The 100962-nt window shown below is 42.0% G+C and overlaps 2 protein-coding genes across 5 annotated transcripts; one reads left to right on the top strand and one right to left on the bottom strand.

Moving 5' to 3' along the window:
- Positions 1-38032: 38032 nt before the first annotated feature.
- Positions 38033-49513, bottom strand: LOC124007676 (dual specificity protein phosphatase 19-like). The gene is made up of 4 exons (XM_046318365.1): positions 49094-49513; positions 40096-40142; positions 39856-40008; positions 38033-39617 (listed from the first exon to the last, which is right to left on the bottom strand). The coding sequence occupies exons 1-4, from the start codon at positions 49308-49310 to the stop codon at positions 39435-39437; spliced, it is 600 nt and encodes a 199-aa protein (XP_046174321.1). The 5' UTR covers positions 49311-49513; the 3' UTR covers positions 38033-39434.
- On the top strand, positions 48991-96027 carry LOC124007675 (nck-associated protein 1-like). Of its 4 annotated transcripts, none has more exons than XM_046318361.1 (32): positions 48993-49855; positions 54971-54988; positions 63161-63271; positions 66163-66255; positions 66693-66749; positions 66879-67021; positions 67109-67199; positions 67414-67551; positions 67866-67914; positions 70570-70726; positions 74694-74750; positions 74856-74952; positions 75742-75848; positions 78894-79026; positions 79158-79239; positions 79371-79429; positions 82576-82721; positions 83845-83977; positions 84601-84717; positions 85039-85178; positions 85275-85406; positions 87139-87357; positions 89248-89378; positions 89724-89821; positions 90012-90105; positions 90344-90426; positions 90786-90866; positions 91198-91291; positions 91669-91785; positions 93922-94031; positions 94606-94695; positions 95148-96027. In XM_046318361.1, the coding sequence occupies exons 1-32, from the start codon at positions 49748-49750 to the stop codon at positions 95262-95264; spliced, it is 3402 nt and encodes a 1133-aa protein (XP_046174317.1). In that variant the 5' UTR covers positions 48993-49747; the 3' UTR covers positions 95265-96027. The 4 variants fall into 4 exon arrangements, with proteins under 4 accessions (XP_046174319.1, XP_046174317.1, XP_046174316.1 ...); XM_046318360.1 differs by having other exon boundaries at positions 48994-49855; positions 84598-84717; XM_046318362.1 differs by lacking the exon at positions 54971-54988 and having other exon boundaries at positions 48995-49855; positions 84598-84717.
- Positions 96028-100962: the final 4935 nt, after the last annotated feature.

Below are 100962 nucleotides of genomic sequence, written 5' to 3'. Positions count from 1 at the left end.
CAGTTAACAATCGAGCTAGGCAGCTAGTTTATTTAGCTGATAATTATGAACTTAAAACTTTTCTTTATGTGGTTATCTTGTTTCATCTGTATTACCATTAGCCTGGATGTCTGGCAGGCAGCAGATTATAAGAGAATAGGCACTAACATTACAGGCCATAGTTGTGCCCTGTAATGTTACAGGGCACTCACAGGCACTCACTCTTCTCGTCTGCCGACTCTCACCCTCTCACTTAAAAAATTAAATCTGACGCAGAAGATGGCGACCAGTGCTGACTGCCTGATGATATCAGCAAACCACAGCTCATCACCTGTAATCATTGGGAAGACCACAAGAGATACCTACACTCACAGACATCGCCACGACAGCAGCTCTCAGTGCTTTCTTCCACTGCCGCCCTCTAGCTGCCCTCCTCTGGATGGATATTCTCCTAGCTGTCGGGTCCGTATTGTCCGGATGTGCTCCCTCATGCTCCCTCAAAATTTGAGACATTTGTGGCATTGTGTTGTGTGATAAAATTCACATTTTAGAGTGGCCTTTTATTGTCCCCGGCACAAGGTGCACCTGTGTAATGATAATTTTGTTTACCCCTCCAGCTGAGTTCCGGTTGAATTGGACCAATTTACAAGTTTTCTCTCTGAAAAATGTAGTTAATTTAATCTGATTGTCATAAGGTTCCATGACTTTGTCCACACAGGGCATCTGAATAAACAAAATACATTTTGATGATTTTCATAAAATATGGGGTGTTTTGTTAAACTTTTATACACCTGTGGTGTTCCCGGTTATCAGGAATCAAGGTAAGACCCAAGTGCAGACTGTGTGGAGTAACAATGTTTATTGTAACCACAGAGGCAGGTAATTGACAGGTCAAGGCAGGCAGGGGTCGATAATCCAGAGCAGAGGCCAAGGTACAGGACGGCAGGCAGGCTCAGGGTCATGTGACGTAGAGGTCGGTAATCCAGAGATGGAGTAAAGGTACAGGACAGCAGGCAGACTCAGGGTCAGAGACAGGCAGTGGTCATGCAGGTGTGTACAGGGTCAGGACAGGCAAAGGTTAAAAAAAACAGGAGGAAGAGGAAAAAGAGAGACTAGGGACAAACAGGAGCTGCGACAAAACGCTGGTAGGCTTGAACAAACAAGACGAACTAGCAACAGACAGACAGAAAACACAGGTATAAATACACAGGGGATAAAGTGGAAGATGGGCGACACCTGGAGGGGGGTGGAGACAAGCACAGAGGACAGGTGAAACAGATCAGGGCGTGACACCGGTCAAAAATGGCCGGTCATTAGAAATGTGAGTGAAACTACAATTAGTGTATTAAATTGAGTTCAGGCACATGCACATTCATCAGATGGACACACTTCCTCTCCCAGACCCCCACATGTATGTGTGTTTGAGCACACACCTCGCTCCCCTTCTTGGCTTCTATGTCAACCCCCACGGGAACCTTTCCCCAATAGAATCTTTCCCACATGGGAACCACAACTATTAGCATTCTCACAAACAATCGCAACATTGTTTCAATAATATATAGATCTTTTCTTGTGGCTCTGGTATATAAAGCTTTTTTTAGGCCTTACTCACAATTAATTCTGTGGCAGCACAATGACCAAACAATATACTTTATGTGAGGATCTTGATCATATCTTTGATCATGACACTGGTGAGGAGGAGAGAATCCTTGTTAAACTTTGACACAAAGTAGTCTGTGATAAATAGCACAATATGTTTCATCTGAGTATTTGTTTTAGTCAAAATAATCCATACATTATGCTTTTATGAGCTCAGGTCAATGATGCCTACAGGCCATAAATAGCAAATATAAGTTCAAAACTTGTAATGTTCACAAGAACTGAAGTTGATAAAAACATCTAGCACAACACTAGGTGATGATATATGGATTATTATGGATTTATAATCAGCAATAATGGGGAGGTCATTTTGCACCGGGAACACAGAATTAATTAACACGAAACCAACACAACAGGAAGGTTAATGAGCTTCTTGATATGCCACACCTTTTCAGGTGGATGGATTATCTTATCTTAAATTAACAAATTTGTGCACAACATTTGAGAGAAATAAGCATTTTTGGGGCATATGGAACATTTCTGGGATCTTTTAGTTCAGCTCATGAAACATGGGACCAAAAATGATTATGTTGCGTTTATATTTTTGTTCAGTATATATGGTGGAATTGGTTTGCTGCAAAGGCTATATCAAATAATGCATCTGTCCAAGCCAGAACTACCCAAGCCAGAACTACCCATACCTTTAAGCAAATGCTTTTAGCATGGCCCCTAATGGCCATCAAAAGGAAATTGAATCAAACTGAGTGCTGTGCTCCTCTTCATTAGACAAGACTAGAGCGTTAAGTTTCAGCTGACACATCCATGATGGGTCCATATTTCCAGAGGGAAACCTGCCAATCCTCCATCTGTCTTTGACTCTTCTTGTCTATTATATTGTAGCCAACATGTACTACAGGCCTAACATTATGTTCAAGGTACAAACATTTATGTTAACCATATGGCACTATTTCTTGTTTGGATATTTTTGTACATGTTTATCCTTGCATGTTACAGAGCACAGTGCTAGATGATTCATTATTAAATTCCATAATCCATTGTATGAGGGTGGGGGGGGGTGGACACCTGATTTAGCTGGTGAGGTGTCAGGTTCACCTCTGTACTTAAAGGGTGATTATTCCAACTCTCTGTGAAATGCTGCAGATCTGCCCACAGATGAGGTAGGAACACATATCCCACACAGAAGAGGTGGATATTCTTCTTCCTCCAAACTGTGCATGTGAGACAGGTTCCGTGTACAACAAGACAGGCAGAGAGGAAGAGAGAAAAATAACTCAGAACAGTTTAATTACCTCTGGTTATGGACACTTTTGCCAGCAATAAAGCTCCACTGCCTGTTCCTCGGACAGTGAACATCTGACAATGTCTACATTTTCGACCCCTTGATCAACTCGCACTCTGACAGTAAAGAAAATAGCTTATTTTTTGTATATATGAAAACAATAACTGAGATATGACCGCTCAATCTAAAGCAGCGAATGTCATTTTCAGGATACGTCAATACAGCACAGAAAGTTCAACACCCGACTGGTATTGTGGTTGTTCATTAGGTGATGGGAAATATGCAGTATGTATACAAAATAATATAAGGTGGGGCAAATCAATTTCCAAAATCCTACAATGTGATTTTCTGGATTTTTTTCTAATTTTGTCTGTCATTGTCATGTTTTGTCTTATATTGTCTTGTCATTTTGCTTTTCCTTCTGTTCGTTTTCCCCCTGCTGGTCTTTTTAGGTTCGTTCCCCTTTTTCTCTCTCCCTCTCTCTCTCTCTTCTCTCTATCGTTCCGTTCCTGCTCCCAGCTGTTCCTATTCCCCTAATCAATCATTTAGTCTTCCCACACCTGTTCCCTATCTTTTCCCCTGATTAGAGTCCCTATTTCTCCCCTTGTTTTCCGTTTCTGTCCTGTCGGATCCTTGTCTATTGTTCACCGTGCTGTGTCTTTGTATCGCCCTGTCGTGTCGTGTTTCCCTCAGATGCTGCGTGGTGAGCAGGTGTCTGAGTCTGCTACGGTCAAGTGCCTTCCCGAGGCAACCTGCAGTTTATTATCGAGTCTCCAGTCAGTTCTCGTGATTACGAGTGAAATTGTTTTTATGCTTTATTTACCGCTCCGATTTGTCTAGGAGTATTGCTATTTCCTTAAACTGGATTAAAGACTCTGTTTTCGCCAAGTCGCTTTTGGGTCCTCATTCACCTGCACAACAGAAGGATCCGACCAAAGAATGGACCCAGCGACTACAGACGCTCGTAACACTGCCGTCGAGATCCAAGGAGCCATGCTCGGCAGACACGAGCAGGAATTGTCTGCTGCTCGCCATGCCGTGGAGAACCTGGCCGCTCAGGTTTCCGACCTCTCTGGACAGTTCCAGAGTCTTCGTCTCGTGCCACCTGTTACTTCCTGGCCTGCCGAGCCTCCGGAACCTAGGGTTAATAACCCACCTTGCTACTCCGGGCAGCCCACGGAGTGCCGCTCCTTTCTCACCCAGTGTGATATTGTGTTCTCTCTCCAACCCAACACATACTCTAGAGAGAGAGCTCGGGTTGCTTACGTCATTTCACTCCTTACTGGCCGGGCTCGAGAGTGGGGCACAGCTATCTGGGAGGCAAGGGCTGATTGCTCTAACAATTACCAGAACTTTAAAGAGGAGATGATTCGGGATTTTGACCGTTCAGTTTTTGGTAGGGAGGCTTCTAGGGCCCTGGCTTCCCTATGCCAAGGTGATCGATCCATAACGGATTACTCTATTGAGTTTCGCACTCTTGCTGCCTCTAGTGACTGGAACGAGCCGGCGCTGCTCGCTCGTTTTCTGGAGGGACTCCACGCAGTGGTTAAAGATGAGATTCTCTCCCGGGAGGTTCCTTCAAGTGTGGACTCTTTGATTGCTCTCGCCATCCGCATAGAACGACGGGTAGATCTTCGTCACCAGGCTCGTGGAAGAGAGCTCGCGTCAACGGTGTTTCCCTGCTCCGCATCGCAACCATCTCCCTCCTCTGGCTCAGAGACTGAGCCCATGCAGCTGGGAGGTATTCGCATCTCGACTAAGGAGAGGGAACGGAGGATCACCAACCGCCTGTGCCTCTATTTGCGGACTTGCTGGACATTTTGTTAATTCATGTCCAGTAAAAGCCAGAGCTCATCAGTAAGCGGAGGGCTACTGGTGAGCGCTACTACTCAGGTCTCTCCATCTAGATCCTGTACTACTTTGTCGGTCCATCTACGCTGGACCGGTTCGGGTGCTACATGCAGTGCCTTGATAGACTCTGGGGCTGAGGGTTGTTTCATGGACGAAGCATGGGCTCGGAAACATGACATTCCTTTCAGAGAGTTAGACAAGCCTACGCCCATGTTCGCCTTAGATGGTAGTCATCTTCCCAGTATCAGATTTGAGACACTACCTTTAACCCTCACAGTATCTGGTAACCACAGTGAGACTATTTCTTTTTTGATTTTTCATTCACCTTTTACACCTATTGTTTTGGGTTATCCCTGGCTAGTATGTCATAATCCTTCTATTAATTGGTCTAGTAATTCTATCCTATCCTGGAACGTTTCTTGTCATGTGAAGTGTTTAATGTCTGCCATCCCTCCCGTTTCTTCTGTCCCCACTTCTCAGGAGGAACCTGGCGATTTGACAGGAGTGCCGGAGGAATATCATGATCTGCGCACGGTCTTCAGTCGGTCCCGAGCCAACTCCCTTCCTCCTCACCGGTCGTATGATTGTAGTATTGATCTCCTTCCGGGGACCACTCCTCCTCGGGGTAGACTATACTCTCTGTCGGCTCCCGAACGTAAGGCTCTCGAGGATTATTTGTCTGTGTCTCTTGACGCCGGTACCATAGTGCCTTCTTCCTCTCCGGCCGGGGCGGGGTTTTTTTTTGTTAAGAAAAAGGACGGTACTCTGCGCCCCTGCGTGGATTATCGAGGGCTGAATGACATAACGGTTAAGAATCGTTATCCGCTTCCCCTTATGTCATCAGCCTTCGAGATTCTGCAGGGAGCCAGGTGCTTTACTAAGTTGGACCTTCGTAACGCTTACCATCTCGTGCGCATCAGAGAGGGGGACGAGTGGAAAACGGCGTTTAACACTCCGTTAGGGCATTTTGAGTACCGGGTTCTGCCGTTTGGTCTCGCCAATGCGCCAGCTGTTTTTCAGGCATTAGTTAATGATGTTCTGAGAGACATGCTGAACATCTTTGTTTTTGTCTATCTTGACGATATCCTGATTTTTTCACCGTCACTCGAGATTCATGTTCAGCACGTTCGACGTGTTCTACAGCGCCTTTTAGAGAATTGTCTCTACGTGAAGGCTGAGAAGTGCTCTTTTCATGTCTCCTCCGTTACTTTTCTCGGTTCCGTTATTTCCGCTGAAGGCATTCAGATGGATTCCGCTAAGGTCCAAGCTGTCAGTGATTGGCCCGTTCCAAGGTCACGTGTCGAGTTGCAGCGCTTTCTAGGTTTCGCTAATTTCTATCGGCGTTTCATTCGTAATTTCGGTCAAGTTGCTGCCCCTCTCACAGCTCTTACTTCTGTCAAGACGTGTTTTAAGTGGTCCGGTTCCGCCCAGGGAGCTTTTGATCTTCTAAAAGAACGTTTTACGTCCGCTCCTATCCTCGTTACTCCTGACTTCACCAGACAATTCATTGTCGAGGTTGACGCTTCAGAGGTAGGCGTGGGAGCCATTCTATCCCAGCGCTTCCAGTCTGACGATAAGGTTCATCCTTGCGCTTATTTTTCTCATCGCCTGTCGCCATCTGAACGCAACTATGATGTGGGTAACCGCGAACTGCTCGCCATCCGCTTAGCCCTAGGCGAATGGCGACAGTGGTTGGAGGGGGCGACCGTTCCTTTTGTCGTTTGGACAGACCATAAGAACCTTGAGTACATCCGTTCTGCCAAACGACTTAATGCTCGTCAAGCTCGTTGGGCGTTATTTTTCGCTCGTTTCGAGTTTGTGATTTCTTACCGTCCGGGTAGCAAGAACACCAAGCCTGATGCCTTATCCCGTCTTTTTAGTTCTTCTGTGGCTTCTACTGATCCCGAGGGATTCTTCCTTATGGGCGTGTTGTCGGGTTGACAGTCTGGGGAATTGAAAGACAGGTTAAGCAAGCACTCACGCACACTGCATCGCCGCGCGCTTGTCCTAGTAACCTTCTTTCGTTCCTGTTTCCACTCGTCTGGCTGTTCTTCAGTGGGCTCACTCTGCCAAGTTAGCTGGTCATCCCGGTGTTCGAGGCACTCTTGCGTCTATTCGCCAGCGCTTTTGGTGGCCGACTCAGGAGCGTGACACGCGCCGTTTCGTGGCTGCTTGTTCGGACTGCGCGCAGACTAAGTCAGGTAACTCTCCTCCTGCCGGTCGTCTCAGACCGCTCCCCATTCCTTCTCGACCATGGTCTCACATCGCCCTAGACTTCATTACCGGTCTGCCTTTGTCTGCGGGGAAGACTGTGATTCTTACGGTTGTCGATAGGTTCTCTAAGGCAGCACATTTCATTCCCCTCGCTAAACTTCCTTCCGCTAAAGGAGACGGCACAAATCATCATCGAGAATGTGTTCAGAATTCATGGCCTCCCGTTAGACGCCGTTTCAGACAGAGGCCCGCAATTCACGTCACAGTTTTGGAGGGAGTTCTGTCGTTTGATTGGTGCGTCCGTCAGTCTCTCTTCCGTGTTTCATCCCCAGTCTAACGGTCAAGCAGAGAGGGCCAATCAGACGATTGGTCGCATACTACGCAGCCTTTCTTTCAGAAACCCTGCGTCTTGGGCAGAACAGCTCCCCTGGGCAGAATACGCTCACAACTCGCTTCCTTCGTCTGCTACCGGGTTATCTCCGTTTCAGAGTAGTCTGGGTTACCAGCCTCCTCTGTTCTCATCCCAGCTTGCCGAGTCCAGCGTTCCCTCCGCTCAAGCGTTTGTCCAACGTTGTGAGCGCACCTGGAGGAGGGTGAGGTCTGCACTTTGCCGTTACAGGGCACAGACTGTGAGAGCCGCCAATAAACGTAGGATTAAGAGTCCTAGGTATTGTTGCGGCCAGAGAGTGTGGCTTTCCACTCGCAACCTTCCTCTTACGACAGCCTCTCGTAAGTTGACTCCGCGGTTCATTGGTCCGTTCCGTGTCTCCCAGGTCGTCAATCCTGTCGCTGTGCGACTGCTTCTTCCGCGACATCTTCGTCGCGTCCATCCTGTCTTCCATGTCTCCTGTGTCAAGCCCTTTCTTCGCACCCCCGTTCGTCTTCCCTCCCCCCTCCCGTCCTTGTCGAGAGCGCACCTATTTACAAGGTACGTAGGATCATGGACATGCGTTCTCGGGACGGGGTCACCAATACTTAGTGGATTGGGAGGGTTACGGTCCTGAGGAGAGGAGTTGGGTTCCGTCTCGGGATGTGCTGGACCGTTCACTGATTGATGATTTCCTCCGTTGCCGCCAGGATTCCTCCTCGAGTGCGCCAGGAGGCGCTCGGTGAGTGGGGGGGTACTGTCATGTTTTGTCTTATATTGTCTTGTCATTTTGCTTTTCCTTCTGTTCGTTTTCCCCTGCTGGTCTTTTTAGGTTCGTTCCCCTTTTTCTCTCTCCCTCTCTCTCTCTCTTCTCTCTATCGTTCCGTTCCTGCTCCCAGCTGTTCCTATTCCCCTAATCAATCATTTAGTCTTCCCACACCTGTTCCCTATCTTTTCCCCTGATTAGAGTCCCTATTTCTCCCCTTGTTTTCCGTTTCTGTCCTGTCGGATCCTTGTCTATTGTTCACCGTGCTGTGTCTTTGTATCGCCCTGTCGTGTCGTGTTTCCCTCAGATGCTGCGTGGTGAGCAGGTGTCTGAGTCTGCTACGGTCAAGTGCCTTCCCGAGGCAACCTGCAGTTTATTATCGAGTCTCCAGTCAGTTCTCGTGATTACGAGTGAAATTGTTTTTATGCTTTATTTACCGCTCCGATTTGTCTAGGAGTATTGCTATTTCCTTAAACTGGATTAAAGACTCTGTTTTCGCCAAGTCGCTTTTGGGTCCTCATTCACCTGCATAACAGTCATAGTTGAAGTGTACATATGATAAAAATGACAGGCCTCTCTCATCTTTTTAAGTGGGAGAACTTGCACAATTGGTGGCTGACTAAATACTTTTTTGCCCCACTGTACTTACATGTTGTATCTTGAAAAAAAACATTGGAATTAAAAGTGAAATATTTAACCTATTAACCTGCTTCCTTATTTATGTATTACCAGTTGATGAAGAACAACTCTAATTTCATACATCATTTAACATTTTTCTAGGAATAAGAAAGAATAAAAAGTTTAAATAACTTCTTAGATTTGATGGAGACATTATATATCTTAATACCTTATCATGCTGTAACGTACTGCACGCATAAAGCTGCACGCATAAAGCAACTATTTCTGTCTTACAATCTTTCTCCACCGGGTGGAGCACTTCTCTCATTGTTTAAAAACAAGAAATGGACAGTGACGGGTAAGGGGGATACCTAGTCATTTTTTGTGTCATCACTGCATGCGATCATGACTCTCAGAGTCGCTGTTTACTTCTGAAGATCACTTTAGCACCGCCCTAAAAACCTGATTCAAATTCAACACAAACCTTCAAATAGGTATGTAATGACACATTATATAAACTCTTTATAGTGTTTTCTTTACATTTTAGAGGCGATAAGGTGATAAGTTGGACAGATCGAGTGAAAAAAAAGCAATTTTCCCACAAAACACCTCTCCTTCTCACTACCACGCATTAGTTTCGCTTCCCCACCCGCCATTTTTAAAAAGACCTGACAGGGCTCATTGCCTTCTTGAATCATGCAGAAAAGGGCAGCGTGGGGTCATTCTGTTGGAAAGGGGAGAAATTGTGCTTTACAATAGTATTGACATTACAGTTGATCTGGAAGTATTACGTTTTTGCGGCGCTAAAATAAGGTCAATTGTACGGACCAAGGCGATGTACAAAAGTGTGTGAGTTTAAGTTATATTGACAATTAAATAAATAGGACATGGCCTGCTTATGAGTTGCTATGAAAGAAAGATTCATTCAAAAGATTAATTAGATTAATTAAACTGAAAATGGCGAGAACAGGCTAAATGTATGTATGTATGTATGTATGTATGTATGTATGTATGTATGTATGTATGTATGTATGTATGTATGTATGTATGTATGTATGTATGTATGTATGTATGTATGTATGTATGTATGTATGTATGTATGTATGTATGTATGTATGTATGTATGTATGTATGTATGTATGTATGTATATGTATGTATGTATGTATGTATGTATGTATGTATGTATGTATGTATGTATGTATATGTATGTATGTATGTATGTATGTATATGTATGTACAATGTTATGAATGTATGTATGTATGTATGTATGTATGTATGTATGTATGTATGTATATATGTATGTAATATAGCACAATGTTATGAACCGACACTGAATCATAGGAGCTAACTACTAGAAATGTAAAAGTTGGAAGGAAGAATGCCCAGTGCTGTTTACCTGAGATGCCATCATCACACAGTCCTTCTTCGTAGGTGTCCGCTATTCCTTTGTGTCAGAAAGAAAGGCTGAACAGTATTGGTTGTGGCCAAACTGACAATAAAGGGTCAAAATAGAGGGTGGTTGATAGCAAAAGAAAAATTATTTGGGGGGAATAAAATGCATAACGTTTTGCACTCTATCACTCTATAACAATTATTTTTGGATTGAAAATAAAAAAGTTGCTTTAAGAAACATTATTTTTGACTTGAAAATAAAAACGTTTTGCTCGAGACCAAAATACATACATTTGTTGCAAGTTGGGGAGGGGGGCTAATAGCTGAACAATAGACTATTCAAACTGTACTAAATATTAGCCTAATAGCCGAGCTAGGTGTGAAACACAACATTGATTGACTTGATTCCCATTTATTTTTATTTTTTTATATATATATTTTCTTTTTGCATATTCCAATTAAGAACATTCAAAACAAAAGTGAAAAGATATTAGACAACGATAGGACAAAGTGACAGTAACAGTAACATTTCTTAGCTTAGCTAAATGGTATAGTCATTGTGCGCTCTGAATGGACATTCGGGTGCATTCGTAAATTCGCCCTGGCTATCTACTCCGATTTCAGAGCACTCACGTCTGAGGGTACGAGCACTCAACACCAGTTGAATATGGCCAGTGTCAGTAAACGTCGGCAAAAAAGCAGCACAGTTACAGTCACCATCGCTCTGGTTAACACAAAAACTGCCTTACCAGCTCTCCTATGGTGAGTAAAATGGTAGGAGTGGTCTCATTTTGTCTGGAAGTAGCTAGCAAGCTAGCTTGGGTGCTTGACTGCCATTGTAAGGCCAGAATGCTCAAATCAACCCTACTCCTCGGCCGAACGTCCAGTGTGTGCTCAGAGAGAGAAACGGTCTGAATTTACCCAGCAAGTACCAGTCAAATGTTTGAACACGCCTACTCATTCCAGGATTTTCTTTATTTTTACTATTTTCTACATTGTAGAATAACAGTGAAGACATCACAACTATGAAATCAGTTAAGAACAAATTCTTAATTACAAGGACAGCCTACCTCCCCATCGGGGAATTGAACCCCGGTCTCTTATCCGGTCCGCACAACACAGGGATTCTTTAGCTAAATAGCCCAGTACTGTACTGCCGACCGTCAGGGTTTTTTGTTTTCCATGGAATAGAAACACCATAATATTAATCTAATTAATTAAGCAAGTACCAGTAAAATGTTTGGACACGCCTTCTCATTCCAGGATTTTCTTTATTTTTACTATTTTCTACATTGTAGAATAATAGTGAAAACATCACAACTATGAAATAACACATATGGAATCAGTTAAGAACTAATTCTTATTTACAAGGACAGTCTACTCCTTCTTCCCCGTTGGGGGATTGAACCCCGGTCTCCCGCATGCCTGCAACATGGAAGAGTATCAAATGCTTCTCAAAGACGCCCTCTGCTGGTCAAACTAGCAATAACAGAAAAATGGCTGCATATAGATAACGCGCCACAGAATGCTGCAGCAGCCTGCAAGGTGTGCTGGGGTATGATGCAACTTTTAAAGGAGGATCCACTGTATGTGTTCAGACAGCATTAATTTGATGACATGGCTATGCGTGTTGTCATAGTAACAACGGGTGTGTGCACAGTGGTGTAGGCTGATTGGTGGTGGTGCTCCTATCACTTAGAAGTTATGTAGCATGCTAGGGTGACAACAATGCCTGCTACGGACGTTTCCCAGTTGCTTAGTGTAAGAACACTTTTAAAGCCTCAAAGGATAGATAAGATGATCCAACTTGCAAGACTAGTCCTTTTTGGCCAGCCACAGCTGTCAACTAGCTAACTAGGTAGATGTTTAGCTTTCTAGCACATTCAATAATTTCTTTGTAACAATTAACAAGATAGTTTGCTCCACAGCTACCACATGTTCTTGTCAAAACTATCAACAGGGTAGTTAGCAAGCAAGCAACATGATATGCCATATAACAGTCTAAAAATCACTTGAGGGGAATATTTCAGATTTGACCTTTAAGACACAAGTTGCATGGCCAGGAATCAGATTTATATCTGATTTCAAACCACCTGTGAAATGTGTCTTGAAATATCTGATTCTATGTGCTTTTTGGGTGTTTCAGACTGGAGGAAAAAGAACAAATTTGAATCAGACATGCAGAGAAAAATGATAAATTTGAGTCACAACTGCCAATGTGAATAAGGCTTTAGAGAATTGTATACACCATTAACATACTATTTTACCCAATGGAAACAGCAACGATCTCAAAAAACATAACTTTAAAACAACTAATTTCAACTAAGCCACAGGAGTGATCAGCTTCTGGCACCATGCTTATTTGAATTATCATGATTTATGATGGTCTGGAGCTCTTTATAGGACGTTGTGTGGTGTTGACTGTTTTTGTTGAGTCTGTTCTGTTTGTCACTGTTCATTTCTGTGTGTGAAAATCAATAAAAAATGTGAATCACAAAAAAGATGTCCACAAAACCTTCAGTACCTGTCTGAAGAATTCCATGAGGGCCTGTGTCCAGCGGTAGTGCAAAGGCCAGTCCTTGGCTGGGTGGCTTCTGTCAGCCGCATGTAGCATCAGAGAGAGAACCTTGGCCTTGTCCACACTGAACTTCACAGACAAGCAATAATCAGCCCATACACACAAAAAAAAGCAAGCGTACATGCAAATGCACATATAGACACGCACAGGCAGACACACACATATGCATGCAAACACACACAAGCTCACACAAAGACACACAAAGGAAGGAAAGAAAGGGTCAGTTGTGTATGCGTGTGTGTGTGCCTGTGTGTGTGTCCATATGTGCATTTGCATGTACGCTTGCTTTTTTGTGTGTATGGGCTGATGTATGCTTGTCTGTGAAGTTCAGTGTGGACAAGGCCAAGGTTCTCTCTCTGTGCTCCTCTGTTTAGAGAGGAATCTTCAGGACGAAAGTGTTGTTAAGAGGTGCGATTAGAAGATCCGAAGTGTCTCAAAGCCTCTTGAGTAGAGTGGGAAGGAAGATCGGCGGGATGGTTTGGAGTGCAACAGATAGAGGAGAGGAACAGTGAGAAAGGAGTGGACAGAGTGTGAAGACACACCCATCTGTCTGACTGCTGCAAAGCACTCCTCATGGTCTTGATCTGCTGAAAGTGGCACAACTGTCACAAATATCTGTGCTCATGACCATCTCAATTACCAGTGCACCGAGCTCCCTGCAAACACATGCAGGCACACACACAAGTTCACAGATGCATACACAAACGTGGATACCTGTTGTTAGCTCCTTTGTTTCCTCTGTGTCTCCCTGGATCTACTAATGGATAACCCCTTTCCGCCAGTCATCTTTAGGTTGAGTTTTAACCATATATATTTATCTCCTGCTCTTTCCCCACATTTAGTCATTACTCCACTCTATTCAATACTGAGAACTGTTCCCTTTCATATAAAAAAAAGTGTCAAATTACATTTCACAACTGAAAAGTGTTGTGATCCACAGAACCATTTGTCTTTCTAAATCTGGGTTGGGGTCAATTTGAATTGAAGTCAGTCAATTCAGGAAGTAAACTGAAATTACAATTCAATAACTGGTCAGTAAGCTAAAGGGAGAAGGTATTTATTCAATTCTTTCCATTTTGGGATTTGAAATTCAAATCACTTTCTGAATTGACCCCCAACCCAGTTCTAAATGAGACATACGAAAGAGGGAGAGTGATGACTGACCTGGTCTGGATATGGAAGTTGTTGGTGGTCCCTGTGTGCTCAAAGTCATGATTTGCTGCAGCAAACACCATGGCTAAATCTCTAGGTCATTGAGCCAGTGCTGCAAAATGAATATCTAGGTTAGAGATCTAGTATAGCTTCTTTGCATGTGTGACAGTGTGTGTGTATGCAACACAATAACTACAATTAGCTATGCAAAATGGCAACACTGCATTGTTAGGTAGGAAGCAGGATTGCCATTTTGCAGAACTAATTGTGTTATTGCATTGTGAACGTACTTAGGGTATAAATTAGGCTTAACTCACCATAACATCGGTGTGAAGCATTAGGTAGTGTGCGGCCTGCGTGACATCAGAAGCGTGGATCAGGTTGTGATAGGGGTTTCAACAAGAGAAAATACTACTTTAAAAGTTTACTGAGTTTGACAGTTATATAAGCAACTGTCATGTTTTGTCTTATATTGTCATGTCTTGTCCTTGTGCTTTCCCTTCTGTTCGTTTCCCCCTGCTGGTCTTATTAGGTTCTTTCCCTCTTTCTATCCCTCTCTCTCCCCCTCCCTCTCTCCCTCTCTCGCCCTCTCTCGCTGTCGTTCCGTTCCTGCTCCCAGCTGTTCCTCATTCTCCTAACTACCTCATTTACTCTTTTCACACCTGTCCCCTATTTTGCCCTCTGATTAGAGCCCCTATTTCTTCCTCTGTTTTCCGCTTCTGTCCTTGTCGGATCCTTGTATGATGTTCGCTATTCTGTGTCCTTGTCTCGCCCTGTCGTGTTTTACCTTCTGCAGATGCTGCGTGTGAGCAGGTGTCAAGGTCTGCTACGGCCAGTGCCTTCCCGAAGCAACCTGCAGTCTGTGGTCGAGTCTCCAGTCAGTCCTCTCTACTGACGAATGGAATTCAGTTTTCCTGTTTTGTTTTCACCTTGATAATATCCAGGATTATCACTTTTGTCTAGAACTGGAATAAAGACTCTGTTTTCGTTAAGTCGCTTTTGGGTCCTCATTCACCTGCATAACAGCAACATAAGTCATAGTCTTAAAATGATTTTTCATCCAAATTACAAAATATCACATTGTTTTCCTGAAGGCTCGGACACACCAATAGCGTTTGCCTACCAAGATTACTTAGCCCCCCTGAACAGAGTGCCAGACGTATTTTGCAAACTGAGTCCAACACGATTTTACATGTAGAATCATGTGAAAATGTAAGCAGTTTATGGACAATGTATGAGAGCAATCAATGCTTTGGTTTTATTTCCCTAGCACTGTTTCCAAATGCTAACATTTTAACATTTGGGACACAAATCCCATTCAAGTCATGGTACCGATAGCATTTTTCATGCATCATGTCCAAATCATCCGAAAGTATCTAAAATTGATTGTGAAGGTCAACAAAGTAACTTATAGAAGTTTTGAACATGTGATAAAAATGCTAATATTGGTATCATGACTTGACATGACTTGACAGAATCAGACATTTTGTAATTTGGGTGTACTGTCCCATTAATAACTGATGTCAGTCTCAGAGAGTAATTGCTAGTCATTATTGGAACTTCACTGTTGCTTTGATTACAGCATCATACTAATCGGGTCCCAGATCTCAGTTTCTGTTGTTTGGCCAATTACCATAGGAGTTGGCAAGAGGTCTGGGACCAGGATATATCATTGTTCCTGTAACCAAGAAAGTAAAGGTATCTGAACTAAATGACTCATAGCACCCCATAGCACTCACTTCTGTCATCATGAAGTTATTTGAGAGACTAGTCAAGGATCATATCACCTCTACCTTAGATATCACCCTAGGCCCACTTCAATTTGCTCACCGCCCCAATAGATCAACAGATGATGCAATCGCCATCACACTGCGCAAGAGGAATACATATGTAAGGATGCTGTTCATTGACTATAGCTCAGCACCATAGTACCCTCCAAGCTCATCATTAAGCTCGAGGCCCTGGGTTTGAACCCCGCCATGTGCAATTGGGTCCTGGACTTCCTGACGGCCACCCCCAGGTGGTGAAGGTGGGAAACAACACCTCCACTTCACTGATCCTCAACACTGGGGACCCACATGAGTGTGTGCTCAGCCCCCTCCAGTACTTCCTGTTCATACAAGACTGCATGGCCAAGCATGCCTCCAACTCAATCATCAAATTCGCAGACAACACAACAGTAGTAGGCTTGTTTACCAACAATGACGAGACAGCCTACAGGGAGGGCTCTGGGAGTGTGGTGCCAGGGAAATAATCGTCGACTTCAGGAAACAGCAGAGGGAGCACCACATTGACAGGACCGCAGTGGAGAAGGTGGAAAGCTTCAAGTTCCTCGGCGTACACATCATAGACAAACTCAAATGGTCCACCCACACAGACAGTGTGGTGAAGAAGGAGCAACAGTGCCTCTTAAACCTAAGGAGGCTGAATAAATGTAGCTTTGCACCTAAAACCCTCACAAGATTTTACAGATGCACAATTGAGAGCATCATGTCAGGCTGTATTACCACTTGGTACGGCAACTGCACCACCCACAACCGCAGGGCATCACCGCATCATGGAAATAACCTCTCACCAGGGGCATACTACCTGCCTTCCAGGACACCTACAGCAATTGATGTCACAGGAAGGCCTAAAGATCATCAAGGACAACAACCACCCGGGCCCCTGCCTGTTCACCCCGTTATTATCTAGACAGCGAGGTCAGTACAGGTGCATCAAAGCTGGGACAGAGAGCCTGAAAAACAGCTTCTATCTCAAGGCCATCAGACTGTAAAATAGCCATCACTAGCACATACAGGCTGCTGTCTATATGCATAGACTTGCCATCACTAGTCACTTTAATAATGTTTACATACGTTTCTGGCATTACTCATTTCATTTGTATGTACTGTATTCTATACTATTCTACAGTATCTTAGTCTATGCCGCTCTGACATTGCTCGTCCGATATATTTACAGTTGAAGTCGGAAGTTTACATACACCTTAGTCAAATACATTTAAACTCAGTTTTTCACAATTCCTGACATTTAACCCTAGTAAAATGAATTGTTTTAGGTCAGTTAGGATCACCACTTTATTTTAAGAATGTGAAATGTCAGAATAGTGGAGAGAATGTTTCAGCTTTTATTTATTTCATCACATTCCCAGTGGGTCAGAAGTTTACATACACTCAATTAGTATTTGGTGGCATTGCCTTTAAATTGGGTAAACTTGGGTCAAACGTTTCAGGTAGCCTTCCACAAGCTTCCCACAATAAGTTGGTTGAATTTTGTCCCATTCCTCCTGACAGAGTTGGTGTAACTGAGTCAGGTTTGTAGACCTCCTTGATCACACACGCTTTTTCAGTTCTGCCCACACATTTTCTATAGGATTGAGGTCGGGGCTTTGTGATGGCCACTCCAATACCTTGACTTTGTTGTCCTAAAGCCATTTTGACACAACATTGGAAGTATGCTTGGGGTATTGTACATTTGGAAGACCCATTTGCGACCAAGACTGATGTCTTGAGATGTTGCTTCAATATATCCACATAACTTCATGGTTGGGATGGTGTTCTTTGGCTTGCAAGCATCCCCCTTTTTCCTCCAAACATAACCGTGGTCATTATGGCCAAACAATTCTATTTTTGTTTCATCAAAACAGAGGATATTTCTCCAAAAACTATGATCTTTGTCCCCATGTGCAGTTGCAAACCGTAGTCTGGCTTTTTTTTATGGCAGTTTTGGAGCAGTGTCTTCTTCCTTGCTGAGCAGCCTTTCAGGTTATGTCGATATAGGACTCGTTTCTTACTGTGGATATACTTCGTACCTGTTTCCTCCAGCATCTTCGCAAGGTCCTTTGCTGTTGTTCTGGGATAGATTTGCACTTTTTGCACCAAAGCATATTCATCTCTAGGTGTTTATACTTCTGTACTATTGTTTGTACAGATGAACGTGGTACCTTCAAGGGGTTTGGAAATTACACCCAAGGATGATCCAAATTTGTGGAGGTTTACATTTCTTTCTGAGGTCTTGGATGATTTCTTTTGATTTTCCCATGATGTCAAGCAAAGAGGCACTGACTTTGAAGGTAGGCCTTGAAATACATCCACAGGTACACCTCCAATTGACTCAAATTATGTCAGTTAGCCGATTAGAAGCTTCTAAAGCCATGACATAATTTTCTGTAATTTCCCAAGCTGTTTAAAGGCACAGTCAACTTGTTAACCTCTGACCCACTGTAATTGTGATACAGTGAATGATAATTGAAATAATCTGTCTGTAAACAATTGTTGGAAAAATTACTTGTGTCATGCAGAAAGTAGATATCCTAACCAACTTGCCAAAACTATAGTTTGTTAACAAGAAATTTGTGGAGTGGTTGAAAAGCGAGCTTTAATGACTCCAACTTAAGTGTATGTAAACTTCCAACTTCAATTCTATATATTCTTAATTACATTCCTTTACTTAGATTTGTGTGTATTGGGTATATGTAGTGAAATTGTTATATATTACTGCACTGTCGTTGCTAGAAACACAAGCATTTTGCTACACTTGCAATAACATCTGCTAAACCACTGTATGTGTCATGGATCCCTCCCGAGCGTTCATTACGCACACCTGTCCCCTATTCCCACTGATTAGTACTTCTATAAGTGTGCCCTTTGGTTTCTATTGGGGGGTTGATTATTGTTCCAATGTCCATTGGTGCGTGGTGAGTACCTGTGCTGTGTGTTGTGGTCTTTCGTGCCCTTCTGGATTGCGCAGATGATTATGGGTCTCATCCCGTGTGGTAATCATTGTGTACGTGTGTCAAGGTACTCTTTTGTTTGGGTTTAAACCCTGTGTTTTTGTTACGTATTTGTTAGCACACTTTTCCGCTGTGCTAGCATAATTGCAAAATGGTTATCTAATGATCAATTAGCCTTTTAAAATGCTAAACTTGATTTTGATCAACTTTGATTTTGGCTAACACAACGTGCCATTGGAATACAGGAGTGATGGTTGCTGATAATTGCCTCTGTACACCTATTTAGATATTTTAGAAAAAAATCTGCCGTTTCCAGCTACAATAGTCATTTACAACATTAACCATGTCTACACTGTGTTTCTGATCAATTTGATATATTTTAATGGACAAAATATGTGCTTTTCTTTCAAAAACAAGGACATTTCTAAGTGACCCCAAACTTTTGAATGGTGGTGTACGTTTATATTCATATATAAAAAAGAGTAAAAGATGCTCATGGTCTTGTAAAATAGCTGTGATTTACTCCTTATTTCTTTCACTTATTCTTGGTATGATTGATTAGCATATGGTGCCATTTGACTGCTGTAAATCATGCTCTCATAAAGGCTTCTTAAGCACTACATAAATGTGTCACAAATAATCTATAACCGTATGTCATGTTTTATAAAGTGGTCATAAATGTGGTATAATCACTTGACATACACACAAACGTTAAATGTGACATAACCAACTGTGCCAAATATGACAAACTTTTATTTTTTAAAGGGTGATATAAGCACTGTAAGGGCTTTATAAATCATAATACATTTAGGCTTAACAAAGCATCTATCACCTTGTCATGTCATACTCTAAAACATTTATAGGATGGCCCAACCTCTTTCCTTCTTGGGATCACTGCCAATATTGGACCTGATCCCAACCTTCCCCAAAATGCTGTGCTGCAGGATGACATGTGCTCCAAAGTGCAGTCATGGTAGTCACATTACACCAGGCAAAACTTACCTTGATGAAAGACTCCAGCATACACTACCGGTCAAAAGTTTTAGAACATCTACTCATTCAAGGGATTTTCTTTATTTTTACTATTTTCTACATTGTAGAATATTAGTGAAGAGATCAAAACTATGAAATAACACTTATGGAATCATGCAGTAACCAAAAAGAAATGTTAAACAAATAAAAAAATATTTTATATTAGAGATTCTTCAAATAGCCACTCTTTGCCTTGATGACAGCTTTGTACACTCTTGGCATTCTCTCAACTAGATTCATGAGGTAGTCACTTGGAATGCATTTCAATTAACAAGTGTGCCTTGTTAAAAGATAATTTGTGCAATTTATTTCCTTCTTAATGAGTTGGAGCCAATCAGTTGTTTTGTGACAAGGTAGGGGAGTGTACAGAAGACAGCCCTATTTGGTAAAAGACCAAGTCTATATTATGGCAAGAAAAGCTCAAATAAGCAAAGAGCAAAGACAGTCCATCATTACTTTAAGACATGAAGTTCAGTCAATATGGAACATTTCAAGAACTTTTACAATTTCTTAAAGTGCAGTCGCAAAACCCGTCAAGCGCTATGATGAAACTGGCTCTTATGAGGACCGCCACAGGAATGGAGGACCCAGAGTTAACACTGCTGCATTGGATAAGTTCATTAGAGTTACCAGTCTCAGAATTTGCAGCCCAAATAAATGCTTCATAGAGTTCAAGTAACAGACACAAATCAAGATCAACTGTTCAGAGGAGACTGCGTTAAATCAGGCATTCATGGTCAATTGCTGCATAGAAACCAATAATAAAGGAAACCAATAAGAAGAAGATACTTGCTTGTGCCAAAGAACACAAACAATAGACATTAGACCGGTGGAAATGTGTCCTTTGGTCTGGAGTCCAAATTGGAGGTTTTTGGTTCCAACCGCTTTTTTACCTTTATTTAACCAGGCAAGTCAGTTAAGAACAAATTCTTATTTTCAATCACGGCCTAGAAACAGTGGGTTGACTGCCTGTTCAGGGGCAGAACGACACCTTGTCAGCTCGGGGGTTTGAACTTGCAACCTTCCGGTTACTAGTCCAACGCTCTAACCACGAGGCTACCCTGCCGCCCCGAAGACGCAGTGTGAGTGGACGGATGATCTCAGCATTTCCCACCGTAAAGAATGAAGGAGATGTCATGGTGTGGGGGTGCTTTGCTTGTGACCGTTCCTGTGATTTATTTGGGATTCAAGGCACACTTAAAACCTGTTAGTGATCCCTTCCTGTGCCAATCCCTTTAGCGGGATTGATTTGACAACATCTAGTGAAATTGCAGAGCGCCAAATTCAAACTACAGAAATATCAATATTCAAGATTCACGAAAATAAGAGTAATACATCAAAATAAATCTTAACTGATTGTTAATCCAGCCGCAGTGTCAGATTTCAAAAAGGCTTTACGGCGAAAGCAGACCATGCTATTATCCGAGGACAGCGCCCTGCATACAAACACATGAAAATAATTTTCAACCAGGCAGGTGGCAACACATAAGTCAGAAATAACGATATAATAAATGCCTTACCTTTGAAGATCTTCTTTTTGCAATCCCAAATGTCTCAGTGACACAATGAATAGTCATTTTGTTCGATAAATTCCTTCTTTATATCCCCAAAATGTCAATTATTTGGCTCGTTTGATTCAGAAATACATTGGTTCCAACTCGCACAACATGACTACAAAGTATCTAATAAATTACCTGTAAAGGAATACCTGGTGGCTAGGTAGTCTCCTTTAGGACTACTCCAAATAATCTTGGCTCTGACACATACAGTACCAGTCAAAGTTTGACACACCTACTCATTTCATGGTTTTTCTTTATTTTTACTATCATGTAGTAACCAAAATGTTGAACAAATCCAAATATATTTTATATTTGAGATTCTTCAAAGTAGCCACCCTGCCTTGATGACAGCTTTGCACACTCTTGGCAGTCTCTCAATGAGCATGGTCTCCGTTATGTGTTATTTCATAGTTTTAATGTCTTATTCTACAATGTAGAAAATAGTAAAAATAAAGAAAAACCCTGGAATGAGTAGGTGTGTCAACTTTTGTCTGGTATTGTACACAAACACAAACACAAACACAAGCTTTGCGGGGCCATCAACCCATCTGAATACCCCTCACACGGTACAGTATCCCATGGATCATAAATTAGCGGAACTTTTATAACCTAATTATTAACACTTTCATAACATGTCCATTTAGACTCTATCACAAGATGCTGTACTTACTTTAAAGTCCGAAACTTTCAGTCATTTATAATCTACATCCACACAAAACCCAACTACACTCTGCCACCCCCTTCTGTTGTTCACTGTCTTAGTGAAGTGAAAACTTGGATGAACAATCATGTTCATAGGCCCCAACTCCCTCAACAAGAAACTGGGTCAACATGACAATCAACGGTTGCACTTTCCACTCCAACTCCACAGTCAGGAACCTTGGTGTCATTCGAATCCCACATCCATAAAATTACTGTCAGCCTTCATCCACCTCAAAAATATCTCATGACTCAGACCCTCTCTCACTGATCCCCTGCTGAAACCCACATTCATACCTTTCTATTATCCCGCCTGGACTTCAACATATCCAAAATTCAGCTGCACAAGTCCTCACACACACCAGACCTTGGGACTACATCATCCCCACCCTCATCAAACTACACTGGCTCCCAGTTCAATACAAGATCACATTAAAGTTGCTCATGCTCAGCTACAAAGCACTCAATGGACTGGTGGCAACATATTGAACTTTACTGACCTCCTGCACCCCTACACTCCTACCTATTGACTGTGGTCCCCTGACACTGGCCTCCTCACAATCCCTCGCACCAGGCATGGGAGACCGGGCTTTTAGAAGTGCAGCTCCCCAACTTTTTGGGGATTTCTCCATTCTGATTGTTTTACACTGTTCAAACAAACTTCAACCAAAAATAATAGTGTGACTAACAGTGAAGTAGTCCTATTTGTAGAACTTTTCATAGGAATCAAACCCTCCTTGCCTCGAACTCAGGTACTATACGCACAATAACTTGTTGAAATACAGCATTTACTTAGGCCTTACAAACCTGACTAGGTTTCAACAGCTCTGTCAGGAGGAATGGGCCAACATTCACCCAACTTATCGTGGGACGCTTGTGGAAGGCTACCCAAAATGTTTGACCCAAGTTAAACAATATAAAAGGCAATGCTACCAAATACTAATTGAGTGTATGTACAATTCTGACCCACTGGGAATGTGATGACAGAAATAAAAGCTGAAATAAATCATTCTCTACTATTCTGACCTTTCACATTCTTAAAATAAGTGGTGATCCTAACTGACCTAAGAATGGGAACTTTTAAGAGGATTAAAACGTCAGGAATTGTGAAAAACGGAGTTTAAATGTATTTGGCTAAGGTGCATGTAAACTTCTGACTTCAAGTGTGTGTTTGATAGTTACAGTTAAAGTCGGAAGTTTACATATACCATACCATAGATAATGTTGTACCTGGTTTCCTCCAGCATCTTCACAAGGTCCTTTGCTGTTGTTCTGGGATTGATTTGCACTTTTCGCACCAAAGTACAATCATCTCTAGGAGACGGAACGCGTCTCCTTCCTGAGCAGTGTGACAGCTGCGTTGTTAACAAGAAATTTGTGGAGTGGTTGAAAAACAAGTTTTAATGACTCCAACCTAAGTAATGTAAACTTCTGACTTCAACTGTACATTAGTAATAGAAACACAGACTCTTTGTTTAAGTATTAAAATGATCGTTTAGTAATACAATTGTAGGCCGAAGTTGGTACAGTATATGATAGCTCTACCCAGGTTCTGCAAAATGTCTAAAACATCCTGTAACTCATATAGCCTCTCCCATTCCTCCTTGTGTGATTTTCCCTGGCAACAACATTTTAATAAATCTAACCTCCAGCCATCTTGTCAGCAATTAAAATCTCCGAAGTGGGTTTGACTGAAACTTGACCTTTCCTCACAAGTATAGGGTTATAACAAGGTGAACGAGTCCAAGTATCTTCTGACAGGTGGCTGTTTTCATTAGGCCTGCAGCAGCCTTGTGTTCTCAGAAAACCAGTCATATTCTCAGAACCTCAGATAGCCAGGTGGGGCCCAGACAGGAGGCGTATGTATGAACGTAGGCGGATTCCTTCTTCTGGTACTGTCTGAAGGGCAAAACACTCAAAACAGGTGTTAATACACACACATTTTATCATAACACAACTTATTAAACCTTGTAGAATCTATGTCTCAATTAATTGAGGCTGTTCTGAGTGCAAAGGAGGGGTATGTTCTTAATGTTTTGTACACTCCATGTATGTACATTTTGAGTGAGTAATTTAGTCTAATTTTACTGCAATATAAATACAAAAAAATATCTAAATTAACTTGTAATTTTCATTTGTTACTTGTTTTTGAGCTACACTACCGGTCAAAAGTTTTAGAACATGTAAGGACCGACACCGGAGATGAAAAGCAGGTACAGGGAGTCAACATTTAATCAGGAAATGAACCAAGAGAAGAACAGCGTCAGCACATGCGTACAAACCGCCAATTACTGCTGCAGCAGGGAATAGAATGAGTAGGTGTTCTTTCACGCCTGCTCCCGCTCTCCCTCCCTGGCTCTCCCTCCCTGGCGTGTGGAAGGCGCCAGGCTTCAGGCTCCCTATTATTACGCACTCCTGCCACCATCAGTAAGCACACCTGCCTTTCTCCGTCACGCGCATCATCGATTATTGGACTCACCTGGACTCAAGTCACCTATGTCATTACCTCCCCTATATCTCTGTGTTTGAGCCAATCAGTTGTGTTGTGACAAGGTAGGGGGATATACAGAAGATAGCCATATTTGGTAAAAGACCAAGTCCATATTATGGCAAGAACAGCTCAAATAAGCAAAGAGAAATTAAAGTCCATCATTACTTTAAGACATGAAGGTCAGTCAACTGCCTGTTGCTCAGGCCCTGAAGCCAGGATATGCATATAATTGGTACCATTGGAAAAAAACACTCTGAAGTTATAGGGGACTATAACACAATAGATATGGTAGGAGAAAATCCAAAGAAAAATCAACCAGAATAAAAAGAAATTGAGAGCATATTCTTTTCCATTAGAACCTATAGGGGGAAAATTAAATCCAGCTCCCAGTATGCAATTCCTATGGCTTCCACTGGATGTCAGTAGTCTTTGATCAACATTTCAGGCTTCCCAAACGAGGAAGATTAATGAGTTTTAGTACTGGGACTCAGAGTTGGAAATCAGTCTATGTGCGCGCGATGAAGAGGACGCTTACCTGCTAATATTGTTTTCCAATTGAACATACTTCTTTCCGTATGAAATATTATAGTTTAATTAAATGTTAGGGTATCTGAGGATTAAATAGAAATATATTTTGACTTGTTTTAACAAATTTAGCGGTATCTTTTTGGATTCCTTTCTCTGCATGTTGAACGAGTGGATTACTCAAAATGATGGCGCCAACTATACTGACGTTTTGGGATATAAAGAAGGACTTTACCTAACAAAAAGACACTACATGCTGTAGCTGGGACCCTTTGGATGACAAATCAGAGGAAGATTTTCAAAAAGTGAAAATGTAATCGCTATTTGTGAATTTATGAAACCTGTGCTGGTGGAAAACTATTTTGATGTGGGGCGCCGTCTTCACACAATCGCATGGCATGCTTTCACTGTAAAGCCTATAGTAAATCAGACAGGGCAAACCAAATCAAATGTTATTAGTCACGTGCCAAAATGCTTACTTACAAGTCGCTAATCAACAATGCAGTTCCCCAAAAAATATGGATTAAGAATAAGAGATTAAAGTAAATAGTAATTAAAGAGCAGCAGTAAAATAACTATAGCGAGATTACAAACAGGGGGTTACCGATAGAGAGTCAATGTGCGGGGGCACCGATTATTTGAGGTAGTATGTACATGTAAGTAGAGTCATTAAAGTATTAAAGTGCTTTAAAGTACTATATATAGATGACAAGAGAGAGTAGCAGTGGTGTAAAGACGGGGAGGGGCAATGCAAATAGTCTGGGTAGCCATTTGACTAGATGTTCAGGAGTCTTATGACTTGGGGGTAGAAGTTGTTTAGAAGCCTCTTGGACCTAGACTTGGCACTTTGGTACCGCTTGCCGTGCGGTAGCAGAGAGAACTGTCTATGACTAGGGTTGCAAGAGTCCTTGACAATTTTTATGGCCTTCCTCTGACACCGCCTGGTATCGTGGTCCTGGATGGCAGGAAGCTTGGACCCAGTGATGTACTGGGCCATTCACACTAAACCTCTGTAGTGCCTTGCGGTCGGAGACCTAGCAGTTGCCATACCAGGCAGTGATGCAACCAGTCCGGATGCTCTCGATGAGGCAGTTGTAGAACCTTTTGAGGATCTAAGGACCCATGCCAAATCTTTTTGGTCTCTTGAGGGGGAACAGGTTTTGTCATGCCCTCTTCACAGCTGTCTTGGTGTGCTTGGACCATGTTAGTTTGTTGATGTGAACACCAAGGAACTTGAAGCTCTCAACCTGCTCCACTGCAGCCTAATGGTCTAATGCTGTTATGATCTAATGGAGAATCTAATGTTGGATCTAATTGCTAATGTTGTTATGGTCTAATGGTCTAATGTTGTTATGGTCTAATGGTCCTAATGGTCTAATGTTGTTATGGTCTAATGTTGTTTTCCTGGTCTAATGGTCTAATGTTGTTATGATCTAATGTTGTTATGATCTAATGTTGTTATGACAATGGTCTAATCTCTAATGGTCTAATGTTGTTTGTCTTGATGGTCTAATGTTGTTATCGTAGAATGTATGCACACATGGAGATAAAAGGTTGTAAATGTCCTGTCCTCCTTTTCCAACAATCATCTCCTTTGTCTTGCCGTTGAGGAGAGGTCCTGTCAACACATGGCCAGGTCTCTGACCCTCCCATAGGCTGTCTCGTTGTTGTCAATGATCAGGCCTACCACTGTTGCGTCATCGGAAAACTTAACGATGGTGTTGGAGTTGTGCCTGGCATTGCAGTCATGAGTGAACAGGGAGTGCAAGAGGGGACTGAGCACACAACCCTGAGAGGCCCCTGTAATGAGGATCAGTGTAGTGGATGTGTTGTTACCTACCCTTACCACCTGGGGGGTGGCCCATCAGGAAGTCCAGGATCCAGTTGCAGAGGGAGGTGTTTAGTCCCAGGGTCCTTAGCTTAGTGATGAACTGTGTGGGCACTATGGTGTTGAACGCTGAGCTGTAGTCAAAGTGCAATAAGGAATTCATCATCTGTGGATCTGTTGGGGTGGTAAATTTGTCTGGGTCTAGGTTTTCTGGGATGATGGTGTTGTGACCATGTTGTGACCATGACCAGCCAAAGCACTTCATGGCTACAGATGTGACTGCATAGCGGAATTTCTTATATGCTTCCGGGTTAGAGTCCCGCTCCTTGAAAGCGGCAGCTCTAGCCTTTAGCTCAGTGCGGATGCTGCTTGTAATCCATGGCTTCTGGTTGGGTATGTACGTACAGTTACAGAGGGGACGACGTCATCGATGCACTTATTGATGAAGCCAATGACTGATGTGGTGTACTCCTCAATGCCATCGGAGGAATCACGGAACATTTTCCAGTCTGTGCTAGCAAAGCAGTCCTGTAGCTTAGCATCTGCTTCATCTGACCAGTTTTTTGTTGATCTAGTCACCGGTGCTTCCTGATTAAATTTTTGCTTGTAAGCAGGAATCAGGTTGATATAATTATGGTCAGATTTGATAAATGGAGGGAGAGGGAGAGCTTTGTATGTGTCTCTGTGTGTGAAGTATTGGTGGTCCAGAGTTATTTTTCTTCTGGTTGCACATTTAACATGCAGATAGAAATTTGGTAAAACGGATTTAAGTTTCCCTGCATTAAAGTCCCCGGCTACTTGGAGCGCCGTCCCTGGGTGAGCGTTTCTTGTTTGCTTATGACAGAGTACAGATCATTCAATGCTGCCTTAGTGCTTCTGACAGTGGTGGTATGTAAACAACTACGAAAAATACAGATGAAAACTATTTCGGTAGGTAGTGTGGTCTACAGCTTATCATGAGATGCTCTACCTCAGGCAAGCAATAGCTCGAGCCATCCTTAGATATCGTGCACTAACTGTTATTTACAAAAATACATAGTCCGCTGCCCCTTGTCTTACCAGACGCCACTGTTCTATCCTGCCGGTACATCGTATAACAAGCCAGCTGTATATTCAGCTACAACTCCGTGAAGCATAAGATGTTACAGTTTTTAATGTCTCTTTGGAGGTTTAATCTTCTGCGTAACTCGTCAATTTTATTCTCCAAGGGTTGCATGTTTACTAGCAGAATGGAGGAAAGTGGGGGTTTATTCGATAGCCTATGAATTCTCAGAATGCAGCCTGCTCTTTCGGCCCCTCTTTCTCTGCCTCCTCTTCACGCAGATCACGAGGATCAGGTCCTGTTCCCGAGGAAGCAGTATATCCTTTGCGTCGGGCTCGTCAGAGTCGTGAAAGGAAAGAAGTATTCTGCTAGTCCATGGTGAGTAACCACAGTCCTAATGTCTAGAAGTTATTTTCGGTCATGATAGCGGCAACATTATGTACAAAATAAGTAAAAAAATAAGTTACAAACAATGCAAATAAATGAACAAAAAAAACAATCGGCTGAGGGCATGTAAAACGTCTGCCTTCTACTTCGGCGCCATAAATGTTATGCTGGTGAATGAGGACCCAAAAGCGACTTAACAGAAACAGAGTCTTTATTCCAGTCTTAAACAAAAACGATAATCCTGGATATTATCTTTGGTAAATACAAAACAGGAAAACTGAAATCCACTCGTCAGTGGAGAGGAACGACTGGAGACGCGACCACAGACTGCAGGTCGCTTCGGGAAGGCAACGGCCGTAGCTGACATAGACACCTGCTCACACGCAGCATCTGAAGAAGGCAAAAACACGACAGGGCGGAACAAGGACACAGAACAGCAAACATCAAACAAGGATCTGACAAGGACAGAAGCGGAAAACAGAGAGAGAAATAGGGACTCTAATCAGAGGGCAAAATAGGGGACAGGTGTGAAAGAGTAAATGAGGTAGTTAGGAGAATGAGGAACAGCTGGGAGCAGGAACGGAACGATAGAGAGAGAGAGCGAGAGAGGGAGAGAGGGAGGGGGAGAGAGAGGGATAGGAAGAGGGAAAGAACCTAATAAGACCAGCAGAGGGAAACGAATAGAAGGGAAGCACAGAGACAAGACATGATAATCAATGACAAAACATGACAGTACCCCCCCACTCACCGAGCGCCTCCTGGCGCACTCGAGGAGGAACCCTGGCGGCAACGGAGGAAATCATCAATCAACGAACGGTCCAGCACGTCCCGAGATGGAACCCAACTCCTCTCCTCAGGACCGTAACCTCCCAATCCACTAAGTACTGGTGACCACGTCCCCGAGAACGCATGTCCATGATCTTCCATACCTTGTAAATAGGTGCGCCCTCGACAAGGACGGGGGGGGGAGGAACGGGGGCGCGAAGAAAAGGCTTGACACAGGAGACATGGAAGACAGGGTGGACGCGACGAAGACGGAAGAAGCAGTCGCACAGCGACAGGATTGACGACCTGAGAGACACGGAACGGACCAATGAACCGCGGAGTCAACTTGCGAGAAGCTGTCGTAAGGGGAAGGTTACGAGTGGAAAGCCACACTCTCTGACCGCGACAATACCTAGGACTCTTAATCCTACGTTTATTGGCGGCTCTCACAGTCTGCGCCCTGTAACGGCAAAGTGCAGACCTGACCCTCCTCCAGGTGCGCTCACAACGTTGGACAAAAGCCTGAGCGGAGGGAACGCTGGACTCGGCGAGCTGGGACGAGAACAGAGGAGGCTGGTACCCAAGACTACTCTGAAACGGAGATAGCCCGGTAGCAGACGAAGGAAGCGAGTTGTGAGCGTATTCTGCCCAGGGGAGCTGTTCTGCCCAAGACGCAGGGTTTCGAAAAGAAAGGCTGCGTAATATGCGACCAATCGTCTGATTGGCCTTTCTGCTTGACCGTTAGACTGGGGATGAAAACCGGAAGAGAGACTGACGGAAGCACCAATCAAACGACAGAACTCCCTCCAAAACTGTGACGTGAATTGCGGGCCTCTGTCTGAAACGGCGTCTAACGGGAGGCCATGAATTCTGAACACATTCTCAATGATGATTTGTGCCGTCTCCTTAGCGGAAGGAAGCTTAGCGAGGGGAATGAAATGTGCCGCCTTAGAGAACCTATCGACAACCGTAAGAATCACAGTCTTCCCCGCAGACGAAGGCAGACCGGTAATAAAGTCATGTGAGACCATGGTCGAGAAGGAATGGGAAGCGGTCTGAGACGACCGGCAGGAGGAGAGTTACCTGACTTAGTCTGCGCGCAGTCCGAACAAGCAGCCACGAAACGGCGCGTGTCACGCTCCTGAGTAGGCCACCAAAACCACTGGCGAATAGAAGCAAGCGTACCCCGAACGCCGGGGTGGCCAGCTAACTTGGCAGAGTGAGCCCACTGAAGAACAGCCAGACGAGTAGAGACAGGAACGAAAAGAAGGTTACTAGGACAAGCGCGCGGCGACGCAGTGTGAGTGAACCTGTCTCTCAATTCCCCAGACAGTCAACCCGACAACACGCCCTTCAGGGAGAATCCCCTCGGGGTCGGTAGAAGCCACAGAAGAACTAAAGAGACGGGATAAGGCATCAGGCTTGGTGTTCTTATTACCCGGGCGATAAGAAATCACGAATGAAACGAGCGAAAAACAACGCCCAACGAGCTTGACGTGCATTAAGTCGTTTGGCAGAACGGATGTACTCAAGGTTCTTATGGTCAGTCCAAACGACAAAAGGGACGGTCACCCTCCAACCACTGTCGCCATTCGCCTAGGGCCGGATGGCGAGCAGTTCGCGGTTACCCACATCATAGTTGCGTTCCGATGGCGACAGGCGATGAGAAAAATAAGCACAAGGATGGACCTTATCGTCAGAATGGAAGCGCTGGGACAGAATGGCTCCCACGCCCACCTCTGAAGCGTCAACCTCGACAATGAATTGTTTAGTGACTTCAGGAGTAACAAGGATAGGAGCGGATGTAAAACGCTTCTTGAGGAGATCAAAAGCTCCCTGGGAGGAACCGGACCACTTAAAGCACGTCTTGACAGAAGTAAGAGCTGTGAGAGGGGCAGCCACTTGACCGAAATTACGAATGAAACGCCGATAGAAATTAGCGAAACCGAGAAAGCGCTGCAACTCGACACTGCAACTCAGCTCGTTTCGAGTTTGTGATTTCTTACCGTCCGGGTAGTAAGAACACCAAGCCTGATGCCTTATCCCGTCTCTTTAGTTCTTCTGTGGCTTCTACTGATCCCGAGGGGATTCTTCCTTATGGGCGTGTTGTCGGGTTGACAGTCTGGGGAATTGAAAGACAGGTTAAGCAAGCACTCACGCACACTGCGTCGCCGCGCGCTTGTCCTAGTAACCTTCTTTTCGTTCCTGTTTCTACTCGTCTGGCTGTTCTTCAGTGGGCTCACTCTGCCAAGTTAGCTGGTCATCCCGGCGTTCGAGGTACTGTTGCTTCTATTCGCCAGCGCTTTTGGTGGCCTACTCAGGAGCGTGACACGCGCCGTTTCGTGGCTGCTTGTTCGGACTGCGCGCAGACTAAGTCAGGTCACTCTCCTCCTGCCGGTCGTCTCAGACCGCTTCCCATTCCTTCTCAACCATGGTCTCACATCGCCTTAGACTTCATTACCGGTCTGCCTTTGTCTGCGGGGAAGACTGTGAACGGTTGTCGATAGGTTCTCTAAGGCGGCACATTTCATTCCCTCGCTAAGCTTCCTTCCGCTAAGGAGACGGCACAAATCATCATCGAGAATGTGTTCAGAATTCATGGCCTCCCGTTTTTCAGACAGAGGTCCGCAATTCACGTCACAGTTTTGGAGGGAGTTCTGTCGCTTGATTGGTGCGTCCGTCAGTCTCTTCCGGGTTTCATCCCCAGTCTAACGGTCAAGCAGAAAGGGCCAATCAGACGATTGGTCGCATACTACGCAGCCTTTCTTTTAGAAACCCTCGTCTTGGGCAGAACAGCTCCCCTCACAACTCGCTTCCTTCGTCTGCTACCGGGTTATTCTCCGTTTCAGAGTAGTCTGGGTTACCAGTTCTCATCCCAGCTGCCGAGTCCACCAAGCGTTTGTCCAACGTTGTGAGCGCACCTGGAGGAGGGTGAGGTCTGCACTTTGCCATTGCAGGGCACAGACTGTGAGAGCCGCCAATTAGGATTAAGAGTCCTAGGTATGTTGCGGCCAGAGAGTGTGGCTTTCCACTGTAACCTTCCCCTTACGACAGCTTCTCGTAAGTTGACTCCGCGGTTCATTGGTCCGTTCCGTGTCTCCCAGGTCGTCAATCCTGCGCTGTGCGAATGCTTCTTCCGCGACATCTTCGTCGCGTCCATCCTGTCTTCCATGTCTCCTGTGTCAAGCCCTTTCTTCGCACCCCCGTTCGTCTCCCCCTCCGTCCTGTCGAGAGCGCACCTATTTACAAGGTACGTAGGATCATGGACATGCGTTCTCGGGGACGTGGTCACCAATACTTAGTGGATTGGGAGGGTTACGGTTTTCTCGGGACGTGCTGGACCGTTCGCTGATTGATGATTTCCTCCGTTGCCGCCAGATTCCTCCTCGAGTGCGCCAGGAGGCGCTCGGTGAGTGGGGGGTACTGTCATGTTTTGTCTTATATTGTCTTGTCATTTTGCTTTCCCTTCTGTTCGTTTTCCCCTGCTGGTCTTATTAGGTTCGTTCCCTTTTTTTCTCTCCTCTCTCTCTCTTCTCTCTATCGTTCCGTTCCTGCTCCCAGCTGTTCCTATTCCCCTACTCAATCATCTAGTCTTTTCACACCTGTTCCGTATCTTGCCCTCTGATTAGAGTCCCTATTTCTCCCCTTGTTTTCCGTTTCTGTCCTGTCGGATCCTTGTATATTGTTCGCCGTGCTGTGTCTTTGTCTCGCCCTGTCGTGTCTTGTTTCCCTCAGATGCTGCGTGTGAGCAGGTGTCTGAGTCTGCTACGGTCGGTGCCTTCCCGAGGCAACCTACAGTTAATGGTCGAGTCTCCAGTCTGTCCTCGTCACTACGAGTGGAATTAGTTTTTTATGTTTTGTTTTCTGCTCTGATTGTCCAGGAGTATTGCCTATTTCCTTTTCTGGAATAAAGACTCTGTTTTCGCCAAGTCGCTTTTGGGTCCTCATTCACCTGCATAACACTGTATCTATTTTAACAGGGCCATCATGGTACATTATAACATCAAGTTTTTGAATCAGGGATTTTTTGTATATAAAAAAAGTATTAAAAGTAAGCTTAGGTTTCAAAAGAAATGTTGAATACAGAGTTTGAATAGTTCTTGTGTATGCATGCATACTGTATTTATGTGGCGGGAGTCTGTGCATATGTGTGCTCTCTGTCATTGTCTATTTACAGACACTTTATTTAGATTGCAGATCAATCTGTATCGTGAATGCATGCAAGATCACAAGGTTACTCTTCTTGTTATGGAGAGATGAGGTATAGGCCCGAGCTAGATTAAATTCTCTCATGGATAGACCACAACATAATATATGCCATTTAGCAGACGCTTTTATAGATTAAGTCATTACATTCTCATGGGTGGTGGATAGACCACAACATGAATCCTCCCAACTAACCTCTCACAAGAGTCCAGGGTTGTCAACATTAAGCACCAAGGAAACGTACTGGAACATGGAGGGACTACTCATTTTTGTTTTCCGTTGCAAAGTATTTTAAAATGTTTTCTGCTGTGTGCTCTAATAAACACAACCTAGGATATAGCATCCAATAACATAAATATGTATAAATAATGGTTGTTTGACACAAGTTAACTTGTGACAGGCTACAGTGTACCACCATTATCTGCAATCCAGTTAGGAAGTTTACATAAGGTTAAATGTCACGGTGGCCCGCACCCAAAACAATTGGAATGGTGACATTTGCGTGATCGGTTTTCTATCGCTCATTTGCATGTCACGTCAATGATATCATGTCATCGTGTGAGACTGTGGGTCAATTAACCTTGTCGGTGTAGGCACCCTGATTCTAGTTTGTGTGCTAGGCAGGCTACTGCCTGGGAAGGTCCCCCACTCAGAAGTATGAGGCGTTGACCTCAGATCTCCCAACTGGAAGCCCGAGGTAGGGGGAGCGGGGGAATCTATCAAATAGCGCACCTCTAACTTTGTACAGTACTAATGCAATTAGTAAAATCAGTCACTCTATGAAATGCTACTAAATAAACCACAATTCATTCATAATACTGTGAATATACACTGCTCAAGAAAATAAAGGGAACACTTAAACAACACAATTTAATCACACTTCTGTGAATTCAAACTGTCCACTTAGGAAGCAACACTGATTGACAATAAATTTCACATGCTGTTGTGCAAATGGAATAGACAACAAGTGGAAATTATAGGCAATTAGCAAGACACCCCCAATAAAGGAGTGGTTCTGCAGGTGACAACCACAGACAACTTCTCAGTTCCTATGCTTCCTGGCTGATGTTTTGGTCACTTTTGAATGCTGGCGGTGATTTCACTCTAGTGGTAGCATGAGACGGAGTCTACAACCCACACAAGTGGCTCAGGTAGTGCAGCTCATCCAGGATGGAACATCAATGCGAGCTGTGGCAAGAAGGTTTGCTGTGTCTGTCAGCGTAGTGTCCAGAGCATGGAGGCGCTACCAGGAGACAGGCCAGTACGTCAGGAGACGTGGAGGAGGCCGTAGGAGGGCAACAACCCAGCAGCAGGACCGCTAACTCTGCCTTTGTGCAAGGAGGAGCAGGAGGAGCACTGCCAGAGCCCTGCCAAAATGACCTCCAGCAGGCCACAAATGTGCATGTGTCTGCTCAAACGGTCAGAAACAGACTTCATGAGGGTGGTATGAGGGCCCGACGTCCACAGGTGGGAGTTGTGCTTACAGCCTAACACCATTGTTGTTGCTCTTCACAGATGAAAGCATGTTCACACTGAGCACATGTGACAGTCTGGAGACGCCGTGGAGAACGTTCTGCTGCCTGCAACATCCTCCAGCATGACCGGTTTGGCGGTGGGTCAGTCATGGTGTGGGGTGGCATTTCTTTGGGGGGTTGCACAGCCCTCCATGTGCTTGCCAGAGGTAGCCTGACTGCCATTAGGTACCGAGATGAGATCCTCAGACCCCTTGTGAGACCATATGCTGGTGCGGTTGGCCCTGGGTTCCTCCTAATGCAAGACAATACTAGACCTCATGTGGATGGAGTGTGTCAGCAGTTCCTGCAAGAGGAAGGCATTGATGCTATGGACTGACCCGCCCGTTCCCCAGACCTGAATAAAATTGAGCACATCTGGAACATCATGTCTCGCTCCATCCACCAACGCCACGTTGCACCACAGACTGTCCAGGAGTTGGCGGATGCTTTAGTCCAGGTCTGGGAGGAGATCCCTCAGGAGACCATCCATCACCTCAACAGGAGCATGCCCAGGTGTTGTAGGGAGGTCATACAAGCACGTGGAGGCCACACACACTACTGAGCCTCATTTTGACTTGTTTTAAGGACATTACATCAAAGTTGGATCAGCCTGTAGTGTGGTTTTCCACTTTAATTTTGAGTGTGACTCCAAATCCAGACCTCCATGGGCTGATAAATTTGATTCCATTGATCATTTTTGTGTGATTTTGTTGTCAGCACATTCAACTATGTAAAGAAAAAAAAATAATAAGAATATTTCATTCATTCAGATCTAGGATGTGTTATTTTAGTTCCCTTTATTTTTTTGAGCAGTGTATATAGTTTCACAGACATATTGCTGCATTTTCTTCTAGTTTGGTTTTATTTTATATTATATTTTGCACAGTCTGCACACCACCAATGTCACGCCCTGGCCTTAGTTATCTTTGTTTTCTTTATTATTTTGGTTAGGTCAGGGTGTGACATGGGGGTTTTATGTGTTTTGTATGTTTATGGGGTGTTTTCTGTCTAGGTGTTTTTGTAAGTCTATGGTTGCCTAGATTGGTTCTCAATTAGAGGCAGGTGTTTATCGTTATCGTATTTAGGCAGCCATGTCCTTTGGGTATTTTGATGGGTGATTGATTGTGTCTTCTGTCTTTGTGTCTATGCACCAGATAGGACTGTTTTTTTTTTCTTCACATTTGTTGTTTTGTATTTTATAGTGCTCACGTTTATTGTCCTTATTAAACATGTTGAACACTAACCATGCTGCATTTTGGTCCTCCTCTCCTTCAAATTGAAGAAAACTGTTACAACCAAGGTGAATTAGTTTAGTCTTGACTCTTGATTGACAGTGTTGGGGGATAGGTAATGTATTGATGCTTGAGTGCCAAACATTTGTCTTTTACTACTTTTTGATATTTATGAGTCTTATTTTTGTTTTTATTAAGTTGTTAATATTATTATTTGTGTTCCAAATGTCTGACAAAAAATTACAGTTAGTGCAGAATGGAGCTTTTTATGGGAGGGGGGTTCGCCCACGGAGCCATACAACCTAGAACCGGCACTACCTACAGCACCCGATGTCACAGGAAGGCCAAAAAGATCATCAAGGACATCAACCACCCGAGCCACTGCCTGTTCAACCCGCTATCATCCAGAAGGCGAGGTCAGTACAGGTGCATCAAAGCACCTGTTCTCTCTCTGGGACCGAGAGAACTGAGAAACAGCTTCAATCTCAAGGCCATCAGACTGTTAAACAGTCATCACTAGTATATTAGAAGCTGCTGCCTATAGGCATAGACTAGAAATCATTGGCCACTTTAAGGAATGGAACACTAGTCACTTTAATAATGTTTAGATATCTGGCATTTCTCATCTCATATGTACATTCTATGTTCTTAGTCACTTTAATGTTTACGTATCTTGCATTACTCATCTCACGTGTATATACTGTTTTCTACACTATTCTACTGTATCTTAGTCTCTTCTGCTCTGACATCGCTCGTCCATATGTATTTAACCTCAATTCCTTCCTACTTAGATTTGTGTGTATTGGGTATATGTTGTGTAATTTGTTAGATATCACTGCACTGTCGGAGCTAGAAGCACAAGCATTTCGCTAAACCCGCAATAACATCTGCATGTGACCAATCACATTTGATTCGATTTGAGGTCAGGAACTTATTTCTTTAAAAAAACAAAGTGGATTGTACAACATAAAGGGATTTTTTAAAAATGTAAAGACAAGATGTAATTTAAATTTAAGATATAAGAGATATCGAGGGTCCAACGCAGTGGAGAGAGACCACAGAGTTTCCCTGTATTTGGACGGGAAAAAGCTGTGAAGCGAGCTGCAACATATTGCATGTTTCTGTTTATGAGTCTGTTAGGTGAAAATGTGTCTACACTGAGTGTACAAAACATGCAGAACAACTTCCTAATATTGAGTAGGCTGTTTGAGAGGTTTGGATCCTAATCAACCCATCCAATGTAAGTACATCTGTTGAAGTACAGTAGCTCAATGAAGCTGCAGTAGTCAAGCTGCTTATGATGAAAGCATTGTTAGTGCATAGGTGAAATTTGCATTTTAATTTCCTGTCTTTTTCAGCTTCAAACAAAAGCTAATATTTCACTTACAACATATTCTTCTTTTCACGGAAGGTCTGATAATAGCACAAGTCCTGCCAAGAAACAATACTGTGCATTCTAACTATTTGAAATTACATAAAACATGGGTGTCAATGGCAGTCTAAAGTGGTTGGTTTTCAAAATGGTACAGCTCTTTAACAGCTACAGACACAAGACCAACTGTAAGATCTTACAACTACATAACTATTTTATGAACTTCACTGAACACAAACGCAACATGTAAAGTGTTGGTGCCATGTTTCATGAGCTGAAAAAAAAAGATCGCTGAAATTTTCCATAAGCACATTTTGTGCACCAATGTGTTTACATCTCTGTTAGTGAGCATTTCTCCCCTGCCAAGATAATCCATCCACCTGACAGGTGTGGCATATCAAGTGGCTGATTAAACAGCACGATCGTTACACGGGCACCATGTGCTGGAGACAATAAAAGGCCACTCTAAAATGTTCACTTTTGTCCCACAACACAATGCCACAGATGCTTTGGAGGGAGTGTGCAATTGGCATGCTGACTGCAGGAATGTCCACCAGAGCTGTTGCCGGAGAATTTAATGTTAATTTCACTATCATAAGCTGCCTCAAATGTCATTTTAGAGAATTTGGCAGTACTGTACATCTAACCGACCTCACAACCGCAGACCATGTGTATGGCATCATGTGGGAGAGGGGTTTGCTGATGTCAGCGTTGTGAACAGAGTGCCCATGGTGACGGTGGGGTTATGGTATGGTCAGGCATAAACTATGGACAACGAACACAATTGCATTTTATCGATGGCAATTTGAATGCACAAAAAAATACAGTGACAAGATCCTGAGGCCCATTTTATTTTTTAAGGTATCTTTGACCAACATGCATCTCTGTATTCCCAGTCATTAGAAATACATATTAGGGCCTAATGAATTTCAATTGAGTGATTTCCTCATTAACTGTTACGCAGAGACATTTTAAAAATAGTTGCATATTATACAGGGCATGTTTGAAAAAGTGACCTAGGTCTCAATATGTCTTGTTAAAATAAAGGTTAATAAAGAAAAAAAAAACAAGAAGAACTCAGGGAAAACGTAGGCTGTAGCTGTATTGACAATTTCGATGCAAGGCAGCACTCAGATACAGTTAACTATGAAAGGTTGCTTTCTTCATAGGGGGACTCCCACCATATGGAACTCCCATCTCAGTATCACAACAGGCCGTGATTGGGAGTCCCATAGGGCGGTGCACAATTTGCCCAGCATCGTCCTGGTTTGGCCGGGGTAGGTCGTCATTGTAAATAAGAATTTGTTCTCAACTGACTTGCCCAGTTAAATAAAGAAATACAATACAATTCATGGCCTCGTTGAAAAAAATAAAATAATACTCCTGTATACTGACAGTTGACAGCATATAGTATGCAACCAATATTCTATATTAGGAGAGAATACATTTTTTAACATTTGTGTTTGAATCAGGCCAGTAAACATAAATTGTCATCATCAATGCCAAAACTTCCCATTAAATTTGATGTCAGACATAGCGGACAGTCAGTCTGACAATGTGTCTATTGTCCCTGTATAAAATCTTATGCTAGTGATGAATCCAATTTCCCCTCCGGAGATCAATCAAGTTTAGTAGAAGAAAAGATTAGCCTTAGTGGTTCGAAATGAATTAAAGTTACGTTTAGGAATGAGAGTGAGGTTAAGGTAAGGGTTAGGAAAAGGCATTAAAGTTCACATTGGTTTAGCGTACCTCCGCCATTAATTTTCTGCTGGTCGAATATAATTCAAAATATCAGGGCAAAAACTAAACCCACAGGAAGTTTTACACTATATCGAAGGAGAATGCTTATCAATACACTGAATACATGTTTAAATGTTGTCCATCATCGGGGTATACTACAAAGCAGGATCAATGAGTTAGCCAGCTATCTTTGATAAACAATGCTAAACTTACATTTTTTGGAGTTGTTGAGTCAGCTAGATCATTCCTATTTCATGCTTATCTTTCTAAAAAATGTAAAGTTATGAAATAATATTTAGGTAAGTTAGCTGGCTAACTTGATCCTGCTTTGTAGTATACCCCTCTGTTCCATTGGCTTCATAACAAACATATTTGCCTATGGTTTGTAATGATTTGGATTTTATTATTAGTGTCTTGCATGTTCAGGATGTTCGGCCTACATAAGACACTGCATTTATATTTCTTGTTTTGCATTTACATTGTGTTAGTTGTCTATGGCTTGTAATTCTTCAGTTGTTCATGAAATCCTGGATTGGGGTGGATAGAGGGTCTTGCTTCCTTCACAACGGCAAATGCTTCATCAAACCCCAAACCTTCTCTGTACATGAGGTACCCAATTAATACTGAGGCAGCACGGGAGACTCCAGCATTGCAATGAACCAGGACCACCCCACTCTGGAGAAAATGGGGAAAGAAATCTAAATTAACAACTTGAGAAAGGTGGCAATAAGGTGTTACACAGTTATACAAAATGTAATACAGTGCATAGGTTACTATTCATAGCAAATACCCTACCCACTCCTTATTTCCTTGTTTTTATTGTTACGGCAAATCCCAATTATTGTCTTAAACGGTCAGTTAACACAAATATTCATTAATTTATACATGCACATAATAACCATTCTTATATTACCTCAGTTTTGGCTTGATCTATGAACTGTGAACATTCTTGGAGATATGAGGTGATGTCTGTTTCCGGAATATCCAAAATGGTCACTGTTTTATAACTGAATAGATCTGGGAAGTTATTTTTAACACCATAGGCAACATTCAATATATGTGAAACCTGGAAGGAAGAAATGTTGCGTTAGGGAAACATATATATTTTTTAATTGTTTAATTGAAATGTACACCACAATAGGCACGTTTTTACCTTAAATTTCTTCAAAGTTTCTATATCTTGGGCTACGTCTTGGGATGCTGCAACAAAAATAAATAAATTAATGCCTATGTTGTAACAAGGCAGGCTACTATGTGTCAACTAGACAGTACATAAAATAACAATTTAGACTGAAGTTAATGGTTCAGTGAATCATGCTTGTGTGATGAGTAACCTTGACCGAGACTTGAAGAATTGTGTCATTGACCTGAGCTTATGCCTAAGCTTTAGCTCAGTGGGAAAATACAACCTGTATTGACTGTATTGTTAGTTCCCTTAAGGATAAGCACCTTTAGTAAATCCGCTTTCTCTGTGAGTTTCCCATTTCTGGAATACACTGCCATCAGACACGCATAACTGCACCAACTATCACACTTTCACAAAATGTATGAATACATGGCTAAAGGTCAATCAGATGTGTGATCATAATTCCTAGGTGTGTATTGCCGCTTTCCATGTTGTCTGTTGTCTGTAGCTTGTGAGGTGTGGAAACACTTTGTTGCTTTTATGAATTTTGTCTTGCTGATTTTTGTTCTATGTTGCTCTGTCTGTATGCTACGTCTTGCTTGTCCTATGTTGCTACTGCTCAATGATTGTCTATATTGTAATTGTTTTTATTAACCTGCCCAGGGACTGCGGTTGAAAATTAGCCGGCTGGCTAAAACCGACACTTTTACTGAAACGTTGATTAATGTGCACTGCCCCTGTAAAAATAAAATACACTCAAACTCAAACCTACAGTCTTGGGGCACACAGGAGACCTGGGTTTGAACCCAGTCACATTCACAGCAGTTCTATAAGTTGTTCCAAGTCCCCCTTAAAACACTTCCGGATATTCTGTGGACCCCCTACATCAGAGATCCCATTTTTAAGAGTAAACAGTCAAACATGCTCAATATTAATTTTATTGTCGACACTCAATCTGAAATTGAAAACATTGTAATATTTGAAAGTATTTAAAAACACTTATCTTCCATAATGTGAAATATTTTGGACTTAAATGCAGTTATTTTCTATTTGCTAGGTCTCTTTGCTTTTCCTAGGACCCCTGGTTGAGAACCACTAATATACACGAGGGTGTAGAATAAACACAAACACTAGGCAGTTTTCCATTGACCCAGGTTTTTGTGCATATTTTCTGAAGGGCTCTCTTGATCAAAATGTATGCTCCCATCGCTGTGAATGTCTAGAGCTCTGACTTGGCTTCCAGAACTTTTTATTTCCTCTCATATTAATCTTGTCCATCTATGACAAACAGAAAGTGTTTGTTTAAAATCTATTATTTTATATGAATGGATATACAGTGCCTTGCGAAAGTATTCGGCACCCTTGAACTTTGCGACCTTTTGCCACATTTCAGGCTTCAAACATAAAGATATAAAACTATTTTCTGTGAAGAATCAACAACAAGTGGGACACAATCATGAAGTGGAACGGCATTTATTGGATATTTCAAACTTTTTTTAACAAATCAAAAACTGAAAAATTGGGCGTGCAAAATTATTCAGCCCCCTTAGGTTAATACTTTGTAGCGCCACCTTTTGCTGCGATTACAGCTGTAAGTCGCTTGGGGTATGTCTCTATCAGTTTTGCACATCCAGAGACTGACATTTTTTCCCATTCCCCCTTGCAAAACAGCTTGAGCTCAGTGAGGTTGGATGGATTGATTCTTCACCAAAAAATACAGTTTTATATCTTTATGTTTGAAGCCTGAAATGTGGCAAAAGGTCGCAAAGTTCAAGGGGGCCGAATACTTTCGCAAGGCACTGTAAATCAATCTCTGAAAGTGCTACTGCAGTGGTTCCCAAACTTTTGATAGTCCTGTACCCCTTCAAACATTCAACCTCCAGTTGCATACCCCCTCTAGCACCAGGGTGAGTGCACTCTCAAATGTTGTTTTTTGCCATCATTGTAAGCTTATCACCCGACAACACACACACACACACACATACACACACACACACACACTATACGGTAAATTTATTAAACATAAAGAGTGAGAGTTTGTCACAACCCGGCTCGTGGGAAGTGACAGAGGTCTTATAGGACCAGGGCACAAATAATAATAATACTAATCAATAATTTTGCTCTTTATTTATCTTACAGACAACCTTATTTGTTCGTCAAATTGTGAATAATTCATCACAGGTTAATGAGAAGTGTGTGCTTGAAAGGATGCACATAACTCTACAATGTTTGGTTGTATTGGAGAGAGTCTCGGTCTTAAATAATTTCACACACAGTCTGTGCCTGTATTTAATTTTCATGCTAGTGAGGGCCGAGAATCCACTCTCACATACGTGGGTTGCAAAGGGCATCATTGTCTTAACAGAGCGATTTGCCACGGCAAGAAACTCTGAGCGCAGCCCTATCCAGAAATCTGGCAGTGGCTTCTGAATAAATTAAATTTTCACACAACCGCTTGCTGCAATTTCGATGAGGCTCTCCTGTTCAGATATCGGTAAGTGGACTGGAGGCAGGGCATGAAAGGGATAATGAATCCAGTTGTTTGTGTCGTCCATTTTGGGAAAGTACCTGCGTAATTGCACACCCTGCTCATTCAGGTGCTTCGCTATATCACATTTAACACTGTCCGTAAGCTTGAGTTTATTTGCACACAAAAGAATCAACAATGATGGAAAGACCTGTGTGTTGTCCTTGTTAATGCAGACAGAAAAGAGCTCCAACTTCTTAATCATAGCCTCAGTTTTGTCCCGCATATTGAATATACAGTGGGGCAAAAAGGTATTTAGTCAGCCACCAATTGTGCAAGTTCTCCCACTTAAAAAGATGAGAGGCCTGTAATTTTCATCATAGGTACACTTCAACTATGACAGACAAAATGAGAAACAAAATCCAGAAAATCACATTGTAGGATTTTTAAAGAATTTATTTGCAAATTATGGTGGAAAATAAGTATAAAATGTACTGTTCGAAAATGTGAAGAAAATTAAAATGTAAAAGAAAAGGGAATCACATTTTATTTGGTGTTCCCCCTACTGCATTGCGTACCCTGCATTGGTACCCCAGTTTGGGAATACTGGTGCTCCTGTGATGACACCAGTCTCTCCTGCTGCACTACGATTACAGGCATGTGCTTTGCCCGTGTGTTTGACATAGGGTTCAGAGGGTCGGTAGGAAAAGATGGTGGAAGTGAATGCTGAGTTCGAGGCAAGCAGTGCGTCAAGATAGTTGGTAAAATGAATGTTCTGAATGAACAAAAGCAGTAGTGAAAACTGGAACAAAAAGGAAATTGTGCATGAATGATATTGAATCGCTTCTTGTTGGGATGCGTTTGTTGAGTAAGGATGCATATGTGGGAAACCCATTTGAGATGTTAACTGGTGAAGTATGCACTGGGAAAAGTGGAGTCTGTCAGAGGGACCATGAGCCTCAATAGAATCTGGACAACAGAAGTTTTGTGTTTTGACCTTTGGAGTAGAGCACCCATCAAAGGAGTCATCTCAGGGGTGACGACATATATTAAGGTTGAAGACATGGACAAACTATGTGCTTTTCTTTCAAAAACAAGGACATTTCTAAGGGACCCCAAACTTTTGAATGGTAGTGCATATCAGATCCCTACACAGGCTCAAGGGAAACCTGGGAGGGCGGGTCTTCCGGCGCCAGTATCCCTTGCAACTCTTCAAATGTAAAATCCTTGAGTCCCAAAAACTTTTCTGACCGCATTCACAATAATGTCCAGTTTCTTAGATTTCTTTGAGACTTGTGCCGTACAGTTTATAACTTGAACTCCACAAAATCCATATTTTGACTGGCAGCAAACATTTACTGCAGCCTGTGGTGCGTCCACTACCATATGTTCACTGGCATCAATTGTTTTCTCAATTATTTTAAAATCGCCTCCGCATAGGAGATTCGATTGACCGCTCAAACCTTTTCCACCTCAATCTCCTTTACCCTTACAGGGCACTTCAGGAAATCGGGATCATGATCCCCACCACAAGTGCAACAACATCATCCTTCTACACACCGTTCTTCAATATACTCTGTCCGTCTGCACACCCTTGCAACATGGCCAAATCGTTTACAAATCCTTCCAATTGCAATGGTTTGAGGACGAAAGCGCTTACAGTATATTTTACATAACCAAGCTTCATATGCGTGGGTTTTTGCTCTTTATCAAAAAACTTTATTTAAATTGAATTTTTCTTCATTCCCCCAGCGTGTCAGACGCCGGGCATCAACCACACCAGGAAGTGTCTTCATTAAAATAACATCAAATTGATCAGAAATACAGAGTAGACATTCTTAATGTTGTAAAGGACTATTGAAGCTGGAAACTACAGATTTTTTATGTAATATCTACATAGGTGTGCAGAGGCCCATTATCAGCAACCATGTGTTCCAATGGCACGTTGTGTTAGCTAATCCAAGTTTATAATTTTAAAAGAAAACCCTTTTGCAATTATGTTAACACAGCCTAAAACTGTTGTTCTGATTAAGGAAGCAATAAAATTGGTCTTCTTTAGACTAGTTGAGTATCTGGGGCATCAGCATTTGTGGGTTGGATTACAGGCTCAAAACGGCCAGATTTTTTTTATTTTTTAACTCGTCAATTTTGCAGGTACGATTTAACCACTTGCTCCTACCTGGCACGCAGGCGTCCCATCTAGAGCTCTGGAAATGCAAATGCGCTATGCTAAATGCTAATAGTATTAGTTAAAACTCAAACGTTCATTAAAATACACATGCAGGGTATTGAATTAAAGCCACACTCGTTGTGAATCCAGGCAACAAGTCCGATTTTTAAAATGCTTTTCGGCGAAAGCATGAGAAGATATTAGCTGATAGCATGTAACACCCCAAAAGACCCGCAGGGGACGTAAACAAAATAATTAGCATTGTCGGCGCTACACAAACCGCACAAATAAAATATAAAACATTCATTACCTTTGACCATCTTCTTTGTTGGCACTCCTAGATGTCCCATAATCACTATTGGGTCTTTTTTTCGATTAAATCGGTCCATATATAGCCTAGATATCGATCTATGAAGACTGTGATAAACGGAAAAAAATAGCATTTCATAACGTAACGTCATTTTTTAAAATTCAAAAAGTCGACGATAAACTTTCACAAAACACTTCGAAATACTTTTGTAATGCAACTTTAGGTATTAGTAAACGTTAATAAGCGATCAAATTAATCACGAGACGAAATGTTTTCTATAGGGCTCCATCTTGAAATATTGTCCGTGTATTTCTCAACCAAAATATCCGGTCGGAGACCGGAAGAAATGGGCTGTCTCTTTTGTCCAAGAAACTAATCCTAGGCAAATGACAAGACTGTTGACATCGTGTGGAAGCTGTAGGTACTGCAACCTCAGCCATATTTAATGTCTTTCGCCCATAACAATGGGTTGAAGCGGCGGATGGATATATTTTTCCACTTTCAGTGATCAGATTTTCCTGCACTTTTCAATGAAACGCACGTTCTGTTAAAGCCACAGCCGTGATTTAACCAGTTTTATAAACGTCTGAGTATTTTCTATCCACACATACTAATCATATGCATATACTATATTCCTGGCATGAGTAGCAGGGCGCTGAAATGTTGCGCAATTTTTAACAGAATGTTCAAAAAAGTAGAGGGTAGACTGAAGAGGTTAATGAAGCTGCAAGTTGAGGACTTGAGGCGTCTGTTTTTATAACTAGACACTGACGTACTTGTCCTGTTGCTCAGTTGTGCACCGGGGCCACCCACTCCTCAATATATTCTGGTTAAAGCCCATTTGCGCTGTTCTGTGAAGGAAACAGATCTTCCGTTTCTTGGCAATTTCACACATGGAATAGCCTTCAAATTCTCAGAACAAGAATAGACTGATTAGTTTCAGAAAAAAAGTTGTTTCTGATCGCAAACTTTTGAACGGTAGTTTGTATATTTGTATATATACAGTTGAAGTTGGAAGTTTACATAGACTTGGGTTGAAGTCATTAAAACTCGTTTTTCAACCACTCCACAAATTTCTTGCAAACAAACTAGTTTTGGAAACACGGTTAGGACATCTACTTTGTGCATGACACTATACATTTTTCCAACAATTGTTTACAGACAGATTATTTCACTGTATCACAATTCTAGTGGGTCAGAAGTTTACATACACTAAGTTGACTGTGAATTTAAACAGCTTGGAAAATTCCAGAATATGATGTCATGGCTTTAGAAGCTTCTGATAGGATAATTTTAGTCAACAGGAGGTGTACCTGTGGATGTATTTCAAGGCCTACCTTCAAACTCAGTGCCTCTTTGCTTGACATCATGGGAAAACCAAAAGAAATCAGCTAAGACCTCAGAAAATCATTGTAGACATCCACAAGTCTGGTTCATCCTTGGGAGCAATTTCCAAAAGCCTGAAGGTACCACGTTTATCTGTACAAACAATAGTACGCAAGTATAAACACCATGGGACCACGCAGCCGTCATACCGCCCAGGGAGGAGATGCGTTCTTTCTCCTAGAGATGAGGGGAAGGCTTGCAAGCCAAAGAACACCATCCTAACCATGAAGCACCAGTGTGGCAGCATCATGTTGTGGGGGTGCTTTGCTGCAGGAGGGACTGGTGCACGTCACAAAATAGATGGCATCATGAGGAAGTAAATTATGCGGTTATATCGAAGCAACATCTCAAGACATCAGTCAGGAAGTTAAAGCTTGGTCGTAAATGGGTCTTCCAAATGGACAATGACCCCCAAGCATAATTCCAAAGTTGTGGCAAAATGGCTTAAAGACAATAAAGTCAAGGTATTGGAGTGGCCATCACAAAGCCCTGACCTCAATCCTATACAAATTTGTGGGCAGAACTGAAAAAGCATGTGCGAGCAAGGAGGCCTACAAGCCTGACTCAGTTACACCAACTCTGTCAGGAGGAATGGGCCAAAATTCACCCAACTTATTGTGGAAAGCTTGTGGAAGAGTACCCTAAACAATAGACCCAAGTTAAACAATTCAAAGGCAATACTACCAAATACTAATTGAGTGTATGTAAACTTCCGACCCACTGGGAATGTGATGACAGAAACAAAAGCTTTAGTAAATCATTCTCTCTACTATTATTCTGACATTTCACATTCTTAAAATAAAGTGGTGATCCTAACTAACCTAAGACAGGGCATTTTTACTAGGATTAAATGTCAGGAATTGTGAAAAACTGAGTTTAAATCTATTTGGCTAAGGTATGTAAACTTCCGACATCAACTGTAGTATCCTAGCAAAACTGGCGCATGATTGTGCGAATAAGACAATTTGCCTGACTCAGTAAATTGGATTATTGCCTACACTTCGCAGACAGGAGAGTGAATAGAATATAAGCATCACATGACAGACACTGGGCTCCGATACAGTCCTGTCGCTATGGTTCAGAAAGACAGAGACTGGCTAGGCCAACAGCTCACTTTGCCTCATTCACACTATAGCCCTACAGCCAAACCAAGCCAAGCTGAACTGTAGGCCTGTACCGGGCTTGCCTGGTTACACATCCACCATAGTTGCTAGAACTGTGATGGAAACGACAATATGAAAAGAAAATAGAGCCAACAAAGTACAGTTCACGTAGGGATGGACACGTCCATTTAGATATCCGGATAAACGTTAGTATTCGATTACTTGAGTGACTGCCAAATTACTATTTGATGTTACTTTGGTTTTGATTTTACAGATACAATCCATAGCATTTCCTGACGTTCAATAGAGAACAATAGTAATGGCATATTTTTGTAGGCACTACTCCGCCATGGCTCTTTGGCCAAAGCTTATGGGCAAATTAATGTTTTTATGGATAAACGCCAAAAATAAGGTCTGTTGTTTAACACAGGTTTAGGATATCTTATACGTTTTGTGCTATGAGATACAGTATGTAACCACTCTCAAATTCATAGGCATAGCTTTGACAATTCATGATATCAAAATGATAGTTTTAACCATGTTGAGGCCATAGGCCTACAGTGTTTCTTTACAATTACATTGTTTACAAATAGTGGAGTAAAAAACAAGCTAATATTTTGGGTTCTGATAGGGTTTAAATGTATTTGGCTAAGGAGTATGTAAACTTCAGACTTCAACTGTGTGTGTGTGTGTATATTTATTACTTTTTTTTCTACAGAAGTGGTTTGATTTAGTTAGATTTAAACAAAAAAAATAGTTTGCAGGATGCATAAACAAATGTGCGATCGCCAATATATCAAAGACGAATACATATTGCTCAGCCAGGATTTGATGGACAGTCGGAAGAGCAAATTAAATGGTAGGAGGTCCATCACAACTTCAACCGGTTTTCAATTTCACGTCCTACATCACACAGGCTCAGAAAATATACTCTGTCTGTGGGAACTTGCTCAATGCAAGCCATTTCGATCTATTGTGTACACAGATCAATTTATAAGCGGAAATGTCAGTTGGAACCGGTACCGCGCAGGTCCCCTAAACAGAGGACTTTACATTTAATAGGATTATTATAAATGACTACTGCTTTTAAAAGCACATTTTTCAACTATAAAAGTGTTTCTTTACACCCACAAGATACTCTCAAGACTCGCTTTTCTAGTTGGCTGGCAAGTTTCACCATCCAATTATTTAAGATCTAAAGTAGTGCAAATTTCACCATGGCACGGACCATGGCGATACATTGGCACATGATGATTATTTGAATATGGCACTGTTATTCAACACTTGGGGTGGGTTGAACCAACGTGGATTAACTCTTAAACTGGGTTAAAAATCAGCAATTAATATTGTTGCACCAAATTGTAAACCTAGAATAATTTAAATCCTTCCTCTAATCTAAATGTAGTTTCCCTTTAAACATGGTCTAAATTAATCTGTTGGTGCGACCCCATTACGTCCTGACGTTGTCTGCACGAGACAGTTAAAATGAAACGCTCGATAGAATAATTGTCGCATCCATTTTATAAATGTCGACAACAACAAAATGTCACTGGACAATTTAATGGAAACAACTAATGATGATGCCTTACAGAGCAGTAGAAATGGCTTGATAATGCCAACATGAAGATCCAAACTGGTATCTTGAACAAATCCACAGCCTGACATCCCTGGGTCCTCATTTTCGTGCACGTTGGAGTCGTCCATTGTTTCTATGTGCCGTCGCCCGAGCACAGTTGTCACAACCGTGCTTTGCTTTTTCAGTTTTGTTTTCGAAAATCCTTGAATTTCCTGTGCAAGTGAATGCATTGCATCTGTCAAATGGGTCTTTGCAAGCACAAATACTGAGAGCCGCTAATCTAGCTAGCAGCACATACCAGAAAAAAAACGTTTTCGTAACAGCGTATTGTAATCCAATGAAGTGCTCGCGTTTTATTGCAAACTAACGTATTTCCGAACGCAAGCTACCCTGTCACAATGACACAAATGGGAAATATGAACGGGATTGTGTCACGTGAACAGAGTTGTGTTGCAGGGAGCAGCCTCGTTCTGAGCGGGGGCAACACCTAGGTAGCGAGAAAGGAAAAACAGGGAGACCGTGGGGTGGGTTTGTTAGTCTTGATGTTTTCCTTAAATGGACGAATTGTAACACGATTTTTATTATAGCAAGTATTTATTCTATACCAACACTGTACTGCGAAGATACAGGACACATTTTGGTTTGAGAAACACCTTGAACAAGTAAAATGTCACGGGGGGCATTGCAGCCGAGCCAGCAAAAGCTGGCAGAGAAATTTACCATCCTTAACGACAGGGGAGTCGGGATGCTCACCCGGATCTATAACATCAAAAAGGTAACTAAGATATGTCTGTTACATTCTTAAGTTCATAAGTGTGTATATATATGCATCCATTCTTAGGTAGTTAAATGGAAACCTGTGTTTGGTTCTAATAATATAACGTTACATGACTGGTGCAAAGCATCGGGAATGGTCAGGAATCATTGTGAAGGCCTTAATGCTAGCTAGCCTGCTTGTAATGGTAGACGGACTGCTAGCTAATCGCCCCCCTCTTGTAGTAGTTACCTAGTTAGGCAGAAAGCTCGGGTGGGTGCATAGCCAGAAACGGCATAATGTACGGTCTACTATCTAGCTATCATTAAAAGATAATAGGTCTGATTTCAATAATCCACACTACATTAGTTAGCTAGCTAACTATGGTCAGCCCCCAAACCCTTCAATTGATAGTTTGTTGTTGAGTGTGATAAGTGAACGTGTTGATGACATCAATTTAGGTAGAATACTAGTAGTGCTGGGGGGGGGGGGTATTTTAGTCGATATCGTTTTGACTATCGCAATATGTTTAGAGCACTTATTTCCATGATTGATCAAAACGAGTTTCTCATGGCTCGCTCTTGTCCATCTGCAGCAGAGACATGGTGAGCAATATATTTAGAACATCGAATCACATTGAAATCACAGTATCAAATCACAATACTGGGTGTGCAGCAAAGTAAAATACTGCAATGATAGACTACGGTATAAAACCCTCCATTTGGAGCGCTACTGGGTGTGCATGATTTTGATCTAATCTTTATCAAGGTCTTGTTGAGCAGCTGACTTTTTGTGTGTGTGGTGTTAGCGCAGGGCTTGAGCAAAAGCCCGTACTCCCAGTATCTCTCCTGGATTGTTGGCCAGCATGCAACATTACAATTGCAACCAAATACTCTTTATTAATTAATTCCCTCATTCAATGATTCAGGTACCAAATGGCTAAGGTGGGCAACTTCTAAGCAAAGTAGTTAACGATTTGTTGTGTGCATTTTAAAGAGGACCCTCCCAGTAAAATGTTTTTTTCCCCATTTCGAAATGTCCAAGAGAATCCGACATCCTCGCCTGACAAGGTCCTCTTGCTCCTACGTCTGACACTGCGAGACTATATCACTCCCATTGATTCCTATTGGTGGCTAAAGTTAGCTGAACCTTATAGTAGCTGTTTAGAGAGAACGGCAGGTAGCCTAGTGGTCGGGGCGTTGGATTTATAACCGAAAGTTTGCAAGATCGAATCCCCAAGCTGACAAGGTACAAATCTGTCGTTCTGCCCCTGAACAGGCAGTTAACCCACTGTTCCTAGGCTGTCATTAAATAATTATTTGTTCTTAACTGACTTGCCTAGTTAAATAAAGGTAAAATAAAACATGAGGGATGGTGTTGTGCTGAAAATCTGCCCCTGACAGAATTCTCCCCCCCCTTCTCGTTCTTCATTGCTGCGACTTGCTTGCTTGCTGAGATTCCCCCCCCCCCAGCGCCCGCACTGGGGGGCGCCACATGCTGCGCCCGGCAGGATGCTGCCCGCACCTAAATCCGCTACTGATTTGCATTAGTCTATAAATGCATCTCTTTGCCAAAAATGGGGGATCACACATGACAATTGTATTAATACATGCTAATAGTTAACTAGCGAGATAACCAGCCAAACTACACTATGTTTTGAATTGAATCGAGCTAGTTTGTTGTATTATTTTAGCTGCTGCTGCAATGTCTCTCTCTCTCCTCTGGCAACGGCCCACTGGCACACACGGAGGTGATGCACACACATGGACTTTTCCAGGATTTTATTTGCTGACCAAACATTTGCTGTAACTGGGCAAGTAACTCACTAACTAGCAATGAATATCAACACGTGTGGCTTGGCACATTTTGATATAAAAAAGAAATGCAACTCTTGACTGCAGGATTGAAAGACTGCTAGTGCCTGTCAATGCAGGCCTACAATAATTGTACACTGATGCGCTCTGCAGAGATTGGGAGGACAGTGCGCAACACTGCACGTGCTGATCGGTGTAGCTTAATTGTTTGATATAGATTTTAACGTTATTTTTAAACATTTTTTACTTGCCCGTATGGACAATCTATAATCTGCTTTTTAATTTATTTTGTATTTTTTACTTGCGAAGCGGACAAGCGTTAATGTCAAGCTCAATGATTCTTGAGTATATAACAACAACAAAAAACTAATGAGTTTAGTTCAACTCAACTGTTGTACCCTATCAGAACCCAACATATATAAGCTTGTTTTACTCCACTATTTGTAAGCAATGTAATTGTAAAGAAACACTGTAGGCCTATAGCCTCAACATGGTTAAAACTATAATTTTGATATCATGAATGGTCAAAGCTATGTCTATGAATTTGAGTGGTTACATACTGTATCTCATAGCACAAAACGTATATGATCTCCTAAACCAGTGTGAAACTACAGACCTTATTTTCGGCATTTCCCCATTAAAAAAAACATTAATTTCCCCATAAGCTTTGGCCAATGAGCCATGGCGGAGTAGTGCCTACAAAAATATGCCATTACTATTGCTCTCTATTGAATGGCAGGAAATGCTATGGATTGTATCTGTAAAATCAAAGTAACATATCAAATAGTAATTTGGCAGTCACTCAAGTAATCGAATACCAACGTTTATCCTGATATCTTAATGGACGTGTCCATCCCTACGCGAACTGTACTTTGTTGGCTCTATTTTCTTTTCATATTGTCGTTTCCATCACAGTTCTAGCAACTATGGTGGATGTGTAACCAGGCAAGCCCAATACAGGCCTACAGTTCAGCTTGGCTTGGTTTGGCTGTAGGGCTATAGTGTGAATGAGGCAAGGTGGCCTAGCCAGTCTCTGTCTTTCTGAACCATAACGACAGGACTGTATCGGAGCCCAGTGTCTGTCATGTGATGCGGAAGTTTACATGCACCTTAGCCAAATAGATTTAAACTCAGTTTCACAAATCCTGACATTTAATCCTAGTAAAAATGCCCTGTCTTAGGTCAGTTGGGATCACCACTTTATTTTAAGAATGTGAAATGTCAGAATAACAGTAGAGAATTCTATATTTCAGCATTTCTTTCTTTCATCACATTCCTACTGGGTCAGAAGTTTACATACACTCAATTAGAATTTGGTAGCATTGCTTAACTCAGGTCAAATGTTTCGGGTAGCCTTCCACAAGCTTCCCACGATAAGTTGGGTGAATTTTGTAACTGAGTCAGGTTTGTAGGCCTCCTTGAACACACACACTTTTTCAGTTCTGCCCACAAACTTTCTATTGGATTGAGGTCAGGGCTTTGTGATGGCCACTCCAATACCTAGACTTTGTTGTCCTTCAGCCATTTTGCCACAACTTTGGAAGTATGCTTGGGGTCATTGTCCATTTGGAAGACCCATTTGCGACCAAGCTTTAACTTCCTGATTGATGTCTTGATATGTTGCTTCAATATATCCACATAATTTCCCTGTGTCATGATGCCATCTATTTTGTGAAGTGCACCAGTCCCTCCTGCAGCAATGCACCCCCACAACATGATGTTGCCACCCCCGTGCTTCACGGTTGGGATGGTGTTCTTCGGCTTGCAAGCCTCCCCCTTTTTCCTCCAAACATAACGATGGTCATTGTGGCCAAACAGTTCTATTTTTGTTTCATCAGACGAGAGGACATTTCTCCAAAAAGTACGATCTTTGTCCCCATGTGCAGTTGCAAACTGTAGTCTGGCTTTTTATGGTGGTTTTGGAGCATAGGCTTCTTCCTTGCTGTCGATATATGACTCGATTTACTGTGGCTATAGATACTTTTGTACCTGTTTCCTCCAGCATCTTCACAAGGTCCTTTGCTGTTGTTCTGGGATTGATTTTACTTTTTGCATCAAAGTATGTTCATCTCTAGGAGACAAAACGCATCTCCTTCCTGAGCGGTATGACAGCTGCGTGGTCCCATGGTGTTTATATTTGCATACTATTGTTTGTACAGTTGAACGTGTTACCTTCAGGAGTTTTTCTGTGGTCTTGGCGGATTTCTTTTGATTTTCCCATGATGTTACGCAAAGAGGCACTGAATTTGAAGGTAGACCTTGAAATACATCCACAGGTACACATCCAATTGACTCAAATGATGTCAAATGATGTCAATTAGCCTATCAGAGGCTTGTAATGCCATGACATAATTTCTCTGGAATTATCCAAGCTGTTTAAAGGCACAGTCAACTTAGTGTATGTAAAGTTCTGACCCACTGACATTGTGATACATTGAATTATATGTGAAATAATCTCTGTTAACAACTGTTGGAAAAATTGCTTGTCATGCACAAAGTAGATGTCCTAACCGACTTGCCAAAACTATAGTTTGTTAACAAGAAATTTGTGGAGTGGTTGAAACATTTAGGTTGGAGTCATTAAAACTAGTTTATGTAACCTTCCGACTTCAACTGTAGATGTGTGTGTGGTCACAATAATGCTATTATAAAGTCTGTCATGGCTAACTGCAATATTCGTGTATTGTTTTTTTTCTCTAGACTTGAGTGTCATTTGCAGTAAAGTCTAAGCAACAACTGACATTGGATTGCTTTCTTTACATTTTTCAGCTGAGAGTTAGGTTCACATGAACCACTTTTATTTTACACACAGAGATTGATCATGTAGATCATATTCTTTGTTGTTTAATTAGTTAACCTGAATTTCCCCCTAGCAGGGAAAGTGATGCCTCTTTTGTCCCTCACGAGTTTCCATCCCTGATTTATGCTTCTCTTGCATGCTGTTCTTTCTGCTTATTCACCCTGCAACCCTCAAATCTTCAGTGTCCTCAGGAACCCTATAGGCTAGACGGAGAGAAGCTTACAGAGCACCCCACTCCTGGAGGTCAAGGTTCTTATAATAGGGACAACGTAGACTACACCATAATTAATACCATCAGTATTGAATGAATGACAGTTTGGGACACTCACATAGGCCTAGATAAGAAGTTCCCCCCTATGTGGCATAACATAGGCCTAAGTCCTTGGCCTGTATAACTAACATATTAGAATGTAGAATTATCTCCAAAACCAGTTGTTTGCAATTAGATAAGCATGTTAGTTACTGAAGAGCCTGTGTTGATGTATACCTTTCTCTCTTTCTGTTGCAATGCTCCTCCTCCAGCAAGGACAAGTTTGGAAGGTTTGCACAGTTTTTCGCCTTTCCCCAAATCTCGACCTTCCTTTCCTATCGCCTTCTACCTAGTCTCATGTTTCATGACCCTTCTCTATGTTAACCACAGTGCCTTAGCGCATAGTGTTGATACAGCTGCTATAAGAGGTCTGTGTTGCCAAATCGGAGCGCTTTTGTTTCCCGTCTCATTGATCAATTGCCAGAAAAATGGTCTTTAAAAGCAGAATTACAATAGAAATGCTTTTGATTGACAGCTACTGTGTTGCTGTGTGTTTTGAGAAACATGGTGTTTCGTGTTGTACTTTTCTCTCCCATTCTTAAATCCTTGCCCTTCAGTAGTTTTGTGTTGCAAACCACCAAGCCTATATGTGTAGTATAGTCTAGATACTTTCATGCCATTCCTGTTGTAGCTTTTTAACCTATTTGTTGAAAAAACAAACACGTAATGTCACTCTTTTAGACTTACAGGCTCTGTTTCGTATCGCCCCTCTTTCTCAAATGAAGACTGCCGTTATGTAGCTAGCAACATCATCCATACTAACTGCTACTATAGGCTAGGGTCCTCACAATAAGTGTCACGATGCTGCTATGCGAAATGTTCTATTGGATTAAATCCTTTGATCCTTTTAAGCGCTTGCTGTGCTATATCTTGGAAAATAAACAAATGTGACATTGGCTGACTACATAAGGCTGTTTGTTTCCAACATTAGGACTGTTTTCTTCAATAATGTAAAGCATGAAATGCACAGAGAAGTCCCTATCGGCAGTTAGATTATCACAGTTGGTGGCCCTCCATTCTCTTGCTAGAACAAAAGCATTACCTGTTGCCTGCCGACCCGGTAGCGACGAACCTAGAATCGCAATACTTGTCAGTGGCCAACAACTTGACTTTGAGCCATTTTGAGAGCATTAACCCCCACGTGGGGTAGTCAACAACAAAAAATGACAAGGGCGTTTTCTTCGTACGTCCACGGATGAGCCAGTCACACTTCAAATGCAATGTAGGCTATAGGATGGTAGCTAGCTAAGTGTAGAGTTGCAATGCACACAACACTACATACTTCCAAGCTAGCTAACCACTGTAGGTAGTATTGACAATATAATTAATCACAATGGTTGTTAGCTAACAAGTTAGTGCAGTGTCCTTGGCTGGCTGGCTAGCTAGCTATGTTGAATATGTTATCATTAGCCAAATGTTTAGCTAGCTAGCTATGGTCTGACACTGGCCGTATGGGATTATGGAGTGTGAATTAAATTGTTTCTTTGCCATCTTGCTAGGTAATCATCTAGCTGTGGCCATCTGGTTAGTGTCAACAAGGGCATGTTTTGTTTCTTTGCCATAATACTTCTGAATATCGGGAAACTGGTTTTATGACACCCCCACTGTAGGCAACACCAGGACAGCATTAGAATGCTTGACACCCCACAGAGCCTCGTTAACCAGTTCAACCAATTTATCCAATCACTGTTTTTAAGTGCAGAAAAAGAGCTTAATTGTCTAATTGAAAGCTTTTTAATACTTTTTATAGTTGTGTTATTGGCTGTTAACTGTTGACCAACGGTGACTGGCTTTATAGTGGATGAAGATACACAATAGCCTCTGTAGGTGACGTATCATTCTGTGTATTTTCATTTTGATGTGGCAAATTGTTTGCGTGCCCTAATGAGCTTGACCCTGATGTTTTGACTGCCCACCGTTTTCAAATACAAGCCTACTTCCTCCAACGATTTGTGGTATAGTATTACAGTTAGTGTCCACACACACACACACACACACACACACACACACACACACACACACACACACACACACACACACACACCATAAGGTTTAGTAACTATCATTATTAACCTATGTGATGACAACACATGCATGCACAGCATCCTGTTCACCTTATGACACGTGTACCCAAAATGCATGCTGCTTTACCACCATGTTAAAGGGGAAGTTGACCTAAAATCCAAAATGTCCCAAGTGATTCCATACATTGAAACTAGTTAGGTGGAGTTCTCCTTCTCCCCCTCTCTCCTTGCAGTCTAGAACTGGAAAGCTGCTAAAACAGGTCGTGTGATGTCTTTGTGCACTGCTAGCTCTGCTGTGAGTCACACATTTTTTGTTTTATTGAAAGCATATGAATTAGCACAAAAAAAAAATATATATAAGTACTCTCAACTAACAATGTTACAGCCTGAATTTAAAATTGATTAAATTGCACACATTTAAAAAAAAATTGGCCTACACACAATATCACAATGTTACAGTAGAATTATGTTTTTCGAAACGTTTACAAATTATTTAAAAATGAAATGCTGAAATGTCTTGAGTCTAAGTTTTTAACCCCTTTTTTAAGGTGAGCCTAAATAAGTTCAGGAGTAAAAATTTGCATAACCAGTTTCATGGACTCATTGCAATAATAGTGTTTAACCTTATCTATATACCCCACATGCAATTATCTGTAAGGTCCATCGGTCGAGCAGTGAATTTCAAATACAGATTCAACTACAAAGACCAAGGAGGTTTTCTGATACTGCACAAAAAAGGGCACCTATTGGTAGATGGGTAAAATAAAAAGCAGACATTGAATATCCCATTGAGCATGGTAATGTCATGAATTACACTCTGAATGGTGTAGCAATACACCCAGTCACTATGAAGATACGGGCGTCCTTCCTAACTCAGTTGCCGCATAGGAAGGAATTCACTTTTTGTCCTGAATGTAAAGTGTTATGTTTGGGGCAAATACAACACATTACTGAGTACCAATCTCCATATTTTCAAGCATAGTGGTGGCTGTGTCATGTTATGGGTATGCTTGTAATCTTTAAGGACTGGAGTTTTTCAGGATAATAAATAAACGGAATGGAGTTTAACACAGGCGGAATCGTAGAGGAAAACCTGGTTCACCTTTCAGCAGACAATAACCCTACGACACAAGGTCAAATCTACACTGGAGTTCCTTACCAAGAAGACGGTGACAGTGGTAGAGTTATAGTTTTGATGTACATCTACTTGAAGAGCTATGGAAAGACCTGAAAATGGTTATCAACAACCAATTTGACAGAGCTCGAAGAATTTTGAAAAGATAATGGGCAAATGTTACACAATGCAGGTGTGGAATGCTCTTTGAGACTTACACAGAAAGACTTACAGCTGTAATCGCTGTCAAAGGTACTTCTACAAAGTATTGACTTGGGTGTGAATGAGATATTTCATGCGATTTCTCAACAGTCAAATGCTCATCCCTAATCTCATTCAGCATAGCTTTGAAGTGGGTCCTCTCCCATCCTTCGTGTTAAATACCGTCTGAGCCAAATATCCACTGCCTTAGGGGGTCTCCCCTGGTTTTCAGGAAGTGAAAGACTCCCAGGTATGTGCTGCTCCCAGACTGATTTGTTTGTCAGGTTAGGTACTGTGACTGCAAAAATAAAGAATATCCATGCAAATCGACCACAACTGGAATACAAAACATTCAAACATTGTTTAGTTACATATAGAAATATTTAAACTAGTATACTACATAATGTTAGCAACCTATTGTATGTGCATCATGAAAGTCTTTGTGTCTGCTTCATTCTGGAGCGATATCTTCAAACCAGGTCCTTTCTCAGGTCTCTCCTCTTGTAATGTTGGCTGGAAGATTATAGTAGGCTTGGGCATGTGGGATTAAGGATTCTTGTAAATCACCGTTGGATGTTGTTACCACTCCAGCACCTGGTCAACCAGTTTCTCCCTGAACTGCAAAAGTTTTTTTTTTTTTGTTCATTTATTTTAAAAAAAATGTTTGGCCACCCACTGCTTGCACTTTGTTTTAGGATCAAGTGTTTCTCACGTACACAATTAATGCAGAGGGCAGTTGGGCATGTTTACATGGTACACACACAGACTTATTCTTAGTGATCATTTTTGTTTCACAAAATACCGGTAGCTTCTGTTGTAACAGGAAATATGGTACTTCATATTACTTCACGCATGTACATCACATAGCATAATATGATCTATTTTATAATAAAAATGCTTATATAAAGGTCTATCAAGTTATTCAAGTAGCTTGTTCCCTGTCCACATTTTCATTATTATATTCCAAATTAGTACTATGTGTATTGAAAAAGGAGTAACTTCCGCCCAAACATTAGTCAAGTGATGCCATGTCTACTAACCTATAAAGCCTTTTTGTTATGGCCATTGTTCTTCATGTAAATTATATTGTTAGGATACTCATGGCCCCTATTGACAGGGGGAGGGAGTTACAGAGAAACAATAGACCAGACTGGGAAATAACATACCCCAGGTGGTTCCTGCGGCCAGGTATTCCACACAAGGCTATACAGTTGCCTGAAATGTTGTCATGAAAATAATCATGGCTAGCCAACACATTGGGAAAAGGTCTACTGGATATTTTCACACAACATCAACTCACATGGGTGCCAGAGGCGCTTGCTGTTGCTTAGTTGTTTGAAGACCGATCCATTGAGGCCAGAACCTGTGAGTGAGATGGGGATATTGACCTCGGTTATTTATGGCACCATGGGACTTCATGATACATTTGCAATATTGTCTGTAGGAATGTTTACGAAGTATTTACAGTTTTTATCGCTACTAGCCATCTTCTCCATCTGGCTATCTTTCAATGGAAAATAGTGAAACTTTGCCTTCTTCCCTAGATGTCTTATAAAGTGCATACCGTGTGGTGTCAAGCTCCAAATGAGTACATAAACAGTGCATTCGGAAATTATTCAGGCTCCTTGATGTTTTCCACATTTTGTTACTTTACAGCCTTATTCAAAGATGTATGCAATTATTTTCCTTTATCTATCTACTCACAATACCTCAACGACGAAGCAAAACTTGTTTTTAAAATGTTTGTAAATGTTTTAATAATTAAAAATGGAAATTTCACATTTAAGTAAGTATTATGACCCTTTACCCAGTACTTTGGCAGCGATTACAGCCTCAAGTCTTCGTTGGGTATGATGCTACAAGCTTGGCACACCTGTATTTGGGGAGTTTCTCCCATTCTTGTCTGCGGATCCTATCAAGCTCTGTCAGGTTGGATGGGGAGCTTTGCTGCAAAGCTATTTTCAGGTCTCTCCAGAGATGTCCGATGGGGTTCAAGTCTGGGTTCTGGCTGGGGCACTCCTGCGTTGTCTTGGCTGTATGCTTAGGGTCAATGTCTTGTTGGAAGGTGAAACCTTTGCCCTAGTCTGAGGTCCTGAGCGCTCTAGCTTTCATCAAGGATCTCTCTGTACTTTGCTCTGTTCATCTTTCCCTCAACCGGACTATTCTCCCAGTCCCTGCCGCTGAAAAACATCCCCACAGCATGATGCTGCCACCACCATGCATCACCGTAGGGATGGTGCCAGGTTTCCTCCAGACATTATTCTTGGCATTCAGGCCAAAGAGTTCAATCTTGGTTTTATCAGACCAGAGCATCTTGTTTCTCAAGGTCTGAGAGTCCTTTAGGGGCCATTTGGCAAACTCCAAGCAGGCTGTCATGCTTGTTTTTACTGAAGAGTGGCTTACGTGTGGCCATTCTACCATAAAGAACTGATTGGTGGAGTGCTGCAGAAAAGGTTATCCTCAAAGGTTCTCCCATTTCCACAGAGGAACTCTTTCGAGCTCTATCAGAGTGACCATCGTGTTCATGGTCACCTCCTCATTGACCAAGGCCCTTCTCCCCCCGATTGCTTAGTGTGGCCAGGCAGCCAGCTCTAAGAGTCTTGGGGTGTCCAATCAAGTTGTAGAAACATCTCAAGGATGATCAATGGAAATAGGATGCACCTGAGCTCAATTTCAAGTCTCATAGCAAAGGGTCTGAATATTTATGTAGATAAGGTATTTCTGTTTTTTATTTAATACGTTTGCAAAAAAATCTAAACCTGTTTTTGCTTTGTCATAATGGGGTATTGTATGTAGATTGTTGAAGAACAACATTCATTTAATTCATTTTAGAATAAGGCTGTACCGCTAAAAAAGTTTGGGAAAAGGGAAGGGGTCTGAATACTTTCTGAATGCACTGTGCATCAGTTTGCCCCACGAGCGCACATGCACAATTTTTACCCATCTCCGCTGTTGCAGTCGGCCACATAAAACATCTGATTATTTTATATAAATATTTAAAGTGGAAAAGTATACATTTCTTGACTCAAAACTGATACTACTTTTGATCAAAGTAGCTCAGCCGAAAGGCGTCAGTTTCTTTGTTTTCATTGAACATGCCATACAAATAAAGGCATTTTAATTCATTATAAACTCAGCAAAAAAGAAACCTCCTCTCACTGTCAACTGTTTATTTTCAGCAAACTTAACATGTGTAAATATTTATATGAACATAAGATTCAACAACTGAGACTATCTGAACAAGTTCCACAGACATATGACTAACAGAAATTGAATAATGTGTCCCTGAACAAAGGGGGAGGGGGTCACAATCAAAAGTAACACTCAGTATCTGGTGTAGCCACCAGCTGCATCTCATCCATATGGACTGCACCAGATTTGCCAGTTCTTGCTGTGAGATGTTACCCTACACCCAAGTTCCCGGACATTTCTCGGGGGATGGCCCTAGTCCTCACCCTCCGATCCAACAGGTCCCAGACTTGCTCAATGGGATTGAGATCCGGGCGCTTCGCTGGCCATGGCAGAACACTGACATTCCTGTCCTGCAGGAAATCACACACAGAACGAGCAGTATGGCTGGTGGCATTGTCATTCTGGAGGGTCATGTCAGGATGAGCCTGCAGGAAGAGTACCACATGCGGGAGGAGGATGTCTTCTCTGTAACGACCAACGTTGAGACTGAGCTTGTCGTCATTGCAGGCAGTCTGATGCTGTGACACACCGCCCCAGACCATGACAGGCCCTCTACCTCCAAATCGATCACGCTCCATAGTACAGGCCTCCTGTATAATGGTCATTCCTTTGATGATAAACGTGAATCTGACCATCACCCCTGCGGCGTTCTTGCCGGTGATGTCTGGTGAGGACCTGCCTTACAACATGCCTACAGGCCCTCAGTCCAGCCTCTCTGTCCGCAATAGGCTGAGTTTGAGCACTGATGGAGGGATTGTGTGTTCCTGATGGAACTTGGGAAGTTGTTGCATCCTGTACCTGTCCCGCAGGGTGTGATGTTTGGATGTACCGATCCTGTGCAGGTGTTGTTAAACATGGTCTGCCACTGCGAGGACGATCAGCTGTCCATCCTGTCTCCCTGTAGCGCTTTCTTAGGTGTCTCACAGTACGGACATAGCAATTTATTGCCCTGGCCACATCTGCAGTCCTCATGCCTCCTTGCAGCATGCCTAAGGCATGTTCACGCAGATGAGCAGGGCATCTTTCTTATGGTGTTTTTCAGAGCCAGTAGAAAGGCCTCCTTAGTGTCCTAAGTTTTCATAACTGTGACCTTAATTGCCTACTGTCTGTAAGCGGTTAGTGTCTTAACGACTGTTCCACAGGTGTATATTCATTACTTTTTTATGGCTAATTGAACAAGCATGTGAAACCATGTTTAAACCCTTTACAATGAAGATCTGTTAAGTTATTTGGATTTTTACAAATGATTTTTGTAAGACCGGGTCCTGAAAAAGGGCTGTTTCTTTTTATGAATGTGATAAATTGAAGGCATACGGCTAAATAGGTTAACAAAGAATTTGTCTACAATAGGTCTTTGAATGACAATGGAGCAGAGCTAGTAGTTTCCAAAGAAACGTGAGGAATCACGTGACCCGTTTTTGCAGCTTTCCTGTTCTAGACTGTAGGGAGAAAAGGGGTGAAGTCTTAACTCCACCTAACTAGTTTCAATGTATGGAATTACTTGGTAAATGTTTTATTTTAGGTGTACTTCCCCTTTAAGAACAATCTCTTTTGTAGAGAACTGCCCAATGAAAAACTGATCATAATTTAAAACAAAAAACTGCATTTAACCTATTGGTTCTAGATGGCATTTTTAAATTGAGACTTAAACAGGAGACCTTGTGCAGAATGTTTTGTTCTCCTTTCTCTCTCTGCTCACTCCATTTTTTCAGCAAAAATGAAACCATTTTCACTCTGCCTGTTCATCCTGTCAATCATTAACTTAATTAACAACCTTCTTATTTGACTAACAATGCTGCTCAATGAGAATCAGCCAGTATTCAAAGATGACTGCTGTAGCATCTTTCTGTTCTCTTCCCTTTCCACTTTAGGCATGCAGCGACCCCAAAGCAAAGCCGTCATACCTGGTGGACAAAAACTTGGAGTCGGTGGTTAAGTTTATCGTACGAAAATTCCCTGCAATAGAGACGCGAAACAATAATGTAAGTTTATTCAAATGACCTTATGCAGTAGGATATTGCATTAATGTTATTGATTTTGTCTGTGAGTGTTCGAGAGGCAGTAACTGCCATGTAGTCAGTTGGTAGAGCATGGCGCTTGTAACGCCAGGGTAGTGGGTTCGATTCCCACAGATTAACAGTATGAAAATGTATCCCCTCCCTACTGTAAGTCGCTCTGGATACGATAGTCTGCTTAATGACTAAATTGTAAATTAAATATGCTGAGTGTAGAAAACATTAACACCTTCTTGATACTCTCAGGAAACTGTTGACTGTGAAACCCAGTAGCGTTGCAGTTCTTGAGACAAACTGGTCTGCGTGGCTCCTACTACCATACCCCGTTCACCCTCTGAATGGCACACATTACACAATCCATGTCTCAATTGTCGCGCGGCTTAAAAATATATTTTTTAACCGGTCTCCTCACCTGGGCTCCCAAGTGGCGCAGCAGTCTAAGGCACTGCATCTCAGTGCTTGAGGCGTCACTACATCTCGGTGCTTGAGGTGTCACTACAGACACCCTGGTTTGATTCCAGGGTGTACTGGGAGTCCCATAGTGCGGCGCACAATTGGCTCAGTGTAGGCCGTCATTGTAATTAAGAATTTGTTCTTAACTGACTTGCCTAGTTAAATAAATTTCAAAAATACATCTACACTGATTTGAAGTGGGTTTAAATGACATCAATAAGGGATCATATCTTTCACCTGGATTCCCCTGGTCAGTCTGTCATGGAAAGAGCATGTGTTCATAATGTTTTGTATGCTCAGTGTATATACATTATATTATATTATTTTAGACATGGCGTCGCCGGACATTCTTTCATCATTTAAAAATGGTAACTTCTAAATGTATGATCACATAGTCATACCGTATGTACAGTATGTGTACTGTACATTTGTGTTGTCATATGCTACTTTCTTACTATTTGGTTTTGCTGTGTTTGTGTGAAATGTGTAGCTAACTGCCTATTGGAATGACTTTGAGCTTAATTATATTTAGCTGTGTCATTATGTCCCTTAAGCTTTTTTTCTTTGTTTGTTTTTGTTTAATGTTTTGCATGCTTAATGTGGCATTTTTCTGGATAGTCCTTTTTGGTAATTTTGTACTATTTGTAGTGCCATTTTGCTTAGCTTTGCTTAGTCTGCCTTTTGTAGTGGAAGAGTTTTAGTTTTCATCTAGCCTATTGCTTCTTATCCTGATAGACTGTGCAAAGGAATCTAAGTTTCATTTTACCCACCCCATCTAGGTTATGGGGGAAATCGGTTTAATTCTGCTTCAGCTCTTGGATTACTTCGTATAGCCTAGTAATGTACCTTGACAACTAGGTTATCTGGTCATTAAACCATTCTATTTGAATACTCTGTCATTATTTTTACCAATTAGACTATACATTTATCGTACAAGCTAGGCATATATGGCTGGGTTTACACAGTTTGCCCAGTTCTGATATTTTTGGCAAAGGATCAGATTGGTCAAAAGTGGGAAAAAAAATATTAGTTGTGCTGCCTGTGTAAACACTGCGTATCAGCGGGGAAAGTAGCACATGCAAACACAACTTGTTCTTGCTAATTTGTCTTGAAAAGATGTAAAAGCCTTTACCCTCATGCTATTCAATTCTGAGGCAATGTTATGTCAGAACTGGTTGGTCCAGCTAAAAAAAAATCAAATATTGAATTGTATGGTTGAGAATTTGATTGGAGCATTATTCACGTGAAAATGTAATAACTAAGACTGTATTTCCATTTTCGCAGGAGAGAAACATTTTTTGAGTTAATAATAGACAATATTTGTATTGTATTGGTCTTCCATGAATTGTAATATAGGGCATGGGTAATCTGGTTAACCTAACCGCCTGAAATGACTTACTAACTTCAGAACTTATTAACATTTTACTGACATACAAGACAGTCCTAAAATATATGTAAGAAAATACAATTAATAATTGTATATAGCTAATGCTAGAGCTGATTTAGGTAAACATAGCTAGACCAATATTTAGTCTCAATTTGGCAATAAAGCATAGCTCATGGTAATTGTCATACATACCACAACTACAAACCATACTGGATAACGGCCTCCTGAGTGTGGCAGTGGTCGAAGGCAGTGCCGCTAGATATTCTGGGTTCGAGTCCAGGCTCTGTCGCAGCTGGCCGTGACCGGGAGACCCATGGGGCGGCGCACAATGGGCCCAGCGTCGTCTGGGTTAGGGGAGGGTTTGGCCGGCAGGGATGTCCTTGTCCCATCACGCTCTAGCGACTCCTGTGGCGGGCCGGGCGCAGTGGGCGCTGACACGGTCGCCAGGTGTACGGTGTTTCCTCCGACACATCTGTGCGGCTGGCTTCCGGGTTCAGTGGGCATTGTGTCAAGAAGCAGTGTGGCTTGGTTGGGTTGTGTTTTGGAGGACTCACGGCTCTCAACCTTCGCCTCTCCCGAGTCCGTATGGGAGTTGCAGCGATGAGACAAGACTGTAATTACCAATTGGATACCACGAAATTGGCTAATAATTTTAAAAGGATAATGATAATTTAAAAAATTAAATACTGGATCGTCACTCGGTACCTAAGGGTTCCCTACAATGCATTTTTGTCAAAGTCATTAGCTAATAACATCTGGAGACTGGTGTAGTGAAACAATCTAAACTTTAACACTGACAAATGGTTTACTCAAGAAGTTAAAGGTTATTGGCCAAATTCAAAAGTTAGATATGCAATGAAATATAGAAAATAATAGTGCCATAAAACATCAACCATCAAACCAGGAGAATGACATGGTGTGTGACTGCTGGTGAAAGAAGTGAACCTTACAGAAGTTTGACATGACTACTTTGACATGCTCCTTGAGACCTAACAAATTGTTTATTCTACATTTACAGCAACAGCTTACACAGCTTCAAAAAGAAAAGTCTGAAATACTAAAGAATCTATCTCTATATTACTTCACATTTGTGGATGTCATGGAATTCAAGGTAAGGATTTTTATATTTTTTTACTCTATGTTAAACTACTTTAATACGTATATTCATGTAATAATAACCATAATGTAATATGCTTTTTATATATATTTATTTTATTTGACCCTTTCTTAACTAGGCAAGTCATTTAAGAACAAGTTCTTATTTTCAATGACTGCCTAGGAACAGTGGGTTAACTGCCTGTTCAGGGGCAGAACGACAGATTTTTACCTTGTCAGCTTGGGGATTCGATCTTGCAACCTTTCGGTTACAAATCCAACGCTCATAGATGTGTATATAGCTGTGTTAATTAGGATAGATCAATGTCTGAGTAGCCATTTCTTCATTACTCTGAATAGTGGTAGGAAAATACTGCACCTGTACAATCATATACGGGCTTAGCTATGTTGTACCTATACAATCCAGACATGAGTGTTTTGTATTTCTTCTAGGACAATGTTTCTGAATTGCTGAACACTATTGACGCTTGCCAGGTTTTCTTTGATGTTGTAAGTATTCATCTTTCCACAATTCCCCTTACTTGGTATACAAATAAATGTTTTTCAAATCTCCTCAGATTATACCTTTTCTATAATCCTAATCAAAGCTAACTGGAGTTTTTCTTTCTGTCTTTATAGACGGTTAACTTTGATCTCACCAAGAACTACCTTGACTTAGTTGTCACCTACACTACACTAATGATGCTACTGTCCCGTATTGAAGAGCGGAAAGCAATCATTGGACTCTACAACTACGCCCATGAAATGACACACGGGGCCAGGTACAGCTCGAGCTATGAGCAGGACTATCCTCTGAAATGTATTATGTGATGTCTTTTGACTGTTTTCCCCCTCTCCTCTGCAACCAGTGACAGGGAATACCCAAGGCTGGGCCAAATGATCGTGGACTATGAGAATCCTCTGAAAAAGATGATGGAAGAGTTTGTCCCTCATGGGAAGGTCAGACACTAGACATCTGTGAATATATTCCTCAGTAACACTAATATACAAATGAAAAATAGATAGCACTGTTTTACATACACAGCACAGATAGCACCATGTAAGAAATGTCCACAATTTTCTATTAACTACCAAGTAAATACCTATAGAAATGATTATGCACTCAGAAATGCCTCTAATTGATCTTCTTCTCTTTCTGTTCTGATGGCGATAGTCTTTGTCAGACGCACTCATCTCGCTGCAGATGGTCTACCCCAGGAGGAACCTGTCCGCTGACCAGTGGAGGAACGCCCAGCTTCTGAGCCTGATTAGTGCCCCCAGTACCATGCTCAACCCGGCCCAGTCAGACACAGTCAGTGCCTACTGCCCAGTCACTTTCCTAAGCCCCTACTACTACTACTACTAAACTGCTTCTAAACCCTCCTTCACACCAATCAGTTAACACCTCTCACCCATCCAACACCTTATCTTGTTGACATGCCATGTGTTCTCCCATTTATTCTACTCATTTTGTAAATGTAATAGCCAGCTCTGCCATTTGGAAAATTGTGTTAGATGTTACAAGCTGTTTTTAAAGTCCACATTATTAGCATGCCAATATTATATTTTCAGTTACTTAACTTAATCTGTGAATACATCGTGACAAATTTCTGTTCTCTGTTACAGATGCCATGTGAATACCTCTCCTTAGACTGTATGGAGAAATGGATTGTGTGTAAGTTTACTGCTCAAGTTATTGTGTTAATTCTTTTTTTTCCAAATTGGTCAGGGAGGATTCCTTTTGGCCTTATGCTTAGTGTCTGCCCTGAGATTGGATGGTTGGGGGTTCGATCCCTGGTCAAGTCATACCGAAACATGGGACTTCATGCCCCTGCTTGGCACTCCTCAATAAGGAGATTGATTGGGGGTAAGGCCCTGCAACAGATTACTGTACTATCCAGGGGTTTTACTTGTACATCAATCTGCCTCGCGCTACATTAACAGGAGTTAGGCTCTTGCCCCTAAGGATTTACTTTTCCAAGGATTGCTTACTTAAAACTAGATCCAGGCTCCAAAATCTTGTTTTATAACAGTCACAAGAAATATTAAAATGCTTCAGGTGAGTCTCAGTGGGGAAAAAAAATCAGTTTATTTATCACGTGCGCCGAATACAACAGGTCATAGACCTTACATTGAAATGCTTACTTACAGGCTCTAACCAATAGTGCAAAAATAAGTGTGTGTGTGCGGGTGGGTGTGTGGATGGGTGTAAGTAAAGAAATAAAACAACAGTAAAAAGACATTTTGAAAATAAGAGTTGCAAGGTTATATATAGACACCGGTTAGTCAGGCTTATTGAGGTAGTATGTACATGTAGGTATGGTTAAAGTGACTATGCATATATATGCACTATTGGTTAGAGCCTGTACGTAAACATTTTACTGGAAGGTCTATCTATACCTGTTGTATTAAGCGCACGTGACAAATAAACTTAGATTTTGAACAGTAACCATTTGGTTACCTGTTTAGGAGTCTTATGGCTTGGGGGTAAAAACTGTTGAGAAGCCTTTTTGTCCTAGACTTGGCACTCCGGTACCACTTGCCATGCGGTAGTAGAGAGAACAGTCTATGACTGGGATAGCTGGGGTCTTTGGACAATTTTTAGGGCCTTTCTCTGGCACCGCCTGGTGTAGAGGTCCTGGATGGCGGGCAGCTTTGCCCCAGTGATGTACTGGGCCATGCGCACTACACTCTGAAGTGCCTTGCGATCGAGCAATTGCCGTACCAGGCAGTGATGCAACCGGTCAGGATGCTCTCGATGTTGTAGCTGTAGAACCTTTTGAGGATTTCAGGACCCATGACAAATCTTTTTAGTTTCCTGAGGGGGAATAGGCTGTGTCGTGGCCTCTTCACGACTGTCTTGGTGTGTTTGCACGATTCTAGTTTGTTGTTGATGTGGACACCAAGGAACATGAAGCTCTCAACCTGCTCCACTACAGCCCCGTCGTTGAGAATGGGGGGCGTGCTCGGTGCTCCTTTTCCTGTAGTCCACAATCGTCTCCTTAGTTTTGGTTACTTTGAGGGATATGCTGTTATTCTGGCACCACCCGGCCAGGACCTCCTCCCTATAGGCTGTCTCGTCGTTGTCGGTGATCAGGCCTACCACTGTTGTGTCGTCTGCAAACTTAATGATGGTGTTGGAGTCGTGCCTGGCCATGCAGTCGTGAGTGAACAGGGAGTACAGGAGGGGACTGCGCACGCACCCCTGGGGAGCTCCAGTGTTGAGGATGTGTGGCAGATGTGTTGCTGCCTACCGTCACCACCTGGGGGCGGCCTGTCAGGAAGTCCAGGATCCAGTTGCAGAGGGTGGAGTTTGGTCCCAGGATCCTTAGCTTAGTGATGAGCTTTGAGGGTACTATGATTTTGAACGCTGAGCTGTAGTCAATGAATAACATTCTCACATAGGTGTTAATTTTGTCCAGGTGGGAATGGGCAGTGTGGAGTGCAATCGAGATTGCATCATCTGTGAATCTGTTTGGGCGGTAAGCAAATTGGAGTGGGTCTAGGTTTTCTGGGATTATGGTGTTGTGAGCCATTACCAGCATTTCAAAGCACTTCATGGCTACGTATGTGAGTGCTATGGGTCTGTAGTCATTTAGGCAGGTTGCCTTTGTGTTCTTGGGCACAGGGACTATGGTGGTTTGCTTGAAACATGTTGGTGTTACAGACTCAGTCAGCGACATGTTGAAAATGTCAGTGAAGACACCTGCCAGTTGGTCAGCACATGCCCGGAGCGCACGTCTTGATAAACCGTCTGGCCCTGCAGCCTTGTGTATGTTGACCTGTTTAAAGGTCTTGCTCACATCGGCTACGGGGAGCGTTATCACACAGTCATCCGGAACAGTTGATGCTCTCATGCATGCCTCAGTGTTGCTGGCCTCGTTGCGAGCATAGAAGTGATTTAGCTCGTCTGGTAGGCACTGGGCAGCTTGCGGCTGTGCCTTCCTTTGTAGTCTGTAATAGTTTGCAATCCCTGCCACATAAGACGGGCATCGGAGCCGGTGTAGTATGATTAAATCTTAGCCCAGTATTGACGCTTTGCCTGTTTGATGGTTCGTCGCAGGACATAGTGGGATTTCTTATAAGCTTCTGGGTTAGAGTCCCACACCTTGAAAGCGGCAGCTCTACCCTTTAGCTCAGTGCGAATGTTGCCTGTAATCCATGGTTTCTGATTGGGGTTGTGTACATACAGTCACTGTGGGGACTATGTCCTCAATGCACTTATTGATAAAGCCAGTGACTGAACAAAAAGGGGAATCAATGTTACTATATTTGCAATTGTAGAGCAGCATTCAGCAGTTTTTACAGTACTAACCCGTCCCTCCACTAGTCGGGTTTGTCCTGTGCCACGCGGTGCTGAATACTGACCCAGCAGCGCTGAGCCTGTGGAAGCTGGCCCTCCAGAGCAGCACCTGCCTCTGTCTCTTCAGGGATGAGGTCTTTCACATCCACAAAGCCTGTGAGGACCTGTTCGTCAACATCCGTGGGTAAGCCAACACACCACCCTCAGTCCACTCAGAATACACCACTCTCGGTGCCTTTCTTATGAGGAGCTGCAGGAGGATTCACGAAGTACAGTCGTGGCCAAAAGTTTTGAGAATGACACATTAATTTCCACAAAGTCTTCTGCTTCAGTGTCTTTAAATATTTTTGTCAGATGTTACTATGGAGTACTGAAGTATAATTACAAGCATTTCATAAGTGTCAAAGGCTTTTATTGACAATTCCATGAAGTTGAGAGTCAGAGTCAGAGTCAATATTTGCAGTGTTGACCCTTCTTTTTGAAGACCTCTGCAATCTGCCCTGGCATGCTGTCAATTAACTTCTGGGTCACATCCTGACCGATGGCAGCCCATTCTTGCATAATCAATGCTTGGAGTTTGTCAGAATTAGTTGGTTTTTGTTTGTCCACCCCACCTGCCTCTTGAGGATTGACCACAACATAACATAACATAAGCCATTTAGCAGACGCTTTTATCCAAAGCGACTTACAGTCATGTGTGCATACATTCTACATATGGGTGGTCCCGGGAATCGAACCCACTACCCTGGCGTTACAAGCGCCATGCTCTACCAACTGAGCTACAGAAGGACCACAAGTTCTCAATGGGATTAAGGTCTGGGGAGATTCCTGGCCATGGACCCAAAATATCTATGTTTTGTTCCCCGAGCCACTTAGTTATCACTTTTGCCTTATGGCAAGGTGCTCCATCATGCTGGAAAAGGCGTTGTTCGTCACCAAACTGTTCCTGGATGGTTGGGAGAAGTTGCTACCATTCTTTATTTATGGCTGTGTTCTCAGGCAAATTTGTGAGTGAGTCCACTCCCTTGGCTGAGAAGCAACCCCACACATGAATGGTCTCAGGATGCTTTACTGTTGTCATGACACAGGACTGATGGTTGTGCTCACCTTGTCTTCTCCGGACAAGCTTTTTTCCGGATGCCCTAAACAATCGGAAAGGCGCTTCATCAGAGAAAATTACTTTACCCCAGTCCTCAGCAGTCCAATCCCTGTACCTTTTGCAGAATATCAGTCTGTCCCTGATGTTTTTCCTGGAGAGAAGTGGCTTCTTTGCTGCCCTTCTTGACACCAGGCCATCCTCTAAAAGTATTTGCCTCACTGTGTGTGCAGATGTACTCACACCTGCCTGCTGCCATCACTGAGCAAGCTCTGTACTGGTGGTGCCCCGATCCCGCAGCTGAATCAACTTTAGGAGGCGGTCCTGGCGCTTGCTGGACTTTCTTGGGCCCCCTGAAGCTTTCTTCACAACAATTGAACCGCTCTCCTTGATGTTCTTGATGATCCGATAAATGGTTGATTTAGGTGAAATCTTACTGGCAGCAATATCCTTGCCTGTGAAGCCATTTTTTGCAAAGCAATGATGACTGCACGCGTTTCCTTGCAGGTAACCATGACTGACAGAGGAAGAACAATGATTCCAAGCACCACCGTCCCTTTGAAGCTTCCTGTCTGTTATTCGAACTCAATCAGCATGACAGAGTGATCTCCAGCCTTGTCGTCAACACTCACACCTGTGTTAACGAGAGAATCACTGACATGTCAGCTGTCCTTTTGTGGCAGGGCTGAAATGCAGCGGAAATGTTTTTGGGGGATTCAGGTCATTTGCATACCAAAGAGGGACTTTGCAATTAATTGCAATTCATCTGATCACTCTTCATAACATTCTGGAGTATATGCAAATTGCCATCATACAAACTGAGGCAACAGACTTTGTGTAAATGTATATTTGTCATTCTCAACTTTTGGCCACAAATGTATGTCTTGTAATTGTTTTGTTTTATAGGACTGATACAAGTAGGAAATACATTTGAAACACTTCAATTGTTTTTTGTTCATGCTGAATTTGAAGTATCATTCCAAAGTCATCTGTACCACGTTATTATACTATTTTCACTTTTCATTTAAGTTAAGTTTAATTTTAGTTTTCAGTCCTGTTTGTTAGTTGATGTATTTTTTTATGCTGTTTCATTTTTGTCGTTTTAGGTTAAGTTTTAGTTAAATGACGTTCCGCTCATAAAGGCTTCATAAAGCATTCATAATGCCTTCATAAGCACGACATGTGTTTCAAAATATCTATAATCACTTCATTCTTTACAAAGGGTTCATAAATCTGGCATAACTGACATTCACCATTGTCAAATATGACATATGTGTAGAATATGATAAACATTTGCTTTATGAAGGGTTGGGTCGGTAAGAATACGCTCTAAAGTCAAATCAAATTCAAATCAAATTTTATTGGTCACAAATATTTAGCAGATATTGTGGGTGTAACGAAATGCTTGTGAAGTCATGTTAGTCACATTACACATCATCTGGTTCCCAGACATTTCCTCTCAAATCAAACTTGGCCTTCATTAGTTTATAATTTGCAATTTTAAGAAGATAAATTGTGGAAATGGGTAGTGTTTAACCATAATTATTACTTTTTTATGGTGTTACTAGTGATGATGACAAATACTTTTCTCAGTAAGGTCACTCCTATAGAATTCTATGGTCACTTCCACAAAGACCAGCTTTGAATGGTTGATATCTCAGGCTTACAGTGGGGCAAAAAAATATTTAGTCAGCCACCAATTGGCTGACTTATATATATATATATATATTTACTCCACCCATTCCATTGGAGGCCACAATGCCAATCACTATAAGGAATGCATAATCACCACGTGCTGAAAACCTTCTAACCAAACCACACTGCAGGGCATGCACACTGAATTTATGGGAAACTACACTCAAATCAAATTAAATCAAAAAAGACCTCTTAAGCATTGTTGTGAATACATAAAATGAAACGTGTTTATATTTAAAAAGTGTTGCCAAATGGGGGAAAAACCTGAAAAATGGGGTAAATCCAAAACCTGGAAAAACCCAACTGAGAAAATGTACTTTAGGGGAAAATACGCAAGTAAACAGACTTTCAAAGGCATCACAAGTATTTTGCTGTGTATGTGCTGTCATCCTGCAGCACGGCTTTTTGGGGGAAAGTTGAGGTCAGCTCCAATATTGATTATGCACCCAAGAGGGAAAGAAGCTGGGCCATCCAAGGAATGTTTAATGATAAAATATATAACATTTAGCAGGCGCTTTTATCCAAAGCCACTTAGCCATGGGTGAATACATTTAACTTATGGCTGGTCCCGGGAATCGAACACACTGTCCTGGCGTTGCAATGCTCTACCAAGATACATGAGATGCTTATGAATGCTTTGTGAAGCCTCAATTTAATACGATTCATAAAGCCTTTCTTAAGCAGTACTTTTGCCACCCTTTATAAAGCACAGGTTTATGTCATATTTGACACTGGGTAACGTCCCACTTATGCCACATTTATGAACCCTTTATAAAACATGACACAGTTATATATGATTTGTAACACATGTAGTATTTATGAAGCCGTTATCAGCTGCAATTAAAGTGGAACCAGAATGGTCAACTAAAACACAACATTAAATTGTGACAAAAGATGACGTTGATAGAACATTGATTCAACATGTTTTTTCCTGGTGGGTTGATCCTTGATTTTGAAAACTGCTCAACCAGTACTGGCAATGAATCTGCCAGATATGTCATCAAACTAGCACAAATGACAGGACTGTTGAATTCTAAGTCAAGTGTCAAATCACTGCTGTGTAAATCTCTTTTGAAAGCTCAGTGTGGAAAGACTGCAAGCTGCAACTTTGAACTCCGGCATTAGTTTCAAGGGCAGAGTGTATTTTTGATCTTAGCTGAGTAACTAGTCCATGTAAGGACCAAGTACCTTTGCAAAGAGAGAGACGTAATAAATTAATTCAGACACATTTTGTTGTTGTACTGTAAATGGAGCCTTGAGAATATTGTGTGACATTTTTACAAAATAAAAGTACCTTAGTAAATGTGTACAGAAGTCTCCCTTCGCCTTCCATGTTAAAATGATGTCCGTTGTTTTTCAGCTACAATAAACGTCTAAATGACATCAAAGAATGCAAAGAACAAGCACTATCGCAAGCGTAAGTATATCGTCTTCATTGTCCCCAGTAGTTTTTTTATACTGCCTTGCAATAGAATGTTCATCATGCTAAATCAATAAAGCATTAATTTTGCTTTCATTGCAGTGGGTCCATGCATAGAGAAAGGCGCAAGTTTCTTAGGTCTGCCCTGAAAGAGTTGGCCACAGTTCTGTCTGACCAGCCTGGACTGCTGGGCCCAAAGGTAAAAAATAACCCCTTTTTTAATCTGTCGATGGATATGTATTGTTGTTGATTAAGTGTGCAATTTGCTTCTGTCACTAACAAGTCATCTTCAATATTAACATACGTTATCTATGTGTGATAGTCTGAAGAGGAAATTCAGCTAAACTTGGAGGACAGTGGAAGTTGATAAAGGCTTTTAAATAAAAACATTTTTTTAAATTTTACCCCCTTTTTTCTCCACAATTTCGTGGTATCCAATTGGTAGTAGTTAGTCTTGTCTCATCGCTGCAACTCCCGTACGGACTCGGGAGAGGCGAAGGTCGAGAGCCATGCGTCCTCTGAAACACAACCCAACCAAGCCCGCACTGCTTCTTGACGCAATGCACATCCAACCCAGGAGCCAGCCGCACAAATATGTCGGAGGAAACACCGTTCACATGGCGACCTGGTCAGCGTGCACTGCGCCCAGCCCGCCACAGGAGTCGCTAGTGCGCGATGAGACAAGGATATCCTTGCCGGCCAAACCCTCCCCAACCCGGAGAACGCTGGGCCAATTGTGCCCGCCTCATGGGCCTCCCGGTCGCGGCCGGCTGCGACACAGCCTGGGCTCGAACCCAGAATCGATGAAGGCTTATTTTGATCAACTTCCACTGTCCTCCAAGAGTTTCTGAATTTCCTCTTCACTTCAGTTTGCGCCTCAATTCATGTGTTTTGCCTCAATTCATGTGTTTTGCATCTGTGTTCCCCACTTTTTGTGTGATTGTGTAATAGGATGTCTGAGTCTAAAGGCCAGGTTGTTTTTCCACAGGCTCTGTTTGTGTTCATGGCACTCTCTTTTGCCCGGGATGAGATCATCTGGCTCCTCCGCCATGCAGACAACATACAGAAAAAAAGCACAGATGACTTCATTGACAAGTAAGCTGTATTCTTAATGGTACAAACCATCTGTGGGGGATAATGCAGATTTTTAGCTTCAAATGAATAGTGGTTTGCTTATATGAAATCCTCACCTGGGATGTATTCACTAGGAACCAAACGAAAGCAAACAGCCAAAATGGGGTTAGACTAAGGTAGCGGTGGGCGATAAATCTGGCTTTGGCAATTCATTTGCAAATGTTTTTGAGTAAAATAGGAAATGCCTCTATCACGGGTAGCATGCTTTTATGAGCGTTTTTGTTATAACATCAGCATTTGCGGCATCTCACACATATGGATTGAGTCTGTCGGCTCTTAATCAACCAAAGCACACCTCAACTGCGTTACAGCACATGCACCATGTTTCAAAAAATTATCTACCATTCACAAACAATCCTGACCTGCCTTACCTACATGTTGTAACCGCACCCATCGAAAGAAGCATCAACAGCAGCAGTGCTGAGGTTGGTTCCATCATCACGGACAGCAGAAAAGTTGACAAAATTGCCTTTATATACTTCTCTACTCAAACTATGGAACATCCCTTGGTACTTTTGTTGGAATCTGCTAAACTTTGAACATTGAGATATTACATAAATGATAGGAGAAGAAGCCTTGAATAGTCTGTAGAAAGCCAAGAGGCTTTGGAATGTGTTTGGAGTAGAGCGATATGTTGATATAGGGAAGACAGATGGATATCTGTGGATTAGGTGGAGGGGTTGAGGTCAGGGGATGAGGGTTGAGGTCAGTTCCCCTTAATGCAACCGCTGTGTCAGATTTCAAAAATGTTTTACGGTTATGCAATTATGTTAGGTCAGCACCTAGCCACAGAAAACCATACAGCCATTTTCCAAACATGGAGAGGTGTCACAAAACTCAGAAATAGCATTATAATTATTCACTTACCTTTGATCTTCATCGGAATGCACTCCCAGGAATCCTAGTTCCACAATAAATGTTTGTTTTGTTCGATAAAGTCCATTTATGTCCAAATACTTCCTTTTTGTTTGAGCGTTTAGTTCACAAATGCAAATTCACATGGCTCGGGCGCTTAGTTCAGACAAAGTCAATACAGTTCATAGAAACATGTCAACCGATGTATATAATCAATATTTAGGATGTTTTTTAATCCTAAATCTTCAATAATATTCCTCCCGGACAATTCCTTTGTCTTTAGAATCGAAAAAGGAACGGAGCTCGCGCGCGTGACTAAAGTAATGGCTTTCTGCCAGACCCCTGATTCAAACAGCTCTTAATCGCTCCCCTTTCATATTCGAAGCCTGAAACAAGGTTCTAAAGACTAACATCTAGTGGAAGCCTTAAGAAGTGCAATATGACCCCATAGACACTGTATATTGGACAGGCAATCCCTTGAAAAAATACAAACCGCATACTTCCCACTTCCTGGTTGGATTTTTTTCTTCGGTTTTTGCCTGTGTTAAGAATCCCTTTTGGCCCGACAGTCTAGGGGGGGGGTGGTAATGAGACCCGTAACATAACTCATGCAAATTATTATTGTGACAAAGTAAAAGTGTGCACGAAATAACCACGACAACAAATCTACCGTCAAACTCTAGGTTTATTTATAAACACGCGGTAATGGGGGGAGCAGGAAAAGGGGCTGAGCTGGACCCAAGGAAAGAAACAATAAATATACAATAACACACCCCTAAGCTAGACTAGCCTACTTTAACAACAGCTAACTAACTAACCAAAAATACAGTGGGTGGTCCGCCCAGTTCTAACTAGTGTATTTAACAAAGTTCACCTACGGGTAGTGTATGCCCATGGGCGACTTGTCTTGGTTTCCCCTTTTTCCCACCAGCATCAAACAAACACCATAACCAAAAACAATACTCACAGGTGATGACAAAGTGCTATGGAGGTGCTTTAAACAAAAGAGAGGTTAAGACACAAAGCGAGAGTGAAACACAGAGACCTACAGACATGGCATTTACAGAGAGATTGAGCTGAGCTTAGAACAAACAAATGATGGGGTTTTTAAACCATGGGGAAGGAACTGTGATAGGTCAGGAAATAGGAGGAGGTGTGTCTTCTGATTGATGATTGATTGTTGACTGATTGGGGAGTGATGATTTTCACCTGTGAGGGGAGAAGGAGAGAAAAGAAACACACACAGGATACACACACACAGGATAATTGTATCTGTAACAGCCTGCCATAAGAGTTCTGTTATACTTACAGACATCATTCAAACATTATATGCATATAATTATATGCATATTCTAGCTTTTGGGCCTGAGTAGCATGTTTACTCTGGGCACCTTATTATTCCAAGCTACTCAGTACTGCCCCCCAGTCCCAAAGAAGTTAACAAAGATTTGCAGTCTGTTTTGGAATGGGCGGCCAGTGATAAACTGGTCCTAAAAATTTCTAAAACTAAGAGGATTGTAATTTGATACAAATCATTCCCTAAGTTCTAGACTTCAGCTGAATCTGGTAATGAATGGTGTGACTGTTGAACAAGTTGAGAAGACTAAATTAGTTGTTACCTTAGATTGTAAACTGTCATGGTCTTAACATATAGATTTAGTGGTTGTAAAGATGGGGAGAGGTCTGTTCTTAGTAAAGAGATGCTCTACTTTTTTAACACTGCACAAAGCAAGTCTTGCAGGCTCTAGTTTGATCTGATCTCCATTACTGGGATCCCGAGTGGCACAGGGGTCTAAGGCGTCACTACAGACCCATCATTGTAAATAAGAATTTGTTCTTAACTGGCTTGACTATTTAAATAAAAAATAAACACATTTGCATTTTTCGGTATATGTCGGATCCCACACGTAGTCTGGTCATAAGAACTACAAGATTTAGATGGCTGGTTTACCTTATTTACCAAACATGGGCTAGTAGTTGATCAACTGAACATTTCTGACCGGTTATAAATAGCTCTCCAAGGTCTGTCTGTGAGTATGGCTTGGCTGCCTTAGACTAACCTGAACTTGTTCCATAAGAAACACTTGTTTTGCTACAGTGTTCACCAATCAATACACCCCTGACTTCTCCTTTTCTCTTGTTACTTCTCAGGCATGTTGCAGAGCTCATCTTCTACATGGAGGAGCTCCGGGCACACATCAGGAAGTACGGTCCCGTAATGCAACGGTACTATGTGCAGTACTTGTCTGGCTTTGACGCTGTGATTCTCAATGAGCTTGTGCAGGTGAGACACCCCACCCCCCCCACCCCCCATACACACATTAACACGTGCACGCTGCCACACGAATACTAGTTTTTTGCATTCAACAACATTTTGCAACAACAAGACAGTTACATGTATATCTCCCCTTCCAGAACCTCTCCGTCTGCCCTGAGGATGAGTCCATCATCATGTCCTCCTTTGTGAACACCATGACCTCCCTCAGCGTGAAGCAAGGTATTCAGCCTGCCACTTACGATACTCGCCTGCCTGCCACTACCTCCTTCCCAAGTGTTGCTTTTTGTATAGACACTGTGGTGGGTGCGGATGTTGACATCAGGATATGAGTGTTTGTGCTTGTGTTGCAGTGGAGGACGGAGACATGTTTGATTTCCGGGGCATGAGGCTTGACTGGTTCCGTCTGCAGGTAAGCCACTGCCAGACCAGGGCTGGTCATGGTAGCCATATCAAAAACAGTCCTCGTATTACAAAGCTCAATAACTCTATGCTGCCGTAGTTATACCCTTATGGGACAGTTTTTTGGACCCAGATTATAATCTCCTTTGGAAGTGCTTTTTAGACTAGTATTAGGTTTAATTTGTGTCTGGCAAGCTGTCCCTATGAATACTATGTCTATTTGTAAACAATCTGCTCCATGTCGTATTCGTATAGGGGGGTACAGCTAGTGATTTGGCGAGTGAAATGTTTCAAGAGCAATATAAATTGAACAAAACAGTTGCGTTTTGGCATTGTATCCTGGTTTACCATATGCTAGTTTGCAGCATTTACAGCACATAAACTGTGGAGTTTACCCCCTTCATTCTTTTCAATATAAGACTTTGGGGTAGGGGGGGATTGCTGAACTGACATGGAATTGTTTTAAACTGGTCATACTATGGATCATTTAGCTATTTGGTTTAGAACTTTAGGACCCCTTTAAGTATAAAAACTATACTGTACCAGTCACAAGTTTGGACACACCTCATTCAAGGGTTTTTCATTATTTGTACTATTTTCTACATTGTAGAATAATAGTGAAGACATCAAAACTATGAAATAACACACATGGAATCATGTAGTAACCTAAACATGTATATTTTATATTTGATTCTTCAAAGTAGCCACCATTTGCCACATAATGACAGCTTTGCACACTCTTGGCATTCTCTCAACCAGCTTCATGAGGTAGTCACCTGGAATGCATTTCAATTAACATGTGTATCTTGTTAATTTGTGGAATGTATTTCCTTAATGCGTTTGAGCCAATCAGTTGTGTTTTAATAAGGTAGGGGCGGTATATAGAAGATGGCCCTAAAAGACTAAATCAAATAAGCAAAGAGAAATGGCAGTCCATCATTACTTTAAAACCTAGGCATGTCTTATATTGGCAGAAAGGTTACATTCTTGTTAATTTAACTGCACTGTCCAATTTACAGTTGCATGGTATTTTGTCACTGTAATAGCTATTGTTTGAGGAGCATGCACAACAAAACCTTTATCACAGCAACTGGTTTGGTACATTCACCTCTGAAGGTAAATAATGTACTTAAATTCAGTAATCTTGCTGTTTTGTCATCCCGAGCATCCCAGAGATAAAATGTAGAATCAGTTTTATTTGATAAAATCAATGTTTATATTCAAATGTAGGAACTGGGTTCTACAGTTTGAACCCCTGCTCTGTCTGCCTCTAGATGTGAAGGTTTGCGTCTTCTCTGTAGGGATGCTAATTATCCATTTATGACATTCCTGGGAGTGTGTAAACTTGCATTTTTTATTACCATATAATTTTTGGATGTTCTCTATATTTATGTACTTGTATCAATTGACCAATTCTGCACATTTGGGCAGTCTTGATACAACATTTTGAACAGTAATGCAATGGTTGATTAGATCATTATAAAACTTTGCACATACACTGCTGCCATCTAGTGGTCAGAATCTAAATTATTTCTCTTGCATTTCAAAGAGGACGGAACAAAACAAAAAAATTGAAATCGCATGTTTTTGTCTTTGTATTATCTTTTACTAGATCTAATGTGTTATATTCTCCTACATTAATTTCACATCACATCTGCAAACTTCAAAGTGTTTCCTTTCAAATGGTATCAAGAATATGCATATCCTTGCTTCACGTTCAAACCATAATTCGCTATGATGTAACTGGCTCTTATGAGGAACGCGACAGGAAAGGAAGACCCAGAGTTACCTCTGCTGCAGAGGATAAGTTCATTAGAGTTACCAGCCTCAGAAATTGCAGCCCAAATAAATTGCCGCCGGAAGAAATGGCAGCAGTTTTACGGGCACCCAACCAATTGTGCTGTTATGTGTGCATTTTTTGTGCATTATTTGTCTTATCTTACGGAAAAAAATCGCTTCTGGATATCAGGACAGCGATCACTCACCTCAGATTAGACAAAGATTTTTTCTCCAACAAGCAAGGCGCACAGGTCATTCTCCAAACACCCGACAGGGCCAACATCCCTGTTATTTGCAAGAGGAAGAAACGCAAGCACAGAGGACACAGAGCGGGATGCCTCATGAGGACCCGTCAGAAAGGCGAGTTGGAAAGCTGCCGTTAACGTCAATATTACTCGCCAACGTGCAATCATTGGACAATAAACTAGACGAGGTACGATCACGAATATCCTACCAACGCGACATCAAAAACTGTAATATCCTATGTTTCACAGAATTATGGCTGAATGACGACATGGATATTCAGCTAGCGGGATATACGCTGCACCAAGGTTGTGAGACCGGTTGGACGTACTGCTAAATTCTCTAAAACAATGTTTATGGCAGCTTATGAATATTAAATTGTCAGGCAACGGCTCTACTGGACATTCCTGCAGTCAGCATGCCAATTGCACGCTCCCTCAGAACTTGAGACATCTGTGGCATTGTGTGACAAAACTGCACATTTAAACTGGGCTTTTATTGTTCCCAGCTGAAGGTGCACCTGGGTAATGAGCATGCTGCTTAATCAGCTTCTTCATATGCTACACCTGTCAGGTAGATAGATTATCTTGTCTAAGGAGAAATGCTTACTATCATGAATGTAAACACATTTGTGTACAACATTTGGGAGAAATAAGCTCTGTTGTGCGAATGGAACATTTCTGGGATTTTTTATTTGAGCTCATTAAACATGGAAACAAGAAGCAGAAGTGTGACACTGGTGGATGCAGTGAATTGAGACTCATCAATGGAAGAAAAAAAACTGATATCCCTCTTTTTTTCGTTATTATTATATATATATATATTTTTTTTTTAACCTTTATTTAACGAGGCAAGTCGGTTAAGAACAAATTCTTATTTACAATGACAGCCTACCCCAGCCATCCCAGACGAAGCTGGGCCAATTGTGCGCCGCCCTGTGGGACTCCCAATCATGGCTGGATGTGATATGTAACTTAGATTGACGTGTCAATCGACTCTAGGGGGTTAAACACCAGTTGTAAGAGAGACTGTAATATGATGCTAGCTGAAAGGGAGAATGGTTTTGATTTGAAATTCAAGGTATTTTGATTGATGTGATGAAACTGTTGTCTGTCTCTATCGCTCTCTCCCCAGGCCTACACTAGTGTGTCAAAAGCCTCTCTGGGCATCGCTGACCACCGTGAACTGGGCAAGATGATGAACACCATCATATTCCACACCAAGATGGTGGACTCCCTGGTGGAGATGTTAGTGGAAACCTCAGACATCTCCATCTTCTGGTAATGCATAACCCAACAGACAGAAAATATATACATACATTTCATTTTGTTCATACAGAGTAGGTCAGCATTGATACCAGGGTCTCATATACAAGGGAGCTGCAAAAGCATGTACATACACAATAAAATGTAATACAATGACTATCTGTACAACAATATTAATCAAAAAATAACACAAGTCTCACATATCACCATCCTTAAACTTCTAATCTGTCCACTGCAGACCAGCAATGGCCTCAAGGCTATTCCATGAGTTGGGGGTATAAAAACTACTCTTCAGTCTCCTCTTGATGCGTGATCATCCGATCCTTCAGCTCATTATTTTGATTGCACTTTAAACAAATGTAGACCTAGGTAAATTCTTCCTCCTTCACACCAGAACTGCCAGGCCTTTCAGTCTATAAGTATCCACTAGAGAATGTTGTCAGGGGCACCATTAGCATACACATAGCATCCAGCCAATGACGGGTCAGCATTCTAACAGTCATAAATAAATCTAAACGTTTTACCTGCATGTGACTGCAGTTAAAGGAGGATTTGATAAAGTGGTGCTCCTTTCCCTGCCTCGTTCAATTAATTCCATGCTCTCCGCCCATCTCTTCATGTACAATTTTACAACTGATAATATTATCAGTCATCAGATTATTGTCAATTTAATCTTGTCTTTAGGCTAATTTATGTGTGAAATTAGTTTCGGTATAGTTTAGGTGTAGTTCGCTTCCTCTCACTCGTCACCTCGGATAGTCAAGGATATGTTTTGTATTATTCTGAAGGCCTCCTGCAACACGTAGCATGTTTTAATTTACCTTGCAATAAATGCAATTAGTAATAGAGTTATAGTAAATAATACAGTCCAGTAAGGGCTTATTTTCTTTTTACAAAAAAAAACATTGAATGGCATCAAGGCGCGCGGTCACATGATTTGCCATAAACATGAGAGCTAACAATAATAAACCGGCATAACACAAATGTAAAGAATAATTGCATAAATAAATATTTGAAAATGTATGTTAATGACAAGATATGAAAACCAGATGAATTCATTTTTTGCTTTGGATATGATTGCTCTAGATTGATTTTGAGTTTGACTTTCTCTGTGTCCTCGTCTCATTGGTGGTGATAGCTTCTACAGCCGAGCCTTTGAGAAGATGTTTCAGCAGTGTTTGGAACTGCCCTCACAGTCGCGCCACTCCATCTCATTCCCCCTGCTGTGCACACACTTCATGAGCTGCACCCATGAGCTCTGTCCCGAAGAGGTAAGGCCCCGCAACCAATGGTTGAAAGAAACCCTTATGAAGCATAACATCACATACATATCTACAATTCGTTTTGTAAGGCTGTCTGCAGAATTCAGGAAACATTCTTAAAGTTCCTGGGTTATTCAGAAATCCCGGTTGCAGGATTCCCAGTTGGAGTGTTTCCCTCCCTGCATTTTTCCTTCTGACTCTGGGAATCCCCAAACCGGGATTTTTTTTTTTTAACCTGGGAACTTTGGGAAAGTCTCTGGAATTATGCAACTTGAGATTCTCTTAAAACACTAAGGGCAGCATTTTTCATTGTGCAAAGTACAAAACTTACTACAAATGTCATTATAATCATCTCAGTGTGATGTAATTTGACACTTTTCTTCAATATGCATAACAAAGTGATTGTATTGATCAGTTTACTAAACTGAAGTAAAAATAAAAAAAGGAGCCTGCTAATAAAGCACATTGGTCAAGAAACGTTTCAAATTAAATCACTGCGAGATTGAGGTTTATTGTCAGTTTTGCATTTTGAATAATTATTTTGCACTACGGAAGTGTTGCCCCTCTGATTCCCATCTCACACTGTTCCTGAGTGGTTAACTACCTGTCCCTTCCCTGTGTTCTCCCAGCGGCATCACATTGGCGATCGCAGTCTGTCGCTCTGCAACATGTTCCTGGACGAGATGGCCAAGCAGGCGCGCAACCTCATCACCGACATCTGCACAGAGCAGTGCACGCTCAGTGACCAGGTGAGGGGTCATCGGCATGGAGACCCATGTCCTTGTGGAAGAGGGTATATCATGATGCGTTTGTCACTTTAGTGGTCTCTTTTATTCCATAGTGACTTCAGTACAGTGAATGCATATACTTTTAGTATGTGATCCAGAGTAGGAGTGCTGATTCTAGGATCAGTTTTGCCTTTTATAATTAATGGACAGGGGCCATATTGATGTAAGCCTTATTGACAATATATGACAGTTTCATGGAATCCTATGTTACCTTCTTATCAAAGTATAGATAAAGTTATTGCACATGGATTTTCATTCAGATTAGATTTGAACTCTTTGCAGCTGCTTCCTAAACACTGTGCGAAAACCATCAGTCAGGCAGTGAACAAGAAGTCCAAAAAGCTGACTGGGAAGAAAGGCGAGCCGGAGCGAGAGAAGCCGGGTGTTGAGAGCATGAGGAAGAACAGGCTCCTGGTCACCAAGTGAGTTGTCCGTGTGTGTGACTGTTTGTGCGTGCCTGCGTCATGGTGTATGTTAGTAGTTGCTGATGTTCATTTCTATCTTGTTGTGTCTTCCAGCCTGGACAAGCTGCACACGGCGCTGTCAGAGCTGTGCTTCTCCATTAACTACGTGCCCAACATGGTGGTGTGGGAACACACCTTTACCCCCCGCGAATACCTCACCTCCCACCTGGAGATCCGCTTCACCAAGTGAGTCCACCCACCTACACATAGAATGCCTCCCAAATGGTGCGCTTTTCCCTATTTAGTGCTCTACTTTTGACAAGGGCCCTAAGTGCCCGGTATAGGGTATAGGCTTTCATTTGGGACACAACCATATTTCAGCAGCAGTGTTTCCTATCCCTCTGGTCCTCAAGTATGTATGCTGTTTTAGGATATCATACGATACAATAAATACTATGGATATACTAAGTTTACATACACCTAGGTTGGAGTCATTAAAACTTGTTTTTCAACCACTCCACAAATGTATTGTTAACAAACTATAGTTTTGGCAAGTCGGTTAGGACATCTACTTTGCATGACACAAGTCATTTTTCCAACAATTGTTTACAGATTATTTCACTGATAATTCACAGTATCACAATTCCAGTGGGTCAAAAGTTTACATACACTAAGTTGACTGTGCCTTTAAAATGCTTGGAACATTCCAGAAAAGTATGTCATGGCTTTAGAAGCTTCTGATAGGCTAATTGACATCATTTGAGTCAATTGGAGGTGTACCTGTGGATGTATTTCAAGGCCTACCTTCAAACTCAGTGCCTCTTTGCTTGACATCATGGAAATATCAAAAGAAATGAAGACCTCAGAAAAAAATGGTAGACCTCCAAGTCTGGTTCATCCTTGGGAGCAATTTCCAAATGCCTGAAGGTACCACATTCATCTGTACAAAGAATAGTACGCAGTTATAAACACCATGGGGCGCAGTGGTCTAAGGCACTGCATTGCAGTGCTAGCTGTGCCACCCAGGCTCTGTCGCAGCCGGCCGCGACCAGGAGGTCCATGGGGCGACTCACAATTGGCCCAGTGTTGTCCGGGTTAGGGAGGGTTTGGCCGGCAGGGATATCCTTTTCTCATCGCGTACTAGCGACTCCTGTGGCGGGCTGGGCGCAGTGCACGCTGACCAGGTCGCCGGGTATACGGTGTTTCCTCCGACACATTAGTGCGGCTATCTTCCGGGTTGAATGTGCGTTGTGTCAATCAGTGCGGCTAGTTTGGGTTGTGTTTTGGGGGACGCATGGCTCTCGACCTTCGCCTCTCCCGAGTCCGTACGGGAGTTGCAGCGATGAGACAAGACAAACTACCAATTGGATACCACGAAATTGGGGAGAAAAAAATAATACATAAATAAATTACATTTTTTTTAGAAACTCAAAGTATAAACACCATGGGACCACGCAGCCGTCATACCGCTCAGAGATGAACGTACTTTGGTGCGAAAAGTGCAAATCATTTACAGAACAAGAGCAGAGGACCTTGTGACAATGCTGGAGGAAACAGGTACAAAATAATCTATATCCACAGTAAGACAAGTCCTTTATCAACATAACCTGAAAGGACTCTCAGCACTGAAGAAGCCACTGCTCTAAAACCGCCATAAAAAAAGACTATGGTTTGCAACTGCACATGGGGACAAGATCGTACTTTTTGGAGAAATGTGTCTGGTCTGATGAATCAAAAATAGAACTGTTTGGCCATAATGAACATTGTTATGTTTGGAGTAAAAAGAGGGAGGCTTGCTAGCCGAAGGACACCACCCCAACCGTGAAGCACGGGGGTGGCAGCATCATGTATTTGGCTGAGGTGTATGTAAACCTCTGACTTCAACTGTTATGATACATTACCATGGATTGAAACAATGTGATCGATAGATACAATCTATAGATCAATCCAAGACTCATGATGCTCCCTCTTCTTTCAGGTCCATCGTGGGGATGACCATGTACAACCAGGCTACGCAAGAGATCGCCAAGCCCTCCGAGCTGCTCACCAGCGTGCGTTCCTACATGACGGTGCTGCAGTCCATCGAGAACTATGTGCAGATTGACATCACGCGGGTGTTCAACAACGTGCTGCTGCAGCAGACTCAGCACCTGGACAGCCATGGGGAGCCCACCATCACCAGCCTCTACACCAACTGGTGAGTCCCACCCAACCAACACACCAGTCCTCAGTTTACATACGACGTCGGCTTGGTATTCACCCACTTGGCATTTTTCCTATTTTGTTTCATTACAACCTGGAATTAAAGTTCATTTTTTGGGGGGGGGGTGTAATCATTTGATTTACACAACATGCCTACCACTTTGAAGATGCAACATTTTTTTTTATTGTGAAACAAACAAGAAAATTAACTTGAGCGTGCATAACTATTCACCCCCCCAAAGTCAATACTTTTGAAGAGCCACCGTTTACAGCAATTACAGCTGCAAGTCTCTTGGGGTATGTCTCTATAAGCTTGACACATCTAGCCACTGATTTTTTCCCCATTCTTCAAGGCAAAACTGCTCCATCTCCTTCAAGTTGGATGGGTTCAGCTGGTGTACAGCAAAGTCATAACGCAGATTTTCAATTGGATTGAGGTCTGGGATTTGACTAGGCCATTCCAAGACATGTAAATGTTTTCCGTTAAACCACTCAAGTGTTGCTTTAGCAGTATGCTTAGGGTCATTGTCCTGCTGGAAGCTGAACCTCTATCCCAGTCTCAAATCTCTGAAAGATTGAAACAGGTTTCCCTCAAGAATTTCCCTGTATTTAGCACCCTGTATTTAGCACCCTGTATTTAGCACCATTTGGCACCATTAAATTCTGACCAGTTTCCCAGTCCCTGCTGATGAAAATCATGCTGCTACCATCATGCTTCATTGTGGAGATAGGGTTCTCGGGGTGATGAGAGGTGTTAGGTTTGCGTTAGACATAGCATTTTCCTTGATGGCCAAAAAGTTCAATTCTAGCCTCATCTGACCAGAGTACCTTCCATGTGTTTGGGGAGTCTCCCACATGCCTTTTGACGAACACTAAATGTGTTTGCTTATTTTTTTTTTTCAAGCTATATATTTTTTCTGGCCACTCTTCCGTAAAGCCCAGCTTTGTGGAGTGTATGGCTTAAAGTGGTCCTATGGACAGATACTCCAATCTCCACTGTGGATCTTTGCAGCTCCTTAAAGGTTATCTTTGGGGTCTTTGTTGCCTCTCTGATTAATGCCCTCCTTGCCTGGTCCGTGAGTGTTTGTGGGCGGCACTCTTTTGGCAGGTTTGCTGTGGTGCCATTCTTTCCAGGTTTTAATAATGGATTTAATGGTGCTCCGTGGGATGTTCAAAGTTTCAGATTTTTTTTTAACCCAACCCTGATCTGTACTTCTCCACAATTTTGTCCCTGACCTATTTGGAGAGCTCCTTGGTCTTCATGATGCCGCTTGCTTGGTGGTGCCTCTTGCTCAGAGGTGTTGCAGATTCTGAGGCCTTTCAGAACAGAGGTATATGTACTGAGATCATGTGACCAATCATGCGACACTTAGATTGCACACAGGTGGACTTTATTTAACGAATTATGTGACTTCTGAAGTTAATTGTTTGCACCAGATATTATTTAAGGGCTTCATAGCAAAGGGGTGAATAGATATGCACGCACCACTTTTTTGTTTAGAATTTTTTTGAAACGAGTCATTTTTTTCCGCTTCACCAATTTTTGTCCATTACATGAAATCCAAATCAAATCTATTTAAATTGCAGGTTGTAATGCAAAAAAATAGGAAAAACACCAAGAGGGATTCATCATTTCCCAAGGCACTGTATTATGTCACCTAGGTGATTCCTCACAAAACCAGGACAAAAAAAATGTCCAGTGAGTAGATGGAGTTTTGGGCCATATGTATTAAGCGTCTCAGAGTAGCAGTGTTTATTTGGGATCACAATTTACATTTACATAAGATAACATGGACTGGGGGACCTGATCCTAGATCAGCACTCTTGATAGATATCTTTTCGATCGTGTCACCCAGTGAGATTGAGTCTGCTTGTGTGTCCATAGGTACCTGGAGACCTTGCTCCGGCAGGTAAGTAACGGCCACATTGCCTACTTCCCTGCCATGAAGGCTTTTGTCAACCTGCCTACGGAGAACGAGCTCACCTTTAATGCTGAGGAGTACTCCGATATATCCGGTGAGACCATCAGAATAATTTATTAGACATAATAGAGGCTTGCAATACTTTGAGCAGGAATTTGTAGCCTGTCCTGAATAGGATAATGTGACGTGATGGGTACAGTGTATGCTGAGGCTACTGTGTAGTGAAATATAGTTTTGTCAATATTCCGCCACTCTAGGACACGTCATTTTTGGGGGAAAGCCTTGCAGCCTTTATCAGGTTAAATATGTGTACATTTTAATCATGGCCACCTACATACTTAAATCCCAAAATCATTGGGGATAAACGAGAGGAGTATGAATCGTGACGCGTTGACACAAAGCATTTCTGACATCCCCCTGCTCGCTGTCTTTCCCACAGAGATGAGGTCACTCTCAGAGCTGCTGGGACCCTATGGCATGAAGTTCCTCAGCGAGAGCCTCATGTGGCACATATCCTCCCAGGTGGCAGAACTCAAGGTGTGGTCACTGACTGAATCAGAGGCGTTTTTTTGTTTTCCTTCAGAGCTTTTTGTACTGATGCTGATGTCCCTGGGCTCTTTTTCATGAATCTCATGAATAGTATCTCTCTCTTTCCTTTATTTTGTTCTCTGTTTTTTCTGTGTCTGGCTCTCTTTCTCGCTCTCCCCCTTCCTTCTCACTTTCATAGAAACTGGTGGTGGACAATGTGGAAGTTCTGAACCAGATGAGGACCAGCTTTGATAAGCCAGAGCAGATGGCTGCCCTCTTTAAAAAGCTCTCATGTACGTCTGTCTTTCTCTTGCCTTGCCCATGTCTTACTCTTGTAGCCCCAAAACAGAAGACTCAGTGTGACTTGTTGCCATATTAAGCACATCCCGTATGTGGTAATGACTCAAGATGTGCTCCCTAAATGGTTTTCCCTCAGATCAGCACTGAAGTCTCTTTAGTTAGTTTTTTTCATTTTGAAACTCTTTTACGGGAGGTTAAAGCCTTGTTTGTGTCTTTGTCTGTGTTCTGTAGCTGTTGACAGCGTCCTGAAAAGGATGACTATTATTGGAGTCATCTTGTCATTCCGATCACTGGCCCAGGAAGCACTCCGCGACGTAAGTCCAGTCACAACACTTATCCTGGCCAATACTGTGTCACTCTCACTAACTCGGCCTCTGTATCATCACTGAAGTCCTCTGCTGTATATCTGGGTACAAATAAGATCAAGTCAAAATTGCCATTAATGTAGCTTGGGTGCCATAACAGTTAGTGCCACCGCCTACAGCACTTCTATACCAGTGTCGACATGGGTTTGAAAACGCACTCTCGTCCTATTATTCCCCACTTTCTCTGTCCAATAAAATGTATAAAAATATGAAAGATGTGAAAGAAAGATGCCAGTAACTAGATTTAACATGACAACATACCGGCACTCAAATGTGACCCATTTTTCTGTCCCATCACCTGTCGTCAGGTGCTGTCCTTCCACATTCCTTTCCTGGTGAGCTCCGTCGAGGATTTCAAGGACCACATTCCCAGAGAGACTGACATGAAGGTAGGAGGCAACGTGTGTGTGTGTGTATATAGGACCTTTCTCGTGGGTTACAATGGAGACAACAGTCAAGATCAGTCTTTCCCAAACCTCTCTTGAGTACCCCATATGCAGTTAGACTTTTTTGATGTATTCCAGTATGAGCACACCTGATTCAATTGGTTAACCAATCACCAAGTCCTGCATTAGTTGAATCAGGTGTGCTAGTTCTGGAATACATAAAATAGGTGGAATTGGTGTCCCTGGTACTGGAGGATAGATTTTGGAAACACTTTTGCAGATGATGGATGATAGTGTTTTTATGGCTGAGTCTATGATTTCCTCTTTCTGTCAGGTGGCCATGAATGTGTATGAGCTGTCGTCTGCAGCAGGCCTGCCCTGTGAGATAGACCCAGCCTTAGTGGTGGCCCTTTCTTCACAGAAATCAGGTGAGAGCCAAAACTAGCCCCCTGCAAAGGGCTGACAGTGTTTGCCAATGGAAATAAACACATTTGAGGAAGATGTTCATTTTATGTGTATGTTCAAAATTCTAAAGGCACTCGCACATCTGAGCTATCTTCTTTGCAGGTGCATGGTAACAGGCGAATAAGATGAGAAAAAAAGAAGAAACCCGCACAGTGTGCAGGTTTCTCATGTGTATCTTCAATTCATTACAAAAGGAAAGCCTGGCCGTACTGAATACTGCTACCTGGAAAAACATAAACCATGATTGTGGTGTAGTTGGCAGAGCTTTGACATTGTTTTCTAAGAGCAACTGTTTGATTGTCATCCAGTTATTAACTGTACATAATACCACTGTTTCCAGAAAACATAAGCCCAGAGGAGGAGTATAAGATCGCCTGTCTGCTCATGGTCTTCGTTGCCGTTTCCATGCCAACTCTGGCCAGCAACGTCATGTCTCAATATAGCCCTGCAATCGAAGGTATTTCTATCATTTCTATATGTCAATGGCCGTTTGGGTAATAGTGGCCATATCTGATTAACCATAGAGCCCACCAGGCGCAGACATAGATATGTCTGAGTACTTTTTAGAACACAAGTATGGGTATTCGGACAGGCCCTATATCCTTAATAGTATGTAGGGATGCACGATATATCGGTGAACATATCAGAACTAACCGATATTAGCTAAAAATGCCAACATCGGTATCGGCCCGATGTCTAGTTTAACGGCGATGTTAAAAACTGATGTCAAAACTTTCTTGCATACCTATATGACGTAATGACGCCACGTAAAATGTTGCTCTACACATGCAACACAGCATTCCTAACCTAGGCCAAAATGTCTGCTGTGTGGATAGAGCAGTCATTTGAAAGAGTAGGAATTTCAGCGAGACAACTCAAAAGGCAAAATCCATTAAAGCCAAGATAATGGAATTCATTCCCCTTGACAATCAACCGTTCTGTCGTGGGTAATGTTGGCTTTCGCCAACTGATCGAGCAACGGTACACACTACCAAGGGTGCTATTTTTCAGATGTTACCCTACCGGAGTTAGACAGTAACAGCGTCACTGCTATTAATTTCAAGACATACGTACTATTGAACGCCATTTGGGTCTTTGTGTCAAAAAAGATACCGTAGCACTGTCAAAGCTGTACAAAAGTCTACAAACGATGTGTTTACAATACTGTGTTGGTAATGAAGCATCATTTGTTCGACCGCAGCTTCTGGGGTACCTAGCTAGCACCAATACAACCAGCTTGAAAACAATGACCAGTAGAAACTGCATTAATTTTCATTATTCTTACCAATGATTTAGGAATCATTGTGAGTAAGTATTAGCTAGGTTGCCACTTGTTGTTCGCGAACTGAAATTGAACTTCAGTTCATGAAAACAAATAGCTAGCCATCTACTTATATATGCCATTTAGCAGACGCTTTTATCCAAAGCGACTTACAGTCATGTGTGCATACATTCTACGTATGGGTGGTCCCGGGGATCGAACCCACTACCCTGGCGTTACAAGCACCATGCTCTACCAACTGAGCTACAGAAGGACCGTTGCCCAAAGCTAACGTTATAAGCAGCCAGCTAGCTTCATCTTGCTAGTGAGGCTCGACCGGACCCGGTTATGTGTTGTGAAGCTAGCCACAATAAGGATTAGGCACAATAGTGGAATTTGCGGTTTGCCTTCAAAATAAAAATATTTCATTGACAGTGATGCAAATTAATACAAATAGTAGAATTATAAAAAGCACAATAATGGCCCAGATGCCGCTGGGCCAATTGTGCGGCGCCCTATGGGACTCTCAATAACAGCCGGATGTGATACAGCCTGGATTCGAACCAGGGATGTAGTGACGCCTCTTGCACTGAGATTCAGTGCCTTAGACTGCTGCGTCCTTCTGTGTGTGAACTATTTAACTGTACTAGAATGCTTAAAAGGTCACTAAAAACGTAAATATCGGTATCAGGTTTTTTGGGAAGGAAAATATTGGATATCGGTATCGGCCAAAAATGTCATACCGGTGCATCACTAGTAGTATGGTTAGTACACAGTGGCCATGTCCGCATACACTTTCTAAATAGTAAGTACTCTGATCAGGTTTGCGAAAATATAATCTTTTTTAGTAGGTCTATGTGAAATATGGAACATTTGGTATGCTTTATATGCCAGTATGGTATGCTCATTTCAGCTTTTCATCTAGTACGAATGCTATTGAACAAGAGAAACGTCTTTTCAGACCCACGTGTGTTCGAAAACAGCTGATCATCAGATAAGGAGACGTGCGCTTCCAAAATAAATGAATGGCGGGGAACAGGCGCGATTGCATGTTATGTGATGCCTTCTCAGTATGAATGAGCCTAGTATATTGATATGTGTTTGTTTACTGCATATTTTTTATTAGAACCGTATGTTCCATAGTTGTACGTATTATGATTAGTACACAGTATGTAGTTTTAGTAAGTAGTAACCAATAACTATTTGGCTACTACTTTCAATTGATTTTGTATATAACTATAGAGAGATTTGAGGTATCAAAGGTAAACAGTCAAGCAATTGTTGTTGGACTGTGATAACTGAGAAGTAAATGTTTTCCTCAATCTTTCTAAGGACACTGCAACAATATTCACTGTCTGGCGAAAGCTGTCAACCAGATAGCTGCTGCCTTGTTCACCATTCACAAGGGAAGCATTGAAGATCGTCTCAAAGAATTTCTGGCTGTAAGTGCAACATGTCGCTCTTGTCAACATCGATCTATTATATGCATGTTTTCCTTTCCCTCCCTGCGATTTAGCACATTGGATTGGTGCATCCATTTTTGTACTTTTACATTAATTATATTTAGCCATTGATTCTTGCATATAACTTAGAAGTTTAGTTAAGCTTTCTTACCCCATCTAAACTCAAAATGTGAGCTTGTTTTACTTCATTGTTTGTAAACAAAGTAATTGTAAACAAACACTGTATAGCTTCAGGACATGTAATGTTGACCTCATGGCGGGCCAGACCACGTATTATGGCTCTGTCTGAATTTGAGAGTGACTACATTTCTCCAGCCCCATCCCTCAGCTGTTGGTCAAAAAAGTGGCAAGGTGACCGCTTTGTTGTTTGAATCCCAGATTCACTTTAACATTACAAATGGATTTGTCACAACTTTTTTCCCCCCACTACTGAGCAGTTTCTGAAATGCATGATCTTTGAAAACTTCAAACTTATTTTTGAAATTGATGAGCAACTTAAAATAAATCAGTTTTGCTGCAGATCTTTAATCCTCTGCTGTTTTGGTATGTACAGCTGGCATCTTCCAGCTTGCTGAAGATTGGCCAGGAGACGGACAAAATGACGACACGAAACAGGGAGTCTGTGTACCTGCTGCTGGACATGGTGAGTATTTGTGCAGATTCAATATATTTGGGATGGCACAATACGGTATGGCACATTACCCAAGGAGATTTCCGAATACTGCAAATGGTAATTTATTTAGCTACTTTTATTATGTGATGTTCGTGGGAAGTAGACAATTATTTAAAACAGCATATTGCCTAAATAATGTCCCATCCCATCTATGAATGTCACCAATTATCATTATGCATATGTATGATAAATAAAAGTTCACACCCACACATTTTCTCTGAGAATCTTTTTTTATACATACTGTATTTTTTAAATTCATATTTTCTTTTTTATTGAGATAAAGTCATATGTGAGTGGGGAAGACAGAGAAATACACAAGGTGCAGGTGGGCTTTAAACCCATGCTGCACAGGGCAATGGTTAGTCTGGAGTCGGAAGCGTTACGGTTTCGTCACAAAATACATGTATTTGGTTTGGTTTCAGATTGTACAAGAGTCTCCATTCCTCACCATGGACCTCCTGGAGTCATGCTTCCCCTACGTGCTACTGAGAAACGCTTACCATGCCGTCTACAAGCAGAGCATCAACTCATCTGCATAAGTCTCCTCTTCAGAACATAAGTCCCTCACATGGGACATCAAGTGGACCACAGGAGCCTTGCTAACATAAACTGCCGTGTGCGCTCATTTCACTTAGTCTTAAAACTACACTATGAAATTGTGTGATACATGTTTTTCTCCTAGTGAAATTGCATTAATGACCTGTCGTTTCCTAAAAGAGTCATACAGTAGTAACCTATGAGTTTTGCTTGATTAAAAAAAAAAAAAAAAAATTTACACTACTAAATTCATTTTTTTAATGAAAAGCATCAGTTTTTTAACATGAGAAAAATGTGTAATGGAAAAATAACAATCTCTGATGTTTGGGGGCTGAATTTTAAATATCTTTATTATTAATAATGCAAACATGTTGCCTGTTTATTGACCGAAGCTTTAATGATTTTATTTAGGTGGTTCTAGATTTTTATGGGTTATTCTGTGTTTTTTTTTTACAGTTTGGTTTTTATATTTGCCAAATTATTGACACAAATGCGTCTGATTTGGTTTGATACTCAACATTGTTGCCAGTAGCTATATAATAAGATGAACAGATGGTGTTTGTACAAAGCATAGTATAATTTTTTTACTAACTCATGATGCCTCAGTGTCATTAACTCACCATTGTACCTGCCCATATGGTATAACATTTCTTGCATATTTATGGAATGTTTATAAATTGTTCTACCTTAACCACTTTGTTTTACATTTTTGAAAATTACACTAACTTCCATAACATAAATAAACAATAGGTTATATCAAACTGCTCTGTTAGTCCAAATATAGCATTATTCAGTTGACAACAGTGAGATTGTAACAGCGAGTTCCATCCCAACTGTGACACAAACTCTCAACCTTTTGTGCACATCGCTCACCACTCAACTTCAACTGTGCAAACTGACTCCATGAGCAACAGTTGTCTTTCATTTAGTTTTACTAACTTCAAGTTGTCAGGGAGGGGGCTCATCGATGGCCACTCGGATGCTTATCTACCCAGCTAGTTTCACGTCTTACAGACCAGAGGGATATACTACAAAGCAGGATCAAGCCAGCTAAAATTGATAAACAACCTGAAATAACTTGATTTTCTGGTTCATAGGTGTTTTTGGTTGATGAGTCAGACCATGCCCATGTTATGCTTATCTTCTTAAAATAATACATAGTTATTTCAGAATATTCTTGTAAGTTAGCTGGCTAAGTCTTGCTTTGTAGGATACCCCTCAGACATGTACTAAGAAAGGGGAAATATGATTCATACCCCAGCTTCAGAAAATGAGCAGTGCCACCAACCAAGTCAATCTGAACACCATTGAGATAGAAACAAGGCCAAATGTTCAAGTCTTTGACTTAGGAGTGGGGGAATTGTTTTTCCTTCGTTATCTGTGAATATTTTGTCTTTTTGGATCCCCATTAGCTGATGCCACTCTTCCTGGGGTCCAGCAAAATGAAGGCCGTTATACATTTTTAAAAACATTACAATACATTTTACCACAGATTTCACAACATCTTAATTCCTGGGGTCCAGCAAAATGAAGGCCGTTATACATTTTTAAAAACATTACAATACATTTTACCACAGATTTCACAACATCTTAAGTGTGTGCTCTCATGCCCCTACTCTGTGTACGTGTGTGTAGAAATGCGCATGTTATTGTGTGTATGCATGTGTCTGTGCCTATGTTTGTGTTGCTTAACAGTCCCCGCTCTCTTGTAAGGTGTATTTGTATTTGTTTTTTAAGTCTAATTTTACTACTTGCATCAGTTACTTGATGTGGAATAGCATTCCATGTAGCCATGGCTCTATGTACGCCTCCCATAGTCTGTTCTGGTCTCGGGGACTGTCAAGAGACCTATTGTGGCATGTCTTGTGGGGTAAGCATGGCTGACCGAGCTGTCTGCCAGTAGTTCAGACAGCTCGGTGCATTCAACATGTCAATACTTCTCACAAATACAAGTAGTGATGAAGTCAATCTCCTCCACTTTGAGCCAAGAGAGATTGACATGCATATTATTAATGTTAGCTATCTCTGTACTTGAGGGCCAGCCGTGCTGCCCTGTTCTGAGCTAATTGCAATTTTCCTTTGTGGCACTTGACGACAGGACTGAACACTAGTCCAGGTGCGACGAAACTAGGGCCTGTATGACCTGTCTTGTTTATAGTGCTGTTAAGAATGCGAAGCAGCACTTTATTATGGACAGACTTCTACCCATCTTAGCTATTGTTGTATGAATATGTTATGACCATGACAGTTTACAGTCCAGGATTACTCCAAGCAGTTCAGTCTCCTCAACTTGCTCAGTTAAATCAAATCCAATCAAATTTTATTTGTCACATACACATGGTTAGCAGATGTTAAATGCGAGTGTAGCGAAATGCTTGTGCTTCTAGTTCCGACAATGCAGTGATAACCAACAAGTAATCTAACTAACAATTCCAAAACTACTGTCTTATACACAGTGTAAGGGGATAAGGAACATGTACATAAGGATATATGAATGAGTGATGGTACAGAGCAGCATACAGTAGATGGTATCGAGTACAGTATATACATATGAGATGAGTGTGTAGGCAAAGTAAACAAAGTGGCATAGTTAAAGTGGCTAGTGATACATGTGTTACATAAGGATGCAGTCGACATTATTCATTGCAAACTTTTGAGGTTTAGTGAATTATTTGTCTCAAATACAATGCGTATCGTTTTTTTTAATATTGAGGACTCTTAATCCTTGCGACCCATTCTGAAACTAACTGCAACTAAGTGTTGCAGTCATTTCAGTCGCTGTAGTAGCTGACGTGTATAGTGTTGAGTCATCCGCATACATAGATACACAGACTTTACTCTGTCACTGGCATGTCGTTAGTAATAAAAAATAAATAAAAGCAGGGGTCATTAGTAATGATTGAAAGAAGTAAGGGGCTTAGACAGCTGCCCTGGGGAATTCCTGGATTTTATTGTAGGGAACACTCACAATATAGCAGGGGTGTAGAGCCATAACAAGTTTTTCTATGAACTGTGGTCGATAATGTCAACCACAATGAATAACAACACAGCCCCCCCAATCTTTTTAATTATCAATTTCTGTCATTTGTGTAAGTTTGTTGAATGCCTTTCCCTATAAGAGTGCTGAAAGTCTGTTGTGAATTTGTTCACTTTAAAATTGTGTCTGGTCAAATGTTTTTCTAAAAGTTTGTAACAGGCTGATTGGTTGGCTATTTGAGACAGTAAAGGGGGCTTTACTATCCTTAAGTAGGGGAATAACTTTTGCTTCCCTCCAGGCCTGAGGGCACACACTTTCTAGTATGCTTAAATTAAAGATATGGCAAATAAACTCAGCAAAAAAAGAAACGTCCTCTCACTGTCAACTGTGTTTATTTTCAGCAAACTTAACATGTGTAAATATTTGTATGACATAAGATTCAACAACTGAGACACAAACTGAACAAGTTCCACAGACGTGACGAACAGAAATTGAAAAATGTGTCCCTCAACCGAGGGGGGGGGTCAAAATCAAAAGTAACAGTCGGTATCTGGTGTGGCCACCAGCTGCATCTCCTCCTTATGGACTGTACCAGATTTGCCAGTTCTTGCTGTGAGATGTTACCCCACTCTTCCCCCAAGGTACCTGTAAGTTCCCGGACATTTCTCGGGGGGATGGCCCTATCCCTCACCCTCCGATCCAACAGGTCCCAGACGTGCTCAATGGGATTGAGGTCCAGGCTCTTCGCTGGCCATGGCAGAACACTGAAATCTGAAATCACGCACAGAACGAGCAGTATGGCTGGTGGCATTGTCATGCTGGAGGGTCATGTCAGGATGAGTGTGCAGGAAGGGTACCACATGAGGGAGGAGGAAGTCTTCCCTGTAATGCGCAGCATTGAGATTGCCTGCAATGGCAACAAGCACAGTCCGATGATGCTGTGCACACTGCCCCAGACCATGACGGACCCTCCAAATCGATCCCGCTCCAGTGTACAGGCCTAGTGTAACGCTCATTCCTTCGACCATAAACGCGAATCCGACCATCACCCCTGAAACATCACCCCTCGTCAGTGAAGAGCATAGGTGATGTCTGGTGATGACCTGCCTTGCAACAGGCCGACAAGCCCTCTGCCCAGCCTCTCTCAGCCTATTGTGGACAGTCGGCACTGATGGAGCGATTGTGCGTTCCTGGGGTAACTCGGGCAGTTGTTGCCATCCTGTACCTGTCCCCAGGTGTTATGTTTGGATGTACCGATCCTGTGCAGTTGTTGTTATACGTGGTCTGCCATTGCGAGGACGATCAGCTGTCAGTCCTGCCACCCTGTAACGCTGTCTTAGGCGTCTCACAGCATGGACATTGCAATTTATTGTCCTGGCCACATCTGCAGTCCTCATGCTTCCTTGCAGCATGCTTAAGGCACGTTCGCACAGATGAGCAGGGAACCTGGGTATCTTTCTTTTGGTGTTTTTCAGAGTCAGTGGAAAGGCCTCCTTAGTGTCCTAAGTGTTCATAACTGCGACTAAGCTGTTTGTCTTATTGACCATTCCACAGGTGCATGTTCATTAATTGTTTATGTTTCCCATGCTTTTTCAATGAACCAGTGTTTAAACCCTTAACTTCACAGAACTTCATTGTAATTTGGGTTTTTACATATCTTTGAAAGACGGGGTCCTGAAAAAGGGACATTTATTTTTTTGCTGAGTTTAGGAGTGGCAATATCATCCGCTATTATCCTCAGTAATATTCCATCTTGCTTATCTTAAAGTAGCTGGCAATATCAGTGGGTTTTGTGATGAATTAGTCATCTGATTCAATGAATGATGGAGCAGAGTTGGTCTTTTTGCCCAAAATGTCATTTAAGGTGCTCCATAGCTTTTTACTATGCTTCTTTATTTCATAGTGTAGTTTCTAATTTAGTTTAGTCACATGATTTCTCAATTTGCAGTACGTTTGCCAATCTGTTGTGCAGCCAGACCTATTTGCCATTTATTTAGCCTCACCCCTCTCAACCATACATGTTTTAAATTCCTCATCAAGCCACTGGGATTTAAGTTTGTACAGTCATAATGGGTGCATAAATGTGTCAGTGCAGTGCCTGGTTGCTTCTCATTACACACCACGGTCCAACAAATATTCTTCACATCAACAACATAGGAAACACTACAAAACTTATTGTATGACCTCTTATACACTATATTAGGCACAGCCTTTGGAACTTTGGTTTTATGGCTACTATATTGTGATCACTACATCTGATGGATTTGGATACTGCTTTCAAACAAATTTCTGCCGCATTAGTAAAGAAGTGATCAATACATGTTGATGATTTCTATGAGCCAGAATTGACCTATTTGGGGATTGACCTATTGTTTTTCATTTATTGGCCACAAGATGGCCCCCTCATCATTCCTTTGTACAGCCAAGTGCACACTGGTAACAATTACCACCACGTACACTACATCACCAAAAGTATGTGGTCGAACATCTAATTTCAAAATCATGGACACTAGTATGGAGTTGCTAGTGAGGTCGGGCTCTGATGTTGGGCGATTAGACCTGGCTCGCAGTCAACATTCCAATTAATCTCAAAGGTGTTCAATGGGGTTGAGATCAGGGCTCTGAAGGCCAGTCGAGTTCTTCCACACTGTTCTTGACAAATGGGGGTGAAACAGGAAAGGGCCTTCCCCAAACTGTTGCCACAATGCTGGAAGCACCGAATA

This window comes from Oncorhynchus gorbuscha, linkage group LG21, assembly GCF_021184085.1.
Source record: "Oncorhynchus gorbuscha isolate QuinsamMale2020 ecotype Even-year linkage group LG21, OgorEven_v1.0, whole genome shotgun sequence".
NCBI lineage: Eukaryota > Metazoa > Chordata > Actinopteri > Salmoniformes > Salmonidae > Oncorhynchus > Oncorhynchus gorbuscha.
The sequence above is the reverse complement of the archived record's forward strand: the minus strand, read 5'-3'. Positions and strand labels throughout refer to the sequence as shown.

Coding starts and splice junctions, on each gene's coding strand:
- LOC124007676 (XM_046318365.1), bottom strand. CDS start 49,310: ATGCATTCACTTGCACAGGAAATTCAAGGATTTTCGAAAACAAAACTG. Junction 40,143..49,093: donor CAAGCCATTTCTACTGCTCT/GTAAGGCATCAT, acceptor TTTTTGTTGCAG/CATCCCAAGACGTAGCCCAA. Junction 39,618..39,855: donor TAGATCAAGCCAAAACTGAG/GTAATATAAGAA, acceptor CATTTTCTCCAG/AGTGGGGTGGTCCTGGTTCA.
- LOC124007675 (XM_046318360.1), top strand. CDS start 49,748: ATGTCACGGGGGGCATTGCAGCCGAGCCAGCAAAAGCTGGCAGAGAAA. Junction 67,200..67,413: donor AGTTTGTCCCTCATGGGAAG/GTCAGACACTAG, acceptor TGATGGCGATAG/TCTTTGTCAGACGCACTCAT. Junction 90,427..90,785: donor CCCAGGAAGCACTCCGCGAC/GTAAGTCCAGTC, acceptor ACCTGTCGTCAG/GTGCTGTCCTTCCACATTCC.